This window comes from Nyctereutes procyonoides, unplaced genomic scaffold (assembly GCF_905146905.1).
Source record: "Nyctereutes procyonoides isolate TBG_1078 unplaced genomic scaffold, NYPRO_anot_genome, whole genome shotgun sequence".
In the NCBI taxonomy this organism is placed as follows: Eukaryota; Metazoa; Chordata; class Mammalia; order Carnivora; family Canidae; genus Nyctereutes; species Nyctereutes procyonoides.
Genome location: NW_026575126.1, coordinates 44,285,809 through 44,426,720, shown reverse-complemented (window position 1 = coordinate 44,426,720; position 140,912 = coordinate 44,285,809). Strand labels below are relative to the sequence as shown.

Sequence of the window (140,912 nt, the reverse complement as noted above, 5' to 3'; positions counted from 1 at the left end):
CCATGTGGGCTGAGGCGCGCACTCACCTCCCCACTTTGCAGGTGGGGAGTTGGTCCCAAAGAGGATAGGGCCTTACGCCGGCCCCCCGGCTCCTGCGCTGGGCCTTTTCCTGGGAGCTGGAGCCAAGGCCCAGCGGGAGCAGCTACCCTGGTGATCACGTGTTCATTGCGGGGCCACGTCCTGCTGTTGGCGAGGCTGCCAGAGCAGGGAGCAGCTGTGGAGCCCCCTGTGCCCCCACCCCCACCTGATGCATGGGGGGGGTCACCCAGAGAACTGGAGTCCCCAGCAGCCGGTGGCGCCCGCCGCCTTGGGTCCCTCAGGCTCACTGTCCTGGTGCAGGCTCGTGGCAGCCCCTGGGCATGGACCTGGGGCCAGTGGCCCCCCGGCTGGGTCCGGGGTTTCTTGGAGGGACCCCGCGAGCCGTTCCCTCTGCCCCCCCTGCACCCCGGCCCTGCACGGGTCAGGTGGTGAGTGGCTGGAGGGTGACTTGGTGGCTGCCGCTCAAGCCTGCCCTGCCTCCCTCCTTCCGCTTCGCGGGTACCAAGAGCCCCGAGCGGGCCAGGGTCTATGCTGTGCGCTGGGGACGTAGAGGGGACAGATGGTGTCCCTGTCACCGGGCAGGCGGGCATTTCCCGGCAGGCCAGTGGCACAGGGGGGTCCACGGTTGCTGCAGGAGCCAGGCCAGCCTGGCGCCTGCACTCCCCAGCCCAGAGCAATGGGTGTCAGGTGGAGGTGTCCCTGAGGCCCTCCTGGCAAGGCGTTAGCCCCTGAGAGCCCCCCGTCTCCCCCTAGGTTAGCCATGTCATCTGAGCCGCCTCCGCCGCCACAGCCCCCCACCCACCAGACTTCAGTCGGGCTACTGGACACCCACCAGGCCCGAGATCGGTCACCATCCCCTCTTCGGGGCAACGTGGTCCCGAGCCCACTGCCCACCCGCCGGACCAGGACCTTCTCAGCGTGAGTCTCGAGCTAGCGTGGGAGAACTTCCTGAGATGGGTCAGCTGACCAGAGCCAGAGCCATTGTGTCTGGCCACCGCTGTGCCTCAGTGGTCCCATCTGTCGCACGGGGAGACAGGTTGGGTGGAAGGAGCGATGGTGAGATTGGGAAGGCACCCTGTAAACTCTGCGGGGCACTGCCCCGGGCCCTTGAGCCTGCCCCAGGCCGCGGTAGTGACACACAGGAAACCAGTGGGATCTTAAATTGTTGGGTTTTAACCATACACAAGCCTCTTCCTTTGTGGGACCTTAACTTCCTGACCTGCAAAATGGGGACAGTAGCAGGTTGGCCGTAGAGCTGCAGAGGACGTGCACGATGCCTGGCGGATCCAGATCTCGGGCCCTAGGAGCAGTTAATTAACGACTAATCCTCTGAGGGATGCTCAGAGAGCTTTTGGTCTAACCCCCTGTCCAGATGGAAAAACAGGCCTGAGAAAATTTGCCAGGGTCATCAGGATCACTTGTATTAGAGTTTGTGTGAATGGCTCCCAGAGTTGTGCAGTGCACAACCTGCATGGCTGTACATTGTGGCCTTGGCTATGGGCTGGGGCACAGCTTTTTGGGGGAGTGTTCAGGGATGAGCTGGGTGGGCCCCAGAAAAGAGGGTGGCTGTTTTGGAGGGCTGGTGGTGGTCCCCCCATCTCACTCTGCCCATCTCTGTCAGGACGGTGCGGGCTTCTCAAGGTCCTGTCTACAAAGGAGTCTGCAAATGCTTCTGTCGCTCCAAGGGCCACGGTTTCATTACCCCGGCCGATGGCGGCCCCGACATCTTCCTGCACATTTCCGAGTGAGTCAGGGGTGGTTTGGGTGACTTGGGGCAGGTGCTGCCTAGGCCCCGAGGAGGCAGGGGGAGGGCGGGACTTGGTGGGCGCTGCATGTGAGGGTGTGGGACTGCGTGTGTAGGGATGCTGTGCGTGCAGGCATAGGTGCACAGGTGCTGGGGGACGCTGTGCGTGCAGGCGTAGGCGCACAGGTGCTGGGGGAGGCTGTGCGTGCAGGCGTAGGTGCACAGGTGCTGGGGGGTAGAGAGAGCGAGCTGGAGAGAGCGTGGAGAACCCCTGGGTGGGTGGGGTGGGGGGGCGCCCCTGGGAGCTGCGTTTGACCTGGGGTCTGGTCTGCTCACCTGGGGGACTGCTTGGTGAGGCCGGGGGCTGTGCGACCCCTGTGCTCCAGGAAGGAAGTGTGGAGCTGGACCGTCCCCTGGCGCTGGCTCCCTGACGCCCTTCCTTCCTGTGTGGAAACCCTTGGGAGGCCCAGGGTGGGGCCCGCACATCCGAGGCCTCGGGGCTGGAAGGCGGCCAGCAGCCTGTGCCTCAGTCCCGCCCTCAGATGTGTGGGGCCTAATCTGGCACCCCCTTACCCCTGCCCCTTTTTTGGCCTCTCGCACCCCCCCCCCACCTCCCCCGAGCTTTCATTTCAGTCCGTGGCAGCCTGAGCCCTACCCCACGCAGCAGGCCAGGCAATACGTACAAGCCACATTTTTGCAGACAGGGGACTGTCACAGGTGTACGTTGGGATGGGCGAATGAGCCCTTCCAGAGCCCCCCCGGCCCCCCCCCCCCCCGTGTTCTTACACATCGGGCACTGCACCAGCCCTTCTACGGTGCACACTCGAGGAAGGTGCCAACACGGTGCATTTGCTGTGTGTACGAGCGCTTGTGTGGATGTACTTGTGTCTTTCCAGAAAGAATGCGTAGTGGTTTACAAGAATGTGCACGGTGCACTGCGCAAAAATGGGTTAGTAGGGAAAACGCGGGGGTGGGGAGCCAATCAGAGGTGGAGATTCGGGGATGTCTGGTTCCACTGCCGGAAGTGGGCAGCAGGTGTATCCCTGAGCTCCCTGGGGACCAAAGGGGAGCACCATTTGCTATGTGACTCTTCATCCAGACAGACCAGTTCCAAGAGCTAAGGGGGGTTTCCTCGTGGAGGGGCCCTGGGTGGGGGGAGCAGCCTGATGGGCACCACATGGCCTTGGGCGAGATGGTGGCTCGTGCCTGTAGAAAGTTCGGGAATCTCCCTGGACCCTTCGTGGACCTAGCTGTAAGCACAGAGGGACCTCCCTGCAGGCTTGCTGAGTATCCGGGGGATGGGGGGGCAGAGGTGCACGCATCTGGGTTTCCGGGGGCTCCTGGGACCGGGGTGGGTGTGCCGCAGGTGCTCAGGAAACTGACCGTGCCAGCTCTCACCTGTGATGTGATGGCCTTCTCGTCTTCCTCTCTGGCCCGGACAGGCTCTCTGTCCCCAGGCCCATGGTGCCTACATTTGACGGAGACTGTGAGCACCTGCGTAGGCTTAGCCTGCTCTCCGCCTCAGTGTCAGGGAGGCCAGGGGTGACGTCCAGAGGTGACGTCCAGAGGTGACATCCAGGGATGACGTCGGGGAGGCCAGGGGTGATGTCCAGGGGTGATGTGAGGGAGGCCAGGGGTGAAGTCCAGGGGTGATGGGGGAGGCCAGGGGTGACATCCAGGGGTGATGTCGCCACTGAAATATGGTGGCTCCCTCTGGTGGCAGGGCAGGGGGCAGGGTTCCCCTGGAAGGGTGGCCCTCTGCCCCGCAGGGGCGGGGATCCTGGGTGTGGCATGCGGGGCCTTTCTGCCTGCTGAGTGCTGTCTCCCCACCCCTGCAGCGTGGAAGGGGAGTACGTCCCCGTGGAAGGCGATGAGGTCACCTATAAGATGTGCTCCATCCCTCCCAAGAATGAGAAGCTGCAGGCCGTCGAGGTGGTCATCACCCATCTAGCCCCGGGCACCAAGCACGAGACCTGGTCCGGCCATGTCGTCAGCTCCTAGGGGATGCCGGAAGCGCCCCTTTCTCCTGGCCTTGCCGGAGACAGGGGGGAGGAGGAGGCAGGACCAAACTGGAGATGCCGACCTGCTATTTGAGATGGGGCTTCAAAAGGGGGAACACGGTCCCTTTCAAGTATCTCCTGGAGGAAGGGGCGGGGGGGGGGCAGGCCCGGGGGTGCTCTCGGCCACCAGCACAGCCTCTGACCATGACGACAGCCTCTCACCATCTGAAAAGCATTAAAAGCATGGAAAACGGAGGGGCGACCGCTGGTGGCTGAGTGGAGGGTCCCACCCCAGCCCAGGGGGTGGGGTCAGGCAGTGCTTCCCCAGCCCACAGAGTCCTCTGCGCCCCTGGACTGGAGACTGAGAATCCCCGGGTCCAGTCCATCCCCAGGGGGGGCTGACAGGGGCCCTGCCCGTTTCCCGGGAGACTTTCTTACCCATGGGTCCGCCCTCCTGGTCCCTCTCCTTGGCCCTGCCCCAGGCTCTCCTGATGCTCCTTTACTGCTTCCAGGGGAGCTGGCTCCTTGGGGCCAGGGAGCGGGAGGTGGGGGAGGGGTGCTTTGGTGCCTTTGCAAGTGGAAGCGTCACTACTGGGCATCTGGGGAAAAGTTTCTCTCCACGCCCTGAACCTTCCCCCTGGCCATGCCGCCTTGCTCAGCTGCTTCCTCTCCTAGAAGCTGGTCTCCCTCCGCCCTCTGGAGGAGTGGTCATCACTCGGGAGGATTTCACATCCTGGTCTTTTAGGTGGTGGGTGCGAGAAGGGGGAGGGTCTCTCTTTAAAATCAGACCTTTGTCCAGATTCATCCAGAAGGGAGTCAGCAGCTTGCTTCTGGGCAGGGCTGTTCCTCTCAAAAGTTGGAGGAGAAATGCCCCTTCCGTGATGGGGTTTTCTTGAAAACTGGTGTTAAGAAGTGCTTGGAATTTTTTTTCTTTCCTTTTTCCATAACTAAGGCTCTCAGCCAGAGCCAGCCCTGTGTGCACTCCGATGCCGACATTTCAAACCTTTGTAGATATTTCTCCCAAATCACATCCTTAGGAGTTTCTTTGTGGTGGTTTGGTGTTAGTTGTGATTTAAAAATAGAAATAGCTGGGTAATAATCTTTTGAAATATGTGTAGTCCAGAATCCACTTGTCAGCTTTAAAGCTGGCTTCGGGGCAGACGGGGATGTTGCACGCGGGGGCAGGCCAGGGGATGGCGGGAGGTGGTAAGGTCCTCATCAGGTGTCCCAGCTGTGGACTGGTCTTTCGGTCTGGGAACGGCATCCCTTGGAAAGGGTTGGAGGGTAGAACTAGTTTGCTGACTAGTGAGTTTTAAAAAAATACACAGATGAGTGTGTTGTGCAGTGAAGCAAGTAGTTGGTCAGCTTCCTCCTGGCCTCTCGTGCCCCTGCCCTCTTCTGGGCCCCTGGAGGTCTCCGTGGCCTGGTCCTGGCCTTGGCACACAGTTGGGGCTCTGCGAGACCCCTCCCTGCTCCAACACAAGAGTCTCCATTTACAGAAGCTCCTCGAGGCTCTGGGAGGACGTCTGATGTTGGTGACAGAGAGCTGGGAATGGCATCCAGGATTCCATGCACATCTTTCCTCCCACCAGCTGCCCTTTTCTCAATAAAGTGTGTTTTGTGCAAGGCTGTGTTGTTTGTGAAGGTCGAGGCTGACCGTGGCTTCAAGCCAGCAGGTAAGGGCGTCTCCCTGAACGGGGGCGGACACAGGCACAGTCATCTCTGTGTCATTCTGCTCCACGGGCTGGTTTTTTTGGGTGGTGAATAAGCGAGTGGGATCATCCCTTTCCCCTTAATCATCATTCTCAGGCATTGGGCAGCTTAGCTGTAGGGTCCGGCTTCGTGATGACAAAGTGCTACTTACTCTGGCAGTTGTGGACGGATGCCCCATCTGCACTGGAACGTGCAGAGCCTGAACGGTGAGGGCGAAGGCCAGGGTGGGCCAGAGAAGGCCAGAGAAGGGCAGTTTGGCAGCAGGAGGTCTGGGTGTCCAGGAGCGCAGCGGGGAGGTGCAGGGCAGGGCTGCTCTGGGTCAGGCTGGGAACGTTCCCCCACAGCCAGTGTCTCCCAACCCAGGGTAGATCATTTCTGGGGGTGCAGAGGTGAGTATTTTCACTGCAGTGCTGATTTTCAAGGCGTATTAGGAAAAATTACAACCGGGCCCTTGAACCTGTTTAGGGAGAAGGTGAAGTGGGCATTTCTTCAGGGCGAGGGGATTTGTCGAAGGCAGTGCCCAGACCCGCAGGTGTGGGAATCCAGCTCCAGTGAAGAGTGAAGGGTGGGGCAGCTGTGGGAGGGAGCCTGGGGGCTTGGCTGCCCACCTCAAGTGGCCTGATGGGGCCAAGGTCAAGGAGCTGGGGGGGAGGTGGGGAGAAAGCCCTGGGAGAGGAAGTGATTCAAGGCCACCTCTGCCTCACCCAAACCCGCCCCACTGTCCTCTGGAGGAGACACCTGGCAGTGTCCAGATCCTGAGTCACTCCCTTTCCTCCCTCTCCCCTCCTTCCGGAGAGCAGGAGGGACTCCCTGGGGGCTTCTCCCTCTAGGAGCCTGGCGGGGGGGGGGGGGGGGGGGGGGCAGGGCCGTTCAGGGCCAACCTCTGCTCTCTTGCTCAACGCTTAGCTACTGTGTTGAAACTGCTCGTGGCATCTGTGCTGCCAGGGGAGCAGGGGAGCAGAAGCCGAGGGACTGGCTTCCCCTCCACCCCCCAGCCATCCTGGGGGTTGGTGCTGTTAGTGCCAGTCTGGCTGGAGGGAGCCCGCTCAGGTTACCTGTGAGGTGGGGGCAGAGGAGCCAACGGGCCGGGATGAACCCGTCCTGAGTCCTTCAGAGTCACGAGCTGGTCAGCTACAGAGCCGGGATCTGTGCCCCCAGAACCAGTGCGTGTGGGGCTGCAGAGCCTGGCTAAGGGGAGGCCCTGGGCGAGGGTTAGGTTAGACCCGAGGAGAGAAGGAACAGGCAGGTGGCTGGGGAAGCCGAGGCCAGGACGAGGCCAGGACGCAGGAACGGGGGGCAGGTGGCGGCAGGTTGAAGAAATTCTGGCAGCATGGAGGGCGGCCCCAGGGATGGTGAGGGGCCCCGGGGGTTGGCCGCTGAGTGTCTGCAGGCAGCCACCGTGGAAACCCGGGGAGGGATGGGCCCAGCTGGGCCACCTCGGGCACCTGCGTGGGGCAGCCCAGGCAGGGCCATCTCCAGTTACAAAGCTTAGGGCAAGTGGGAGTAAGACTCCATGGTCTTGCTTTGCTGTAACAAGGAGACTCTGGGGGAGGGGGGGGATCTTACCCCGTGGGCAGGAAGGCGAGGAGCTGTGCCAGCCGGGAGGAGCAGAGCCCACTGCTGCAGAAACCCCAGGAACACCAGAGTGTCCGAAGCAGAGGCCTTTGGATCTGCAAGGGCTGGGTTTTCCTTCCAGAATCTGAGGAGAGATCACACAGCTGACCATCTACGCCCCCATTCACAGGACGGTCACAGAAGGAAAAAGTCATCAGAATGAGAACTAGGAAACAATAAAATCACTTTAATTTGCTGCTTTTCATCGGGAAAGGTCATTACAGTATCATTTGTGAAATTCAAGGAGGAAAGGTACCACTGGGTGGCTGTGTCCTGGGAACCACTGAGCAATGTACAACCTCCCCCCATGGGACCCCACGCTAACACAAGCCTGGGGAAGCCAGCTGACGCGGAGATGGAAGCACCCGGTGGGGTGAGGGTGGGGCGGTGGGGGTGCGGCCCCCAGCAGGTCAGCCAGCCCAGAGCGGAGGCTGTGCTGGGGCTGGAGTGGACTGAAGGTTTGTGGGTCCTGACGGGTCCAGATTCAGAAAAGCGCTCTGTGAACCGTTTCCTTGGAAAGTGCTCTTCCTCAGGGCCCTGGAGCTGCCTTCCGGCCACAGGGGCCCTGGCTGACCTCCAAGCTGGAGTGAGGGTCGCAGGCGCAGCCACCGCCCCGCTCCTCCGGTCCAAGCCCGGGGGAGGCCGGGGCAGACACGCTGGTTCAGGCAACGATGTGCAGAGCCAGTGCGGCTCCTCTGCTCTTAAGCGCCGAGGCTCTGACGAGATCCCTGAGACATGTGAGGTCGGGCCCCCGGGGAGGCCGCCAGGGCAGGGGCAGGGCATCCAGGGGCAGGGCCACTTGCCCATTCCCCACCTGGCTGTTGGTGGCCACGGGATCCCATGGTGACGGTTGGAGACCCAGCAGGCTCTCCCAGGTGAAGTGACTTCTGAGCTCACCTGTGTGGCAGGCCAGCAGTGGGCTGTGTCCCACCAACTGCTGAGCTCAGTGCTGGCCAGTGGCCTCAGTGCCCTGGGTTTCAAAGTCCCCCAAGCGGATGCTCGGGCAGGAGCTTCACTTCACGAGGCGGTTTGAAGCTCTGTCCTGGGGGGGATGGCTGTAAACAGCTGGTCCTTTCCCAATACCAGATCCCCCTGTCGGTATTGAGGTATTGACACGGGGGGGTCCAAGCACTCATACCTGTTACATTTTTCACAAGACCCAGGAGGGAGGGCCTGGGCACATTTGCTCTTTCTGTATCGTTCTAGAACAATGGGGAAAGTTCCCCCAAAACCGTGTGTACTGTGATTGCACGTATGGAGGGTCTGACCTCAAGGGCGGGGATGAAATCTGGTTGGAGGTGTTCCTTTGAGCCATTCTTGACTAGTCTGGTGGAGGCCACTCCGTCAGGACAGTGTGGAGGGCCTGGCGTGGGTCAGGGTGTGGGAGGGAGGGAGGGGTCCCGAGTGTGGCCACCGGTGACCCGTCAGGCCCGTCAGTGGGACGCCCTGCCCTCCCTCGGGCGAGGGACCGTTAGAACAGCTCTTCGCAGATCCTACGGGTGTCCTCGGGCGCCGTCACCGTGTAGCCCACGGTCCTCGGGTCAGTGAAGATCTCGTGGTCATTCCCTCCCTGCAAAGACACGAAGGAGGAGTGGGCCGCCGGGCAAACGAGGAACTGGCCCTTCTCCCGGCAGGGACCATGGCTTCAGTTACCTAAGCTCCCAGGAGGGGAACAACATGAGCACAGTCATCACAGGGAGGCTTTCTCACCTTCCCTTGAACTGCAATTTAGCTTCGAACATGTAATTACGCCAAAGAAAGAAATCACGATGCTCTTGTGAAGATCTGTCTCAGGCTTATTTTTCTATAAAGCAAACGCAGCAGGTGACAGCACTCTCTGTGCCACTGTGTTTCAAACGTGCCCAAGCCGTTCTCACCAGTCAGACTGTGTGGCAGGGCGGACAGCCCACTGCGGCGCTGCCCTGGGAGCACGCTGCGACCTGGACACCCAGGCCTCTGAGCTGATGGCAGCCGCAGGTGACTGCTGCACACTGGGTGGCATGTGGCCAGGGCAACAAAGCAACTGTGTTTGATTTTGATTTGTTTAAAATTTTTAAAAGACCTTCCTTGAGAGAGAGAGAGAGAGAGAGAGAATATGAGCATGAGCAGGGGAGAGGGAGGAGGACAAGTATGCTCCCGCTGAGCAGGGAGCCTGACATGGGGCTTGATCCCAGGACCCCGGGACCTCGACCTGAGCCAAAGGCAGACGCTCACCCACTGAGCCACCCAGGTGCCATTTGACTCGTTTCAAAGGAAAGTTGCTGTGTTTGGTGTGTGAGCCAGGCAGCCTGAGTGTAGACCCTGCTGGTACTGCGGGTCGGGGTTGGGGGTCAGGAGCTGTGTGGAAGCCCCCTGCTGCTGGACGGGGGGTAACATGGCACCCCGCCTGCAGTGCCTGCCCTTCAGCTCACGTGGCCCCAGGCTTGTGTAGCATTATTTCCCCCGGGCCACTTCCAGGAGCGGAGGGCAAGGCTGCCTGTGCCAGGCCCCGTATGGGGGGGCCCCGGGGTCATGGGTCCTCCAGTCTGTGCCGCACCCCCACCAAAAGCTTCTGGAAAGCCCCTGCTTTTCTTCTTGTGCAATTTCCCGTATTTTCCTCACAAAACTGGTCAGTCTAACTCAAAACCTTGGGAAAATCATTTAGTGTTTAATATGATTAAAATAATGGATTTTTCTCATTAAGATTCTCTAGAAAAAACCTGACATTTCTGTAAGGGGCTGACGGGGCTGATAGATGGGCTGACAGACGTAGTGATGAGTAGTGATGACGACTGCTCTCACCTTTGTGGGAATAATAACCCCTCCCCAGGCTTCAGGGGGTGCTGCTGCCTGGGCCCAGCGTGCCAGGGGGAGGAGTCATGTTAGGGAGAGGGGTCATTTCCCAGCACCAATGATGGGGGAGCTGCTGGGGTCCTAACAGGTTCTTGTGCCCTCTGAGCTTCTCGTATGCCAGGTGCGACCCCAGGATGTCAATGTGAAACCGGTTCATGTAATTCTCAGAATTAAAGCCAGATTCCTCTCAGGAATAGACCAGAGGGTAGAAACAATCGCAGAGACCCTAAGAGTATAAACAGACTCGTGCACTCTCCAGAAAAACCACACATCTACCTAGGACATGGTCACCCCCGTCCCTCGCTCACGCTGGCAGGAGGGAGGAGTCTGTATTCACGCAGTAACCCAGGAGGCCTGGCCAGCATCTACTGCCTGCCCAGCAAAGGGCAAACAAAACCGAGGTCCCAGCGGCTTTCACAGCTTGCGTTGGGGGCAGGGAAAGAGCAGGAAGCAAAAAAAAAAAAAAAAAAGAAAGAGCAGGAAGCAGAGGGGACAAGCCGTGCCCGGGAAGGCGGCTCAGTAGCCCACCAGGCCTGGGAGGTGAGGACTTGGGGTTTTATGTGAAGCTGCCCAGAAGGCTGCAACCTGGGGACATGATCAGATTCACCTTCTGGAGGATGGGTGGGGGGTAGGGTGGGGCATGGGGACGAGGAGCGGGAGCACAACAGGTAGGAGGCTGACAGCCAGCCAGGGTACCAGGGCAGGCACCCTTTCCCGGGGGAACGAGGGACTGACTCCCAAGCAGGAAGGGGTTGCAGCTGCCACACCTGCCCCTCCCTGGAGACCTCACCAGGCAGGGACAGGTGTGCACTTAACAGATGCCTTATTTGGCCTCTCCCATGGCCCTCCTGGGGGTGGGGGTGGTGGTAATGGATGGGAGGGTGAGCTCTTCTGCGGAACCCAATGGCACCAGGTCCAGAGAATGAAAATGAGACCCCCACCCCACCCCCTGCCACCACCACCGGGCTGGGCCAGCTCTCCCAGCCCTGTCTCTGCTCAGCAGAGTCAGCAACCTGAGACCTGAACCTCCTCTCCTGCCAGGGGACCTGATTTCTGTGCCTTGAGGTGCAGCGCTGCTCCCTGGGGCTGCACAGAGCTCGAGGTCACATGCCAGAGTCAGAGGGAGGGCAGGAGAAGCAGAAGCACAACATGAAGTCAGAGTGAGGGCCCTTCTCTAGAACTAGGCTTCAGAGAACCGGAAATTCCAAACGCCCGGTTTGCACGGGGACTGCAGGTCACTAGGGTCAGGTAAGGAAGACCCGTTTCTGAGACTAGGCAAAGGGAGCAGAGCTGGAAGGGATGAATGCCAGATTGTGTTACCCGAGAGCCCAGAGGAGAGGCGTGCAGCTCAGTGCCAACAGCCCATTAATATTTAAATCCCTACAAGGCCAAGGTCTGAGGACAAAACAAAAACAGAAGGCAGTGTCTGCCCTGTTCGCACGGAGTCCAGTCTCCCAGCCACCCAGCCAGTTTCCGCACACGCTGTGGCCTCCCCGATGATCCTGATGGTGGAGGTGAGGAAGGGAACAGGAATCGAGTGTCCCTGGCCCGTGTGCCCTGCTCGGCGGGAAGCAGGGAGGACCCGCTGGACTTCCCAACGCCCATCTGGAGAACAAGTAGACCCCTTCCAGCTCGGAGTCCACTCCTGCCACGTGTGGACGTTTATCTCCGGTCCGTGTAACAGGATGTATCAAATCCCTAGGTACCAGGGTACAAAGGCCAAAGGGACATGGGCTCTGTCCTCAAAGACCTGTGGTAGCAATGTTCCCCTGGCTGGGGTGACAAGTCACTGCGGGAGCTCTACCAGTACTTCTGGGGCCAGGACCCCTGGCCACTGAGCCACTGTGGGGAAGCCAACTGGATGTGAGTGCACGCCACGTGACTGGTATAAGGCTGCTTGCTCAACATGTGATCATCAGCTGGGGATGCAAACAGTCTCCACTTTCAAATATATTCAGAAAAATGTATAAAAAAAGTAAATAGTTATGCTAAAAAAAAAAAAAAAAAAAGCCTGGCCCCATGATCATGTTTTGAAAATAATTAGGGGATTCCAGGGTACTTCCAGGATGTGATCCTGTGGCTTACAATCTGGTGACTAAGTGAGCTGGCTTGCTGTCCTGCTGATGCCCCCGGGACAACCCTCAGGGGCTGCTCCCGGCTCTAGCACACCCCCCATCCACGAGACGGGGCTGAGCACTGTGTGAGGGGGCTGGCATGGACGGAGACATCAGCCACTGGACAAGGGGACTCCCCAAGGGCCAGCCACGCTCTAGGGGCCTGAAGCCGGTGTCTCTCTGAAGGAAGAGCTATAGCAGGGGCTGCTGACCACAGATTCTGGTGTCCAGAAGGCAGCTAGGTCAGTGGGGACCCCAACACCCCCCCCCCCTGCACCTATGGTGCCCCTGTCTGGTGTCCTATTTCCTGTCCTCCCGCGGGGGAGCTGGTGCCAGGCCCTCATCTCCATTAAATTTCTAACCCGGTCCAACTTCCTTTTGTGAACTCTTGGGGAGCAGCGGTTTTCCTCTGGGAGTGAGGGACTCCCCCCCTCCGTGCTTACCTGCGTCTGCCACTAGCCCCACAAGACCTGGGTCTCAGATTCTGCACTGCAACACAGGAGTAGTAGGGCAGTCTGCGCACAGGACACATTCAGTGCCCTCAGGCCTTGGGCATCCTGAGAGCGAGTGCAGGAGATACTGGGCACGGCGAGGATGCCCAGGTCATGGCCAATGGCCAACTCTGTCCACAGCTTGGCCAGGAACTCGAGGCTCAACACGCACCACCCACCCTGTAGGCCCCCAACCTCTCAGAGCAATCTCATAGTGGATGGGCTTTTTTAAAGTTCATTAAAAGCTGCAGACTTGGTAGCAGGCTGGCTCCCCTCCTGGGAGAGGGGAGCTGGCCCCCCGGGAGCCACCCTCCCTCTAGAACCTCCCTTTGCTCCCTGCTGCTTCAGAGGAACCATGGCTCACGGACACACAGGGACGTGTGTGGTCCCACGCTGGCCGCAAGGCTATATCTGGGTCTTCTGGGATTCAAAGCTGCCTCTTCCTACCAGGCTGACCTGCTACCTTCCTACCAGGACCTCTTTTAAGCTTAAAGACCTATCTTCCTTTTTAGCATCTGTGGAAAACCAAGGGTTACATGATTTAATAGCCTTTTGCAGGTGATGTGGGAAAGTGACAAGAGATTTCTGGATGCCGCTGGTGCTGACCCTGCACTGCACCCCACCCTGCCTGCTATGCCAGGCTGCCCGAGGACCAGAAGACATAACGTCTAAGTACTCAGCTCAGGGCCTGACACCGAAGTACTTTAGGAACTAAACATTTTACTTTTCCTCTTTTTCTCGATTTGACATTTTAAAGCTTTATTTATCAACAGATAGCACATGCATGCAGTTGAAAATTTAAAAACAGGACATAGTGGTAAGTCTCTCTTCCAACCTTGTCCCCAGCCCTCAAGAGGTCTGTCATCTGCTTTATGCGCTTAAAGCAAATGTGAAGAGAGATTACTTCCCCCTCTTAAGCTCACCTATGTAATCCCAGGGATGGTCTCCGTCAGCTGTCTGTATAGCTCAGGGCATCCTGCTATGTGCGTGGGCCCCCGTGACTGGTCAGTCCCTCTCACAGCAACGCAGGCTTTTGCCCAATGCTGTGGCTCTGCGTGTGCCCTTCCCGCGCGCAGACAGCTAAATCACGCAAGAGGATCCGCTGAGTCAAAAAGTCAATCCGTTGTCAATGTTCATGAAGTGTTAGAATGTTTCCAGGTTCCAACTGCCTTAAAGCCAGGAAGCATTAAGCCAGCAGAAGCTTTCTTGCTGGGGAAGTTGGAAAGGCTGGTGAGGAAGTTGGTCCAGGCAGCTCCCCCAGGGGAAGCCCTGCAGAGCAGGGCGGGGTGTGTCTCTCTGTGCCCTTGTTATCCCTTCTCTGCAGCAAAGGGAAGCACTCCACACCAGAGCCTGGAGCCTCAAGGCTGCACTCAGAGCTCTGGGGTTTTCTTTCTTTCTTTATAAATTTATTTTTTATTTGTGTTGAATTTGCCAACATAGTACTAGAAGTCCTAGCCTCAGCAATCAGACAACAAAAAGAAATAAAAGGCATTCAAACTGGCAAAGAAGAAGCCAAACTCTCCCTCTTCGCCGATGACATGATACTCTACATAGAAAACCCAAAAGACTCCACCCCAAGATTGCTAGAACTCATACAGCAGGTTGGCAGTGTGGCAGGATACAAAATCAATGCCCAGAAGTCAGTGGCATTTCTATACACTGAGACTGAAGAACGAGAAATTAAGGAGTCAATCCCATTTACAATTGCACCCAAAAGCATAAGATACCTAGGAATGAACCTAACCAAAGAGGTAAAGGATCTATACCCTAAAAACTACAGAACACTTCTGAAAGAAATTGAGGAAGACACAAAGAGATAGAAAAATATTCCATGCTCATGGATTGGAAGAATTAATATTGTGAAAATGTCCATGCTACCCAGGGCAATTTACACATTCAAGGCAATCCCTATCAAAATACCATGGACTTTCTTCACAGAGTTGGAACAAATCATCTTAAGATTTGTGTGGAATCAGAAAAGACCCCGAATAGCCAGGGGAATATTGAAAAAGGAAACCATAGCTGGGGGCCTCACAATGCCAGATTTCAGGTTGTACTACAAAGCTGTGGTCATCAAGACAGTGTGGTACTGGCACAAAAACAGACACATAGATCGATGGAACAGAATAGAGAACCCAGAAATGGGCCCTCAACTTTATGGTCAGCTAATATTCTACAAAGGAGGAAAGACTACCCACTGGAAGAAAGACAGTCTCTTCAATAAATGGTGCTGGGAAAATTGGACATCCACATGCAGAAGAATGAAACTAGACCACTCTCTTGCACCAGACACAAAGATAAACTCAAAATGGATGAAAGATCTAAATGTGAGACAAGATTCCATCAAAATCCTAGAGGAGAACACAGGCAACACCCTTTTTGAACTTGGCCACAGTAACTTCTTGCAAGATACATCCACGAAGGCAAAAGAAACAAAAGCAAAAATGAACTATTGGGACTTCATCAAGATAAGAAGCTTTTGCACAGCAAAGGATACAGTCAACAAAACTCAAAGACAACCTACAGAATGGGAGAAGATATTTGCAAATGACGGATCAGATAAAGGGCTAGTTTCCAAGATCTATAAAGAGCTGGGTTTTCAAAGATCCTGGTTGTTGTGGCTGATGGGCAGGATGTGGCGGGGGGGGAGGGTGAGGAGGGGAGGGGAGGGCAGGGGGTGGAGGTGCCTTTAGAAAAGCAAAGGCCGAGTCTTTCTTCACCCTGCTTGCTCTCTGGGAAGTTCCAAGCAGGGAAGGGGTGGAGGGGGCTTCGTGTAACACCAGATCCTGGCAGACGGAGGGGGCTGCTAGGCAGGCCTCTAACTAAGCCTGTGGTGCTTGGCAGGGAAATGGCTTTTTTTTTTTCCTTAATTAAATTGGCTCCATGCCCAGTGTGGAGCCCAACACGGGGCTCCAACTTACAACCCTGAAATCAAGAGCTGAGCTGAGATCAAGAGTAGGATGCTTAGCTGACTGGGCCACCCAGGCACCCCTGGGAAATGGCTTGTTACTGACAGCTCTCAGCTCGGATGTTGTTGCCTTGGAAACCAGCAAAAACATTTGCCTTGGTGCAAAGAAAGAAAACTGCTTTCAAAATCTCTATCCCTGACTACAAGAAGTTTAGAGCTAGCGTTTGGATGGCTCTGTGCTTGTTTAAAGGTTTAGACAGCTGGACCATTACTTCCCATTTCCAGGAAGCCACTGACCGACCGCATCAGTGAGAGCAGAGAACGGTCACCACGGTGTCAGCCACGTCAACAACCACAGCCCCAGGGCCTCTGCTGGAGAAATGGGTCATACTGGCCCTGGAAATCTCGTTTTCAAATATTTACTAATGTATGTACTGAGAACACAGCAGAAAATCAAATAACGAGCACGCAGAGTCCAGTTTGGGGATCACATACGTGCACAAAGAAAAGCCTCAGAGGCATATCAGTTGTGACCACAGTGACCCATTTTCTCCCTCGGACTTTCTCTAATGCCCCATGATGAATGTGTATTAACAATCCCAGGGGGAAAAAAAAACCCTCTATAATAGTATCCACTTTTAAAAAGTAGGTAAAACTAAAAACCCAACAGAATCAATATGTGGTCTTGTTGCAGTGAAACAGAACAGAACACTCTGTCATGCCCAGATGGAGAACTCCCCAAAGAAGGCATGCATTCTCTGCTGATCTCAAGACCTGCTTTCCATCCTGCAAAGGCCCAGCTGGGGCCTCGGACGGCTGTGCGCACACAGTGTCATCACGAAGGAAGACCTGGGCGCGCCTGCCTGCATAGCTCTCTCCTTGGTCTGCCAGGGCTGGCACGGAGCTGCAAGGGCTGCAGAAGGGCCCAGCCCTCCCTTGGATCCCACTCGTGTGCTTTCTCTAAAGACATCAAAGTCACAAACGGGCTTTTTTCAAAGCATTTCTGCATGTGAATAATTTCACCAAAAGGATGCGGTTGTAAAGCACTTCTCTCTGTCATTAAGAACCAGGCTAGAGGACACACCTCTCGAAAAGCAGCACCATGATGCTTGGGAACTAGAAGAGAATCCTCCTCGCTGGGCCAGAGGAATGGCTGGTTGGACTGGAAAGCCTATGCACTTGAATAGCAGGTGGTTTGTTCTAGTGCCACCAGCTCTGTCCTGAGCTGTATGACCGTGGGCAAGTTACCGACCCTTTCTGAGTCCTGTTTAATTTTTTAAAGATAATTTATTTAAGAGAGAGAGAGAGAGAGAGAGAGAGAGAGAGAGAGAGAGAGAGAGAATGTGCACAGGGGGAGGGGCAGAGGGTGATGCGCAGACTCCCCACTGAGTGGGGAGCCTAATGCAGGGCTTGATCCCAGGCCCCAAGATCACATTCTGGGCTGAAATCAAGACTTAGACATTCAACCGATGGAGCCTAGCCCCAGAAACCCCTCCTTTTAAAAAGATTTAGAGATGAATGGGTGACGGGCACGGAGGGGGACACTTGACGGGATGAGCACTGGGTGTTATTCTGTATGTTGGTAAATTGAACACCAATAAAAATTAATTTATAAAAAAAAAATAAAAAGATTTAGAGAGAGTGAGCGCGTGCAAGTGGGGTTGGGGATAGAAAGAGAATCTTCAGACACCCTGCTGAACGGGGAGCCCAATGCCCCCAAGGTCATGACCTGAGCCGAGATCAAGAGTCAAACGCTGAACTGAATGAGCCACCCAGGCACCCTGGAATCCTGGTTTTATCATTTAGAATGATAGACATAAGACCATACTGATCAGAAGTTCCCTTCATGCTAGAAGACTGTAGGCGGTGACCTTGCTGAAAGGCAGGCAGGTCCACCCCAGAGAAACCTTAGTGGAGGGCAAGTACTCTGCAGTGGATGAGAGACCAGAGGGATAAAAAACTCTGAATCTGTAGCACCTAGGACACTAGGACACACCTGCTGGGAGGAGGACAGCCATAAGGCCTGACCCAGGACCGCTGATGGCAAGGTAAGTCCCATCACTTCACATGGCGGCATGCCTGGGGCCGGGCAGGGGTGGCTAGTGCGAGCCCCCTCTCGGAGCCCACCTGTCCTAAGGAGAACCCCGTCCTGCTGCCACGGTGGTTCTGGGGGAATCCCTCCTTCAGTCTTCCTACTGGCGCTGGCTTTTGACACAGCTCTGTTCTCAGCCCTGCTTCAGATTCAGTCAGTCTGGGACCTGGGACTTCCGACAGGGACAGTTCCCTAAACCCTGTGTGGGTCATGCCCACCTCTAAACAATCCCTGGGGTTGTCTCTTGAATTTCACACCAAGACTTCCCACCTTCCTATTATTTAGGATACCTTGTGCTCAACTCATAATCAATACCCTGGGGGGAAAAAACACAGTGGAAACGCGACGTAAAAATGGCCAAGGGCTCTTTGAAAGGCACAGAGGACCAGACAGCAGCACTGAGGGATGTGGCCTCAAAGTGATCTCCACATCTGCCTCCAGGGAGGTGTCCAATGTCTGAGCAGGGAGGGAGGGAGGCTTCGTTGCATCTCTCCCAGGACAGAAGCCCCCGCTCAGTGTGAGCTGGGCCAGTGCCGACCGCACAGGGGGTAAAGGCCCACTGGTCCATGTCCCCCTCTCCAGCCCAAACTGAACAATCCACCTCCAACACACACTCCCGTACTCACAGGCATGGTTTTGTCCCCGAAAAAATAGATGGTCTTGTAGCCGTCATTTTCCACGTGTCTCAGGCAATACCTCTTGTCCCAGCCATCAGGAAAGACGTCAATGCTGATTTGGCCTCCTGCAGAGATGGAGTGGGGGGATGGGAGGGGGAGGGGGGGAGGACACAGAAGCTAAAGGTGGGAAGGAGGCCAAGGTCCTTAAAGAACACGCAGTCTACTTTTGGGCAACTGGAAGGCCCAGGTCGATTATTAATACCCTTGTTTGCTACTCATGTTACTTTAGTGGCCGGTTCTAGAAATTAACGTGGCAGTGCTTTTTCCCAACATTATTTCAACATGAAATCGAAAAGTGAGACACGCTGCCAGCTCAGAACAAGGAATGCATTTGCGTTCAACTGCTGCATCAAGTGCGTGGGTCTTAATGAAGCAGGCTGGTGAAAAATAGGGTAACAGCTTCACTTAGCTGGGGTGCCTCGAGCTTTAACATGCTCTGGTTCTTGGAGGACGCTGCCTAAAAGAAGGCTGCATGCAGTGCGTCCTGGGAAACCCACGTGGAAGGTCACTGGCAGGCAGCTTTTGGTGGTGAGGAAAGCCTCTGAGAGCTGTGGCAAGCAGATGTTCACCTCACAGTTCAAGAACACCTGAAAATCTACCCACTGGTCTATCAGACACAATCCCCTTGTAATTCCAGTTTTCCTCCAACTGTATACTTAGTAGAGGTGGTAAAACGAGAGGGCTTTAAGTAATGATTCATCTGTGCCGCCAGAAATCCGTTTGCTTCAAGCATATGACAATGATTTCGACCAACAGCCGAGTCCTAAACGCCAGCGCGGCGGGAAGAATTGTCGGACACTGGAAATAATTCGCACACTGGCTTGCCATCGTAGATAAAACCTTTGTGGACTCAGACTAAGTCCCCTTTCCTTCCAGGGCCTCAGTTTCTTGACCTATAAGACCAACCCAACTGACTGCTAAGGTTCCCTGCTGCTCACACCTCCTGAGATTCCAGAATCTATTCAGCCTAGCACTCTTCTGGGCCAAGAGGAGAGGTGCGGGAGGAGGGATCCTGTCGGGTGAGAAGTTAAAACCAAACCCAGCAGCCTGGGCCAGTCTCCACAAGGGCTGACCACACAGGGGAGCTTGCCTCTGGAACCCCCTTGCCCACCCTCACGCTGGGCACAGTCCAGTTGCAAGAGCTCACTGGCCCACAGCAAACCCCTGGCAAACGGTTCCTGAAGCCCGAAACCCGCCCAAGTGCACAATACCTATGGAGAACGTGACGCCTTTTCCTGCAAACTCTTTCCGCAGGTCTGCTACAAACTTCTGTCTTATGTTTTCTTTCTGAGAAAAACAAAGAGATACCGCTTATCTATCATGTGGCAGTTCAGAAAGCACCCTTCAACGACGGGCCACCAGGCTGCACATCTTCTCTCCATAGACCCAGGCTGTGTCCGAGGGACTCACTTTATCAAGTTCATGAAACTCAATGCGTTCTTCTTGGCTGCAGCTTCTCCCAATGGGGGACACGTTCAACATCCCGTTTCGGAACTCAATGAAAGTGCCCCTAGAGAGGAAAGGGGACGGGCCCGGAGATACATTACTTATGGGGGCGACATTATAGATGGATAAACTTCCAAGAGGCAGGGGCTGGTGTGATGGACACTTCACAGGGTTGTGCTCAGCCATGTGGGGCCGAGCTGAATCGAGGTTAGATTTCAAAGATGAAGCATGAAAAAGGAATGTCATCCTCACTCAAAATGATTTATACTGTTAAAATGACTATTTTTGACTATACTGGCTTAAATAAAACATGATTAAAATTAATTTCCAGTGATCCTCTTTTTAAGATTTTATTTATGTATCCGAGAGAGAGAGAGAGAGAGAGAGAGAGAGAGAGAGAGAGAGAGAGGGAGGGAGGGAGGGAGGGAGGGAGGGAGGGGCAGAGAAGCAGAAGCAGGCTCCATGCAGGGAGCCCAATGTGGGACTCAATCCTGGGACTCCAGAATCACACCCTAGGCCGAAGGCAAGCACTAAACTGCTTGAGCCACCCAGGGATCCCCCATTTTCTGCTTTTTTTAAAAATGTGGCTACAGAAAACTTACAATTGCACATGTGGTCGTTACTGCTGTTGGATAGTGAATTTTGTCTTTAATAAAGAGCTATGAAATGATTACCATCTCTTAAGTGCCCTGAGGAGTCTGAAAATTCGTGCGCCCAACACCCTTGCTAGTGACCTCTTGAACCCAGCGATCTGACCAGAGCTATGGGGAAAATGCTCCGAGGGCCGCCCCACCAGCCTCAGAAATCACTAAGGAAACATCTTGTGGCCAGCTGCTACTAAATGGCTGATCTGATCACAGAAAATGAGAATAGCTTAACGGGTTTTTTAGTTACTTTGAATAAACATGTTTAAAAAAAAAAAATCCCCCCCCCACAGTGTTTCCAGTTTGAATCTCAAAACAGTTTTTTAAAAACCCAAATGACTGCGAGCTACTGATCCTTATGATGCAATTAAAGTGTTTTGTGACTGTGTGCTCAGAGGTATCTCCTAGTTCTAAATGCTGATGCCTGTGAACCTCTGAAACCCTTTCCCTGGGCCCTGTCTTCCACACCCAGCCCTGATCTTGAGCCACCAGCCACCTGTAAATACTGGGGACACACGTGCCGTGTTGAGCTGAGGGACTGCTTCAAGGCCAACGTGGCCTCGGGCGAGGTTGTGTGACTCTGAGTGCCTCTCAGAGCCTCACAAAGGCCATCTTTCTGGTCACCTCTAGAGTCTTGAGAAAATCAAATGTCCCAGTTTTTGTTAACTGGGAAGCCATGGATACTCGTCGGGTAAAAATAAAAGCAACAAAATCTCAATGGCTGGATCCTTCCCAGGGCTGCACACAAATTGCACAGAAGCAAATGATACAACAACGTGTGTGCATGAGATGCTTTTTCAAGAATCCCCCGCCTGGGACGTCCTGGAGCGGGTACGGAGCAGCCCTGTGCCCTCTACCTTCTACAGGTACCCTAGTGATTATTCCCAGGGGTGACCCTAGAGCCGCAGGTCCTAACTGTCAGAAAAAGAGCTCGATGATTTCTCCCCGACTCAAGGACGCAGTATCACTCTCATTTCCAAGGGAGGCTGCTGCATTTTAGAAAGGGTTCTATTCTCAAAAACCAGGGTTAAGGCAGTTTATTAAGTGTTCAATTCCTCCCTGAAGATCTGGACTCACCTGAAGCCTTGCTGCCCCTGCGTGACCTACATGGGGTGTTCAGTGAGGGCTGCTAAGAGGTGTGCACAAGTGCTGATCCAGTTGGGTCTCAGCTCTGCCTCCTGAATTTGGGGGGGGGGTGTCTCATGCTAATGTGAAATTAAAGCTCTACACACCGGTCTCCCTTACTAGGATGATAATCTCTTTGAGGAAGGGACAGACTCAGACTTTAAAAAATTTTTCTTAGCCTCCGTTCATGCTTAACCCAAAGAAAAGACTGAATTGGATGGGGGTGGAAGACACTATGTTTTCACTTTTTCCTGTGGGGACTTGCCGACATATGTAAGAAGTATACAGCCTAGGATAATGAACCCCCACCTGCCATTACCCAGCTGCAGCCAGGACTGACTCCGGGTCTAGCCTGTCTCATCTGTAGCTCCCACATTTGAGATTTGAAAACGGATGCCCCTGACCCCAAGTGGAGGTTCTGGTAGTCTTGAGCAGTCTCGGGAATGTACATCCTGAAATTCAGCTGCCACTTAAAACATATTTCTTCCCTCCTCTTTAAGGTGTTACATGTTAAGGGGCAGAAAACGGAGAAGAAAACGAAAGTATTTCCAAGTAGCCACCTGTAACCTCACCACCGGGAAATAGCCACTGTTAGAGCTCACGGGTTCATCTGCCCATCTTTTGACCGTGGGCACGAACGGACATTATTGTTGTTCATACGTCAAAATGGGAATCGACAGCAAGAGGTGGGTCCCCAAATCAGATGCTTACGGAGGTCAGAACAAGGGGAGGGGCTGGGAAAGATGGGGGGAGTGGGGGTGGGGGCGTGCACCGCTTAGCTGACTACTGCCGTGTTGAATGGGCATCGAGCTGCCAGGTCAGAGGCTACTGAAGCCAGAAGTGCAGGTACTTTACAGGGTGAAACCAGACTTTCAAAGGAAGCAATTAATGCAGATTTTATTTCGCACTGTGGGCCCAGCAAACAGGGTGCACATGGGCCTCCAGGCGGGCTCCTGGGTCTGGGGCTCATGTTGCTTTTCACACTGCTGTTTTATAGGCCTTCCCCCGGACCCACAGCCTCCGAAAGCGTCTGGTTTCCGACTCCCATCATGTGGAAATGCCATCACTTATGTGATCATTTTCCACTAGAAGGTTTCCAGGAATTCCTCACTAAGCACGGGGCCCAGGACTTACACTAGCACCAAGCCAGCGAATGACACTACTCTACCTGCTGGTGCTGAGTCTTGGCTAAAAGCAAAAACCCACCTCTTCTTCGGGAGTTTAATTTTCGCAATGTAGCTCAGGCAGTAGTTGATTAAATCTTGGATTAGGGCCTCACCCAGGTGACCTTGAATGTTCTAGACAAAGAAAATACCGGGGTTACTTGATTCAGGGGGAGGCATTTTCAGAATAACTTTAGAGCAAAGCCAGGTCTTCAGCCACTATTGGCCGAGGGTCACCCGGCTGCTGTGGCGGCCAGGGTGAGATGCCCCACTCCCTTTCTCCTTTTCCTGCTTGAAAACAGAAGACAAACCACAAAGGGCTTTCATTAAAGCATTTTCTGCTTCATTACTCAAGATTTTTGTGCTCATTATCTTTCAAATACCTCATGAAAGGCCCAAAGAGTTTATTATTGCTGCTTTTATTCAATTAAAACATCTACAGACGCTGACAGAAAATGTATTTGTTCCACTTAGGCTTTCTCTCAAGTCTGAGTAGAATGATCTTATTACTAATGAGACCCACACAGCACCTCTTAAAAATGCTTGTTGCGAGGCAGCCTGCCCTAGTCTCTGCCAGCATAAGAGAAATATCAGATTAAGTATCCTTAAAAAAAAAGTTACAAAAACTTGACAATTTGGAAAATGCGATAGTCACATGGTTCAACATTCAAGATGTAAAAAAAAAGAATACAGGGTGGAGATTCACTCCTTCCCCTGCTCCTCATCTCCCAGAAACATCCAATGTCAAATATCTTTTTAGAAAACATTTTAACAATAGTATATAGTCCTCTGGATACTTGAGAGCCTACCTGTTTACACAAGAGTTTCCCATCTTTGTACGCTACCAGGCCATTTTCGGGAAACACATAATCGTATTTTTTAACCACTGCAACCAAAACAAAAGAAAAGTTAGTGTGTGAGGAACTGCAGCCAGAGCTTCTATTTCTGGATTAACATGCATCACCAATAACATTGCTGAACTCCAGTAAGAACTGTGAAGTATCTTGTCTTAACAGATTGGAAGGGTAGGACAAGCACCTTAAAATAATTTTTTTTTTTTTTTTTAAAGACTCTTAACTACAAGTGTGCAAGATGGTGGCCAGGCTGCAAAATGGAGACTTGGTGGCAGGCCCCTCACATCTCTGCCTTCAGCCCCCTGCACCTGGAGAGGAAGATGGGAGCTAAGGATGGCCCCCCTGGCCTACCTGCGGGTCCGCCTCACCAGGGCAGCACTGAGAATGCACAGGTTCCCAGGCTTTGCTCTCAGGCTTTCTGAATCAGAACATGAAGGGGCTAGGCTAAAAATAAAAACCTAAAAAAAGATTCTTTTTTTAAAAATTAAAAACAAGGTCTTTAGGTGATCCTTACATGTAGCCAGATTTGGAGCCCACTCACATGAATCTAAATGGGTTCCCAAATATCAGTTGCTTGCGAAAATGCAGATTCCCAGGTTCCCTGTGTTGGGTGGGACCCTCACATCTGGATTTTCACAAGTTCCTCAGGTGATTCTGATACAGCTGGGTCTTCTACTTTCTTCTAGCTGGTGAACAGTTTTGTTGTTTTGACTTACAGTCTTTGAAATCTACAGATAATGCCCTACCCTGACATAAAACCTCTCTGAGCCTCTGGTTAAAAATATGGCCAGAGGCAGAAGGGGCCGTCGGGTCCTAGTAACAGGATTTCCAGGGCTTAGGACCCAGGATTTCCAGGGCTTAACATGCCCCATTATGTTGTTTCTAGTGTTTCTAAGTAGAGTATCTTCAAGGAAGATTAAGCGTGAGCAGAACAAAGAGTTTTAAAGAGAATGTATTGATTGTGCTCAAAGTAACTAATCCAATAAAAACAGCTTACCCAGATCTGGACTGTAAGACATTATAGTTAAAATACCGGTTCTCTACTGGGGGTGATTTCGTTACCCCAGAGAACACATGGCAAAGTCTGGGGACATTTCTGGTTGTCACACTGCAGGGGAGGTGCTCCTGGCATCACGTGGGTGGAGGCCAGGGGTGCTGCTGAACATCCTACAGTAGGCAGAACTGCCTCCGACGACAGAGAACGATCTGGCCCCAAAACGTCAACAGTGTCCACAAGAATGATCAACTCATCTACGCTCCACCCTCCAGTGCTTACAGGCCAGAAACCCTGGAGGCACAAGAGAAGCAATCCATAGTCTGTGTAGTTTCAAGAAAAACGGGTAACCAGACAGTTTCCAACAAGCAGAGTGCTGTGCTGGCAGGGCTGTGCATTACAAGGTCCTGGGTGGAGCTGCTAAAACATGATTCCCAGGCCCTGGAGACCTCAGAATCTGCAGCAAAGGGGTCCTGTGCTGGGGATTCTGGTTTAATAGGTAGGGGACCAGCCCGGGTGACTCCTGGTTAGGGAATTCTGGGAAATACTGTGTTAGGGCAACGGAGAGGAGGCCCCTAGACCCAGAGTGCGCCTCCACCTCTGGATGAGGATGGTCAGGAGATGGGGCCTGAGCTGAGCTAGGAGAGTGGATGGGGCAACAGGAAGTATTCCAGGCGGTGACACACACACTCAAACTTCTGGGGGACCCTGGCTGTGTGTCTGAGTACCAAGTGGTTCACCACCAACTCCAGAAAGTTACCTCTAAGATTAAGAACAGAGGAAAGAGAAAGCAGAGAGAATGTCTGCCCAAACCAGGGAGCAGGAAGCCTGCCACACCGGAGGAGGGCTCAGGGCGGCCCATGATCCTTAATGGCCACAGGCCCTACTGTCCTCACAGGAAGCTGTAATCAACAACGTAGAGTTTACTTACCATCATTTCCCAGCTGTTCCTGCACTTTCTCAAAGTCTGACCCGCCTACTACTCCAATTTTGATCCTCTGCCTCAAGTTCTGTAGAAAGCCATCCATTTCTTCGGTGATTTTCTACAAAAAGGAATGTAAAAAATCCTGAGCTGTAAAGTAACCAGGAGACTGAAACTGTAATAGGGACACAACCCTGACTTTCACGCGTGCCAGTTCAGGCTTTAGATCCGTAGTAGGTTCAAATATTATATTGTCATTTGGGGACATCAACTTTTTACCAGTAGAAAATGTGTTAAATTTTATTTATTTTTACCTAGCTTAAAACACGCAGGCGATCTATTAACAGCTGTTGTGTGCTGTTCCTCTCCACGTTCATGTACCTGTCCAAATGCACAAAAATATAAATAGGTCTTATTTCCTGAAACACAATTGGCCTCATTCCATGTCTTGAGCAGTGAGCTGTGGTGACCATTCTATGCCGATACACACACATCTGGAGCATTCCTCTCAAATGCTATGCTGTATTCCACTTACGGATTTAAGTTGCTGATTTTATTTATTTTATTTTTAAAAAATATTTTATTTATTTATTCATGGGGGGGGCAGAGACACAGGCAGAGGGAGAAGCAGGTTCCCTGTAGGGAGCCTGATGCGCGACTCAATCCCAGGACTCCAAGATCACACCTTAGGCCAAAGACAGACGCTTAACCACTCAGCCACCCAGGGATCCCCAAGTTGATTTTTTTTAGGGGGAGGGGCGGGGGTCGGAGGGGGGGTGGTGTCCGGAGAGGGGGCGGGGTGTGGCAGCTGCCGGGGGCGCCTTGGCCTGGGAGGGAGGAGCGATGGACTTGCCCAAGTTGCTGATTTTAAAACAAAATAATGCGATAAGTTTAAAGAGGATGTTCAGAATTGATTTGTTATAATCATACAAAACTGGGACGCCTGGGTGTCTCGGTTAAGCGTTTGGGTTTGGCTCAGGTCATGATCTCAGGGTCCTGGGACCGAGCCCATGCTGGGTTCTTTGTTCAGCGGGGAGTCAGCTTCTCCCTCTCCCTCTGTGCTCTCTCTCTCCAATAAATAACCTTAAAAAAGGATTAATCAGGGGATCCCTGGGTGGCGCAGCGGTTTGGCGCCTGCCTTTGGCCCGGGGCGCGATCCTGGAGACCCGGGATCAAGTCCCATGTCGGGCTCCTGGTGCATGGAGCCTGCTTCTCCCTCTGCCTGTGTCTCTGCCTCTCTCTCCCTCTCTGTGTGACTATCATAAATAAATAAAAAATTAAAAAAAAAAAGGATTAATCATACAAAACTAAAAATAATTAAGTACAAGAGTAAGATCACTAGGTTTTTTTTTTTTAGCCTCTCATAAAAGAAAAGCTCCTATCTATCAATAGTGGTCTCAATGGTATAATTTTATGCTAAAGTCCAAACTGTGCACTAATTCAAAAGAAATCATGAACATGACAAGATATCCCTGTATTAATCCCAGTTTGTTTTTTACGGTTATTTTGTTACTTTTAGCAATGTGAATTATACATTCACATGGGGAATACTTAATCTTTTTTTAAAAGATTTATTTATTCATTCATTCATTCATTCATTTATTTATGATAGACATAGAGAGAGAGAGAAGCAGAGACACAGGAAGGAGAAGCAGGCTCCATGCCGGGAGCCCGACACGGGACTTGATCCCGGGTCCCCAGGTTCGTGCTCTGGGCCAAAGGCAGGCGCTAAACCACTGAGCCACCCAGGGATCCGCCCCCCCACCCTTTTTTTGAGAGAGAGAATCTTAAGTAGGTGCCATGCCAGGTGCATAGCCCGAGGCAGGGCTTGATCTCACAACCCTGAATGATCTGAGCTAAAATCAAGAGTAGGATACTTAATTGACTGAGCCACCCAGATGCCCTACTTTATTAATATTTTTAGAGTAAACTCTACCCTTAACATGGGGCTTGAACTCATGACCCCGAGATCAAGAGTCACATGCTCCACTGACTGAGCCAGCCGGGTGGCCCTCACAGGAGGTATCTTTAGAAATGAAGTGAGCAGAAATTAAAAACAAAAACACAACTTCAATATGTAAACATCTAGAGTGCAATCTTCTCTTCTTAAAAAAACTGTTTTAGAGTAACACAAACATAGAATAAAACTACACAAAAAGGCTTATAACAAAGCAATCTTTTCTACATCTTCCAGTGGAATCTTGACTTAGCAGATAAAATCTAGGAGTGCACAGGCAGCCTCTATGAATCAATGACGGTGAAAATGGGTCCCAGAGGCCCCAGAGTGGCTTACTCACACCTGACGTCAGGATGGCCGGATGCGGGGAAGACTCCTGACGTTAGAATGGCCAGAAGTGGGGAAGAGTCTCTGGATTGCAAAACACTAAAAATGCAATACTTCCATTTTCAAGCAGAACCCAAAGTGGCAACTTATCTTTTTTTTTTTTTTAAGATTTTCTATTTATTTATTCATGAGACACAGGCAGAGGGAGAAGCAGGCTCCATGCAGGGAGCCCAATGTGGGACTCGATCCCAGGACCCACGATGATGACCTGAGCCAAAGGTAGATGCTCAACCGCTGAGCCACCGAGGCATCCCTGCAATTTATTTCATCTGAACCCCTGTGCACTGATGAGCTCTGTGGTATTGTGACCATCAGATGTGTCTGCAATGTGTGTGGGTCAGAAGGCACCTCTTCATTTCCAAGTGGCAGCAAAAGTTTTTTGACAGGAAATAAGACCCAGCTGCTTGTGAGCACAACAGAGCATCTAAACTACCCACTGCAGGGAGATCTTTAGAGCAAAACAGTCACACATCGAAGTTGTTGTGACAGTCCCAAACAACTCCTGTGTTGGTAATCACAAGGAATTCTTTATAAAGCATCCTGGACAAAAAGAGAAATGAAGAAAGTTCCACAAACTTGAAACTGAGGTCAAAGAATGTTAAAAATTCACCTTCTGAAGGTGAATTTCAGCCTTTTACAGAAAAATGTTTGCCAACTGCTGGACTGGGGCATTAAATCATATGTAGGAATGGATGACAATCTCTGTCAGTGGTGATAATGGCACTAGGGTCATCATGATGCCTTCAAGAAATGCAGGCTCAAATACTCAGGGGTGAAGCACAATGATGACCGTGGCTTTGGAAGCGATACAGCGGAAGAAAAAGGTGGAGAGAAAGTTCATGTCATTTGTTACTGAATTTAAGTGTGGGCGATATAGTTGTTCTGCACACTATGTTCTCCGTAATTCTGTACTTCTGACATTTTTAAACATTTTTATTTTAGTTTTTTAAGATTTTATTTTCAAGTGATCTCTACACCTAACACACGGCTCCAACTTACGATCCTGAGATCAAGAGTCACATGCTCTATGGGGTGATCTAGCCAGGCGCCCCTGTGTGTTTGAATTTTTTATGACATAAAGCTAAAAACAATTCACTCAAGCTTTATGACTGCTTCTTTTTGCAGCCTTTTGTTCTAAGTCTCAACAGCTTTTTGGAGGGAATGGCATTTCTTAGGAAAAGTACTCGGCACAAGAATATTCTACTAAAATAGTGAGATGTGTGAAGTTGTGGACTCTGTTCTACCTGTGTTTTACCCCTGTTTATACTGTATCGTGTTTCAGCACCTGCAAGATAACCCATTCTTCCGCTTCCGGATTGTAATATGCTTATCAGTGTTTGAGAACATATGTATTGGGGGGTGAGGGGGAAAGGTTGTGTAATGAATAGCCCTGTTGCTAAAATAATTTTATTTTTTACCTGGAACACCCAGCACACAGAAACAATCTCCTTTCTTTAAGTTAGACTTTTTTTTTTTTTTCCAGTATTAAAATTGTTTGCTGCAAGGAATATCATGTTTCAAATGTGTTAAGGAAATGCGTCACAGGTTTCTTTGCTATTTCATACTTCCTGCTTATCTATCCCGATTCCCTCTGGGAGACCTAAGCACCTTCCGGAAATGGCATAACCAGCAGCCAGCGCAGCTTCCATCTGAGAGCGGTGGCAGATAATGGCCAACTTAGCAAATAACAATGCCCAGTGGCCCAGAGGCTTGTACCAGATGGGCTGTGAGAAATCAAGGTCACAGTTTCACAGAGTCTCGGGTTCCTTATGTTTAAAAGGTTTACCCTTCCATCTGGGAGTTTAATCTGTGGGATGAAAGAAGGAGAAAGGGTGAGAAGGTCCAATGGTGTCAAGTAAAAAGGTCTGGAATGTGAACCCTAGACCATTACAGCCCATGGGCCAAAGTGAGCAGCTGTTTGTTTTTACAACAAATAAATCAGGGGGATCCCTGGGTGGTGCAGCAGTTTAGCGCCTGCCTTCAGCCCAGGGCATGGTCCTGGAGTCCTGGGATCGAGTCCCACGTTGGGCTCCCTGCATGGAGCCTGCTTCTCCCTCTGCCTGTGTCTCTGCCTCTCCGCCTCTCCTCTCTCATGAATAACTAAATAAAAACTTTAAAAAAGATTTTTTCAAGTCCTGATGTGGGACTTGATCCTGGGACCCCAGGTTCAGGCCCTGGGCTGAAGGCAGGTGCCAAACTGCTGAGCCACCCGGGCGTCCCTAAATAAAGTTCTAACACATCCATGCTGTGTCTACATCAGGTCTACGGCCGTTTTTGCATTAAAGGTGAGCAGTTACCACAGACCACGTGGTCGGCAAACACAATAATTTTTTGGTATCGGGGCCCTTCACAAACAAGGAATTGCTGACTCTGGCTCCAGATAGCCAAGGGCTTCTAACCGTCCACAGGTGCGAGCCGGCCAATGCCTCTGAAGCAGAAAAGGCCTTTGAATAACTTGCAGTTGAATGTGGTTAGGAGCGACACTGAACCTGTGGCTCAAGAAGGCCAAACGGGGGAAGAAAAAAAAGAAAAAAAAGGGGGAAGGCCAAACGAGGGCACCTGGGTGGCTCGGTGGTGGAGCGCCTGCCTCCAGCTCAGGTCCTGGGACGGAGTCCCGCATCGGCTTCCCCTGCAGGGAGCCTGCTTCTCCCTCTGCCTGCGTCTCTGTCTCTCTCATGAACGGGTAAATAAAATCTTAAAGAGGAAAACGAAAGGCTAAGTGATGTCGTGTGAAATCACACGTATTTGGTGCAGAAACGTGTGGAGCACACCGGCGCCACCCTCTGGCCAAAATGCAGAGAGCGGGGAGAGGCTGCGAAGGCCGTGAGTGAGGTCACTCGGGTCGGGTGGCAAGTCTGCGGCTCAGGGACCAGCTCCCCCGCCAGGGCTGGTGTGAGCCTGAGCCTCGCCGCAAAGGTCGACCTCGGCCGAGACCCGGGCGTGGGAAGCCAGCTCCCGAGAGTCGAAGGAGGCTCTCAGCGGGCGGCGAGAGGAAAACGCAGGTCCCCTCCATCACTCGTGCCGGAGCGGGGTGGGGAAGGGTCGCGGCGGCGGCGGCGGCGGCGGCGGCGGCGGCGGCGGCAGCGCTTACGGGCTGTTACGGAGCACAGCCTACTGCGCCCAAGAGGCTTTTCCTGAATTTACTCCATTTCATGCGAGAGCCCCGCACGGCACCGGGAAGGTCCCCACGTGGAGCCGTGGATGCTGAGACTCAGAGGTTAAGCGACGTGCTGTCAACAGGGTCCAGCTCAGACAGCTCGCAGGCGACAGGGCTGAGGGCGGGACGCCGCTAGCGGCGGGGGGCGCTGACTTGGGTTCGAATGCAGCGCGAGCGGGGAGAGAGTCCGGAGCTGCCTTTTCCAACCCCATCCACTTTTTTTTTTTTGAATTCAAAGGCTTTCCGGCCCCCGTCCCGTGTCTCCGAGCACCCTGGGGCTCTGCACCCCGCCGGGCGCCGCCTCACCTGCCGCGGGGCCGTCAGCGTCCCGTCCACGTCGAAGAGGCACAGCGCCGAGCCGGACGCCGCCATGTCCCCGCCTTCCATCCGGGACTCGTCGGCAACCCGGAACTTCCGGGTTCGGCCCCTTCCTCCCCCGCGCCGCGGGGCACGCTGGGAGGAGGAGGAGGATTCTTTTTTTTTTTTTTTTTTTTCTCCTCCCACAGTGCCGGGGACTCGCGCCGGAGAGCGTCTTGGAACCACAAATCCCAGGATGCAACGCGCGCCCACCCGGCGTCCTATTACGGCCGAGCTAGGCGCCCTTAGACGTTCCGGGGCAACAGGGGATTCACTTCCGGCGGCGTCCGCGCGGCCATGGTAAGAGCGCGCGTGGTGGGAAGTGCGGGAACTGCGGGGGGGGGGGGGCGGTGCGCTCTCGGGGTGGCGGGGGGCAGGGCGAGTCCTGGAGTTCCGATTCGGACAGTCCGCGCGTGGGCGGGCTCCGGCGTGGCTTGAGGCTTGCCGCGCCCGCCCGCCCGTCTGCCTTCGAAAGCGCGTCTGGCTTGGGGAGGCCCCGGGAGCCCCCGCCGGGGACCGTGGGAGCCGGGGCCGGGCCCCAGGGCGGCGGGCCTCGCAGCCCCGGTGGGGAGCCGCGCACCGGACGCAACCCTCGTGCGGTGGGTTGGCGCCTCCCGCCCCCGCCCCCGCCCTTCCCCAGCCGGGCCTGGAAGGCAGCGCTCCCCCTCAGCCGCCACGAGGATGCTCTCACCGGACGGAGAACCGAGGAGGCCTCACGACAGGTGTCGCAGAGGTTCGTGCGGGGAGGACGTTCCCACGGCCTTGTGCATCCGGGGCCCAGCCCGCAGTCGGCCCCCAGGTATTTGCCGGATGGACGCAGGCCCTGCCACCTCTCCTGTGCCTCTTGGAGCTGCCTGCGGAGAAGGGGGCCGGTCTGAGAGCCAGCCCCTGCGCCGCTCGCTGGCTGTGTGTCTTTGGGTAAACCTCTCACCGTCTCTGTGCCTAACCCTCTGGTAAAGTGGAAGTACCCTTGACCCGTGAACTATGCGGGGTTGCATCCTGTGGGTCCACTTCTGTGTGGATTGCTTTTTTTTTTTTTTTTTAAGATTTTAGTATTTATTCATGAGACCCAGAGAGAGAGAGAGGCAGAGACACAGGCAGAGGGAGAAGCAGGCTCCATGGCAGGGAGCCCGACGTGGGACTCGATCCCAGGACCCCGGATCACGACCTGAGCAGAAGGCAGCGCCAAACCGCTGAGCCACCCCGGCTGCCCGGGTTGTTGAAAATAAATACATTGGAAGGAAGATATTTTGGAGATTTGCAGCAATTTGAAAAACCCGCCAGACCAACGGCATAGCCTAGAAACACTATAAAAATAAGAAGCAAGCTAGGTATGTCACAAGTGCCTAGAATACATGTAGATACTAGTTTGTTATTTGCTGCCATACAGTATGCACAAGTTTGTTATAAAAAGTTCATCAAAACGCACAGAGACCCTTACAGACTGTGCACGGCATCACTCACAGTCGAGGAAAACAAACAGATGCAGTCATAAATACTGACCGCATAAAATTAAACGACAGGACGCCCCGTTCTACTGTAATAATCCCACAGCCACCCCCTGTTGGTGATCTCAGGTGTGGTATGAGCTTAAAACGGTGTGCGCTGCTCATCGTCTCCACGCAAGCAGTTTGTCGCCAATTTGAATGGCAGAAGTGATCCTGTGGTTCTCGCGTATTTTTCATGGTGTTTAGTGCAATACCGTAAACCTTGAATAACACCATGGACCCACACGAAACGCCGCTCATGATTCCGGAAGTGCTCCCAAGAAGCAGAGAAAAGTCATGACGTTACAAGCAAAAGTCAAATTGCTCGATATGTACAGTAAATTAAAGTCTGCGGCTGCTGTTGCCCATCATTTCAAGATAAACGAATCCAGCGTAGAGGCCATTGTCAAAAAAGAAGAGGAAGTCCGGGAAACCGTCGAGAAAGCCACGACCGCAGGCACAAAAACCTTGCACTTTTTGCGAGACGCTTTTTTATCTTGTACTGAAAATGTTGCTTTTATGTGGGTGCAGGATTGCTATGAGAAAGGCATCCCTATACTCTAATATGATTCAAGAGAAAGCGTAGTCGCTGTATGACAACTTAAAGCAAGAGGAAAGTGAGGGAACTAAAGCTGGAGAGTTTAATGCCAGCAAAGGATGGTTTGATAATTTTAGAAAGAAGTTTGGCTTAAAAAATGTCCGGGAGCGGGAGAAGCAGCTTCTGCCAACCAAGAGACCACCAATGAGTTCCCACCTCAAGAACCCATAGACACCACGCCAGAGGGATTCACCCCGGGCGCCTTGGTGGAGATGAGAGCTTGTGGACCAGGGCCAGGTGAGGGGGGTGTAGAAGACGCAGGGGCGGAAAACAAGTTGACACCAGAAAACCTGGCAGAAGGGTTTCGATTATTCAAGACAGCTTTCGACTTCTTTTCTGACATGGACCTTTCTGTGATATGGGCACTGAGACTAAAGCAGGTGGTGGAAGGGGGATTGGTATCCTGTAGAATCATCTTCAGAGAAATGAAAAAGCAGAAAAGTCAGACGAGATTACAATATATTTCTGTAAAGTTACCCCAAGCGTGCCTGCCTCTCCTGCCTGCCCCTTCAGCCTCCTCCACCTGTCCCACCCCTGTGACCCCAGGGCCAGCCCCTCTGCCTCCTGGTCCTCAGCCTACTCAGCGGGGAGATGGTGAGGAGGATGAAGGCCTTCCCGCTGATCCACTTCCACGTAGTAAGTAGTCCTCGTGCCGCACAGTTAAACTTGCTTATCCCGTGTGTGTCTTCACGTGAAAATCTAGTCCCTGTGCGGCAAGAACTTGTCCCCCCTGCCGCCCTCCCCCTGGGTCTTCATCCTGCACAACATCATGTACAAGACTCCTTTGGAAATGGGTAGCCTAGCCTCAGAGGCGAAGGCGAGTGGTATTTAATATAAAATTAACGCCGTGTCTTCTTAGGGTTTGGTAACTTTGCTTTCAAAGATTTACATTGCCCTGACGCATGCCCCTCACCCCCTCCCTCCTCCCGCCCCCCTCTCTCTCCTCCTATAATTGGAGAAAATGCATATCAGACTATCATCACAGCTAAGTCGTTTTTTTCTTTAAAGAACAGTGTTTCTGATACTGTATTATGAGTGACTGTAACCCTGTGTGCCATAAAACTTTTATAAGGATGATTCATTCATTAGTGTACAGGCGAGGCTCCTGGGAAACAGTATTATCGATTACACTAGGCTGTCATAAAGCAACCCTATTACTGCTTCTCTGTTACAATCCATGAATCATTGTCCTTACAAATAAATAGAAATTTCCCTTTCTTATTATCTTTCTTTTTTTGTGTCTAGTGTTAGTAACGTGTATACTATCCACAGTGTCTTATATGTTGTGTATAAAACAACGTAGGTACTGATAGTTCCATCTGGTAAACAAGGTAAACCTAATGGTGTTGATAATACAGTGAAGTACTGTAAAGGTACTTATGGTTTTGATTTTTGTGTGTTTTTTTTTTAAGATTTTATATATTTTTTCATCAGAGACACACAGAGAGGCAGAGACACAGGCAGAGGGAGAAGCAGGCTCCTTGCAGGGAGCCCAATGTGGGACTCGATCCCGGGACCCTGGGATCACTCCCTGAGCCGAAGGTAGACAATCAACGGCTGAGCCACCCGGGTGCCCTTCTCATGATTTTTAAAATCACATGCTTTTCTCTAGTTGACTTTATTGTAAAAATGCAGTATAAAATACACGTAACAAAAAAATACGTGTTATTTGACTTACCAGTAAGGCTCCTGGTCAACACTGTGCTATTAGTAGTTGAGTTTTTGAGGAGTGGAAGGTTACATGTGGATTTTTGACTGCGTGGGGGGCTGGTGTCCAAAAGCCCCTGCATTGTTCAAGGGTCAACTGTAGGGGCACCTGTCTGGCACCGCTTGTGTGAAGATCACACGAGTTTAAAGCATCTTTCCCCGTGTCTCTGGCAATAGTAGTAGCCTCACAGGATTGGCAGGAATCTCTAGGTAGGATGCTCTGCAGATATTTTATGTTGCAATTCTCATGGTTGAGTTCCAAAAAAGCAACGGTCTCTCTCCCTTCCAGGCTGCCCTCCTCCGAGCTGTGCCACGGTTGCCAGGCCCAGCAGCTGCATGGCGAAGGCCTATCTGCGGGCTGTGGTGCCGCACCGGGCAGGATCCTGGGAGGTGGCTGGGGAGCAGGGCCCCCACCCTGAAGGAGAAGGCAGCAGGCACGGAGGCAGAGAAATTCCAGATCATCTACCGGTTTGATGCTATCAGAACCTTTGGGTACTTGTCCCGGCTGAAGGTGGCACAGACGGCGCTGACGCTGCTAGCCCTGCCGCCTGGCTTCTACTGGTACTCGCACGGCCTCATGACCCTCAGCTCCCTGTACTTTGCGGGCGGGATAGCTGGCTTCGCCCTGGCCATGCTCTGCTGGATGAGCCATTTCTTCCGGAGGCTGGTGGGCATCCTGTATGTGAACGAGGCGTGCACCATGCTGCGGGTGGCCCACCTGACCTTCTGGGGCCGGCGGCAGGACACGGACTGGCCCGTGGCTGATGTGGTGCCCATGACAGAGACCAGCGACCGGCCCCAGGAGCTGTTTATGCGTATCCAGCAGTACAGTGGGAAGCAGACCTTCTATCTCACTCTGCGCTACGGACGTGTCTTGGACAGAGAACGTTTCACACGGGTGTTTGGGACACTGGACACCCCCAAATGAGCTGCCCGGATCTCCGGCAGGACGGCTGAGGGTGTGGGTGAGGCCGAAGAACGGGGTCAGGCAGCTGAAGGCTTTGCCAGGGCCTCCAGGGCCTTGTTTCTGGGATGCGGAGGTTCATGGGGCAGGAACGAGTAGTCGGGTTTATGAGAGGTCCTTAGTGCAAATTCATCCCACGCTTGCCTGGGACATGGAGCCAGGTCATGGGAGAAGTTTCTGCTAACGGCCAGTTCTTGCAGGAAGCGGTGTGGGTTCATGCAGTGAACCAGAAGGCGGGGAGGTGAGGCGGGGGCCCGGAGGTTGGGTGTGAGAACACTTGGGTGCTGTGATCCCTCATCCCCCTGTCCCGGGGCAGGCTGTCGAGTCTGCATCCTTGAAAGGGAAAGGCTGCCTGTCTCACGGGCTGGGAGTGAGAGTACAGTCACTGTCAAGGTCGGTGTGGTGCCAGGCTTCCAGGCTGCTGGTGGGGATTTCCCCTCAGGGCTGGGAAGGAACTGCCGAGATGGTGACCACACAGCCCCTGGGATGGGTGTCACCCTGTGAGCACCCCCCCCCCCACGCCTGGGGGCCCTCCTGTCGCAGGGCTTTGTTATAAACTGCAGCTTATTGTATGCGCTGCCCTTCCCTGCAGTCACTCCTAGTGTTTGTTATGCTCTCTGACGGAATAAAGCAGAAGGAGGACCTGATCTTTATACTTCGGCCACCCAGAAGTCAGTAACTAAATGTTTTGTTGTGTGGACGGACTTCCAGGCTTTTTTTATTGTGGTAAAATATGCGTAACGTAAATGTATCTATTCCCCGTAACCGCCTTTCAGCATAAGGTTCAGTGGCGTTAAAGTACATAACAATGTGGTGCGGCCACCTTCTCTGTCCCATCTCCAGAACTCCCTCATCATCTCTCGGAGGAACTCTGTGCCCATTAAACATCGCTCCCCATTTCGTCCTCCGGCTGGCCCCTGTGACCACTCACCCGTTTTCTGTCTCTGGATTTGCTTATTCTGGGCATTTCCTGTACATGGAATCCTACACTGTGTGGTCTTTTATGTCCGGCTTCCTTCGGCTGACCTTCTGGTCTCATGGTGCATCCATGCTGTAGCGTGTAGGAGAGCTTCGTCCCTTTCTGGGGCTGAAGAATGTACGTGTAGCGTATTTTGTTTATCCGTTGATGGACAATTTGGATTTTTTTTTTTAAGATTTTATTTATTTATTCATGGGAGACACACACAGAGAGAGGGGCAGAGACACAGCAGGCAGAGGGAGAAGCAGGCTCCATGCAGGGAGCCCGATGTAGGACTTGATCCTGGGACCCCAGGATCAGGCCCCGGGCCAAAGGCGGCGCCAAACAGCTGAGCTACCCGGGCTGCCCTGGACGTTTGGATTGTGAGTAACGTTCCTGTCAACACTGGTGGACAGAAATCTGAGTCCCTGCTTTCAGTTCCTTCAAGTGTGAGAAGTGCAATTATTGGATCATACAGGAACTCTAGGTTTAACTCTCCGAGGAGCTGCTGAACTTTCCCAGTGGCTGCGTGAATTTATGTCCCTCCAGCAATGCATGCGGGTTCCAGTTTCTCCAGGTCTGTCTTCTGGATGACAGCCATCCTCATGGGTGTGCAGCGGGGTCTCCCTGCACGGCCAGGCTTCCCTAAAAACAGCGATGTCCTGTCCCTGGAACCGTTTGGGTTGTTCTGCTTCACGTAACATGTGACTGTCTTAAACCATTAAAAATATTCTGTCACCGGAAAAAACCTTGTAACTATGTGACATGCCTGCTGTGAACTAACCATGTTGTAGTAATCCCTGTGCAACACACGCAAATGCAAATACAAATCCTTCCGTTGTGCACGTTGATACAGTGTTGAATGTCCATTAGATCTCCGTAGAATTGGGGAAAACAGGCAGCGTACCTTACCTGAAATAAAAAGTGCGGGATCCCTGGGTGGCGCAGCGGTTTGGCGCCTGCCTTTGGCCCAGGGCGTGATCCTGGAGACCCGGGATCGAATCCCACGTCGGGCTCCCGGTGCATGGAGCCTGCTTCTCCCTCTGCCTGTGTCTCTGCCTCTCTCTCTCTGTGTGACTATCGTAAATAAAAAAAAAAAAAAAAAAATTAAAATGTTAAAAAAATAAAATAAAAAGTGCAGGTAATTATATGAATTTTTTCATTTAAATAATCTGCGTAGAAACAAATTCAGGAATTGCGAAATACTCCACGGAGTGGATGCAGCTCTTCCCTTAACCTTGACTATGTAAGTCGTTTCCATTTTCCACCCATTGTTACAAAAGAATGTGGCCTATCATGGGGCGCCTGGGGGGCTCTGGGTTAAGCTCCAGGTCATGATCTCAGGGTCGTGGGGTGGAGCCTGGGTCAGGCCTCACACCGGGCGTGGAGCCTGCCTGCTTCTCTGCTACCCTATTCCCCCACACACACCGCCCTCCCTCCCTTAAAAAAAAAAAAGTGGCATATCAAGTATGAAGAGAGCCTTCTCCCTAGACACAACATGGCATTTTGAGAAAAGTCACTAACATGAAAGAAGTTAGGTTTCCGTAGTTAATTTATTCCATTTCACAGACGTGAGTAAAGCCCATAACACAAGACCGTCTGTTCCTGCAAGTTTCCAGATCAGCCCTTCATTCTGCGCAAATCTCTCATGCCAGGCCCTGCTCAGCGCCGGCCATGAAGAGGGGGCTTTGGAGGAGTCTGGGGGAGGGAGGATGGACGTGAACCAGTGTATGGGGGCCTTCGGTGACCGAGAGCTGTGGGGTGGGGGACAAGAGCAAGAGCCGGGTGTGCATGCTGGGGGTGGGGGGGTTGATCCTAACACCTGGGGAAAGCCTGCAGGGTCAGAAAGGCAAGAACGGGGAGAGGAATTGTGGGAGCTTTAATTTTTATTTTTAAAGATTTTATTTTTTATTGGGGTCGGGGGGGAAGAGGGAGAAGCAGGGAGCCCAATGTGGGACTCGATTCCAGGACTGTGGGATCATGAACTGAGCCGAAGGCAGATGCTTCCTTAATTGAGCCCCCCAGGTGCCCCGAAGAAGAATCAGCACTTGGTAATTTGTACTCTGTTGTAGTAAAGATGCAGATGTGAGGTCGGAGGTTTGTGGATTTGATTCCAGTGGTTGGAGACCCTAGTCTGGGGAGTGTGTGTTTGTGTTCCTCAGGTGTCTGGGGACATTGGGCACCCACCCACCCACTATCTGGTTTTCCCAGATGCAAGGGCTCTGCATGCAGAAGAACACTCGTGGAGCCCTGACCCAGAGCCTGGGCATCCTGGGGGGCCTCGACCCCTTTTCAGGGGAAACGGCATGTGGTTCCGTTGCCTTCTTGTTTGGGGCTGACTCAAAATACGACCAGAAGCTGGCCACCTCTCACCTGTGCACCCCGGCCCTTCTGATCCACATCGCCCTCACGTCTTCTCTGGGTTGTTGTGCCCTGCTGCCTCCATGATCCTTCCCCTTCTAGAGTCTGTTCTCACAGCAGTCAAAGTGATCCTGTGTGTGTGTGTGTGTGTGTGTGTGTGTGTGTGTTTAGCGTTTATTTATTTTATTTAGAGATTGAGGAAATGTGAGCAGGAGGAGAGGGAGAGACAATCCCCAAGCAGATTCCCCACTGAGTATGGTGCCCCAATGCAGAGCTCCATCTCAGGACCCTGAGATCACCAAAGTGATCCTAAAAAAAAAAATCACATCACTGCTGTAAAAACCGAAGTCCTGGGGCGCCTGGGTGACTCAGCCGGTGAAGCGCCTGCCTTCGTCTTAGGTCATGATCTCAGGGTCCCGGGATCCAGCCCCTCATCTTTGGGCTCCCTGCACAGCAGGGAGGGGCTGCTTCCCCCTCTCCCTCTCCTTCTGCTGCTCCCCCTGCTTGTGCTCTCATTGTTTCTCTCTGTGTGTGGCAAATAAATAAACAAGGTCTTTAAAAAAACACAAAAACCCAAAACTGAAGTCCTTACCATGGCCAACAAGGCCTAACGTGGTCTGGTCCCACCCGTACCCCAGCTGTCTTCCCTGCTCCACGACTCTGCCCTTGACCACGTCCAGGCAGAGACAGTCTCTCTGCCTAGATGTCTGCATAGAACTCTTGTCTCTCCAGTTTCTTCCCTGGTGTAAGGGGGCTTATTATTCATGCTCAAGACGTTGTAGTGAAGATTTTGTTGCACAGAGAAGTCTGTTATATAGCAGTTCCGTGTGGCTGTGGGTTTTTTTCCATAGGGTTCCCTCACCTGCTTGCCAGCTCCTTCCGTGACTGTGAACCCCCTTCCCCAAAGATAGTCTTTACCTATCAAAAGTCTTAATAGGTATTAATGATTGGACTCGGACCTCATTAAAGGCAGGAGTGAACTTGGATAACCCCTGGGGCTGGTCTAGCTGTAGCTAGCGACTGCGTGAACCTCGGCCCTGGAGATTCAGTTCTGTCTGGATGGGTCCCCAGAATCTGTCTTTCTGACAAGTGTGAAGCCAATTCTGAAGTGCAGCCAGGCTGGGAATTTCAGAAATAGACCATCAGGGCAGAAAACAGCAGAGTCAACTCCTGCCTTCGGGGACCTCGTGTTCCTGGGCCAACTTTTTTTTTTTTTCCCCAAAGAAGTGGTTCTCAGCTCTTGGCTCCGCGTACAGAATCACCTGGAGAGCTTTTTAAAAATATCCTTGCGGGGCAGCCCGGGTGCCTTAGCGGTTTGGCGCTGCCTTCGGCCTGGGGCCTGGTCCTGGGGTCCCGGGATCAAGTCCCACATCGGGCTCCCTGCATGGAGCCTGCTTCTTCCTCTGCCTGTGTCTCTGCCTCTCTCTCTCTCTCTCTCATGAATAAATAAATAAAATCTTTAAAAAAAAAATCCTTGTGTGGGCCCATGACCAGGCGTTGCCATTGTCAGGGGTCCCCTGGCGATTCCCATGTGGCCTGGGTTGACCGGCGCTGCCCTGGAGCGTCGTCACCGCACTGGAGGTGGGAGCCCCGTTCTCAACAGCCTTGGCCCCAAAGAGCCTGGGTTTCCGTGTGTGGTCTGCTCGCACAGGACCAGCAGAGGGCACACACGGCAAAGGCATCGCTCCATCCCCTTCCTTGCAAGCTGGCGGCCCAGATCCCTGGGCACCTCCACCACCGCGGGGCTCCTGCAGCACACGGGAGGCCGAACCCTGGAGCCATCCAAACTCCCCCGAATCGACACCGGCAAAGTCAACGAAACCCACCAGTCCCCGCCCCTGCACACTCTAGTAGTTGCCAGGCTATCTGTATTTTTTTTTTTTTTTAGATTTTATTTATTTATTCATGAGAGACACACAGAGAGAGGCAGAGACCCAGGTGGAGGGACTAGCAGGCTCCATGCAGGGAGCCAGACGTGGGACTTGATCCCGGGACTCCGGGATCAGGCCCTGGGTGGAAGGCTGCACTGAACCGCCAAGCCACCCGGGCTGTCCGGGTATCTGTATTTTTATGCTTCCCAGGTAATTCCAAGGCACCCCAACTTTTGAGAATCACTGAGATTTATTTACTCTTCCTGAAAGCCACACAGCAGATGATAAAGCAGCTTCTCAGGAGATGCAAGGGGTCCTTTGATTAAGGTGGTGGATATATTAGTGATTCTCCCACTTAGACGACAATTCTAAAATAGTGATCTAATAGAAATACCCAAGTGGGGCGCCCGGGTGGCTCAATTGGTTAAGCGTCTGCCTTCAGCTCAGGTCATGATCCCAGGGTCCTGGGATGGAGCCCCAGTCGGGCTCCCTGCTCAGCGGGGAGCCTGCTTCTCCCTCTCCTCCCTCCTCGTGCTCTCTCACTAGCTCGGTTGCTAAGTTGGTCTTAAATAAATAAATACTTTAAAAAAAAACCCAAGCAGACCTATGAGGATGCTCACTGAATGTCTCTAATAGCAAAACAAACGAATAGCAATGACAAAAGTGGAAGTAAACTGAGTTTTTGTTAGTAGGCAGCATGGGTAAATAAGTGTTGGTGGAGCCATGGGATGGAATATTACACAGCCCTTAAAAAGGGTGAGGTTGAGGGGCGCCCTGGCGGCTCAGTCCGTTAAGTGTCCAACTCTTGGTTTTGGCTCAGGTCGTGATCTCCGGGTCATGGGATGGAGCCCCGAGATAGGCTGCGCTCAGCGGGGAGCCTGAGTGTCTCTCCTGCTGCCCCTCTCCACCACGTGCACACGCTCTCTCTAAAATAAATAAATACGTCTTAAAAAAAAAAGAATGGGGTTGAACTCTATCTGTTGATGCGGAAAGATAACCAAGCGTAGAGTAGTGATTAAGGGGACAAACAAGTCACAGGACAGTATAGTTTCATGTGGTCTTATTTTTGTGTTTGTACAAACCCCGGAGATTCTAATTGGTTCACAGTGGTCACGGACGGGGGTGGGGGGGGTGGACGGGTTGGAGGGAAGGCGTCCACAGTCAACTTTATAACCTAATACTGGTTTTACGTTTTCACAAGGAGCGTGTTGTCCATCTTAACAAATGAAGAAACATGCAGTGAAAGACAAGATCCCTTTCATGTCAACTTTCAGGGTGAAGAGAAAAGTTTCTCTACCACGAATTCCCATCCTGGCCTCGGAAGCTGAGCTGACATCGGGAAGCATTCAGTCGTGGAGACTGGGTGACAGTCATGTCTTTCCCTTCTAGAGTGGTTTTCCTGCCTGTCTGCTGAGACCCCCTGGACTCTGGGCGGCTCTGGGCCCTGGGCTGCAGGGCAGGGGGTGGACTGCACCATGCCACCGTCTGTGTGGTGCTTGCTATGGACCGAAAGGTGTATAGGCCCCCGGAAAATTCATATGTTGAAACCATAACTCAAAAAAAAAAAAAAAAAAAGCAGGGGGGGGGGATCCCTGGGTGGCTCAGCGGTTTAGTGCTACCTTTGGCCCAGGGCGTGATCCTGGAGTCTCAGGATTGAGTCCCGCATCGGGCTCCCTGTAGGGAGCCTGCTTCTCCCTCTGCCTGTGTCTCTCATGAATAAATAAATAAAATCTTTAAAAAATTAAAAAAAGAAACCATAACTCCCAGTGTGAGGGGGTTTGGAGGTGGGGCCTTAGGGAGGTGACTAGGGTCCCCATGATGGGCTTAGGGCCCTTATAGGGGCTCTCTGTCTCTGCCCCCCCCCAGGAAGGCCATGTGAGGACGTAGCGAGGAAGACGTCCTCACTGAGAACCTGACCATGGCCCTCCAGCCTCCGGAACCGTGAGAAATACATGTTCACCATCTAAGCCGCCAGCCTCTGGGGTGGGGGGGCCTCGGAGGGCAAGCCGGCCTACTGACCCTCGAACTGGCCCCGGGCAGTCAGGGGCTCCTCCCCGTCCCCTGGCCTTGGTGTGTGTGTTGGCGTCGCTTGACTTCTGTGTTTCTGGAGCCACCTGAGGACGCAGCCCTGACCCGTTACCACAGCCACCACTAACCCGGTTACGGCCCCGCATCAGCTCTTCAGGTTCTGGCAGGCAGGTGTGGGACACATCCCTCCTGCGGCTGCCCCAGTTGAGGCCCCCAGCTTGCTGCCCTGCCCCCGCCCCCAGGGGTGCCTCCCTGTTCGGTCTCTCCCTGCCCTCCGTGCGTGGGGGCCGGTGGCAGCATGTGCCTGGGGAGCATGCCAGGGGCTGGTAGGCCCGCAGTGTCGTCCTGTGGTAGCCACCTGAGCAGACCGACCCCCGCAGACCAACCCCCAGGCCGTGGCAAGGGGACATCGCACAGCTGGTGTCCTATTGCCCTGGCTACAAAGATAAGACCTCCGTGTCACGGTGCCTGGTACGCGCCACTCGGTGGCCGTGTTTACCGCACTCCCAGAGCTGACTTGGGGGGCTTGGCTGGGGGGTGCGGTCTGGGCTGAACTGCTAGGGGTGCGAGCTGTCCTTTCACTGCTGCTTTGTGACTTCAGGACTGGAGTCCCCAGATGGAAAGTAATAGGGTCCCTTTGAACCCCAGGCAGAGTCCAGCTTTTATGGCCTTGTTTTGATCCTGTGGCATTCAACTATAAAATCGGGCCCGATTCACCAGGCAGAGCCCCGGCCATGAGGCCGTGTTTGTACCAACTCTGGGGACAAAACATCCGTTTTGCTGATTAACAGCTGAGATCCACTCCGGGACTCGGTTGGGCCTGTATCCGCTTCGGGAAATAGATTTAATATCCACGAGCGGGACCTTTAGATGGTGACGGAAACATATCATTCTTTGGAACCGTATGCGACACACTGTGTGTCTTGCCACCTGGTAACTGCCCGGTTAGAGGTTTCTCATGCCCTGGGTCCTTCGTCCGGGAAGCAGCGATGGCCACGGTCCGCACCCCCCAGAGGGTGCCTGGGAGGACCGCTTGATTTCTGGGGACACACTTAGAATCACGCTTGGTCCAGGGAAGCACTTGCTGAGTCCTAGCGCGAGCCTCACTAGCAGCGACCTCATTTGGCAGAGGAGGTTCAGAGGGGGTGAAGTGACTTGCTGGGGGTCACCCGGCTAGAAAGCAGCCGAGTCAGGTCATTCCCCTGCAGCGCCCTCCCTCCCTGGCAGGGAAGCAGAACAGTAAGTAGAAAACAGAGTCTGCTTCTAACCTTGACGTTTTGACGCCTTCCACCACCCGCCTTAGGTAAGGGGCGCCTGGGGGGCTCAGGCGGTGAAGCGTCTGCCTTTGGCTCAGGTCATGGTCCTGGGGTCCTGGGACCGAGCCCCGAGTCACGGGCTCCCTGCTCCTTGGGGAGCCCACTTCTCCTTCTCCCTCTGCCCCTCATCCCTACTCATGCTCGCTCCCTCTCTCTGTCAAATAAATAAATAAAATATTTAAACAAAGAAGAAGAAGAAAAAGGAAGGTACGTTAGGAGCTCACAGCAACACTGACCGGTTCAAGGCTGGTGGCCGGGCTGGCAGCTAGGCTGGCTGAGTCGAAGGTCCTGGAGTGCGGGACAGTGCCTCTCCTCACCCGATCCCAAGGCGGCCACACACATTTGTTTAACTAATATACCATCCTTCATACATACATCTCTGTTTCAAATCCTGGCTTCCAAGCTGTGTGATTTGGGGCAGTTCCCCCAACCTCTCTGAGCTTGTTTCCTCATCTTAGAAACAAGCATACAAGTACATAGCTCGTACGTTTGTCATGAAAATTAAAAAGCCCCCGCAGAATACTCTGGCACAGAGCAGATGTCACCAAATGATAACTCCCGTTACTCCATGTGATTATTTGAAAAATATGTTTGATGGTAAATCTTCCCTTCAAGATAGTTTCTTTATAGACGTGCTGAGTGTCCGGGGTGGGGGAGGAACCTGCAAAACCACATGATCCACACCATGCATTTTACAGGTGAGAAGAGTCAGAGCCACCCACGGCCGCTGACGCAGCGCAGGGGACACCGGTGAGGTAGGAGCCCACGACCCCACTTCCAGGTCAGGCCGCCACGTCACCTTGACTGTCATCGCTTCCTGACTGGCCTCCCTGTCCTTCACAGGAGCACTCAGCGTGTTGGGTGACCCCCTGCTCCGAACCTGCAGCTCCTGCACCAGGGCGTGGGAACGCCAGGCCTCTCAGCAGGGCACAGAAGGCCTTTGGGGCCGAGTCCTGCCCGTTTCTTCGGTCTGGTCTCTGGCTCTTGTGGTCTCTCTGTGGTGACACCATTGAGTGCCCTGCCCTCACCCTGCCTTCGTGCCTCCGGTTAGCTTTGCTCTTGGTCTACACTGCCTTCCATCCCTCCTCAGAGTCACTCACAGTTCCCGCTCGACCCTGGAGATGGAACTTCCACCCCGACCTGGGGCCTACCCTTGGTGCCTCCACAGCATCGGGGGTCCGCCTGTACTCCGGTCCCTGTGGGGTGCTGTGACCTCTGCCCCGCCAGAGGATGAGCTGAGCCCAGGGACCATGCCTCGTCCACCCCTGGGCCCCTGTCACATGGTAAGTCCTCAACGAGCTCCGGTGAAATTTGTGGCCTCACGGTGCTTCCTGAGCCCGAGGCAGGCTTGTGCAGGCCGACGAATCCCCCAGGACATCCCTCAGAGGTCTGTAATAGGTACTGAATACGTACTTGCCAGACAATCACTTAAGGAAACTGTTTCCAACCTCAGAGAGGACACATTTGTGCAGATGCTTCCGTTATTAATTTTTTTTTTTAATTTAAGAATACCGATTAACACAGGAAACAGATTTAATTCACGGAATTGTGCGTATGGTCATCAGTTACATTGTGACATGTTAATTTCTTTATCATGTATTGGCACTGTCACCAGAATACTGTAAACAAGTTCACTTTGAATGCGTAAGTCGGCGGTACTCCCTAGCTGTGGTTCTCTACCATGAACTGATGTGTGTGTGTGTGTGTGTGTGTGTGTGTGTGTGTGTGTGTGTAGAGATAGGTACAGATATACAGGTATATTAATGTAGTGCACAATTTTGCATGGTTACTGAGTGTCAGTAAAAATTATAAAAAAAACACCCATTTATAATAAAAGTGAGGATGTGCTAAGACTTGCTATTACAGGACCTTGTTTTCTGGAAAAGTGACAAGACTTGCTAGAGATAGTTACTGAAGTCTATGGCACGGATGGAGATGGATTCCGTTCCCAGACCGTCGGCCACAGAAGCTCTCCGCGGGCCCCGCCCCAGGCGGCAAGCTGTCGGCTGGGCTCCCCGCCTCACCCACCTCTCCCCCTACAGGCTTGAGCCCGGCGGGCCGAGAGTTCTTTGCCTTGAAGTTCTTCCAGCTTGACCCCCACCCCCCAAGAGAGGATGCCTCGGGAACTCCTGTTATGCCCTGAGCCAACGAGAGCGTGTTGATAAATGGCTTAAAAAGTTTCACGAGAAGTAACTTCCCTTGGTAAGGAGTAAGTCTGGAAATGACTTTCCAGGTGAAAGGATGTCATTCCTCTACGCTGGCCCCGTGGGAGAGAACAAAATATGTATAGCCCACTCCCTCCACCAAAGAGAGCGGAGTTTCTGGTTGCGGCCCGGCTTGCAAACCTGTCAGACTCTGGGAACCTTTAACCGAGCGTCTGCATCCAGCGCTAGGGTTCTCCAGAGAAAGCATACTTATGCCAATAAATGAATTATGGTTTGGTTTGCATCTGGCTTGTTTGTTGAATAAGGCCCTGGAATCTTGGGATATTGCCTGTGGGATCTGGAACCCCAGTGAAAGGTGGGAGACCGTGGACTGATGTGTCTGTGAACGTGCTGTTCCTGTCTCTGCGACACTCCTCCGCCTCCTCCTTGCCTCGTCTGCTTGGAGAACTCTTGCTCATTCTACAAAAAAGCCTGCTCAAGTGCTACTGTCTCCCCGAAGCCTCCTGACCCTGACTGGCGCTCCGTCTGATTTCCCCGTCTTCCCCCGCGTCTGTTACAGCACTTGCTGCTCGGCTTTGATTGCTGGCTTAAGGGTCTGTCATCCCCAGTGACACGGGAGTCCCTTGAGAGCAGGGACTATGCTGCGTTTCCCCTTGTACTCCTAGTACTTAGCCCTGGGCCCGGGGTGGAGCAGGGGCTTGACGAAAGTTCCATGAAGGAGTGAGAGTAAACGGATGGGTATATGAACGAGCGACACCGTGCACAGAGAGGGGGACAGCGCGCCCGGACAGCCTTGCCCAAGACCAGAGTCCTTCTTAACAGCAACGGCTAGCGTGGACTGCGAGATGCACAGCGCACACAGCCCATGGCTCTGACCGTGCCTATTAGACATGCCGGTGCCTTTCATTCTCTACAGAAATAGGTCAATGACCGAGTCTGCTGGAGGGTGGAAGCAGAAAAGAGAGACAACGACATAACCACCACCAGCTTGAGGTCTTTGAATGATTAGTTATTAGGAGAGCAAAGTACTGGACTGAAAAACTTGGTATGTCCACCCCCGAGGCGGCCGGCCACGCACCTGGAGATGGAGCGCTTCCTATCGGGCGGGGAGAGCAGCCAGGCTTCCCAAGTCTGCCCACCCAACACCAGTCCATTGCTGTGGAACAACCAGATGCTCTTTTTAGGAGCGCCTGGGGTCACCTCGGTTCCAGGAATGTCTTGCCTCCACAAGAGGCCCCTTAGCCTCAGCACCAGTCCAACTAAGCACGTAGCCCTCATCTGCCTGGTAATCTACGTACCCTTTACGTCGGGAAGACCTCTCACCCGGGGTGGCAAGTACAAGGAGACTACCTTGGACCAACAGGCGATCTTTATTCTGCGTGGAGCTCTGGCGCCTGCACGCACAGTGCTTCCCTCGAGAAGAAATCTAGTTCAGAGGCGGATTCCCTGCGATGGAGGAGCTGCGCACAGCTTTGCCATCCTGCGGGGCTGCTCACAGGTGGAGCAGAGGTGGAGGAGAAGTTAGAGACAGAGCCCCCAGGCGTGGGGTCCACAAATCAGACCCCAGATGCCCGGGGATGCAGGAGGAGGTGGCCCTGCTGCCCCAGGCCCTGGGCTTCCGCTCCGGGCGACTGGCTTGTGCTTCCGACCTTTTGGCTCCTGCGTGTCCCTGTGGATGCTCAGGCTGTGCCCCCCACCCCGAGGCCTGGGATGACAGGTCACAGAGGGGACAGAGTTTGGGGAACGGAGGGTGGTAAGAAGTGCCACCGATGGCACCCGGAGATGCTCTGAGGCAAAGCCCCGCCCAGGACAGAATTCACAGTTTAGAGGATCCCCAGCTGCACGGAGCAGAGCCGCCCAGGCCCCTCCCCACACTGCAAGCTCAAGCCTGCTGTCCTTGCTGTCCTGCCTGCGTGCCATCTGACCTGTCCTTCACTGAACTGTGCATGGGACCTGCTCAGGGCTCCAAGGCCAGGCGGGCAGGGGACAGCACATCTGTCTGCATAGGGTGAGGGGGGCCAGCATCCTCCATCACAGAATATGGCACTTGAGGGGGACTGGAACCCACAGGTCCCAGCCCCCAGTCCCAGGAGCAGCTGTCATTCCCTTGCCTGGCTTCCAAAGAAACCGTGGGGGGTCAAGGCCGGCAAATCTGTGGCCACAGGACCCTCACGGCCCCTGCCTAAGACGACGTCCAGGGCTCACGCAAGAATTTCTGGGGTTAGACCAACGTGCATCACTGGCTCTGCAGGGAGGAAAATCAAAACCAGCCCCTCCCGCCCGCCCCCACCCCCCCAAGCCACCACGAACATCCCCTCCCCACCAAGAACCCTTCAGTTTACACATTCGCCTCTGATACTTTAAGTGAAGACATGAATTAGGCAAACTAATCAATTTGACAACAGTTGAGATCGGGGCTTTCTCATTGCGTAGTGGAAATGGCTTCTTTACTTGAAGTCTGCTAAGATGTCGCTGAAAATATTGAGGAACAGGTGTGCGTGGTGATCCCTGAAGACCAGAGTGGGGCGGAATCGAATGGATTTGTCCCCGCAGCCTCCCAACACCACGCCTGAAAGCAGAGGCAGGAGGGGGTCAGCGGGGGGGGGGGGGGGCCGCACTCCCTCCACCCACCTGCCCAGCAGGCTCTCTCTCTCTCTCCCTCCCACCTCCCACCTCACAAGCCTACGCTGCTGCCCCTGCTGCTGCCCCAAGCCAGGCCCGCTGAGACCCAAGTCCCAAGGCAAAGTCCTCGCCTTCCAGAACCTCGTGGTGGGGTCAGGAAGGAAAGAAGCAAACAGGGAAAGGACAGAAGGACAGGCAGGCAGGCAGCAGGTGCGGGGGCCCCCCGGGCTGTCCCCAGGGGGGCTGGGTCTGCTGATTTGGGGTCCGGCGGCTTCCGCACTGACTGGCTGGGTGCCCTGGTTGAGGCCTCACAGCACCTGCAAAACCCACTTCCTCGCTTTAAGGAGGAGGTGGGTTAGCCCTGCCCCTCGGGGATCCTGAGATGCAAAGGGGCCCTCTGGGCCTGACTCACCTCGGGCCCTCTGCCCATGCACTCCGACCCCACTGAGCCTCCCCCACGGCTCCCCCCAGCCCAGGGAGGAGCCCAGCCTCTTGGATGGGCTCCACAGGCCATGGTGATGTGCACCTGGCAACCCCTCCTCACCCTCTGTTCTAGAGGCTTCCCGGCCTCCAGGGGCTCTGTCAGGCCTCAGACAACTGCACACGCCTCTGCCTCCTCCTCAAGGAAGCCTCTCCTGATTTCCTGGCTTTGAGCTTGCCCCCCCCGCCCCCACCCCGATTCTCCATCCTACCCCGTCCTCCTTGCTGGGACCTGCAGCCGGTGGTTTAGGGACGCTGTCTCCCCCGTTCCCGCCTGCTAGGCCAGAAGCTCCTTGAAGGAAAGGCCCTGATGGTCTAGTTCACTCCCGTCTCAGTTCTCTCCCGTGTTGCTGCAACTCACCGGCTCCGTGAATAGCTACGGAGTGAGTGTGTAAGGACATCCCGGCGGCCTCTTTCCCTTCTTTTGAGAAAGAGCACCCGGACTGTTTTCAGCCCCAGGCACCCCCTGGTGGCCCGTGCCCCAAGGCGCCCCGAGGAGCGCTGTCACCAGGTGACCTGGGACCCTGGTGAAGCTCGGCTCCCGGTCCTGTTTGCTTACCTTTGTTTCTGGCCATTAGAATGAGTTTATTCCGAATGGTTTCATCGGGAGTGTCGAAGGAGCAGAAGGTGCCTCGTCCTCTCACTCTGCTGATGAACTGGGGGTACCGGGCCTGCAATGGGGGGAAAAGGCGGTGTCAAAGCCTGTCACCTGTGTGGTGCTCCCCCGGGTCTGGCAGGACGGTGGTGGGGTTATGGGCTCTGGCTGGGGACACCTCCAGTCCCGAGTCCCAAATCTGCTCTGCCTCTTTCTCCTGATGCACCCTTGGGCCAGTCACGCAAGTGGCCTGTGCCTCAGTTTCCTCTTCTGTAAGCTGAAGCTTCTGTCGTCTCCCAATGGGCCATGGTGGGAATTCAGCGACACAAGATCTCTGTGTCAAGCGCCGGGCCTGGCCCCTGGCAGGGGCTCAGAGGACGTTAGCCATCTTTATCTGCGCTTCCTCTAGAGAAGCTGTGGTTCTGGCAGGAGAGGAAGCTCATCCTCACTCCAGGCTCTGAGACGGGGTGCTGGCTTGAATGGTGCTCCCTCCCCGAGGTCATGCCCACCTGGAACCTGTGAATGTGGCCCTACTTTGAAGTAGAGTCTTTGCTGATGGAATTAGGTTGGGGGGAAGGCCACACTGGATGGGAGTGGCCCTAACACCAAGGACTGGTGTCCTTATAGGAGGGAGGTCTGGACGGAGACACGGGCACGCAGAGGCTGGACTGGGTTCCCACAGGCGGAGGCTGCCGAGGATGGTTGGCAACCTCCAGAAGCCGGGCAGGGCGTGGGATGGGTTCTCCCTCTGAGCCTCCAGAATCAGTGCCTATGCTGTTACCTCGGCTTCGGACTCTGGTCTCCAGAACGGCAAGAGAATGAATTCTTGTTTTAAAGCACCCAGCTTGTGGTCATTTGCCCAGCAGCCTGAGGAAGTTAGCTTCCCAGTTACGGCCACTGGGTGTGGGAGATCTTGCTCCTTCCCCACTCCAGTGTCCATGCGAAGGCATGACCGAAACTAATCTCAGGGCAGGGGTGCCTGGTGGCTCAGTCGGGGAAGCATCTGATTCTTGATTTGGGCTCAGGTCCTCATCTTGGGGTTGTGGGATCGATTCTCTCTCTGCCCCCCTAAAATAAATAAATCTTAAAAAACAAAAACCTCAGGACAGTGAGGGCAGAGCCGAGGGGCAAGTGTCATCTCATTGCAGTCCCTCGGTGGAGAGTGGAGATGATGCCACTTTCTGGTGGTGGTAAGGGCCCATGTGTGTGCCAGACGCTGTGCTAGGCACTTACAAGCAGGGTCTTGAATCCTTGATTCACCAGCAGAGGAGGGCCCCTTTGGTCTCCACAGGTGGGGAAACTGAGGCTTGGCAGTCACTCCAGCACTTTCTCTGCTCGTTTGGGAACCTGCCTATTGGCTGGGAGGCAGCGCTTCAAATATATTCCCCCCTCCTCTATTTTTAAAGGTTTCAACTATTTATTTGAGAGAGAGAGAGAGAGAGAGAGAGAGAGAGAATGAAAGAGTAAGCGAGCACAAGCAGGGGGAAGGACAGAGGCAGAGGGAGAAACAGGCTCCCCGCTGAGCAGGGAGCCCGACCTGGGACTCCATCCCAGGACCTTGGGATCATGACCTGAGCTGAAGGCAGACACTTCACGGACCGAGCCACCCACAAGTCCCATATTCTTGCTGTCTCTGGGGACTTGGTCTCATCTACACACACACGTACACACACATGCACACGTGTGCTGAGTGTCCGCTGACCTGATTAATCAGTGCAGGACGTGGAGCTCCCTCCCAACCCCTCCTCATGGCAGGGCCTCAACTATTGTTCCATATCCACAGGCATCCTTTTGTTTCACCCATTTGTCTGGCTCATCGTTTTGGGGTGTTCTGTAACTCCTTCTTGCCTAAAGCTTTGTAGGGTCCTGACAGGGCCCTCTCCCCTTCCATCCCTTTAGATGAGCCTCTGGAGCTCCCCAAAGTGAGCGGCCAGTGTTGGCTCCGGGAGGTTTCCACAGAACCTTCATCTGGGGAGGCAAGGAGGAGGGAGGGAGGAAGGAAGGGCACAACTCTTGCAAAGGCTTTTCCTAGACCCACCTCTACCCAACTCCAGTTAAAATGCAAATCCAGCCCAAGAGGAGAGAAAGAAAAAGAAATTCTACACAGAGCCCACCCACTGCACCTGCTGGAGGGTCTCAGCTGTTCCAAGAGCCACACTTTACCCGTTCAGAGTCCGCAGTCAGGCGGGACTGGGGTTAAAGCCTGGCCTCCTTGCTGCTCACCTCCCCAGGCCTCCCATTTCTCACCCAGAAAATGAGCATCATTATGTTTTCCTAAGTTCAAATTGTTCTGAGCTAAGGGTGCCTGAAAAAAAAATGCGGGATGACCTAGTTAAATCTGAATTTCAGATCAACAACTTATAATTTAGTATAAGTATGTCCCAAATGGTACATGGGATATACTCACGCCAAAAAGAAATTAGTTGCTATTTTCCAAATTTAACTGGGGTGTTGTATTATGATTTGTTAAATCTGGTATCCCTACCTTGGGATGTTGTGGGGGGAGGGTGTCTAGAGCTCCTGCCACTGCCCCGTGTCTGGAGCCAAGTCCTGTGCCTGCCCCCTGGGCCTCAGACTACTGGAATTTAAATTTAATGGGGGTGGGTTGGCTTTCTTCTCCTCCTTCTAAAGGAGGAGAAGTCCACCTATTCTGAGGATTACATGAGATAACGCTCTTAACACAATGCTTGGAGCTTAGCAAGTTCTCAATTAATGGAAATAACAATTATCATTATGTCCTTGATCACATCGGAGAGGTAAACACCGGCAGAGACATGACTTTTTTTAAAGTAGGCTCGGTGCCCAGTGTGTCCAGCTCACGACCCTGAGATCAAGACCTGAGCTGAAGGCAGCCCCAGTGGCGCAGCGGTTTAGCGCTGCCCACGGCTCAGGGCGTGGTGCTGGAGACCCGGGATCGAGTCCCACGTCGGGCTCCCTGCATGGAGCCTGCTTCTCCCTCTGCCTCTCTCTCTTTCTCCTCTCTGTGTATTCTCAGGAATAAATAAATAAAATCTTTAAAAAAAACAAAAAAAAACAACCTGAGCTGAGATCAAGGGTCAGATGCTTAACCACCTGAGCCACCCAGGTGCCTGCAGAACTCGGCCTTTGAAGTCCACCAGAATCAGCTTCCAAGCCCATGGGTGCCACAGGGAAGCTGTGTCACTCTGGACAAGCTACTAGCCCTCCACGCCTCAGTTTCCTCTTCTGTAAAATTGGGACAGTAATGGTGGCTCCACTCACTGTATTGGTACTGGACTTAACTCCACGGGCGTACGAGAGCCCCTGTTCCAGTCTGGGCATGCAGCGGGCACTCAATAAATGGAAGCTGTTACCACCACCAACTGACCCCCCCCTCACCACCACCACCACCACGGCCATCACCCCTTGGTGGTTCTGCTCAGATCCCGGCAGAAGGGCTCTCTGACCAGTGCACTGGAGAGTCATCTCTCCTCCAGCTCCTGGGCTGGACTGGGCCCCCGACGGCCCCCACCCCGTCTGGGAGAGTCACATGTAGGTGTGTGCACATGCCTGTGCATGCGTGTGTTGGGTGGGGGGTGGGTGTCAGGCAGGGAGCATGAAGTAACAAAGACAAGCGAGTGTAACCAGGAGCTGTGCTGTCCCGTGCGGCGGCCACACGTGGCCTGAAATGTGACAAGTCCAAGGGGAGCTGTGCCAGGGTGTCAGGGTGAAGGACGGGCTAGATGGCGAAGTCTTGGTACACAGAAGGCAACGCGAAATGCCCCCTTCGGTATTTTCTGTGCTGACGGCAGGCTCAAGTCGGGGTGTAATGGGTCAGGAAACTCTGTCATTACTAACTTTGCCTCCTTCCCTTTTACTGTTTGGTTACTAGAACGTTTAAAATGGCTTCTGGGGCTTCCCACGTCTCCTGTTGACGGCGCCGGTGCGGGGTGGCGTGTAAGAGGAGGGCAGTCGCGACGAGGGACGAGGCGACACTCTGCGGGGAATGTGAGTGGGGCGACGGATGCCTGCATTTGGCGTCAAAGGGGACCAGGAACTGGGAGTGGGGGTTGGGATGGAGCCCCTAGGAATGGGAGATGGTGGCGGGGGTGGGGGGAGCCAAGGCCGGGGTGGGGGGTACCTGCAGGTCCAGCAGCCCCGTCAGCAGGGCCTTCCCGGCATGGGCTGCGTTATTCAGCAGGTCCTCCCGCTTGATGATGTTGATGACCTCGGCCAGCAGCAGGTTCTTGGACGGGTCCCCCAGCCAGGTGTTAAAGATCCGGTAGGGCTGGAATAGGGCGTCGGAGGGGCTCACATACAGGCAGACCCTGGAGGGCCCCCCCGCTTCCCTCAGACACACCCGTCCCTCCTTTAGGAGAGAAACAAGCCCGGCGAGCATCGACCAAGCTCAGGGAGGGCAACACACGGCATCTCCCTGGGTTCTTTCCTACAGCTAGGGGCTGCTGCTGGGGAGGCCAAGCTGGCCCACGCCCCGGGCAGTCCCTCGGTCCTGGGGAAGCCGCGACAGTCAGCCCGTAACTACGGTGACCTCACTTTATACAAAGGAGCCAAGTCTGAGAAGGTACGGGATTTGTCCCAGAAAATATGGTGGTGGAGTCAGGAGAGGCTCGATGGCCACTCACCATGACCGCCCATTTATTCCTCCATGAAGTATGCAGGTGTCAGGGGACACACCGAAAACACACTTCCCAGCCTCCCTTGCAGACAGGAGTGGCCGTGTGACCAGATCTCAGTCAAAGTGTTAGAAACAGAAATATTGTGGGATTTCTGGGAAGGCTGCTTTCTAAAGACAAGATGGGGGCCACTTTGTCCTTCCCTCCTTTTTTCTTCCTTCTGCTTGGAATTGGTATGTGACGGCTGGAGCTCCAGCAGTGATTTTGGATCATGAGGCAACCTTGAGGGTGGAAGGCACCGGCAGGAATGGTGGAGGAAAGGGTCCTGGGCCCCTGATAACTGTGTGCTTGTATGTATGAGCATCCCCATGGATACCCGGCAGTATAGTGCAGTGGTTTAGAGAGTGGGCTCCATGTTTGAATCCTGGCTTTGTCACTTCACAGGCTATGTGACCTTGGACAACTTACTTAACCTCTCTGCACCTGATTCCTCATTAGTAAAGCAGGAGAGAAAAATAACACCTACTTGCTTAGATTGCTGGGAGAATTAAAAGTACTGGGCCGGCCACAGAGCACGTGCTCAGTTCACGGCAGCAGCTACCAACACTATGGTATGGGCACGCGGGAAGCAGGGGACTGACGGTGGCTGCGAGGAAGTCGCCCTGCACAGAGCTGGGTGAGCATAACCACCGGCTAATTACATGGGTCAGGAGTGGTGTGACCCGGCCGGGGTCCCCTCTGCTCCTGGTCTGGAGGAAGAGCCAGGGGTGGTGAGCCAGGGGAGGGCGGGCGGCTACTCACGGCATTGGGCCTGAACTCCTCCTTGTGGAAGAAGCCCCCGGTCATCATCTTCTTGCTGAAGGTCATCACATCCGCCGGGTCAGCCAAGCCCCAGTGCTCATGGGCCCAGAACTTGCCGGTGCAGCCGCCTCCTGTCTGGACCTCATCCACCAAGAAGGCACAGCCGTGCTGGTCAGGATGGGAGACAAGGGGTACATCAGCACCCACCACCGAGGACCAGCCCCGGACCAGCCTGGGACCCCACGTCCACCCAGAGGCATGCTGCCTTCTGGCCTGTGGACCAAGCCCCCGCTCCTGGGCCTGCAGAGCAGCTCTGTCGCAGCAGGGTCTGAACCTGTCCTCAGACTGCTGAGCTGGGATAGGACCGTCACTTTAGGATATCCTGAATGGAAGTGTGGCGGCGCTGCATTGGGCTTCAGGCCCCGCAGGGTCTTCTTCCTCCCCCAGAGCGGCCGACGCCTGCCTCCCAGGCTCCAGCTGGCCTGTGGCCAGTTCTGCTCACCACCCCGACTACTACTTGCTGAGAATCTGTGTTTAGAGCAACACATCTTACTGGTTAGATGTGCCAGTTGCACATGTAAACACGTGGTATTAACCTAGAGTCTGCTCATTTGGTGTCTGTTGAGTGCGGACCACACTGGGCTGCAAGAGGAGATGGGTCTGGAGAGAGACAAGGAGGAGGCCGAGCCCTTCCCTTGATGGGGAACGTCCCTGACTAGCTGGCAGAGTGGAGGCTGAGTCTGCAGTGAGGTTTTACAGAGAAACTCCCTCCCTTGTTCCTGCCTCCAATGCCGTGAGGCCACCAGGCAGCCTCTGACCTTCTGGACATGGGCAAGGATCCCAGGGCTAACCCTTTGCTCTGGAAAACCCACTGCAGAGGGCCCATGGCCCCGACAGGCCTTGTGCCCTGTGCACTGACCTTCCTGGAGATGTCTCTCAGCTTCCGGAAGAAGTCGTCGGACGCGTGGTTGTCTCCGCCCTCAGACTGGATGGGCTCCACGATGATCCCGGCCACTGTCTTCTTCTTTTTCCGATATTTCACAATCAGATCCTCCACCTGTGTTCCCAGGGGACAAGTAACAACAGTTGGCGGGAGCTCCAGAGCAGCATCTGCGGGTGGGCAGGTGGGTTCCACCCCCTACCCCCGAAGCGATGCTAAACATGTGTTCGTCGCATCCATTCAGAGCCGCTCGTGTGGGTGGGAATGTGCCCGACTTGGGCCTGGTGCTAGCACCGGGGGGAGAAACTCAGGGCGCTGGTCACGGGTGGCGGGGGGGGCACTGAATGAGACCAGTCAGCACAGGGTCGGGTGTAAAGAAGGGGTCGCTGCTGCTGACGCTGTTGCTACAGAGTCATTAGTGTGAGACCATTACTGGTAAGAGAGTCCCTTCTGTGCAGATTCTCGGATACGTATTTGGATGCATTTCTAGAAAAACTGCAATGACGTGTAGCTAAATATTTCTATTGGACAGGGCTGCAGTGGCCTCCATTGTCTTGTCTCTTATTTGCCACAAGTACCCAGCACCCAGCACCTTGCTTCCCACCCAGGACGTGTTAATTATTAACTGAAAAGGATGACAAGTCTAAGAGGCTGACCAGCCTCAAATCAGCCTCTTTTGAGCTCAAATTCCAAACTTGAAGAGTTTCCAGCTTCTTTTCCCCAGTGAAGACTCTGTCCAGTGCCTAACATGGAACCCCAGTATGTGGAACAGATTAAAGGATGGCTGCTGGTTGCGGCGCTGCCTGTCCCCAGTCCCTGGCCTGCCCCTGCTGCAACCCCAAAGCAGCCCCAGCACTTGGGAGAAGGCTGGAAATGGGCTCCAGGGTCCTAGGCATCCACTTTTTCTATGGGCTGCGCCACAGCCTCATAAAGTCTGTCTTTTTCTGGAGTCAGCGAAGCCTGCCCCCAAAGAAGCTTAAACGAGAAGGTATCAGTACCCGAAACAGGGAGATGGATGCCAGGAGGTGAAATCAAGGTGTCTCATTACTTTTCCTGATGTGGAATGTTTGGGACACAAGGCGTCTGTCTCCGTGTCCTCCCCAGAGACTGCCACGAGGGTCCCGGGTGAACTCTGTGCTCCTCCCCGGGGGGTAAGGAGACGGGGCGGGAGAATGTGCACGGTCCCGGGTTACCTCTTCCAGGCAGCGGGCTTCTTCTTGCTGGTTCTCTTTCACAAACTCTTCCAGAGGGTATTTCAGCCGTGGGAATGGAGCGATGGGCCAGTCGAAGGAAGGGATGTCGATCTTATGAATTGCTTTGGAGTGTGTGGTCGCTAAGCATCCTAGGCCAGCAAAACAGAAGGTGGTTGGCTTGGGGACGTAGGAGGAACAGTCTTTGAAAAGGAGATGACAGGCAGTGCAGGCCACGTCTTCCAACACCCAGGGAGCCCTGCTGCCTGCAGTTCCGGTGACACCCTGAAGCTAAAGCAGAACCCATGGGCCCGTGTGTGCGTGTGCATGTGTGCGTGTGTGCACGCGTGTGTGTGCATGTGCATGTGCTCTACTCTCTGAATCATCACAGATGAAGCCCAGGCTTTGGAGGCACGGAGCCAGGGGTTAAGTCCTGGCTCTGCCACTGGATGGCCTTGGGATGTTCCTTCTTTGCAGAGTCTTGGTTTCCACGTCTGCGAAGCAGGAATGACAATCCCCAACCCCCCTCTGCAGAGAACGGCGTGGAGTCAGTGAGACACTACGTGAAAACTGTCAGGGTGGGAGCTACGGCAAGCGTCACTACGGTTGCTGCTGTCACTCGTACCCTAACTGCCACCGGGGGATCACGCCGGGTCCTCCTTACCCATGGTCCTCCCGTGGAACGCGCCCATGAAGGAGAGGATGCTGTACTCGGGGCAGCCGGGGGCCTAGGACCAAGAAACGGTGGTTGTCAGTCACTGCGGTAGGGATGGGGGCTGTACTGTTGGCCCTGCACACCTAGCGGAACACACGTGCATCGGAAGAACTGCACTCCCTTCTCAGGACCAGGTTACAGACTGAGCCCACAGGTCTGGCATCCCCCCACAGGCATTTTGTTTTGCCCATGAAGTCAAGTAAAAAATTCTTTAATCAAGAGATTTCATATAAGTATCTAAACTTCTGGCTTCTCACATGCTCTGCATCATCTGGGCCCCTTCTCCTCCCGTGGCGAGAGCAGGTGGCCAAGCACAAAGGCTGGGCGAGCAAGCTGCCCCGGGCCCAATGCTGCCTTATGCCCCGATGTCCCCTGCTGGGCTGCGGGGCCTTTGGAGTTTTGAACTCCTCGTGCCAGCGGACTGCTCTGGCTTCCACTGCTCCAGGGGGGCCGGGTGCCTCCTGGGACACGGGCTGGACCAGGCATCTCACCAGAAGTGCTCTGGGCCCTTGGAAGGGGTCTGCGGGGCTGTGGCCTCCTCCTACAGCATCTGCCCTGGGCTCGGGAGGGACGCAGGAACTCCCTGCCGATGGCACAGCGGCCTTGTTTCCCAACCCCCTAACCTGGCCAGACCTGTTTCCAGTGGCTTCAGGCCGACTCTGGGCTGCAGAAGTAACCCTGGGACCCAGGGTTGCTGGGAGGCGCACACAGTGTTTTCTCAGGCTGGCTCATCTCCGGGTCCCTGAGACCTCCAGGAAAGCACCCCCCTGCCTCCACACAAACCCTGGAATACCCTCCTGTCATTTTCCTTGTTTGCCCTGATGCAGCCACTAAATGTGAGCAACGGGATCTAAAAACGTTGATGGAACAAGATGCCCGTGGGTGTCGGATGAGAGTGAGGGTCAGCACAATCCACTGCTTTCAAAGATGGCCAGAAGGAAAAAGAAAACACTTAAGTTTGTGCAGGTTTGTATGAACACAGAGAAAGGGGTAGATTAGGGAAAAAAAAAATTAAGGAAGCATGCAAAGAAACCAAAAACAACCTTACCACCCAGAGGCAGCTCACTGTAAACGTATTAGCAGGATTTCTTCCGGTAATCTCTCGTGTATTTATTTACATGGTTGACAGCACAGTGTCTGTGTGATTTACCTCTACTGTTTTTACTGAATTACAGCACGTGTGTCTCCAGGCCAAGAGAAAACCTTTGTGACTATTTTTGCTGTGGGTATGTGCAGGGGGTCACTGAGTATAGTGGCTCTTGATTTTTTTTTTTTTTTCAGCAGACACTTCTGTCTAAATCACTGAATGAGGGAGGACAGGCCTGGTCTGGTTGAAGCTGGCCGGGGAGCTTGGCACCCACCCACCCGGTTCTCCCTGTACCCCCACTGCCAGCCCCCGCCTCCGACACCGGCTTCTTTGGCGCCTCTTTGGACCGCTGGGGTTCCATTTGGAACCCCTACACTCTGTCCCCCATCCCCCGTAACTGGATATACAAGTGGTTCCCAATCTTTCCTGGTTATCACGACTATAAGCGCCAATGGGGAGAACGCCCCTGTACGTGCCTCTGTGCTGACATTTTGGATGATTCTAGAAAGTATATTAAAGGCTCCTCAGTCAAATTCAGGCAGCTGTCCTGGGAAACTGATGAGTGCTGGCCAGGAAGGGCCCCACTCAGCCCTGATGCCAGGGGGATGAACCAGGGAGTGGGAATGCTTGGGGATCCCTCAGTAGGGACACAATGTCTGTGTGCCTCCCAGATATCTGTGTGGAAGCCTTCACCCTCACTGTGATGGTGTCTGGAGGAGGGGCCTTTGGGAGATGGTCAGGGAAGGGGGGGGGTCCTGGTGGTGGCATCAGAGCGCCTGCACATGAGGCACCTGGGTACATGAGGACACGGTGAGAAGGCACCGTCTATGAGCCATGCAGAGAGCCTGTCCCAGGGAACTGAACTGAGCTGGCCCTAGGACTCCAGCCTCCTGAACTGGGAGAAAATACATCTCTGTTGTGGAAGTTGCCCAGCCTGAGCTCCCCGAGAGCCTGGGGTCCATCAGCCAGCACCAGCTGGAGGGGCTGTGGCAGCTGTCCCATGGCCTGGGCGGAAGGGCCCGCCATGCTTACCTGGTTGATCATGCACGTCTCCAGCTCCTCTTTGGAGAAACCCGTTTGACCCCTTTCCTTGTTCTGACAAAACACAACAGACGAAATCTCAGACTCCCCGGGGGGAGGAGGGGCTTCCACTTTGTATGCAAACCCACGTTCAGTTTGGATCCCTAGCGAGTGCTTTCTCGGGGCTGATCCTATACACTGCCTGGTGCACCTATGCACCAAAGGACGAGGGGGTTCATTGTGCTCACAGCAGAGTAAGTAGAGGAACACAGAGGTGCATTATTCTTCCATTGGAACAACTAAGAGCTGCTGAGGTGTGTTATGCCAAGGAAACCAGTGTAATTACACTGGGTAACTCAGCTCCTTGCACCACCCACAGTGGGATGTTTCGGAAGCCCCGTCCAGGCAGTGGCCCTCTCTGGGTTTTAACCATGGTCACTGCTGTTCCGTACTCCGGCCAGGTAGGATGCACAGTTGGACAAGGGGCGAGTGTGTGGCTGGGGGTGGGGAGCCCGTGTGTATGTGTGTGTGTGCGCGCACATGCTCATGCCCCAAACCTCACCCGATACCACATGAAGATCGTCTTAAAGGCATTTTCATTGGAGCAGGAGCCGCAGGACATGGTGATGAGCTGGGACATCCCTTTGGGAGCCACCTGCAGGGAGAGACAGCTGTGGGCTGGCTCTGTTTTGACTTCCACCTGGCCCTTGCTGGCGCTGAACCTCTGCAGAGGTGCACGCTGGGCACCGGAGGCTATGGGGAGCTGGGAGGGATCCAGGAAGGTCCCCGAGAGCAGGACTAGGAGAGCGGACTTGGGCTCTTCCAGGGGGGTGGCGAGAAGCCCAGGAAGGCCCTGAGGCTGGAGGGCAAGGAGGACAAAACCACGAAGAGCAGCCCAGACTGTCCTGCCTGGCACCACAGCCATCCCCTGAAACACCCACATTTTACGGGTGGGAAGTTGAGGTTCAGAATGACCTTAATTGCTGCAACCATGAAAACCGAAATGTTGGGAAGGGTTGAATAATACGCAAAGCTCCTATCAAGCAATAGATATCAATCCCCCCTGGTTCCTTTTTCCTGTGCACAAGGAATCCCTTCTTCTCTTTAAGAAGAAAATTAAAAATGCCCTTCATGAAAGAACCAGCACAAGAGCAAGACTAACACCCCCATCCTCAAAGGAGTGGGTCTGGAGCCTCTCCTCCCCTTGCGGGCACCCCCTCCCAGAGACCGGAAGGGCCTCCCTACGGGTCCCAGCAGGTTGTCCTCCCACCCGCCCCACCCCTGAACTCACAGAGAGCAAGGACTCCCGCAGCTTCTCCACGAAGTTCTCCGGAGGAAGGATGCCCAGGGCAGGTCTGTTGATGAACGTGCTCTGCAAAAAGGCAGGAGACCCACAGTGACTTCTCAGCCCTGACCTGGCTCCCTGCTGGCCAGAGACCAACCGAGCTATTCACAACGGGTGTGTTCAGATGGGCGGACGGTGTTCGCTAGGTGCTGGCAGCGGCTGGCTTCCCTGCACCGTCAGAGAAATCCGCTAGGATCGCTCCAGGTGTAAGAAGTACTGTGATATTTCCTGGTTGCGGCATTGCACTGTAGTTCCGGAAGATGCTACCACCCGGGAAGCAAAAGTTGCAAAAGTACTATTTTTGCAACTTCCTGTGAATTATGATTAAGTCACAATTTTATGATCATAATTTTGTAATTCTAATTTTATACACTGTAATTATGATCTAAAAAATCCACCCATCCTAATGGCTCAAAAACAAAGAGTGGACACTAACACGTGCTGGCGACGGTGCAGAGCACCCACGACCCTCGTTCACAGCTGGTGGGAACAAACTGGGAAGTGGTGTGGCGGTTTCTCACAATGTTGAACACGTGCCCTTGCACATGCACGCACGCGCGCACGCGCACACACACACACGCCCCGTCACTCGCCAATTCCACTCCTAGGCATTTACCTAAGTGAAATGAAAGCACACAAGGACGTGATCATCTGTGAATGCTTATGGTGGGTTTTATTATTATTTGCCCCAAACTGGAAATGACCCGCACGTCCCCGCATTGAGGAAGGATAAGGGAATGGGTATCTGCACACCACAGAATATCCCTCAACAATAGAAGGAACCATCTACTGACACACGTGGGGGAACACAAGGGCAGCTCAGTCACGATGCTGAAAGAGCCTGGAGTCAGAGAGGCACACGCCCCACTGTCCCCTTCTTAGGACATTCTGGAAAAGGCAAGACGCGCAAGAGAGACAGCAGCGCACAGTTGCCAGGAGCTGGCCCGGGTTGGGGGAATGTCTGGGTGCTGAACTGTGCTGTGTCTGTATTTTTAAAAATTGTGGTTAAAAAAACAACAGGTGACATAAAACATACCCGTGTAACCATTTCTAAGGGTACAGTCCAGCAGTGTTAGGTATGTTGTCACGCACCCATCCATCCCTCTGCAGAACTTTCTCATCTTACAAAACTAGGACTCTGTCCCCATTAACCACCGACTCCCCATCCCTCCTCCCCCCAGTCCCGCAACCACCACCGATGTTTCTGTCGCTAGGACTCTGACGACGACTCTAGGTCCCTCGTCTAAGTGGACTCATACACTGGCTTTGGTGACTGGCTGCTTTCACTGAGCATCATGTCCTCGGAGTTCATCTGTGGTGCAGGGTGGCTCAGGATTCCTCGGTGAGGCTGAATAATATCCCGTCGTATGGGGAGACCACACTGTTCTATCCATTGATGGACACTCGGGGTGCGTCCAGGCCTGGCGTCTGGCACGGTGCTATGAATGTGGGTGCATGAAGGTGCCTGGATTTGGGCAGCGACTACACGACTGTGTGTTTGGTGAAACCCACAGAGCTACAGAGCACAAAGGATGGGTTTTACTACATGTAAATTATACTTTGATCCAAAAAAAAAAAAAAAAAAGGGTGGGGGAAAGGCATTAAGAGGCAGTGTTAGCCCTGGAATTTCCACACCGAGCCGGGCTTAGGAGAGCCATCTGATCAAGATGCAGGCTGCAGCTCTTCAGAAGTGGGATGGGAGGAGCATGAGAGAACCAGTGTTAGAAAAATTACCTGACTCCATATATATGTTGGTGTCGTATTCTAATTTTGATAGATGTGGGTCCAGAGGAGTATTTCCCTCTGCAAGGAAGTCGACAGTGCAAACCTGATTCCAAATGGGCACTCGCTTCTGATAATTCAAAAACGAGGGGGCATGGTGGCCTCGGAGGTGAACCTGCCTGGCCCTAGCGTCGGTCAGCTCTGCCCTGACTTCGAAGCAGGATTGCAGGCCGAGGGAGCCAGCGCCTCCAAATTTCAAAAGAAAAGGGAAATGTAGATTTCAATGGGAAGTCCCCCCACTATAAAATGCTGGCCAGAATTCTCTTAAAACAACCTCTGGCCAAGGGACAGTCCCACACTCAGGTAGCTGCATTCTTGAAGAAAACCAGCCCCTCCCTGCCTGATGGCTTCAAAACACAGGCGTGGCCACTAGCTGCCCAGATGATGACAAGTTGGAGGCACATGCCGGGCCAAGGGCCCCAAGCCTCCCTACAGGCTTGTGGGGCTGCAGAGACGTGCTTTAAAGTGAGGATAAAGGAGAACATTTAATTCTGGAAAGATGCAGACCCCGTGGGGCGAGTCTGTGGGCTCAGATGGAATAAGGCCAGAGACCCCCTCCCCTGGAGATCCTGAGTGCCCCAGGCTGGGGTTGGGAAGGGTCCAGGGAGGCTCTGCACAATGCGTAAACAGCGAGGTTCCCAGGAGTGGATCTGGGTTTTAAAAAGGGATTGTGCTGAATGCATCCTGGACTGGATCCCGGGAGCAGGAAATGGACACTATTGGGGAAAGTGGGGAAATCTGAACAAGGTCTGCACTACACAACGTGCTAATTTCTTAGTTTCGACAAGGTGCTGTGGGGAGAGAGGTGTCGGCACCGGCGAACTGGGTGAAAGGCAGGTGGGCACCGTCCCCACCTTGTCTGTGCACCTGAAGCTAGTCTATGGTCGCATCACCTCGTTAAATGCACAGGTAATGACCCGGCCTGGGGGCTGCTCAGGTTCCTCTCTGTCAGACGTAACCAGTGCAGCCATCTTAGGGCAAATCCAGGTAGCGCTCACTGGACAGGGAGGCCCCAGATGCGCCCTCCTGGTGGCTCTGGAATTGGGCTTGGATGGCTAGAAATCGGGGCAGATTCATACTCTTATTTTTTTCTGCTTTGTGACCACCTGGGTGAGTCTAGGGTAAGTGGCTGGGGATGTTAACCCTCCTCACTGTAGAGCTGGGAAGACCAAGGACCAGAGAGGTCAAGCAACCCGCCCCAGGTCACACAGCAGGTTGGGGCAGAATCAAGACTCCCAGCAGGCTCGCTGACTTCAGAGCCACTCCTTTGCCAGACACGGCAGGCAGCTTCTGCCTGAGAACATTAATGCAGGATACGAGTCAGCCCAGTGCAACCCAGAGAGACCTTGGCTGGCCTGGAGGGGCCTGGAGGGGCATCTCCTTTTGGCTCCAAGCTGTTAGTGGGGCTCCAAGGAAACCAAGCGCATGGTGAGGTCAGGGTCAAGGCGAGCTGCTGTCACAGGCAGTGGGGGGAGCGGCTCACGGAGGGGGGGGGGCGTGCTGGCTGGTAGCCTGACCGCCTTTCTGGGGCCAGGGAAGATGTGGGGGTGGTGTTCTTGTTCAACAAAGCATGACATTAAGAACAGACGGTATCTGGGACATTGGGTAGCAGAATCAAATGAGGACAGGTTTCTAGAACCCTTGCTGTCAGGCTCAACAGTCCTAAAAGTACAGTATGAAGAGAATGGGCTTTGGTTTTAGAGGCTGTGCAACCTGGGGCATAGGGTGACCTCTCTGGTCTTCAGAGTCCTTATCTTCCAAAAGGGGGACGTCTCCCTTGCTGCCTGTACAGAGCCAGTGAGACGTCAAAGTGCAAGATGAGGCAGCAGCTCAGTCTAGATGGATAGCAGACAGGCCAGGAGGTGACGGTGGCGGCAGGTGTCTGACTGGACCAGGTCAGCAGTCCCAGGTGTCAGGCTGCACTCATCACTCAGCACAATGACTGTGCACTGATCATTTAGGAACTGTGGGCACTGTAACGAATGAGTGGCCCTGGTGACACAAGAAACTGGAACTGGGGCAGGAGCCCAGAAATTGGATCCAGGGGCTACTGCTTCATTTTTTGCAGCCACATGAAGTAATTACATTGGAGTTTGAGGGTGATGTGGTTGGGGTACAAAAGGGTTGATTAGCCCCTTTGTAGGACTTCAATGACCTGGCAGGAACCTGTCCTCGATGGGCAAAGTCCCATAATCGCTGCCGAGTGCATCTCTAGCCAAGAATCTGGAAGACCCACCATGTCAGCCAATGGTCCCCCAGCCTGGTGCCCCAGGTGTACCCCCCTGAGCTTAGGGCAGCTCCCACTTCTCTGAGACTGTGCCCAGGGGCTCCTTTCACTTGGCGAACCCAGACTTCTGCAGGAGAACACTGTCAGCACAGACCCTGACCTCGCCAGCACCCAGAACAGTGCTCAGCACGCAGGAGGTGTTCAATCAATAATTGATGACTGAACAAATGTCAAGAAATGAGGCTGAAGAAGCAGGAGCCAAACCACCAAGGGCTTTGCACCTGAAGTGGGGGAGTTGGGGTGGATCCTGGAGGCAGTGGGTAGGAGAAGGAATTCCAGGCAAGGCGCAGCTCGGGGGCGGTGAGCACGGGCCCTCCGGGGTGGGAGTGCTGGTGGAGAGGGGCTGCTGGAGACACAGGCAAAGCCAGGGCCGGCTGGACAGGGTGAGGGGTGAGAGGCAAGAAGGGGAGGGGACACGAATCCTGGCAGAGAGGGGTGGGGGCAGGGCATCCCCTGGAATCAGAATCCCTGGGCCCCGAAGTCACGTGTTTTCGGGGATGATTCTGCCTCCGGATGCAGCTGACACCGCAAATGTGTGTGACATGTTTGTTGACACAGTTTTTTCAGCACCAACTGCTGAGGCATCTGGGATCTGCACAACGTTTCGAAACAAAGCCAGGCTTTGAATGTAAACATCCCCATGGAGCCTCCCAAATGGGCTCGCCAGGCACCTCCAGGGGACGCCCATTTCTGCTCCAGCAGCCCCTGAACTCGGGGGGGGGGGGGGGGGAGGGGGGGGCCGGGTGTGTCAAGGGGGTGGGGGGGAGCCAGGCCCAAGCCCCTCCCAGGCAGGGCAGGGACATCCATCAGGGGAAATGTGGTTCTCTCCTGTCACCTTCAAGTCTGACGGTTAAAAGGGGAGGGACTTCAAACCCAGGAGCCGGGTCCCCAATGCGCCTGCCCCCCACTGTCCGCCTGGCTTAGATTTCTCTTCAGGAGCCCCACTCGCTGTGTCACTCTGAGTAGGATGATGGCCCCGCAGTGACACTTGGTGCAGGTGAGGACAGGGAGGGGGCGCAGTGGGGACGGGCTGGCGGGAGCCGCTGGAGCTGCCGGAGCCACCTGCATGCACACGCTGCCAGGCCAGCAGAGCCCAGCGGCGACGCACGAACGTGGCCACCAAAACCCAGGCTCTCCAACGTTCACCAGTGTCTGCATGGGGAAGCACCCAAAGGCCCACCCGCGGTAGGACGGGCAGGTTCACTGCAGGGATGCACACATGGAGGATGCTCCAATGGCCCGGGCACGGCTGGTCTGCAGCTACACACCGGGATGAATCACACAGACAGACTCAGAGGGAAATAGGCCGGGTGCGACCACCGGCTGCAGGACTCCGTGTACGAGGCGGTAAAGCGTGTTAGAGACGCACCTACGCCGTCAGACTTAAGGGGTTGGCAGCCAGGTGCGGGGCATGTTGTGGGGAGCAGGTGCCACTGATTCGTTCTCCCCGGGGGTGAAGCACCCCCCCCGCCCCGCCCCCCCGTGACGGGGAGCGCACAGCCCGCTCTGAGGTCAGCGTCTGGCAGGGGACTTGTAGGCGCTAAATTGGCCTCCAGGAAAATGCCCCACCCTCTTCCCATCCCTGACGGGAGGGATTGTTTTACATGGCAAAGGGGATTTGGGCAGATGGGATTAAGGTCCTTGATCAGATCAGATAGGAAGATTACTCTGGATTTTCTGGGTGGGCTGAGTGCAACCAGGTAGCCCTCTGTTAAGAGCAGAAGCAGGAAGAGGGCAGAGAGGACTGGCCTGGCACTGCTGGCATGGAAACCCCGAGAATGAGTGCCGACAGCCTGAGTGAGTGCAGAAGCAGGTTCTGCCCCAGAGCCTCCAGCTTTGTGAGACCCCAAGCAGAGTGCTCAGCTGAGCCGCCAGACTCAGGCCACGCAGCAGCAGGAAACGTGGAGGCACTGAAGTTACGCCACGGCAGAAACAACTAGGAAGAGAATGTCTAGGAAGGCTCCTTATGTAAGTAATAACGAAAGCAGAGCTGAGAGACACCGGGTTATACGGGACGGGTCACCGAGCAGTGCACCTGGGGGGAAGCGCCGCTCAGCGTGTTATACTCAGTGTGCCCCCCAGGGGTGCACATCTGGGGGCACCTCTACTTGCACTCCCCGCCCCCCGGGGGACACGGCAGTGTCTGCAGGCAGGTTTGGTTCTCACAACTGAAGAGGGGACGCTGCTGGCCGCCTCTCCGAGCGTCCCCATGCCCCGAGACTGACATCCGGCCTATGTGGTCCCTACATCTGCACCCTGTCCGGTCCCTGTGGCTCCGCTCTGGCCACATGTCCTCTTTCTCTCCTTGTCCTCACCGTTGCTCTCCCTCCCACTCCCTTCTCCCTGCAGGGGCCCTGGAGGCTCCTCCTCCTCTTCAGTCACTTCCCTGGAACCCTTCCCTGACCCCCGGCCCCCTCAATCCCTGGAAAGCCCTGCTCCTGTGGGTTTTAGTCCGAGCACCTCCTCTCTCTGTGTGACCTTGGGCAAATCCTTGACTTCTCTGTGCCTCCATGTCCTCATCAGTAGGATGGTGATGACAACGGGGCCCTGCCCCATGGACTTATCAACAATTACAGCTGCAAAGTGTTGAACACAGCATTTGGCACACATTTCACTCTCGATAGATGTCAACCTCTGCTGCCACCATCATTGTTTTGCACCAACACAGTACTGTCTGCCTCATTCTGGATGCAGATCCCTGCTCATGTGTGTGGTTAACTGACCGTGGGGCGGGGCTCTGTGGTTTTGCTCACCAAGGCATTCCAAGTCTCTAGTGTATGGTATGTGCTCAATAAATATTTGTGGAATGAATGTAAGGGCTGCCCAGCGATCCTCTGGATCACCATGAACACTGCATAACCCAGGACTCACCGCGTTTTGAGGCTGTTGAACCAGTTTCAGGAGAGCAGGGTGGCTGTAGCCTGGGGAGAGACGGCTGGGTTAGAGTTCTGGTTAGAGGGTCCTTGCGCCCCTCCCCCACGGCTTGTCACCCCCTCCCAATCCCTTCATGAGGGGCCTCATTATCCCTTGCAGACAAGACCCATTCCTGGGGCCCACCCAGACCTCTGGACTCAGGATCAACTCAGGCCACTGCCAGAGATCTTCCCAAATTCTCTAGTTGATCCTGATGCCCAGGTCTGAGCCGTAGGGGGCTAGACACAGACAAGGCAGTGAATGCAAGGCTGAGGCCCACTTCAGGACCGAGGCGAGTGTGATGAACTGTAGATGCGGCCCTCACCTTCCTCCCCCAGGCCACTGCTGGAGTCGAATCACAATACACATTTGCTCAGGAACTGAGCAAATGAATGGTGCAGCCTGTAACCTATGACCCGCACGTACATTCACTGCTTCCCAGAGTCGACTGCATCGACTGTGCAGACTGAGCCTGGGATTGCATGACAAGGCTCAGGATACATCCTTTGACTCAGCAGCTGGCCTTCTGTGCATTTGCCCTACACGCATGTAGAGTGACCAATGCACATGCATATTAACCGTGATGCTCTAGTATCTCCAGGTTTGAAAGCAACCTAACATCTACCAGGGGCCATGAGGAACAGAAAGCCTGCTGTATGGGACGCCTGGGTGGCTCAGCGGTTGAGCGTTTGCCTTGCCTCAGGGAGTGATCCTGGGCTCCCGGGATCGAGTCCCACATTGGGCTCCCTGCATGGAGCCTGCTTCTCCCTCTGCCTATGTCTCTGCCTATGTCTCTGCCTCTGTGTGTGTGTGTGTGTCTCATGAATAAATAGATACAATCTTAAAAAAAAAAAAAAAAGAAAGAAAGCCCGCTGCACACAACAGATGCTTGGTCAGGGGAGGCATTTATCGTAAAGGAGGAGGGACACTGCACAGCACTGGGGCCAGAGCGTCCTGGGTTCCAGGGCTGTATTTTCAGCTTCTGTTTATCGTTCCCAATCCTGGCAATGACTCCACTGGGAAGAGCAGGCCTGTGTGTGTCAGGGGGTGGGCACAGAGGTCAGGGGACCAGATTGGAAGACCCTCCGAGGCAGTGGCCAAGTATTGTGCTCGGTACACAGTAGCTAAGCGAACAAATGAGGTGGAGATCCAGCAACACGGGCAAGAGCCAGAACTGTCGCAAGGGAGACCAGCTGCAGGAGGCAGAGAGGGCAACTCCTGGTCTACAGGATCACAATTTTTACCATGCATACCTTGTACCTATTTTCTTTAAACCAGTTCATTTTTAGTTTAAATAAACTTTTTTTTAAAAAAGATTTTGTTTTTTCTTTTAAGTACTCTCTACACCCAATGCGGGGCTTGAACCTACAACCCCAAGATTGAGAGTCACATGATCCACCTACTGAGCCAGCCAGGCAGCCTTAAATGAACTACTTGGAGGGGAGACTCATATCCCTTTGGTGAGAGGCCTGCCCAGGGCCCGGGCCTGGGGCCTGCTCCACTCCGCCAGAGGAGCCTAGCAAGTTCAGAGGGGTGATACGGTCCCGGCACCACCCTGGGGAGACTTTCTCCTCTGTAGCATCAAAGAGTGAATGACTTGATGAGCCTTGTGGTTTCATTCTGCCTGCTTGGAAGAGGGTGGACAGGTGTGTATGCTGAGGCAGTGACCTGGGGGGCCCAGCAGGTAGAGCTGTGAGCAGCCTCCCTGCCCTCCTGCCCTTCTCAAGGGCATCCTAGGCCCAAGGCTGCAGGGTGCTCATTACTCAAGGAAGGAACAAGCACTCTGTGGGTTTTTTCCAACTGTATTTTAGCCAGAGGTCTTTCAGCTCTGGTTCTTTATCATGCTGCCTGGGTGTTTATGACTTTTCTGCCTCAGTAGATAAGCCAGTTCCAGGAAAAATCTTATTAAACCACAGATGCAGCTTGTCTTATTGACTTCAGAGGGAGAGATGAGAGCAGAGCTGGTCCCTCTGATCAGGGAAATCCATGCCTGGGCTTTTAATGCTGTGGGACCCCGCATGGCGGGGTGGGGTGCTGCAGGGCGGCTAACTGTGAGGCTGCTATCACAGAAGAAACTTTAGGAGGCAGAGGGCCTTTGGTTCAAATCCTTGGGCTCCCTGGACATGCTGGACAAATGCTGTGACCTTTTGAGACCTGGGCCCCACAGGAAAGCTGGAGATGATGTTAAAAGACCTACTGTGACAGGACGGTTGTAGGGTCTAATGGGATAGTGTGTAGGGTGCCACGCACGTGGCAAGTTCACAGCAGTTATGTTAGGATAAATCATTTTAAAGACTCCAGATAGGGGAGAGAAGATGACCAGAGGAGAACTTTCAGAACTCCCCATGCTTTCTCAACTTCTGCTGGCCTGATCTCCTGCATCCCCCCACACATTTGGCATCTGGATGGGGATGAAGACTAAGGGAGGCCCACAGGGGCTGGGGATGGGAGGACACAGAGCTAGCTGGGAAGAGAACAGCCTACAGCCAGCCCATGGCTGTTACAGGGTAGAGCTAGGATTTGACCCCGAGAACTCCAGAACTGGCCCTTCCACACCAATCTGGAATGTGGAGAAGGTTGTATAAATCACAGAACCCAAAATGCCTTTGGAGACCATAGTGTGTCTGAATGATGAACTTCCTAAAAGGAATGAGTCACCTTACTGTCTAATTGCATCTTAATGGGAAATAAATAGGGACTGGCATCATGCATAGAGGGACAGGCTTCACCCAGCGAGACGCTCAGCCCACACACCATTGAGTGCAGCAGCTACCTGTGTGTCTGAGTCAGCCTTATCCATCCCATCGTCTGCCCTGCCCTCCTCCAGCAGCAAGTCACGCTCTGTATGGCCCAGAGGTCAGCCTGGTGGGACAGACGCTGCTGGTGCCCCCCACTGCTCACCTCGACTGGGCAGGCCACCCCTTTCCCAACTGCCTGTGTGGGGACCAGTAACAGCTCCATCCGCCTCTTTCTCTGGAAAACTGCCCTTGGTGAATGGAAGCCACTTTGCCCGAGAGATGAGCCATGTCCTTCCTGCTGGCAGCTGGAATGCACTGGAGTACAAAAAGGCCAGCCTCTTTGATGCAGTCAGGGACCAACTCTGGCGTGCAGTTCATGCTCCAGAGCCCCCTGTGTGTCAGGCTATGGCTAGTCTCTGGCTGAGACCTCATCCTTCTTAGCCTTTCCTTCTTCCTTTCTGTCTCCTGAGACTGTGCCCTTAATAAGCAACTTGTACAGAACCCATGCCTCAGGCTCTTCTACAAGACCTAACCTAAGACAGTTGACATTAAAGGCTAGGGCCCCAAACACCTAGGCTCACGTCCTAGCCATGCTTCCTCTGCAAGCCACGTCACCTCTCTGAGTTTTGCTTATCTGTCTACAAAATGGAGGTATTAATACATATTCACCCTGTGGGGTTTCAAGGAAGAGTAAATGAGAGAAGAGAAGTCACGTAAAGTCCCTATACTAGACCCTCTACCAATTACTTGCTCCATTTCTCTGCCCTTGAGGGAAGTGTCTGGCGGCACACAGGGATGTGCATGCTGGAAGGAACATGTAAAGTCTGGGCAGTCACGGCTAACAGAGAGGAGATACATATGAGGATGGATTTCTCAGCTCTTACCTATGGGGACAGAGGAGATCTGGGAGTAAAGGTCCAACATCCGGTTCCCATCCACGTCAACCAGGTAATTGCCTCGGCTCTCTTCATAATTGCAGAAAAAGTGTACAGCCTCTGCATTCTTGGAGAAAGCAGAGACTGATTCAGGGTTGCTGCAATCCCCTAGATTCTCCATCTTTCAGGATGAAGCTTGAACTGGTGAAGTAAACCATGTCCTGTCTATTCAACGGTCTCACAGAGGGTATCTGTGGGTGCTTACATGAATGGTTTGCTTTATGATAGTTTACTAAGCTGTAAGTTTGTATTTTATATATCACAAACAAAATAAATCTGAAGAAGATTCTGGTGTTAAGATAATGGTAAGCCTTAGAGCAACCATGAAGAAACCAATTATGAAAGAAATGAAATCAGCACATTAGAAGATATTCACTTATTGCAAAAAAAAAGTAAGAGAAACAAAAATGTATGAGACATACAGAGAACAAACAGTAAAATGGAAGATATGAATATATCAATAATAACAAAACTGTCAGACTGGATAAAAAGATGCAACTATATGCTGTCTACACAAGGTGTACTCTCAGTTCAAGAATACAAATAAGTTGAAAGTAAAAGAATGGAAAAAGATACATGATTTTTACAGCAATCCTAAGAAAGCTGAAACGGTTTATATTAATCAGACGAAATCAACTGTGAAACAAACAAAAATGTTTCTAGAGGTGAAGTCCACTAAAAAGATGTAACAATTATAAACATGTAAGCACCTGAAAACAGAGCCCCAAAATACATGAAGCTAAAATGGGCAGAACTGAAGAAAAATATAATTATAAGAGAATAGCTAGCAGCTTTAATAGCTGGCTTTCAATAGTGGATAGAACAACCAGTCAAAAGATTAACTAGGAAATAAGACTTAACACTTTAAACCAATAGATCCCACACACTTATGGAACACTCCACCCAACAGTGGTTCTCCTCAAGTGCATGTGAGACATTTTCCAGGATAGACCAAATAAAAGCCTCAGTAAATTTAAAAGGACTGAAATCACACAAAATATATTTTCCAACTACAATAGAATGAAATTGGAAATCAGTAAGAGAAAGAAATTTGGGAAGTTCACCAAAATGTGAAAAGTAAACAACACACAAATAACAAATGAGTTGAAAAAGAAATCACAAGGGAAATTAGGAGAAAAAAGGTTTAGGACAAAATCAGTTGTCTTTCTTTCTTTCTTTCTTTCTCTCTCTCTCTTTCTCTCTCTCTCTTTCTCTCTCTCTCTCTCTCTCTCTCTTTCTCTCTTTCTCTCTTTCTCTCTTTCTCTCTTTCTTTCTTTCTTTCTAAGAGCTAGCACAGCCTAAGTGTTTGTGTCCCTAAGCTAAGTCATAATAGAGAAGCAGTGGAGAGAATGCTAGCTCATCCTCACTTACCTGAATTATATTCAGCTGTTTCATTAACTCCTGCAGGCAAGAAGAGCAAAAAGCATTATAGCAAGGACACACTCTTGCCAAAGAAGGTTCAAGTCTTTCATGTCTTTCCAAGTGTTGGGGCTTCTCCCCAGCCTTATGCCAATAACCTCATAGGTAATTAGTCATAGGTAATTTAATAATATTACAATTATTAAAAAAATTGCTTAATATAAATAGTTGGCAGGAAACTATTCCTGCCAGCTATATTACCACTGTAAACAGAAATGTAGAAACTTGGAAGGAAAGCAATAAAATAAAATAAAACATTAAAAATATTTAAGCTAAAGGTGTTTATCTAGTGCTCATAAAAGCATAGGTTCCCCCTCCCTTTAAAAAATTTTTTAAAAGAGTTTTAATTTATTTATTCATGAGAGACACAGAAGGAGATAGAGGCAGAGACACAGGCAGAGGGAGAAGCAGGCTCCATGCAGGGAGCCCTATGTGGGACTCGATCCCTGGTCTCCAGGATCATACCCTGGGCTAAAGGCGGTGCTAAACCGCTGAGCCACCAGGGCTCCCCCCCTCTCTTTTTTTTTAAAGTAGGCTTCACACCCAGTGTGGAGTCCAATATGGGGCTTGAACTCACAGCCCTGAGATCAAGACCTGAGCTGAGCTCAAGAGTCATATGCTTAATGGACTGAGTCACCCAGGTACCCTGGTTCCCTTTTCATTTGGGGAAAAAAGGCTTTAATATCCTGTTATAAAAAATAAAATTAACTGAAAATATAAACTTGCACATCAAAGAACCACTTGTAATTATAGTCTAAGCACTCCAAAAACCACATGTACAAGTCTATACAGAAACTGGGAATTATGTATTGGGAATTGGGAACTAGTTGCTTTACTACTATATAGATTCAATCTCTAAAAATAATTCAACATAAAATCAACTTTAGCAATTGGTGTCGTAAAATCATGTTCCCACATAAAAATAGAAATTAATGGGGATCCCTGGGTGGCTCAGTGGTTTAGCACCTGCCTTTGGCCCAGGGCCTGATCCTGGAGTCCTGGAATTGAGTCCAGCATCAAGCTGCCTGCATGGAGTCTGCTTCTCCCTCTGCCTGTGTCTCTGCCCCTCTTTCTCTCTCCCTCTCTCTGTGTCTTTCATTAATAAATAAATAAAATCTTAAAAAATAGAAATTAATATTAATGACAAGAATATAAAACGATCATTCCAGGTATTTTCACCACAATGAAATTAAAATGTACCTCTCCTTCACAGAAATATGCATGAAAAATATCCCTTCTTTTGTTAGTAAAATGCTATCAAAATAACTACAATCACTTGCATTAATACATGAGATTTCCAGATTTATAAACTAATTGCAATGACACAAGGGGTATCTTCTGATAGTTAAAAAAAAAAAAAAGACATTGTGGATAAAATCTGCAAATTGGCCAAGAAAAAAGCCAATTTGTATTAAAAAGATTTACATTGTTGTTTTTTTGGTACAAACATTAGAAATAGTATAGCGCATCACAAAACAGAATCAAGGTTAGTCAGCCTTCTGAAATGTGTTATATGCAGGTTTTGTAGCATCTCTGAGAGGTGCCAACCTTCTTCATCAGAGTCGTCTTGCACCTCTTCCATCTCACACAATAACATATACTCTAGGGATCCAGAGCTACCCAATGTGTCTCATATGCTGTGTCCTGTCACCTTGCACACCTCTCCACATATTGTTCCCCTCACCTGCAACAGAATGATGCGCTCCTTTAGTGAGTTCTTCCTTTTTATCCTTCAAGGTCAAGATCAAGGGCCTTTGCTCTCCCTGTCCTGTGCCATCTGTCATGCCATGTTCTGCCATCTTGGTCAGATGTCCTGCCCCAGCCCTTCACTCTAGACTCCGAGCAAGCCATCTGACTTGCTTTGGCTAACAGAATGAGGTAGGAGTGATGGTGGACCAATGTGGAGCCTAGACCTCAGGAAACCCATTATGTGCTCTCGTCTGCCATCGCCATGAGGACGAGCCCAGCCCAGCTTGCTGGAGGACGAGAGACCCAAGACAAGCTTAGCCTAGACCAACCAGTGGCCAGTCATCCCCAGGCATGTAGATGGGCCCAATGGAGCTGCCCTGCTAGCTCCCAGTTAACCTCAGATGCATAGGCAATCTGAACGCAACTGAGGTTTTGTGATTGTTACACAGCATTACTGTGACAACAGGTAACTGCTACATCTCCTCTGAGAAGGCCTCTTTGACTTCTTGTGGCAGAACGGCCTCATTTAATGTCCTGGATCTCTAGTGGCAGGCTCTCTAAAAGCAGCTAAGAATGCAGGTCCCTATGCTTCACTGTGTTCTTACCTCCTGGACCCCTTTCACTTTGTTCTTATGAACACCACTCAAGTGTGCTCAACTCACCCGAGATTTAGGCCCTGGGACTTCTGTCTTCATCAGGGGCCCATCATAGTCAAATTCAACATCAACTTTGGCTGCGGCCTGACTGATGTGTCTGGAGCCTGTAATAAACAAAGATGATGAGAATCCCTGGTAACAGTAGCTGTAATGAGAATTCCGCCCTAACAGGTGCCCGATGTCTCCAGTGGAGACAGTGCCAGGGCCTCAACCCCATCCTAGTCAAACCATCCATGAACACAGACTCTGGCCAGACCTGGGCACCACAAAAACACTACAGATTCAAAAAACATGGGAAAGCCCAGTGCTAGCAAAGTTGTAGACAAATAGGCATGCTCATGTCCTGCTGATGTATCAGCTAATGACACCTTTCTATTCCTTTTAACTAAGCAGTCTCATTTTAAGATTCATCTTAAGAAAATAATGGGACCAGTACACAAAACTGTAGGTTAAAGCTATGTATAATAATACTGCCTTTCAACAAGAAAACAACCTAAATGTTCAACAGTGGAGAGCAGCTAAACACAATATGACATATTCCACCATTTCATGGACATGGAAATTTTTATTCTATTTTTAATTTTTTTGAGAGAGCATGAGCAGGGAGGGGCAGAGGGAGAAGGAGAGAGAATTTTATGCAGGCTCCATACCCAGCACACAGTGCGATGTGGGGCTCGATCTCACAACCCTGAGATCACGACCTGAGTTGGAATCAAGAGTCAGACACTTAACCGACAGGGCTACTCAGGTGCCCCTGGAAATTCTGAATTTTTATGGACGTGGGAAGATGGCCATGGTATTACCATGTGAAAGCGCAGATTATAAAAATTATCCAGATGTTGTCAAAATTTAACTTATACTCAGATATATATCCCAATATATACATAAGCCAAAGTTTCTCAGCCCTTAGCACGAATGGCATTTTGGGCCAGATAACTGTCGTGGTGGCCGTCCCGGGTCTGGTGCATCCCTGGCTCCACCCACCAGATGCTGGTAGCACGGCCCCTCGAGTTATGTCCCTAGTTGTGAGATTCAAAAATCACCGAGGAAGGAATAATCAAATGTCTAAATTCAGGTGGTTCCCCACTTATAGATTTTTTTTTTGTTTAAACAAAAGTTTGGGGCACAAGTCATTGGCTTGCACATTACTTTTGTACAGTAATAAATGCATGGGGGGGGGCTGTTCCCAGGCTCGACCCACAAAGGCTTCTGAGCTCAGCATATGGCTAAGATAAAGGGCAGCCTCGGTCCCACATCTTGAGCCCTGGTTGAAAGAGGGCTGTGGTGAACCCAAGGTCAGTGTGGGGTGACTGACCCCGGGCACACATGTGGTGGCTGGGAAATGTTAGCTCCTCTTACTTGGGTTACATCAAACTAGGGAATCACTAGACACTTTGTGTAAGTCATCTACACCATCTCATTTCTCTTTATGCAACCCTGAAAGGCACATTGTTGCTTCTGTTTTATAGGAGAGAAAACCAAAACTCAGAGAAGCAAAGAATGTGCTAGGCTCTGTCCCTCCTTCCCCCTCTCGGACACACACACACACACACACACACACACACACACACAGCTTGCCAAAGTATACAAAACCATATTAGAAAACACAAATTCATTCTTAATTTTCCATAATTGCTCTGGATATCAAAGAGGGCTTCTGAATTAATTATGCAACAAGCTGTATCCCTTTGAACATAAAGTCCAGTTAAAATCTAGTAGTACTCTTATTTTAAAGCATGAAGCAGCCGGCTTTTATTGTCTTCTGTTTGATCTTAAAATGAAAAGGGAATCCCTACAGAGTCTGTTCTGTTAGCAAAGAGTAAAAGGTCGTGGAACATATTGATGACTTCTTTCTTACTGGTGCAAACTGATTCCAGCTAGATCTGTATGAAACAGGGACACATGTTTGTATAAAAAACAGTTCTGGACTGATGCGGATCCGCTCTGTTTTCAGTAAAGAGGGAAAGTGAAAAATTCAAAATTGCAAGCTGTCCTCCAGTGAGGACATGCAGGTCTTCTCTTCCTTTCTCCAGAAAGTGTCTTGACACCGTGTGGCAGCAGCCAGATTTCCTGGGATCTGGAAAGTGGAGATGCCGGCACTGGAAGCAGCCCCAGTGGGAGTTGCAGCTGAAAGGGTCTTGAGAGGAACGACGGGAGTGAGTGGGGCTGTGTGGAGCTATGGGTATGAGGACGTCGAGGCTGTGAGCAGACAGGGTGGGAGGGGCAGGGGGAGAGATGGAGAACCCGTCCCCAGGGATCAGGGATGGATGGGGCACGAGACGGGGAAGCCCAGGGCCAGGTGGCAGGCAGACAGGTCTGTTTTGGTTCCTGCCATGTGCCAAGTCTTCGTGGGTGAGGATGGAAGAGGGCCAAGTCCTCCGGGCAGAGATCCTGAAAACCATAGCCTGGTAAGTTGGCGGGCAGCTGTGCTATCGAACACGGGAAGATGGGGCAGCTGACACGGATTCAGCCCCCACTGTGTACTAGGCAGGCCCTACCCAGGCGAGCTCCCTTCCACTGTTTTCATTTATCCACAACCCTCAGGAGAGATGGTTCTCGGGTTATAGATGAGGAGCAGAGAGGTTAAGCAACTTTCCCAAAGTCGCACAGCTAGTTAGCCGCAGAGCCAGGTTTTGAATCCACGTCTAATACTTTTCTTTTTCCTACTCTATCTCAATTTTGACTTTTTGTAGGGGAAAATAACCAAATACTAATACAACAAATATTCTCGTAAGCATTTAAAGTAGGCTCCATGTCCAACGTCGGGCTTGAACTCACGATCCTGAGATCAAAAGCAGTGTGCTCTACAGACTGAGCCAGCCAGGCACCGCCGATCTCTTATGATGATATGTAATGTTATAAACCACAAGAGAAAGTAATAAGATTTAAATGGTCAATGGGATGGCTTACAAGTTACATGAGCAGAGATGTCCATTCATGGGGTATTTATAGTGAGCATGCCTGGCAACGTCTCACGTAAGCCTCACAACCCCCTGGGAGGTAGATGTTATGATTATTCCCATGTTGCAGAAGAAGACACCGAAGCTCAGAGAGGTCAAATAGTTTGCCCAAGGTCACACAGCTGGTAAACGGCTAAGCTGCAAGGCTGTCCCTCAGACCTCTCCTTTCCCAGATACTATCTCTCATCTCATCTAGTGCTGGGCTCTGAGATGAAACATCTGCAGCAAAATAACCCACTTCCTTTGAAGACAAATTCCTAGAGGCACAAAGAAAGTGTGAATTAATACTGAACCATCCAGCATTTTTGGTCATGAGCAGAGCAGCACTGCCAGGACGCAGGCATGTGTCCTCACCCGAGACCCTGCACGGTGGGGTCCAGCCCAGCCCTCCGGGTCTGATGACAATGCCTGCTGCCCGCTGGGGCCTCGCCAATCCAGAGTCAATGTTTAACTCCAAACTATAAAAACAGCCATCAAATGTTTTTAATGTTCTCTTAATCTTGATAGTGAGAGTCATAAATGAGCGCCAGTTTTCCCAAACAGCAAGGGCTCTGTATGTGAACCTGGCCGAAGTCAAGGTCAAGTTCAACTGGAGTTGTTTGCTCTGCTTTTCTTTTCTTTTTAAAAAAATCTTATCTCTTCTCTCCAATTGTCCACCCTACTTATTATTATTATATATATTTTTAAGATTTTAAAAATTTATTTATTCATGAGAGCACAGAGAAAGAGAGAGGCAGAGACATAGGCAGAGAGAAGCAGGCTCCATGCAGGGAACCCGATGCAGGACTCGATCCCTGAACTCCAGGATCACGCCCTGAGCTGAAATGAAGGCGGGTGCTCAACCACAGAGCCACACAGGCATCCCTTTATTATTATTTTTTAACCGATGAAGATCTATATCTTTGATAAACATCTGGAGCCTACCAGTAGCATAATTATTACATTCTACTCTGTCCCAGAGAAGCATTGTTCCCTAAAATCTGACAAAGCCTCCAGTAAGCACTTCAAGTGTAACCTTCTTCTCATAGACGTGCCCAGACTTCTGCTGCTGGCACACTCGGCTGCAAGCCACTTCCTCTTTCCCTTGTTTCTGTGCAGAAGGGAAAACTGGGGCCTCTGTGTGGGGCTGATGTGAAGTTAGTTCAATTTAAGGACCTCCCAAGATGAGAGGCAAAAAACTTGATGAATCAGTTTTGCTGTTATTCTCCGCACGTCGTTCTGGGTGTCCTGCAGCAACCTGTTTGGATTCCCTCCTCGCAGTGAGAAGAGCATTGCACTTCTTGCAGCTACATTTCAGGGTCTGAAAGTTTGGGCTCGTGCAGTCAGCGAGCAGATGTTGTTCTGAACAAGCTACAAAGGCCAAACGTCAGAGAGCAACCGTGCCACGAGAGCGGTAAGTCTGCGTCGGATGTAGCCTCGTGGCCTGAATCCTGGCATGATATCAGTCGGTATGAGTCTTACTCCTGTGGATGGTCACACACATAACCACATCTTTGTGTCCTCCAAACACCTCCCATCAACTGTGCGACTGTACCCCACAGACACGGACAAATTTCTCCAGGCAAGTAGCCACCATCACTTCTGCTAGGACATTCGCACAGGGTTTCCCGTTGTGACTCTCACAGATCCATGCAAGGTCACCAGTATGAATGCTGTGGGCATGGGCTGAGTGGTCTGGGCAGGAGCCCCTGAACACGAGGCCATATACCACCTTCGTGCAAAGAACGGTTTGCTGGGGTCCTCTGACGCCTCCGGTCCATGCATCTAGTGGTACATGCACGAGACCCAACAACGACCTGCTTTGGGGCCCCTTCCTAAGCTGTGGTGAGACGGCTGACAGCCCGGGGGCCACGGCATTCAAAGATCTCGAGGTCTGGTTTGTTGTTTATGTTGAAGGTGACCACAGGGCGTCCGCCAGACCCGCACAGAGGACTGGCCATCTAGTGTGGCCCTTCCAGCTGTGGCTGCTCCACACACCCTCACGTTGTGGCGCTGTAGCAGCAGACGGTGCGGCCGCTGTGGCCAGTGTGAAGGGCAGAGACTCCCCAGAGGCTTCAGGATCCAGGGGGCAGCTCACTCAGGGGTACAGCCCTCAGAGACACCACGCACTTGTGACTCACCAGACAGGAGCTCGGACACTTTCCTCTGCTGAACGGGCAAGTTCTCAAGCATCTGCATTGCATTCTTCACTGAGGCTGGGTGCTCCTCAGAGCTCCTTCGGGGGGCAACCCCCATCATCTCCGGGCTCTGAGGATACTTGTAAAGAGTTATTTGATCCCCTCATGGAGGAGAACACAGAGTTTGTGCCATACCTACAGGGACACCACCTTTACAGCGAGGGCCAGTCTCACTAGTAGAGCTAACTGCATCACAACCACAACGACGCGTTTCTAATGAGTTCTCTCTGTGGAGTCTCAAGTATCCTTTCTAGAATGACCATCTGGCTTCTCTTGTCCAGAGTCAGAGGAATCAATGGCCACTGCCTGAAACTGAGCATTAGGAATTTCTAGGACTTCTCATCCCTGACACTTGTTTGGGGCTAGTTCTGTTGCCTTCCCAGGGTCGCCACTTTGGTTGACCTTCCTGTTTTTACCTCCCTTGCAGGGCTAGTGGTAGACACATTCTGCCCAGTGTCACTGTTTTCAGGAAGTGGGCAGCCCACAGAGCCTTCTTCCTGAGTTTCTTTCCCAGCTGATGTCAGAGTGGACTCTGCCCATGTGCAGGCCGGCCAGCTGGAGAGTGGGCCTCCTTCTCCAAGGGTGCTTCTGATGCAAACCACAACCTTGGAAGACCCACTGTTGTCTTTGGGTGGCTCTTCACCTTTTTAAAATAACTATGTTTGGTGGAGGGAGGGGTTGATTATGAAGAGGGGCGTCTCCTCTGTTCCTGGTGTTTCCTTGGTCCACGGAGAACTTCAGTTCTTGGCCAGGCTCCTGGAAATCTTCTGTGAGCCCTGAGAAGGATGATGTTGCGGGGATGGCTGGATGAACTAGACCACTGGCACTGTTCTCCCTGTTAGCTTGCAGTAATTCCTTGGACACATTGCAAGTCACAGCCTCGTGACACAGCATTCACATTCTCGTCTTGTTCAGGAGATGTGGGTTCTCCTTTAACCTGAACTGAGGCGTTGGGAACAGGAACACTGTGGCAGACTGGGAAAGCAGAAGAAGTGGCTACTTGGACAGGGACTCCTGTGGATGATGGGGACCCAGGGGCCGATCCATCCCCAGTGGCTCTTCGTTTCTTTCTGGTTCCCTGGTAGTCATTTTGCTGAGCCCTGAAGGCACAGCTACTATCTGTGTCTGCATCTGCCAAACCGGAGACCGCAGGAGCTGAGGATGAACTTGGTGATAGAGGGTCTCCTGCATTACTTGCCTGAGCATCCTGCTTCTCTGGAGGGGCAGGGGACTCTTTGGGCTGGTCAGGTCTTTTGCCAAATGCATCAAAGGTATGGGATGGTCAGAGGGAATTGTGCACTATGTTGCCTCTGAGTTGCGAAGTTCCAGCTCTTTCTCCTGTTCTCAGGGAGACAGCATGCCACCTATTTTTTTTTTTTGATAACATGGTCATTGAGGAAAATATCAATAATTTCACCACCCAGAGATAACTGCTTTGCTGTCTAGTCTCCCAGTCTCTGCACTCCATTTGCCAGTACACGATCATCAGTGATTTGGGGGGATGGGGCGTGAAACAAGGCCATGTCTCAGCCATAAGCCACTGTGTCTAACAGTTTCCAAGTGATCCGACAGGTGGAGACACCACACAAACACCTAAACACAGTGGGTGTGTTGGGGGGCTGAAGCACCCTCCTGCTCTCCCTCATTCTGGAGAAGCAGGTGCTGTGTGGTGAGCTGCTCTGTGGAGATGTCCATGTGGCACCAAATCCAGCCAGAACCACGGCAGTGAGGTTGGACATGGATCCCCCAGTTCCCAGGTGAGCTTTCTGATGAGACCACAGCCCTGGCTAACAGCTTAGCTGCACCCTCATGAAAGACCTGGAACCTGAGCATCTGGCTAAGTTGCCCCCCAGATTCTTAATCCATAGGAACTGTGAGATAATAGATGCACATTACTTTAACCTGCTAAATTTGGGGCTGTCATAAGGCAATAAATAACTAATACAGTGGTTAACGCTGCAAATTTTGGGGCCAGCCTGGCTCTCAACTCAAAGCCTAGTTCAGCCACTTGTTAATACTGAAGCTCCAGGAAGTTATATGATTTCTCTGAGTCTCCCTTTCCTCTCCCAGGGGACTAAATGGATTAAAGGTTAGCTATCATTTAAAAACTATTTCCTTATTGCTCCTTGCCCATCAGCAGTGTATGAGTCCACATGTACCTGTATCTTTGCCAACACTATGGTTTAGTATTAAAAGACTCATATCTATCTACCTACCCATCAATCTATGACTAGTTATCTTTAATTGACAAGCTAAAAGAAAAGAAAAAAAAATCTCACAGTATGGTTCTCTATATCTGGTACAAGTGTGCCAAAAAAGATTCAGCTCTGGCCAAGAAAATGCAGAGCTGATACCTCTGATTTAATCATTTCTGTCTCCTTTTTTCATTGTGTCTCCCTATCAATTCTTGTAAAATGGGAGTAAGGCCACTTCCCACCTAGTATAAGCATAAATGAAGTGCTTTCACATGAACTGTTCCTTCTGATAGAAGACATATGAAAGGAGGGAGGACACCAGGACCATCCCCACTTTCCTGATGAGAAATGGGAGGCTCAAGGTCCTGCCCACTGGTCAGGCTCACTTGATGGAATGGGGCCCAGTTGTAGGAGTCTTGACCTACTGCTCTTTCCTTGCTGTCTCCCTGGGGAGGCCCAGATGGCCTTGAGAGTGACCAGCAAAAGGGGAGCCACCAGGCTGGTGTCTCACAGGCCACTCTCTCTTGTATCCTTGGCACTTGGCACAGTGCTCAGCACCTAGTAGGTGTTCAACAGTACCCGCTAGGGACGATTCTCCCTTCTGCTTGGAACACATCAAACCTGCGACATTTGAGTCAGGTTTCAGTCTACTTTTAACATAATAATGGGTAAGTGTTAATGTGCTTCTCTTATAACTGAATAAGACAAAATTAAACCCCAAAACCTAATGCCTGGAGGCTATTAAGGTCAAGAACAAGGGGAGGCAGAAACCTTTACAGACCATAGGAGACCACGTGACAACTAAGTGCGCTCTGGGAACTTGGGCGGGATTCTGGGATCTAAAGAGGCATCAAGGGAAAAGCTGGTAAAATCCAGAGAAGTCTAGAGGTTGGTTAATAGTAATGTACGAGGTCAGCCTCTTGGTTCTGACAAGGGCAGCCTGGTGATGCAGCATGGTAATTGTGAGGGACACTGGGGCACATGGGATCTCTGTACTATCTTGGTAATTTCTCTGTACTTGTAAGATCAACCAAAATTAAAAGATTTATTTTAAAACCAAACCTAGGGCAGCCCAGGTGGCTCAGCAGTTTAGTGCCACTTTCAGCCCAGGGTGTGATTCTAGAGAACGAGGATCGAGTCCCATGTTGGGCTCCCTGCATGGAGCCTGCTTCTCCCTCTGCCTATGTCTCTGCCTCTCTCTCTCTCTCTCTCTCTCTCTCTGTCTCTCATGAATAAATAAAAAAATAAAAAAATAAAACCAAACCTAATATAATACTCCTGTGTGTGTGTGTGTGTGTGTGACAGAGAGAGAGAGAGAGAGAGAGAGAGAGAGAGAGAGAGAACACAACACACCTGCTTTTTATCCCACCTGGGACATAAACACCAGCATTCAACACGCCAACCAAGGCCATGGCCAGCTCTTAGTCTTCAGAAGGTAGATGAGACCAGCAAGAAAGGGACACCACGATGACAAAGCATGGGGCTCTGAGAGGATGCAACAGGCTGGGGGTGGGGTGTAGGGTTCCCCTAAGGGGCTTGCCGCTAGCCCCTCTCCCCCCAAAGCCCCAAGGAAACACATGGAGGAGAGATGATAACCCAGTGTTTGCAGCCAGACTGACTTGCATTCAATTGGTCATGTGATTGGCTTCTCTGAGGCTCAGCTTCCTCACCTGTAAAACGGGATTCATGCGTGCCTTCCTCATGGGGCTACTGGGAGGGGTCTCATGAGAGCCTGCAAGCTGATGAGGCCAGCCTAGCTAAGCTGCCTGAACTCAGTGAGAAGAGATGTAGCAGAAGGGTGGGCAAGCCAGCTGGGTGTGTGGGGTGGAGGTGAGGGCGAGGGCGGTGGGGGTGGTGGGGGCGGCCGCCTCCTATCCAGTGCCCTTGAAGTACACCTAGCCTTTAGGTCAATCACGAGGATGCTTATAGCCTTCTTGCTTCTTGGCAGCAAGCTCAGCTATATGTTTTCCCCAACAGTCCCTATGAGGACAACCTGGACCCTCCAGCTGCTGGGGCCACCACTCAAGTCAGCAGCGTGGCTCCAGGCCCGATCAGCTTCCTGCTCGCTACAGAGCTGTTCATTCAGGCCAGGAGCTCATGGCGGGGATGGGAGATGGGGGTGGTGGTGATGGGGACAGTTTTAATGTGCATGAGGGGAAGACAGCCCCCGAGGCACTGGCTGGCCAGTCCCTTTACCCCAACGGCTGTCCCAGCCCATCCAACCCCAGTCTGGATTGTGTTTCCCATCAGGACCGGTTCTTGCCAAGACCCCCCACGGCTTACTGGGTGCGAGCAGGCGGTAGTTGTGTTGGAAGGTGCAGGGCAGCCGCCGGCGGAGCAACATGAAGGCCATGGTCCTCTCCTGCAGGAACAGAGGCCTCCCTCACACGCTTCCACCCTGAAAGAAACCAGAAACGCACAGTCAGGCCAGCCACCAGCACCTTCCTGTCGCCAAGCATCCCACTCCCTGCCACACCCCATGTAGTGGAGAAGGTTCTTCTGACATCCCGTCCTTTGCTTTCATAATGAACATACACTTGAAAAATCAAAGGACAGGGGGACCTGGCTGGGTGTCAGAGGAGCATGTGACTCTTGCTGTCTGGGTCATGAGTTCAAGACTCACGTTAATTATAGCAGTTCTTTAAAGAGCAAAGCCTGTTCACAGGTGTTTTCATTTGGCCTTGACCACACCCTGGGCAGCATCCTTATACACATTTTCTAGGTGGAAAACCAGAGAAAGGGGACAGAGATCCCCCTGTAGCGAGCTGACAAGCTCAGGGCATCATCCATCCAGGACAAGCAGGCCCAGTCTGCAAGATGGGAGGGCTCAGATGGAGGAAGATTTGGAGCAGATGTAGTGGCCACACGACATGGGAGGCTGGGCCCCCCTGCCCTGTCCCCACACAGAACACTGGTCCCCAGGGCTGTCTGGGAATCTCGGGACCCAGTGCAGTATCGGGGAGTGCATGTCTCTAGTGTGACCAGCCTTCTCGAGTTTGCTGGAGATGGAGGGGCTTCCCCTGGACGTGGGACCCTGCTCTGAAACCCAGGGAGCGAGGGTTCTGAGCTCCCATGCCCCCCCGTGTTGAACTGCCCCAGACCCCTCCGCAGTCCTGCCCTCCCTGGCTAGACCTGCTAGTCACTCTTTGCTTTGTGGGCCTGGATCAACCCCTCCCCACCTGGTTTGTTTTCCTTTACACTCCCCCCTACCCCATCCCCAGGCCACCGTTCAGGTGTGTTCTCCCTGCATCTTTTGGTTTGTGGGTCTTCTTGTTAAACCCCTGCTTTGGTATCTGGAGCATGTATTTTCAGGTGTATCGTGTTGGATCTCAGAACAGCGATGGAGCCATTCACTTCTCACGACTCAGGGAGCTTGTTTCCCAAGTCCTCTCTGCATGCCACACGCTGGGCTAAGCTCTTTGCATAGGACACTGCTGACATTCATCTTTGTTATGAGTGCTCACAACAAGGCTTTGTGGTCCCCTATTTACAGATAGGGACACTGAGGCACAGAGAGGTTAATGGTGGGTCTGAAAACAGGTCTGACCCCAGAGTCACTGAGTCCTCACACTTCACACATGTCCCTCCATTTACTCTGCAACAAAGCACGGACGAAGTGCCAACTTGAGGTGGCGGTGGGCTTAGCAGCAGGGTGAGGACACGTGGGGGGGGGGTCTGGGACCAAACTCAGGACGATGCGCAGGCAGTGCTCCTGACCCAGTACCCCCAGAGCTAACGGGACGTGGGACAATATTAGAAGCAAGGACTGAACAAAGGAGGCGGTGTTGGCACTGGCTGGAGACTCACTCATTCCGTGAATATTCACAGCTCACCTACTACACGCCCCTCTACCCTTCCGGTGGGCACTGGGCACAGGGATCGGTCAGGGGCAGTGCTTGCCCTCCAAGCACAACCATGTCCTGAGCACCTAGCTGTGCTGCAGACACCACCCTGTTTCATCCCCAGAGCCCCAGGGGATGAGTGGCTCTGCCAGTGTCAACTCTTCACAGATGAGACAACTGAGGTGCTTCCTGGGAAGTGGGTGCAGGAGGTAACTCTGGGGTGTCTGTTCAGCACACCGTGCCTCCCTGCTCTCAGAAACGTCCCCCTTCTGTCTACAGGGGTGCATACCTGGCAGCCGTGTCTGTGCTGTGTGCCCCACTGGCCGCAGCCTGGACGGGGATAGGCCAGAGCCCTGGGAGTTGTGGGGTCCACCCCCTGCTTCATCTTTTTTTTTTTTAAGATTTTATTTATTTATTTGGGGGGGTAGCAAGAGAGAGCACAAGTGGGAGGGAGGAGCCGGCCCCCCACTGAGCAGGGCGTCCAATGTGGGGCTCCATCCCAGGACCCTGGGGTCACGACCTGAGCCAAAGGCAGACGCTTAACCACTGAGCCACCCGGGGGCCCCCTCTACCCCATGAGAGGAGCCGGCATGCAAACCGGGTGTTTCAGAACAATGTGCAGCCGAGAAGCAGCTGCAGGAGAGGACGTAGAGGGTCCTGGACGCAGAGGCTCCCTGGGTCCACCTCAAGCCTGCAGCCCTGCCTGGGCCGCGTGCACACCGTGCATTGCTGGGCCTGCTGGGGCCAAGCTGAGTCCCCCTATCCCTGGGGGGGGGGGGGGAGGAGCTGGTGCGGTGGGGGGAGGGCCAGGAGTGTCAGGCTCATAGCTGTCCCTCCAAATGAAAGGAAACATCAGGACTGTGGGAGAAGTGTTCCCATCTTCCGGGTCCAGAAGAGAGCTCCCCCCACCGTCTTTTCCTCCTCCCAACCTTTTTTTTTTTTTAAAGCTTGCTTGAGTATCTGGATTTCTTTTGCTTATAGAGTCCGGCTCACAGCATGGTTAGAGACTCAGACCGAGCTCCACATTTTGGGGTGCCCTGGGAGTGCCTGCCTGTGGCTCTCCTCTTCAGCACTGCAGGTGGACCTGAGCCGGCAGGGTGGCTAAGGATGAAGTCTTTCCCAGTGGCGGCCGATTTGGGATGCGGTCAGATCCCAGGTGGAAGTGACTGTCATCTCAGGGCGCTGGGTATGATTCTGGAGGGCACTTTATCCCCCTCAATGTGCCCAACCATCCAGCGGGGAGGGTGTCCCCCGTTTTGGAGATGAGACCATGGAATTTCGGAAGGGTTATGACTTGGCCTTGGTTACAGGAATGCCTGGGACTGTCCGACCCCAAAGCCCTTGCTTTTGCTCATTACAACATTGATTAATTCAGCGAATAACAAAACACCTCGCTGCAGTAAGATCCTGGGGCTTGATGAATACAAATGGTCTCGTTCAGAGAGGAGATTTTGTTGCTTTTCACCAGAGAAAATGTTATCGGGGAGAGCACGGGTCTGGAACGTGTGACCATAAATTAACTGATAAACCATACTCTTTCCTTGATAACTCAATGGATTTTTTTTTTTAAATCTATTCCAGCAGCATATCCAGCTCAAAGCAAGCCTGTTAATTTAGCAGCACGGTGACTATGCAGAACAAGCGGCTGCTGTCTCTCATTTAAAGCCATTTGTCTCAAGCGGGAGCACTTAAGACTCCACACAATTTAATTTCCATTAAACATGTGTTTGAAAATGCGAGAATCTCTGAGAACGCTCATATTAACATTTGAATGCTCTGCAAAAGTGAGAGTCGCACCTGCACACTTTCAATTACAAAATGTCACAATGGGAAATATATGGTGGTGACATTTCGGTGGCCTGCAGTTGAAATTGACCTTATAACAAAACCTGATCTCTATCAGACATGAATTCTCGGCACAATACGTTTCCAACAATCAGAAGAACTGATGTCATGCGCTCGCTTTCTCTAGCTCGCTAATTCAATCAACAAAAATTAATTAGGTGCCTGTTACAGGCAAGGCACTGCATCATGTAAGTATTGAGATGGGTAAAACGCTCCTCTCTTCCTGAGGCTCATAATTTAGTGGCAGAAGAAGGAGGGGAAGACCATGGGAGAATTTAATGTACTAGGCTGCTTTCCCCTTCATGTCAATAAATCCTTAAAATAACCTGGTGAGATGCGTACATAAAAATTTTCCAGTTCACTGTCAACAAGTAATTCTGTACATGGTGGGATGAGATCATGACTTTTGCTGGTACAAAAAGGTGCAAGTGGGAATGCAGAGAGGCAGATTCATTCTGGTGGGGGTTACGATGCCAGTGCGGGGTCACCGCGTTGTACCTTCAAAGGTGAGATTTTCAGAAGCCACGGAGGAGAGAGGAGGTCGAGGCTTGAGCAAGCGCTCAGGGGTGATGAGACGTGGAATGGGTAGGAGTCGGGTGCACAGGGAGGGCGTCTGGGACATCACCGAGGAGTGGAAGGGAAGGTGAGGCCCAGGGTTGGCTGGAGACCCTCTGTGTGTGTGGAGGGGAGCCCAGCGCTCCGGTCTCATTCAGAAGGGTCCTGGTCAGCCAGGACAGGACAAGGGGAGGGGTGCACAGAACAAGCCACAGTCAGTGAGATGCTGGGGTGCTGGGGTCACTGTGAACTGAAGAGGGGGGTTCCTGAGGCATGTCGGGGGGCACCTAGTGGGTGAGGGTTGAGAGGGAGGAAGGAGCCAGAGACCACCTTCTAAATCCCTAGCCTGTAAGACTTCCAGGTTCCTGGAAAGTTAAACACAGGTTACCACATGGCCCAGCAATTCCACTCCTTTTTTTTTTTTTTAAGTAGTCTCCATGCCCAGTGTGGAGCCAGTGCAGGGCTCGAACTTATACCTGTGAGATCAAGACCTGAGCTGAGACCAAGAGTCGGACGCTCAACTGACTGAGCCGCCTGGGCACCCCTAGCAATTCCCTTCCTACGTGTACACCCCCAAAGAAGAGAAAATAGGAGCTCAAACAGATGCATACCCACGCACAGTGGTATCAGTGCCATTCACAATGCCAAGGGTGGAAGCCACCCGAGTGGCCATCAGCAGCCAGTTGGGGTTTGTCCACACCATGGAGCCCTTCCACACCAAAATAAGGAATGATGTACTGACAGATACTACAAAGTGGATGAACCTCAAAAACAGGATGTTCAGTGCAAGAATCCAGACACAAAGGGCCACACGCTGATTCCATCTATATGGGATGTCTAGAACAGGTACATGCCAAGAGATGGAAAGCAGGTTAGTGGCTCCCAGAACTGGGGGGAGGGGACAGTGGCGAGGACTGTCTAGTGGGTACGGGGTTTCTGATGTGGATAATGAGAAAGTTCTGGAGCTGGTGGCGATGTCTGCCTCACTGTGAATGTGCCAAAAGGCTCTGAGATGTTCACTTAAAACGGTTAATGGGTTAATCCTGTTACGTGAATTTGACCATGATAAAAAATAAAAGGAAACGTGAGAATTATGGGGCTGGCCCTCCCCTTTTACGGACGGGAGACGACAAGACAAGGGTGTGGAGTAAGGACACGCTGAGGTCACGCAGGCCTGCCTTTGAGTTCCTGCCTACTACAGCTTGCCGTTGACCCTGCTTGCTTGGGTCATTTGCCAAGCAGATATCGCCGCACCCCGTGATATACCCGGCGCTGTGTGTAGGTGCTGGTGATGAACGGTGACCCAGGCCGAAAAGAAACAGAGCTGTGATAGATGAGTGATGTCTGTCGTGTGCGCTGTGACAGGCACTCCACACACGTGTGCTGTGCCCGGAGCCTGGGCTCCAGCTATAAAGCTCTACTGTCTTATGTAACTGACAGAGCAAAACTTTCGAAAGCACTCTGAGCCTCAGTGTCCTCATTTAGGGGATGCGGGGGAGCGGTGCCTCTCTTACTGGTGGTGCTGTGAATTGGGCACAAGTAATGTGTACAGCCTGAGGGATCGTAGGCGCGTCAGGCACTTGAGTTTCCTCTGTCTCTGGTTTGTCCCTCCCTTTTGTATTCTCTGCCCGATGATGCAGTGCTTGGTTCTGGAGCTCGGTGGTCTGAAGTCCGTGGAGGTTTCTGGGGTCACGGAGGAAAGGGGCCCAAGAAAAGGCAGACTCTCCCTGGGGACTGGCTCTGGGGCCTCTCAGATGCAAGGAGGTCCCAAGGGATGGCTCCCTTTCGTCCGACGGTGACGGCAGGGAGCTTGGTGCCCAAGGGTCCTGCTAGGGGCCACGGCTGCATCGTCTCACCTGCACCCTCAGTGCTTTCTTGGCTTCCTCGCTTGTTTGCTTTCCATCAGTTTCTACTTGGTCCTCAACCTCTTTAAGGATAATTCATCTCACATCACTTTCCTGCCTGAAACACTCCAATCACACTTAGAAAAATGCAAACCCCAAGAGAGACGGGATCAGGCTTTTCTCATTCTCCACGGGACCCAGACCTCAGTGCCATTCCCAGGTCAATTTATGCAGTGAGTGAACTCAACACATGTCTGAGCTGTGAAACGGAGACAGCAACACCTGCCTTTTAAGAAGACCTGGGCAGCCTGGGTGGCTCAGTGGTTTAGCACCGCCTTCAGCCCAGGGCATGATCCTGGAGACCCAGAATCGAGTCCTATATCGGGCTCCCTGCATTGAGCGTGCTTCTTCCTCTGCCTCTCTCTCTCTCTCTCTCTCTCTCTCTCTGTTTCTCATGAATAAATAAATAAAATCTTAAAAAAAAGATGACCCATTGGAGGACTCATATGAAGATTAGTGAGGTCTGAGATTTGTATTGAAACAACAACTTAACAATAATATTCCCCTCTGCCCAAGTCTGAAGTCGTTGTGTACTGTCCACCACAGCCCTTCCTTGGGTCAGAAAGACACGTGCTTCTCTTGGCTCAGTTTCCCCACATGTTGGATCGCATAGTCTCCATGCCCCTGAGGACCACCTGGCAGGCATGCCCAAAGCCCCACTGCATTGCTCCTGACCCCCTGCTCCTGCCCCAGAGGCAGTGTGAGCATCTGAGCATCTATGTCCCTGCTCTGCCGACCCCCGCGCCCTATGAGATCTGAACATCTAGAGATAGAGATCAGCTAGGTGTCAAAGGCAGGCGAGCATCACACATGATCAGAACTGAAAGGGAAATTTAAATTAACCCATAAACTGGAGAGAATAGGAATCACTCAAGTGCATGGCGAGCAATGGTGATTTTTGTTTGAGGCATGCAGGGCACCTGCAAGAAATGCTGTTTCTTACTGTGTGTCTCAGTCAGAACAAGTTGCAAACCCTGGTCTAACCAGACAGTGAGCCCTCCAGGCCCACCCACCTCTCCCTGTCCCCCTTTCTTTAATTAAAATGCTAATTAGCTCTCTCTGCTTCCTCTTATCTGTCTCATACATTTGGAGGGTGGGATGGGATGAAGAGAGGCCAGGGTAGTGTTTAAATCAATGGGGTAAGGGGAATTCAGGGAAAGGGCAAAAAGAAAAAAAGAAAAAAAATGCTCTGGAGACAGAATAAAATACATCAACAGCTCACTTAATATATGCAATGTACCTTCTATTTGTAATTTCAGCCATCTGCAGGATGGCAGGCTCAGGGTACCTGAGCTCAAAGCCAGTGGTTCTTACCCACGGCTGCCCATGAGAATCTCCAGGAGCATAACAACAATGATGGGCTTCACCCAGTACTAGACCACAGTCTCACGAGTGTGACACGGGCACTGGTGAAGCTCCCAAGGGAGGCTGAAAATTACTGCCCTAAGAGGTGGATGGTGCACCTTGCACTTGACCTGGGTCTGCGTGGTCCCCACATCCCTGGAAATGGAGGGCTTCTGACTTTAGGAGTTAAATGTCTCAAAAATCCAGGAAGAAAGAAGCCCGTGGTGGCTGTCTGGAGAAGTAGTGTGCAGGGTGCTGAATGTGAAACCAGGCTCCTCTGCTGGCTGTGTGACCTTTGGCGTGTTAAGCAACCTCTCTGTGCCCCATTTTCCTCATCTGTAAAACGGGGATAATACCACTTGAACCTAACTCATAGGCTAGCAGAGTGTGAACTGAACTGAGACGTGAGACGTGGGTCCTTGCTGTATCCTCAGCCCCAGGGCAGTGCCTAGCTGTAAGCACTCCCGGAATAAATAGCAACCGCTCCATAAATGTCCTGAAGATGGTGTCTGACTCACCTTTCTGCTACGCTGCCTAGCAGGCCCAGCGAACACGAACTCTCTGCCTGCATCATTGGCTAGAAATGGACCCCAGGCCTCTTTGGGGCCCCAAAAGATGCTCTGTCTCTCATTCTCCTATCTTCTCTCGGGGCCGAGACAATAGCGCTGGCCGAGGCATGAGACGTTCCTTTCCCGTCTGCAGCCCCGGCTGTCTGTCAGCTTTTCTGCAGACTCAGTGGGACACAATGACACACACAGCCAAGTGCGCCTCTGTTGTCAGGGCCAAGGGTCGCCATGGCAACCAACAAAGTGGGAGCCCTGGGCCTGTGCAGATGGCTAACAGGGCCCCATTCATGGGGCTGTGATGGATGGGGCTGGGATAGAAGGCTTTATCACAGAGCTGGCTTTCGTCCTCCCTTGCCAGCGCCCGCAGCCTCCCCTGGCTGTCTCCACAGCATGGGCCCCAGCCCTCCCTCCCCGCGAGCATGGTGTCCTGTGCCCTGACTCTTGCGGCATCGTACAATCATCGGTGACTCGTACAAGAGGAGGGCGATACTATTCTTGGGCAGGGGCAAGTGTCGGCTCCTACCAAAGGCAGAGGTGCAGTTGAGAAAGTCACACAAGCCAGAAATGGAGTCCAGATGTGGTTGTGCAACTCACTAGGGCCTCAGGTTCCCCATCTGTGAAATGGGAAGAATGGAAGCTACCCGAGAGGTCCTGAGGCACTCGGTCTGGTCAGGGCCCCCCTGAAGGAGGCACACAGGACATAGAAGACACGGCACACTATTTCCTCAGTTTCCAAAGAACCCTCTGCCTGGCAGGGAAGGTGCTCCATGGCCTGAAGTGCTGGGAAGGGCTGTTTGCTCCCTGCTACGAGCCTGACCTTCCAGGTTCCATGACAGAGAAGCTGGTCTGTCCCAACCTCTTCCATCCTCATGCTTCTGTCTCGGAGCTCGCCCACCTGCCTCACCCACCTGCCCTGCCCACCAGCTTCCATCGGGAAGAATGAGGCAAACTTAAATCACAAGCGGGGGAGGCTGAGTGCTTTGAAGCTGGAAGGCAGGTGGCCCCCAGCCTGTGAATAGGGTCAAGGGGAAAGAGAACAGACAAGGCGTCAAATCCAAGTCCTCCAAGAGGGAAAGACAGAGAGCCTTTGTTCTAGGGGTAGCAAGTATTTGGAAAGAAGCATCTGCAAACAGTTAAGTCAGTTTTGTATTTCTCGCCCTACAAGGGGGAAGGATGGAAGGAACAGAATCTGTTTGGAAAGGACGCTTGTGCCAACGGGGAAGAAGCTACCCCAGGTCGAAGCCGCAGAAGGGAGTTCTGGCCTTTAAAATCTGTTCAGTTCCACAAGTGCATATGGAGCACCGAGGCAGGGCCCCCAAGATGCCACGCTGAATGAGGACATGTCCCACTTTGTTCTCAGGGAACTTGTGTTCCCGTGGGAAAGCCAACAGCAGCAAACAAATAAGGTCGGGCGATTGGAGGAGATACATTTCCTATTCAGGGAAAATATTTCATTTTAAGGACTCCAGGACCTGCCAAGGGTACAAATACCACAGCTGATAACAAAAGGAGCCAATTTCTTCCCTCCAAGATCTGCAGGGCCAGTGACTTGGAAATACTGTTGCTCACTCGAGTTATGAGGCATACCTGTGTTCCTACCGACCCTTGGAAAAGTCTTCCCTTTTCAGTAATTTAAAGGATTGTTCACTTCCGTGTGCACCCAGGGATCTGCTACAATTCAATGGACAGATGCCTGCTGTGTCAAGGCTCAACACACTGCCTGTTCTCGTGAAAGGTAAATGGTGCTTTTCCCATTTTCTCTGGTGGGAGAGGGGCTCAGAGGGATTTTGCCACTTGTGCAAGGACACACAGCTGAAGACAACAGAGCTGGGCTAGACCCAGGGCTGGGTCAGCTTGAAGCCCGAGACCTGGCCCCATTCCCAGGGCGGCGGCTTCAGTCCTTACCTAGAAATCTCATCAGACAACTTGGGTCGACGCATCCTTTTTTTTTTTTTTACAAGAACAAAGAATTTCAAACCAACAGTTATCAGTGTCTGCAGTCTTCCCAAATATTCTCATCTTTTGGGGCAGCCCTGGTGGCTCAGCGGTTTAGCGCCGCCTACAGCCCAGGGCCTGATCCTGGAGACCCAGGATTGAATCCTATGTCAGGCTCCCTGCATGGAGCCTGTTTCTCCCTCTGCCTGTGTCTCTGCCTCTCTCTATCCTCTCTGTGTATTCTCATGAATAAATAAATAAAATCTTAAAGAAAAAAAATATTCTCATCTTTTGGCTACATGTTCATCGGTAGGGACCTACAATTGCCCTCACTGACAATTCCAACCTCAGGCCACACTTGGACTTTCCCCTGTGCCCCAACACTCATCCCTGCCGTCCCTTCCAGGGTGCAGAAGCCCCAGTTCTACGAGGAACCCAATGGAATGGAAGGTCTTTTCGGTGGAAGAACTGCCATCTTTAGAGTCCTTAGTATTTAGGACAGCTCTAGGTAATGGAGAAGTAGTGCAGAGTATTTGAAACTTTAATCTGTGAAAAAGAGTTTGTCCACCCTTTGTTTCCTAATTTTTCTGGCTAACTCTTTAAGCATTTTGGCACGGGTGAGCCAGTGGAGGGAGGGCAGGTCCAAGGATGTAGTCATGAAATAGCACCCCGATTCATCACCTTCTGTAAAAACTATTCCAGTCACACACAGGCAGGCTCACCCCGTGCTTTTGGTGCGACCACAGTGGCTGTCAATCACATGACCCTGGCCAAACAGGCAGGCCTTTCGGATGGCCCTTGTGTGTCGACTTCAGGAGTCCTCAGGCCCAGCCCTACCTCCCCATCTGGTAGCTTGTTTTTCTGAGACAGAAAATGTAATCTGTTCACTTAGGGAGTGCTCGGAGTCTTCCCATGGGATGCCAGAGGGCAGATGGCAGGAGCCGTGAACCACATAGCTGACAGTGCCTTGTTTAGCTTATTTAGCAAAAGGAATGGAGCACCTGGAGGACAAAGTATGGCACCAAAGAGAAGCAAAGATATGAGCCTGGGGAAGAAGGGTTGTCAACTTTTGAGGCCAGACAAGTGTCACTTTTGTCCAAAAACAAACACAACTGTGTTCCCTATGTTTTGTCCACATAGAGACAAATATCCGGAGTGAAGAAAATTGTGATGGAATTCATCCTGGGTTGGCACCCTCCGTGGTAGGGAAACCCGCCCAGGTGTCCAAATATTTCCTTCCTTCCTTTTGAGAGAAATACTCCTGTTTTATGACTTTTTTTTTAAGACTTATTTGTTTGAGAAAGAGAGAGAGAGAAATCATGAGAGTTGGGGAGAGGGACAGAGGGAGAGAGAGAATCTCAAGCAGACCTGAGCTGAGTGCAGAGCGCAGAGCCTGATGCGGTACTCGATCTCACGACCCTGAGGTCACGATCTGAGCTGAAATCAAGAGTCGTTGGGCGCTCCATCCACAGGAACCACCCAGACACCCCTGTTTTATGACTTTTTGATACCTTTAGGGGAAAACAAACTTGCTAAGTAAAACAAATGCAAATCCCTACAATGCTACTCCTTGAGACGTACAAAAACCCCGGTCATCCTCCAGGGGAAATGAGAAGTGTTGGGGAAACAGGTTGAAGGCTTGAATGAAACCATTTTACTGTCTTACATAACATGGCTTCCCAGCCGCTCTCTTACTTGAATACTACCTGGTCCCCACTACCCCCGGAGTAAAGCCCAGCTGCTTGGCTGGGTGCACAGGTGCTCCTCCCTGCCCCGTGACACTGACTTGCTCACATGCTGCTCTTCCCTACCTCCAGGTCATCTATCACCCAGGTACTAATGTCTATTGAAGTGTCCCTCCTGTATCCCCACCCTGCCTCTGCCTCCTGTTTATATTTCCTTTACCCTTGTGTACTTTTTCATAGTGCACCTCTGGCCCCCTATACCAGGAAGCCTTCCTGATTCACCAATTCAGGGTTACATGCCACTCATCTGCATCTCTCTAGCAACCTAAGTTTATTTTTATTTTTTTTTAAGATTTATTTATTTATTCAGAGAGAGCCAGACAGAGGCAGAGACACAGGCAGAGGGAGAAGCAGGCTCCATGCAGGGAGCCCAACCCGGGACTCGATCCCAGGTCTCCAGGATCACACTCCGGGCTGCAGGCGGCGCCAAACCGCTGCGCCACCAGGGCTGCCCCCTAAGTTTATTTTTTAATGAAGACTTTCAAATACTCAGGGTCAGCCTGGCTGTAGCCACTGCCTTGTTTCAACAACTGCTAACGTTTGCCATGTGTATGTCATCTATAAACTGATATTGCATATTCTTTTCTGGTTCACCTATAATGTCGACAGACAGAGACCATCTCTGTCTCTCCCTTTAGCCAGGGAAATTAATTTATTCACTCACTTGTTCATCCATTCTTGGATTCATTGTCAGGCATTTCCTGATCACCTGCCGCCTGAAGACACAACACTGAAACCCTAAGGACCCAGGCAGGGGTGCTGAACCAGACAGCAGTGTCTCTGCATTCTGTTCCAGTGGAAGGAGCAGACCATAAATAAGATGATTCCATATTGTGATGGGGGATCATCAGTGTCACTTGCTAGTAGGTGACTGATTTCAGCTCAGCAGCCCCAGCACCTAGCACCACGTCACACGGAAAAGCCTCACCAAACGTGCTGCACTCCATGGAGTGGAATACTCTGACTGTGGGGTCCCACAGCCTGTGTCCGGTGGTCACCATGGCAAGGGGACAGGCAGGGGGACCAAGATGACTGGGGATCCATCCACCTGCTCAGAACTGAGGACCACCCCCCCTCCACAGTTGGCTCTCAGGCAGCTTTTCAAGCCTGTCAACACCCCCAGTTGGCTCTCAGGCAGCTTTTCAAGCCTGTCAACACCTGGCCCACAACACCAAAGAGCCACGAGAGAATTTACAAACACTCCCTGTCTCCATTCTTTCTTGGTCACCCTGAGGAGTGATACCATCAAGGTGGGGAAAGAAACACAAAACAAATAAACAAAATGTGAGAGGCTGGTGCCAGCCCTCTGCTGTGGATTCCGGAAGGTCGGGGAACTTGTGTGTTTAAGGGACAGGGGCCTGTCTTGTGTCACACAGCTCGTACGCCACAGAGCCAGGCTTCAAACCCAGGTCTGCGAGACTCTGTAGCCAGTGCTGTTCTGCTTCCCTGCACAGAGAAGTTAAATACAGGGCCCAGGTTCACCGGACAAAGAAGGGGTGGTCTGGGATTTTAATTCTTGAGTTATTTCTCTGATTCCACGTCCAGGGTTCTTTCTGCCCACCATCCTGTCTTGCAAATATATTTGGGCCACTCGACAAACTCTTTGGGTCTAAAAATCAGTATGTTGGGGCATTTCAGGAAGAAAGGAAAGAGTTAAAAATGTCTGGCCAGCAGCGATGACCCCACTAGAGAGAGATGCCTGGTGGATTTTGGCGGGGAGACGTGGGTCTAAGCTGGAGCACCAGGGCTGGAGTTTGGTTTTTTTAAAAAAAGCCCTTGGGGGGGATCCTTGGGTAGCTCAGTGGTTTAGCACCTGCCTTCAGCCCAGGGCATGATCCTGGAGACCTGGGATCGAGTCCCACATCAGACTCCCTGCATGGAGCCTGCTTCTCCCTCTGCCTCTCTCTCTCTCTCTCTCTCTCTCTCTCTCTCTCTCTCTGTCTCTCATGAATAAATAAATAAAATCTAAAAAAAAAAAAAAAAAGCCCTTGGAAGTTGATCCACTGGGCTCTCATTTGCTGTCCTGGTTTGGTTTCAGGCCATGATGGACTAGTAGGTAATCTGGTTGAAGGCAACGCTGTCCAACAGAAATATAATGCGAGCCTCAAATGTGACCTACCTAAGTCATTTTACACTTTCTAGTCACCATGGTAAAAAAGCTAAAACAGGGGCACCTGGCTGGCTCAGTCGGTAGAGCATGCCACTTGGGTTTGGGCCCCACATTGGGTATAGAGATTACTTAAAAATAAAAATTTTTAAAAATAAAAATAAAAACGGGTCAAATTAATATATCTTATTTAATTCGATGTATCTAAAAATCATCTCAATATGTAATCAATATGATTATTACTAAGATATTTTATATTCCTTTTTTTTTCCTGTATGATGTCTTTAAAATCCAGTATAAATTTTATACCCACAACACATCTCTATTTGGATTAGCCTCATCTCAGGGTGCTTGACTGTCACACGTGGGGAGTGCCGCTGCGCTGGATGCTGCAGGCTGACGCACTGTGTTGGGGTTGGAGTGGAGCAATGTACGGGCCTGGTTGGGCCTCTCTGAGCTGTGATGAGGTGACAGGGAGTTTAGTCTAAGAGCTGCTCCCGATGGCTGTGCAGAGGGAACTGGCTGGGTGATTGTGGGACCCAGTGCAAAAATGAATATTCGAAGTCCCTTGTCAAGAATGATTAAGAATTTGGAGACAGTGACAGTAGAGTACTAAACCAAGTGTGAATGGGGTTCCATGAGCATGGGCCCTGTGTGACCATATGGGTCACAAGCCAGGTCCTGGGTGCAGATGAGAAAGACCTTTCACTTGCATTCAATCACAGGGTGCCCGGAAAATGCTAACAAGAGTAACCAGGAGCTCCTGGGTGGCTCAGTTGGTTAAGCATCTGCCTTTGGCTCAGGTCATGATCTCAGGGTCCTGGGATGGAGCCCCTCATTGGGTTCCCCACTCAGCCAGAAAACCTGCTTCTCCTGCTTCTCCCTCTCCCTCTGCCCTGATGCCCTGCTCATGCTCTCTCTCACTTTCTCAAATAAATAAAATCTTTAAAAAAAAAAAAAAAAAAAGAGTAACCAGCAACGGCAACTACATTTACCAATCGCCTACTTTGGGCCCCATGCTAAGCTCTTTACATATGATATAGCACCTTCAATTTTCCAAACAATCCCCTAAAGTAGTTACTATCATCGTTCTGTTAACCAAACAAACAAACAAAAAACAAAACAGAACAAGAGCATTCCATGTGCTCTCAGCACAAGTGATCTGAGACACAAGTATTTCAAGCTCAGGTGATTTGTCACTGACACAATGCTATTATCTAACAGCCCACGTTCAAGTTCGCCCACTTGAACCTGAAATGTCCTTTGTGTTCCAGGCGCCACTGCAGGACGGCTCTCTGCGTCTGCTCACATGGCTCTTGGTCTCCTTTAACCGGGAACCATGTCTCAGCCATTATGCCTTTTATGACATGGATTTTTTAAACGTCCAGGCCAGTTGCTCTGTATGTATTTCATCCTCATTGATATTTTTCTTAAAGTCCTTGTGAAACAAACTGCAGCTCATGGGCACGTGGAGAAAGGTCTGCAGGGTACGTGATGCTGGAGGTACAAGGTATTTGGGGGCAGCTCTACTCGGGTGGAAGTTAAAGATTTCCTGGAGGCAAGGACGGAGGAGGTGATGAGGGCTTTGGCAGATGGACCGAGGAGATGAGGCCATGGCAGATGGAGGCCACAAGAGTGCTGGCCTCAAGGAGGTTCAAGTGATAGCAGTCCTCTGGAGAGTGAGGGTGTGGCACCAGGTGACTGGGGTCTGTCTCTCCCTGGCCTGCAGCCTTCCTGAGGCTGTGTCCACCCCTGGACCCATCCTCTCCCTGAGATGTTAGCATTCACTCCAAGCAGCCGGCTGCCAAGTCCCCCCAGGATTCAGGGTCAGGCAGAGCATGAAGGAATCCCTTCCTGGGGTGGCGCAGCTGCCAGCTCTCACAGACTAACTACAAAACGGCAAGTCATCCGGATTGCCATGTCCTGCCCTGCAAGTGAAATTTTGCTTTCTAAACCTGCTTCCTTCTTGCCGCCCCTTGGGGCACGGGCTGCCGCAGTGAGAAAAACTAACAATGAACTTCTAATTGATCACAGAAGTGTGAGATGTGAGGGGAGTCGCCATCAAAGGTCTCTCCTACTTGCTCGTGGTGCATGGTACAGGCCATCCTGGCTGTCAGGCAAGAGGGTCTCCCTGCAAACTCTGCTCTCCTGGGGGGCGAAGCAGAATACCCCTGCTGGCGATCCCCTGAGCCTCCCGTTCCCGAGTTTCAAAGACACAGGTGCATGTGTGTGTGTGCTGTTTTAGCCCTCAGGATGGAAAGGATCTTTTTTAGCTCTTGAGCAAAAAGGGCTTTTCAAGGTGACCCTTACTTTATTTCTTGGGGACAGAAGGCGGACGCGCGTAGAAGTGCTTTTGCAAGCCGGCTGGCAAAAGCGACTTGCTTATCTATCATTTTAATACCACTTTTTGTTAATTTTGTTCCCACTTTAAAGGGGTTCATCCCACTGTGTTCCTTCCACTTAGCATCCTTGAAAAATCTGTCATGTACAGTTGTGTGTCCTTTAGACCAAAAGCCATACACAGGCACACTTACACACATGACCATGGGTACACACATGTGCACACACACACTCGCATACCCAGTACCACAGATAAGAGCCACTGACACACATTGACACATACCTCCACATACCAGTAGATATGCACAAATGCATATCTCACATGCACACACACACGCACGCACACACACATGTGCGCGCGCACACACGCATGCACACACGTCTGCACTCACAGTGCCGGGTTGTCAGGGTCCTGCAGCAAGCCCAGCTCCCGCCTGCTTAAAACGCCTCCTCTATGCCATTCTGCAAAGTCCCAGGGATGAGAAAGGCTGGGTTCATCCTAAGAGGTGCCTCCAGGTACCAGCTCCCCCTCAGGAGGATGCTCCGGACTTCTAGGCAGTCCCTGAAACATGGGCTCAGGTACCAGGGGGAGGAAGGGAGCCTCAGAAGCAAAGCAGATTTGGGCCAAGGATGCTCTCAGCTGGTTCCCAGCAAATGCTAGAGGCAGGGGGATGGAGAGGGGGTGAAGGAGGAGGGAGGGAAGAGAGTGAGAGGCTGAGAGGTGGCTTCACAAAGAGGTTTCAGGCAGAAACAGAAAGGAAAAGATCCACACAGAAACAAAGACAGAGACTGAAAAAAAAAAAAGAGATAAACACACAGAGAAAAATAGAACATGGATATTTAAAAAAGATGTTTTAAGTACAGCTCAGTTTAAACCGGAAGGATGAGGCACCTGACCCAGGACCTTCTAAATAGGCTCTCTGCCCGTCCACCCCCGCTTCTTCCAGGAGCCTCTTCCTAGATTGTTCTCTCATAGGCTCCGGACCCCTGGAGTATGAAGCAGTGATCCACAGCTTTGGATTTCTAAATGACCACCCCCCCAGCCCTCCTATGGGGGCGATGCAGCAGATCCGGCCTACAGCATGGTCCCAGACCTGAAGGGGCTCTGAGGGGCACCGAGTCATCTCCAAGACCCCTGGGGGCCAGAGGGGTGGCTCTGGCTCTGACAATCCACCTAACCTCCCACTCTCCGCGGAAGGTTTGGGGCATGGATTACTCTAGCCCCCCAGTAGAGCCAAGCTGGGGTCAATGCCTGTCCACAAGGGGTCCAGGAGAGGAAGCGGGGAATGGTTGCAATATGGGGAGGGGAGAGGGAGGGAGACACAGAGCTTTTGGTCATGTGCTGCTCATCAGTTGCCATGACGACAGCAAGGGGGTGGGGGCACCCAGACTGGAGGCTGCAAGAGACATGTTGGTTCTAAATCACCGTGACAGTACTTCAGTTGAGCTATTACGCTGTTGCTGTGGCAACCAATGGGATCAAATCACAGAGGAAATCTATAATTATTACAAGCCAGATACCAACGAACTTGGCGCAGTAATCAGCTCATTAGGGCAATTCAACATTAACTCCAGGAGGGAGGAACGCCGACCCCCAGCCCCTAACTCCGGGAAGAATAAGACCAAAGAGACTGAGAGGCAGATCTGTTGATGCCACAGATGGGAACCCAGAAAGCTCTCTTGGCCAAATGAGGAATATATATTAAGTGAAACCACACGAAATTGCCAACATTTGACCACTGAAAATCATTTTCCATGAATTTACTGTGGAAATTTCCAACATAAAGAAAAGTTGAATTTGACAGTGAATACCTGTATGCCGCCTCCACCCCCAGCTTCTGATGATGACATGGTACCACGCTCGCTTTATCACATATCTACCCTGCTATCCATCCATTAATCCTCTCTACTTCTGATGCATTTTAAAGTAAATTGCAGATGGCATGATGTATCTTTCCCCCCTCACATACTTTAGCCTGCATCAAGTTAAGTATTTTGTCATTTGTGAACAATAAAGACAGCACTTTCATATGGTTTAATCCAAACAGAATAAAATCTAGATTTCTGTCTGTCATTGCCTCTGCCCACCTATCCTTCCATCCATCTACCCACCCACTCATCCATCTTTTCTTCTATCCACTCACCCACCTGTTGGTCCATCTACCCATCCACTCACCTACCTGTTTGTCCCTCCATCTATCCATCTACCCATCTACCCCTCACTCACCCATCTACCCACCCGTCTGCCTGTCCATTTATCCATCTACCCATCTACTGTCTATCCATCCACGTATCCATCCACCCACCGTTTGTCCATCCATCTATCCGTCTATCCATCCACCTGTCTATCTATCCACTCACCTACCCACCTGTCTGTCCATCCATCCACCCACCCACTCATCCATCCATGCACTGCAAGATCTCATGGACACTCATGATTTCCACAGGAGATTTACCATCCCCAAATCTTCCTCCCTGGGCCTGCAGACACCACCAACAGGATGTCCTGCATATTGAGCTCGTAGGTTCTCAGCTAAAACCATTGTTTCCCTTTACACACTTGTTCCCTTTTCTATGTTCAGCATCTCAGTGAACAGATCCAATTTGTTCAAGTCGGAAACCTGAGACCCATGCTTGGTTCCTCCGTCCCATTACCTTCATTCAGCACCACTGTAGCTCTAGCCTCCACCCTCCCCTCTTTTGCTCTTGTCCTGGTTCAGTACCCAGTTTCCTAGTTGGACAGTTGCCCCAGCCTCCCAGCTGCCATCTCACCCTCCTTCTGCTTTTTCCACATGGACTTCCCAACGTGAACTATCTGGCCATGTTGATGGTGCGGGGGAACTGGCACCTCATACCTTGTTGGTGGGGCTACCCATTTATACGCATACTTTGGACAGCACTTAAATCCACAAACTTTTAAATGCCCCAACCACTTTTTCTAAGCATCATTCTACTTGAAGGAATTTGCCTCATTGGTATAAACGGAAAGCAACCTAAATGTCCATCACTGGGAACTGGCTAAATAAATTTTGGTGCATCCATAACACAGAATAACATTCATCCGATAAAAAAGAATGAGGTAGCACTTTATGTGCTGATGAGAGAAAGTGTCTAACATATTAATTTAAAGCACATTGCAATGCAGCATGTCTGCTGTGCCCCAGAAGCTTGTACACTTGGGTACCCGGTTAGTTTGAGACATAAGGGGGTGCCAGTGTGTCCAGGGCGCATGGCTTTGGGAGCTTCCTCTTCTCCGCCACAAGCAACAACACTACTCTCCACCAGGCTGGGGAGCAAGAGGCCCAGGGGTGCCTTTCCTGGCTTTCAAGTCGCCTCCATAATGCACAGCACCCCACCGGCTCTACCAGGTGAGGTCGCCCTGCAGACTGCTGGACCGTATTAGGTGCTGGTCTTCTTTTTGGTTCAGGGGATGCCTGGGGATGCTAACTGGAGGGGAAACGACACTGAAACTTGTCCCTGGAAAACTTTGCAAGTTTCCAGAAAGCACAAGGTTGACAGGAGAACACCTGGCTTCCGCTTCCTGCTCAGACCCTAAAGTGCCCCTATGCCTCTGTTCCTTCAGCTCCACGAGGAGCTATTGCTTCCGGGGTCATTCTGAAGGTCAAATGTGGCAACGGGGGTGAAAACAGCATACCACAGTCAGCTTGCTGCACCACTAAGTAGTTATGAAGGTATCCTCAGGATCTACTCTGCCCCCTTGGGATGCTAAACACACCCTGCACCTGTAACAAAGGCTATAACCTCTGTTTTTGTCTGAGCACCTGTCCTGGGCCAAGGATGCAGCTCAGCACTTCATATACACAGTTTCACTCAAGCCTCAAAACTTGTTTGTGGTAGGGATTTTTGCTTCCACTTTGCAGATGAGAAAGGTGAGTCACACGGAGGTTAGGGGACTTCCCTAGTAGCATACAGAGCATGGTACTACCCTGATTAGCCCATAAATCTTTCTTCCTTCTTTTTGAGAGAGAGTGAGAGAGAAAGAGCATAAGCAGGAGGAGGGGGAGAAGGAGAGGAAAAAGCAGACTCCCCGTTGAGCAGGGAACCCAACAGACATGGGACTCGATCCCAGGACCTGAGATCATGACCTGAGCCAAAGGCAGATGCTTAACCGACTAAGCCACCCAGGTGCCCCAAGCCCCTAAATCCTTCCGTAAAGTCTATGCTTTTCCCATTTCTTAATCATTCCTGCTTCTTAAATCATGCCTTTAGATCAGTGCTGTCGAAAAGACATAGAAATGCGAGTCACAGACGGAATTTAAAATTTTCTAGTGGCCATATTACAGAAGAAAAAAAAGAGGAACAGATGATATTAATGCTACTTGCATGTTCTATTCAACTTGATATATCCCCAAATCATCATTTCAGCAGATAATCAATATGAAAACTAATCAATGAGATTTTACTATTTTTGATCATACTACATCTTTGAAATCTAGTGTGTGTGTTATGCCTACAGCACCTGGCAGTGCAGACCAGTTACACTTCAGAGGCTCAGGAGCCACACGTGGTGGCTTCCTGGAGAATGCAGCTTGTGCATCCAAACCTCATCACTTGTTGAGCACCTACTATATGCCTTGCCCTGTTCTAATTATTTCATATATATCGACACCACTTATTCTCATGACTCTGGGAAGCAGGTGCTCTTATGAGCTAGAGGAGAAACATGAAGCTCAGGTAGTTTGGGTAACATGTCCAAGGTCATAGAACTAATTACCTGCCTAAGGAGCTGCAGTTTGAACTGAAGTTCATCTAGAAACCTGGCCCCAAATGTAGCCACCAATGGATGCCAAATATCCTATTACAACACGCCAGTCACGTGGGTCTGTAAAAATTAAACTCCTTAGAGGAGGATTTGACTCGTGGCACTTAATTTTAAACAATCTGATTAATCAATACATAAGATCATTTAAGCATTAGCTAAAAGCATGCAACTTACTCTGAACTTTGTATCAGCCTGGGACCTTAAGAATCGATAATAAAGCAGACATTGGATTCCCCCACCAGTCTTGACGGGATGTGAGTTAGAGGGACCTGTCTAGTCCAGCATCTACACTCCGAGCAGCTCCCTGTCGGACACAGTGGTGGCTTCCCATTCCTTCATGAGATCACATGTGGGAAAGCCAGCTGGCTCTCGCTTGCTCCTCCCATTCAGGCCAGATCTGACCTGATCTGTGACATGCAAGAATTGGCTGTGTCTCGTTGGGGATGGGGATGGTGGTGCTCACCTTGTGACTCACTCTGGGGTGATTCTAGCCAAAGCCTGAGAGATATATGCTCTGGTGCTGCCAGCATCCCCGACTCCTGGCTGGGATGCACCAGAGCTCAGTCCAGCCAGCTTTTTGGTTCCAGGGTGTGGCTGCAGAAACGTAGTCTTCGCTTTTGCCTCTCACAAACTGGCTTAGAAGCCAACTGCTCTTTAGTGCTGACTTCTTGAACATGACCAGAATTACCTGGTCATCAGCTGGAGGATGAAACCAGAGAAAGGAGCCTAAAAGGGAACTCTGATCTGTGTCTGAAATAGGACTTGTCTCCACTACCTCCTTCAGACCACCATGGTCATCTACTGCTGGGACAGTCACCTTCCCGCTCCCTCGCCTTCAGCTGGTCACTTCTCAGCTCAATTTTGGTTCCCAGGCTTTCATGAGGCCTTTGAGATGCTGCCCAAGCAACCACTGCCTCCGATTCCTGGAAAGTTCAAAGCTCTCTGGCCTCAGGGCCTTTGCATGGGCTATTCTTGCTGCCTGGACTGCTTCCCTCACTCCTGCTTGGCCAACTTCCATGCACACCTCAGATTTCAAACATCCTACGTTATCTCCTCAGAGAAGCTTTTTTCTTTTCTTTCTTTCTTTCTTTTTTTTTTTTAAAGATTTTATTTATTTATTCATGAGACACACACACACACACACAGGCAGAGGGAGGAGCAGGCTCCATGCAGGGAGCCCGATGTGGGACTCTAGGTTTCTAGGATCACACCCTGGGTGGAAGGCAGGCGCTAAACCGCTGAGCCACCCAGGGATCCCAAGAAGTTTTTTTCTTAACCGCATAGAAGTAAAAGTATCCACTGTAATTTCTTAGAGTAGTATTGTTTCTTCCCACTCACCACCGTTTGCACGTGTATATTCATTTGTGTATCACCTGAAGGTGTCCCTTTCATACCATTCGCCATTTGCCATTCCCCAGAGATGCAATGGATCCCCAGCAGATGGCACAGTGCCTGGCACACATGACAGGCATGCTCAGTGTCTGTTGAATGAATTCTTACTATTCTCATCTTACAGATAAGAGATCCGAGGGCTTGGAAGAAAAGAAACTTGCCCAAAGGACACTCCTGTTTTTAAAAAACATTACTGACACCCTACCATGTGCAAAGTCCTAACCCAAAGGGTCTGGAGGCTCTACCAAGAAATGTGGGCAAAGGCTAGTATGCAGAAATAGCATCTTTCGCTATGGGCATCCTTCGCTATGGAACTATGCAGCCTGCCTCCTCTCTTAACTGCTTTGTGAAATCAAGGGTGTGTGTTAGGTGTGGAGCCAATTTCCTCTCTTTGAAATGATCCCCGGGAGGAAAAACCAACAGACCAACCAAAAGTTATGTTAATGCCTCTCTGATCTCAGGTCTGAGTGTCAGAACATCACCCCTGCCTCTCCAAACACATCCTGCTGGAGAGTCCCTGGGTGCAGCCTTTTTGGAAAATATAGCCACAAGGAATCAAGAGATACTAAATATTTTAAACCCAAATAATTCCACCTCCAGAAATTTAGCTAATGCAAGTAATCCTAAACAGAGGAACAGGTCTGTACTCAGAGATGGTCACAGCAGTGTAGTTTATGAGAGCGGACAACTGAAAATAATGTAAGCAAACAGCAGTAGGGGATCGCCCCCCCAAAAAAAAGCTGTGATACGATAGCTCATTTATTTACTGAAACTGCAGAAAAACGCAGGGAAATGATTTTTGAAGCAACGTAAGGAGAGAAAGAACTGGGAAATTTTACATGCAGTCTGGCTATAATTTTGTCAAGGCAGAAAATAAAACCATAAGCCAGTACATGGGGAAGCAAGGCTCAAAAGAAAGAAATGCATTTCCTGTTCAACACTTTTATCTTTCATCTGTGGGGTGACAGTCTACTTTTCTGCATTTTCTGAATCATCGTTGTGACGTGTATTATTAGCTTATTCCAATGTTTGGAGGAAAGACGCCCCTTTGGCTTTCTCAAATAATATACAGAAAGAAGGCAGAGGAGGGGTAAGTGCAACCTCAGTTCATGGCAGCCGAGTGCGTCTAGACATTTAATTATAGGAAAACAACTAATAAATAATTTGACATGGCATTAACACAAAGCCCAGAGGCACTTCAAAATCGATCCACATTTGGTATGGTTTCGGAAGGTGTGGAAAGAGGAGACGGGCTTCCAAATGGGCTCTAAAAAGGAGATTACTTTCTGGCACGGAACCAGGTCAAACTGGATTCCAATACCCAGGTGGAAATGCTTACGAGGTTTAAGTGGGTCAAAGCCAGCAGGAGTTCAGTCGACTCGAAAACAGGACATGAAACGGGGCTGCTCAGCTCACCCCGGCCCGCAGGGGAACAGGAAGCTCGGGCTTCAGCTCGGTGTTGGCAGGCCTGGGGTTCACAGAAGGTCCCCGAAGAGGATTCAGACTCTAGGCCCAGGGTCTCCAAATGCCGGCCAGCTGCCTGATTTTGCAAATAGACACTTCTGGAACACTCGATCATTTGCGGTGGCCGTGGCTGCCTTGAAGGGTGAGGCTGGCAGAGCGGAGAAGCGGGGACCGAACCCGCAGGGCACTTGCCAGCTGGCCCTTCGTGGACAGTTTGCCCACCTTCTGTCCAGGCGCTGCGGCCCAGAAGCTGCAGATCTGTCCCGTGTTCCCCACAACAAAGCAATGGTCCGCATCGGCCCCTTCCACATGGAGTTGGGTTTTCTGAGAGGGCAGGAGCACCCTGCCGCTTCCCGCAGCAGACAGTGTCTCGTTTTTCTGCCAACGTGTCGCCAGCGCCGGAGGGGTGTGCTTCTCCAGACGCGGCACCTGCAGTCAGCCTCGCTTTGCTGTGTTTGCCAGTATTCGTAAGACCCTTTCCCTCCAGATGATCTCGCATTTTAACAAATACATTTAGGTGATTTCACATCGCTGTTCTGTCTGGAAAGCAGTATCGCTCGCCACAAATAGCAGGTTCCCATAGAAATGACACGATGGCAACAGAGGTGCCCAACTCAGGTGCCCGTACGAGGCTCCGGGCCACCCCATCCCTCCGGGGGCCCCCCCTCCGGCATCCCATCTAACCCATTGGAAATCCTGCTGGCTTTGCCTTGGAAATTGATCCAGAATCTGTCTGGTCATCCCACCTCCACCACAGCCGCTCATGTCCAAACTCCCAGGACACCCCCCACGGCCTCCTACCCAGAAGCCAGACCTAGAAGGCCGGCGTGTGGTCCACTTCCACGACAGAGCGGAGGCAGACAAATTCACAGAGGTGGAAAGTAGATTTAAGGTTACTGGTTGCTGGAGCTACTGCTGACTGGTTGCAGAGTTTCTGTTTGAGGATATGAGAAGGCTTTGGCACCAGACAGTGGTAAAGGTTGCACAGCACTGTGTGTGTGTAATTCATGCCACTGAATCGTACACTGAAAAATGTCAAATTTTGCGATATATATTTAACCACAATTTGAAAACCTTAATAATGTCATGTACCCAAAACCTGCTGAATTGTATGCTTTGAAGGGGGTGAAGTGGGGATGGCTGGGTGGCTCAGTGGTTGAGTCCCTGCCTTCGGCTCAGGGCGTGATCCTGGAGACCCGGGATCGAGTCCCACGTTGGGCTCCCTGCATGGAGCCTACTTCTCCCTCTGCCTGTATCTCTGCCTTTCTCTCTCTGTCTCTCATGAATAAATAAATAAAATCTTTAGAATAAAAAAAAATAAAATCAATTATAGCATTAAAAAAAATAAAGGTGGTGAAATGTATGGTATGTGAATCATATCGTGATGGAGCTGTAAAAACAGAACAACGTGGTGGAAGGGATGTGGTGCCAGGCCAGGCATGACCTCTGTCTGCCTCCATGGAAGAAGAGACTACCTGGGACACATTTGGGCCAGGAGAAGCCCAAGTCCCAGGAGAGGTCCTGGAGGCTGACACCCACATAGAGGGAGAGGTCAGGAGCACTGCAGTGCAGGCTGGGGGGTAAAGAAGCCATCCTGGACGTCCAGCCCCATTGATGATTCCAGCTCCAGCTGCACCCAGCCCAGCACTGCATGAGACACCCCAAGCCAGAAGCGTCCAGCCGAGGCCAGCCAGGCCGCAGGGGTGGGGGACATAATGATGCGTGCTGTCTGAAGCCACTGAGTTTCAGAGGCTCACGCTGTGGGAGCCATCTGGTAGAGGGAGAGCCCTCCGGGGGCCACTTGCCATAGGAAGGAAAATACACCAGTTCTGCACCACATATTGGCTCTTCTGGTCGCTACTGTTAGCTCTGGCAGGTCACTGAGAGCCAGCTTCCTTAAAACAAGGGGCTATACCTGTTTTATCAGGCGGGTCTAAGGAGAGACCTACAATCAGGGATGTAGCCCCACTTTGTCCACTGCTCTGGCCAACCCTGCTGGCCTGCCCGACTGCCTCCCCCACCCAGCTCTCCTCTCTCAGCAGGTTATGATGGGGCCTGGCTTTAGGGGCCACGGGCTCAGCTGCTCTGTCCTCCCTCTGGCAGCAGGAATACTCAGGCACCTGAGTCGGAGGCCTCATGCCTTTGCGGGGAGCATGGCCCTTCTGACACCTTGACTTTGGAGTCTGGCCTCCGGCACCGTGAGAGAATAAACTCCTGCTGTTCAAGGCACCTTGTCTATGGTACTTTGTTGTCTCAAGTTTGGCAAATGTATGCATTATCTCAACGAGTGTTTCTACCCAGTCATGTGTCACAGGCCCTGTTCTCATCACCTCTAGTCTACAAACGGTCGTGTCCTCCACTTTAACATGTGCACACGAGGGAAGGAGAGGCCCAGCTCTCAGATGTACCACTCGGGCCTGGGTCTGAACCCAGGCACTGACTGCCCCCGTAGTGGCCTGATGTCACTCCAGACAATTCCAGGACATCTTCTCTTTCTGTCCCCACTCAAATCCAAGCTACCACAACTGCAAGCAGCCTCCTAAATGGTCTCTTGCTTCCACTGTGGCCCCCACGTAATCCACTTTCCGGGGCAGCCGGAAGGACGAAGCTCAATGTCTCCCAAACCTGTGCCATACACCTGATGTGCCCCCATCTCTGAATAGCCAGCGCCTTCTTCAGCTCGGCTAACAGCTTCCCCTCCCTGAGGGAGGTGACTGCCCATCTGCGAACGTTATTGTTGTCATGGTCTGTCACTGTTTTCTCATTTGTTTATTGACGGAATTGTCTTCCTGCCCTGGAATGTCAGTGCCTCATCTCTTTGGCTCTCCTCTGTTTCATAGTGGGTGCACAACATAAATTATGTGTTGAATGTTGCTATGTCCTTGGGATGTGGACACGTCTGTGAATGGGGGTGGCAGGATGACTTTGTACAAGGGAAACCTAAGATCAACAAATGATCATTCAATCTGGGCAGCTTCCCTCTGGGGAAGTAGGCGGTCTTGGGTTAGCTCAGACAGGCCTGTCTTACATCTGCCTTGCAGGGCACCCAGCTGCTGGGAACACTCCCACACCTCGCCTGCAGTGGTCCCATCAGCCAGTCAGCATCTGCAGACAAGAAGGGTTGGCTCGGACTCCAGGAACACGGTCAGATGGCTGATCCCCCAAATTCTGGAGAGCTCACAGGCCGAAGGCAACCTTCTAATCTGGGATTCCCCCTGCAAGGTCACACTGGCCCTGTGTGTGTCCAGAGGCCTGCTGAGTCCTGGGCAAAGTGGAATGAACCCTGAATGACAGAGGTAGGAGGGTCTAGAGGCTATGGGCATGAGCTGTCTGCTGAGATGCAGGTTTGAGCTCCAGTCATGCCTGTACTGTGGTTGTAGTCTTGGATAAATTACAAAACGAGAGAGAAATAACCAAAATGGGCAGATCTCAGGTTCACAACCAAGAAAGCTTCTTGCATTGGAATGAGTTCCCCTGCAGGGGCTGGACATCCCTTCCAGGATGCAGGAGAGGGGCTTCAAGCATCGGGAGGGGCTTGGTTAGGCTGGATCAGCACAGAGGTCCCTCCCAGACCCAGGTTCTGAGACTCTGTGCCTGTGTGCCTGCCCACTCTCCTGGGGCCATGGCTCTGCTCCGAGGAACGGCAGGTAACTAATGTCCGGGAGCAAACTGCTGCACTTGGTTATCACCAGTAGCTGCTTGTGCCTGTGCTCACCGCAAGTGCTCTTCGTTCGAGACTTAGCGGTGCTCTGTTGCAGGCAAGACTCGTTCCCATTCACTGCCAGGGAAACTGAGGCTCAGAGTAGTTCAGGTCAAACTCACTCCCACCCTTGCAGCAAGTAAGTGGTAGCTGGGATTTGAACCCATCAGCCTGGCTGCCTGGCTTTTCCACAATCACGAGCACGGTGCAATGGGGTGATTCTAAAAAGATGGAGGAGCACAACCTCTACCGTCCTTTGGCTCCTGCAGGAAATGAAAACTCTGGCAAGGCACCTGCCTCTTATCACAGCCAGTGTGAACCACCATCTGCTTCTCATTCGGTCTTTAAGCAGAAATCTCTGAGGAGTGCCCCCCTTTCTCCCACAATGCCAGATCAAGCGGGGGGAGACATCTTGTACACTCAGCAACTTTCCCCTAAAACCACGTGGCACTAACGTGCCACTCTGATTTCCAAAGGACGTTCCCCAGCAGAGCTAGAGGAGACTGGGAATAAAGAGCTCTGGTCACGAGCACGGATGCCCGGGGACCCAGTACCAGTGGCTCAGGCTCAAGCCTGGTATCCCTGGCCGAGCAGTGCGGGCAGCATGTGGCCTGCCGGGCCTTGTGTCCCCGTGAAGTACATTGGAACAGGAAGCACAGCCTGGGAGTGAAGAAGGGAGCGCAGAGCTATGTCCCCAAACCAGAACTCCGGTGTTAGGATGTGATGGCCTGCCACGTTTTCCTTTTCCTTCTCTGCCTGGATGCTTCTGCCTGGGTGTGGTGCATGGCCAGATTTCTAAGTTACTCTGGGGGTGACTTGGCCTTCAGAGGCACCTGTCACAGCCAATTCCAATGCACCATCCCACCCAAACACGAGACCCTCTTTCAGCAAAGTGGTGGCGGTGACTGGGAATCTCAAATTTAAAACTTTGAAAGCCGGATAATCAGATCTTGTCCAACCCTCCCACTTAAAAGAGTGAAAAAACAAGGCTTGGAGAAGATGAGCAATTTGATGCCTTATCAGAGGTTCTATGTGGCAAGGAACAGGGCTCCATTTCCAGAGGGTCAGCCGTGTGTCTCGACAACCAAAATCTCACAACAAATTCTGTGAGGCGGGTCCTATCATCACGCCCATTCTCCAGGTCAACAAATAGGTTCAGAGTCACGTCACTTCCCAACACCCACTGAGTCACCCTGGGTCCTAGAGTCTAAAACCGCATCAGTATGCAGATATGGGCGCCTGGGACGAAGTGCAGTGAAAAAAAGCAAATCGATTTGATGTAAAGACATGATGGCAAGGGTAATGCTGGTTTCCACCAAGCAATTAACTCCGTGTCAGGCACTCTTCTGAGCGTCCCCCTGTATTACCTCACTTAATCCCCTCAACGATGACCAGGGTAGATACAATGGTTACCCCCATCTTACAGTTGAGGCACTGAGAGGTTAACTGATGAGCTTGAGGTTTTACTGCTGAGCGGGGATTCAGACCCATGGACAAGGATTTAGGTGGTACTCGGGGAGCACATGGGCTGCTTGCAGGGATTTATTAGACGTCACCTTCAAGGCTCTCATGGCTGAGAGGTCACATTGCCTTTGTCTTTCCCCCTGGGGCATGTTTTAGGGGACAGCCACACCATGCCTTCAGAGTGCAGTGTCCTCCGTCTCTGAGCCCAGGTAGCCGGACCTCAGGTAACCAGGCACCCACAGGGTGGCCCTACCTCACCATCCACAGCCTCTACCTCTGAAGACACCAGCCCAAGTGCTGAGCCACCCTGGGATGCTGTTACTTTCCTTGTTTTAGCTGGCACCCTCGTGAGGACAGAAATCGTTGTTGTTTGGAAACATACAAGGTGCATGTGCGCAGAACCGAAGAATTCTGAATATGATGGGTGGACGGCATCCATGCCGAGTTTCTGGTTGTGACTACACATTAGCAAGATGTTACTAGTGGGGGAAACTGAGTGGAGGGTATACGGAATCTCCCTGTATTTCTTATAATGTGTGAATATACAAGGATCTCAAAACAACGAGCTTACTGGAAAAAGGCAAGATGAAACCAAAGAAATCCCTCCAAGCATATTTGGGACCTGAATGTACATGAAACCCTGTCAAGAACTTCTCTGAAAAAGTTCATCCAAAGAACGTATTCATGTATTATTCAACAAACACTGGCCATGTGTTTATTTTATGCCAGTTCCTGGGGGGATGCTGGGGATATGGAGAGGACCTAGAAAGCCTGTGTCCTCATGGGATTCACAGCTGAATGCTAGAGAAATATGACAGAGAGTGGTAAGCCCCTGTGACAAGGAAGGCCCTGAGAAGGACCTCCTTGAAGAGAGGCAGTCACCCTGGTCTGGGGCAGCAAGAGGACTTTCCTCTATGAATGATGGGGGGCCTGCCCCAAAAAGAGGCTGCGTCTCTGGGTCAGACTGTCCTTGAACTCTCAATCACTTAAGATGGAAATTTCAAAATTTGCAACCATATCATATAATCTTGGGCGAGTTACTTATGCCCTCTGTGCTGCTTCCTTGTTAGTAAGATGATGAGAACAGGACCTACCTTGGGGGTTAAATAAGAATAACTGTAAAGCGCTTGCAACAGAGGCTAGTCAGAGGGTTTCTTGTGCCCTTTTGTTCCCTGTGAAAAGCAGAGGCGAGCCTCCGCATCACCCACATAGCTAGTCCTCACGGCGAGGGCGGCGGGCTTTGTGTGCGTACATCCCTGAGCCCTGCAGCTGGCTCTGCTGGTTCACGCCAGGGGCAGGATGCACAGGGGGTCCCTGCAGCCCCCAGCTGAGCCCTGGCCGGACTTTCCTGGCAACTCCAGCACCTGGAAGGGGAACATGCCTCATTTCATAACCTTCTCCAGGTTAATGATAACCAGTCCCAGCAAAATTCAGTTACCATCTACTATCTCCTACAACATACCTTTGGCTCCTTCAAAGGTCTAAACCAAGTGAATCTCTCCCTATCTGTACTGAGGAAAGTGTTCATCGGGTTGTGCAAGGCAGTGGAATCCCTATGCGAAGGGCAAGGGGAGGTTTGCACGTCTGCTCATCCCCTCGAGATAAACCTGTGGACAGTTCCCCTGAGCAAACGTGACCTTTGGCATGCCATGCTGAGCAGCATGGCCTGAGTTTATGAACATTCCTCATTCTCAGAAGAAGGGCAAGAATGTGACATGGCAGGTGCCCCGGGTTTCAGGCCCCCACCGGGGATTTTTCTCAATTTCCTCAACAACCCAGGGGCGTATGTGCACTATTGGAAGCTGCCTGGAATGCAGGATCTGGAATGGTGAGTTTTAAAATCCATGCTGAGCTCAACATCACGGGTTCGGCTGCTCCCTCCTTACTGATGTTATCAAAAGCATTTTACTGCCTCCAACCCAGAGCTCCCATCCTAGCGGGAGAACACCCAGAAACCCTGCAAGAACCCATCACCAGGGACAAGGTGCTAGAGAGAGATGTGCTCCCCAGCGGAAATGTCCTCTAATAACTCTAGAGAGGGTATGGAAAAGGCGTGCTTTTCAAGCGGGGTCTCTCGGGCTTGGCACTATGGGTTTTGTGTATCAGGTCATTCTTTGTCGTGTGTGATGGAGGCTGCTGGATGGTTAGCAACATCCCTGGCTTTTCTACTCACTGGGTGCCAATATTGCCACCCCCTCCCACGCTGTGACAACCCAAAATACCTCCAGACCGTGACAAATGGCCTCTAGCGTGGGAGGAGGGCAGGGCACATCGGCCCCAGTAGAAATCTCCTACTCTTGAGGAACAATGGCAGGTCATCCCCCCACCCAAGGAGATATGAGGGAACCCACAGAGCAGTTCTGGTGGAGCAGTTCAAATTCTAGCTCTTGCTCTTGGTTTCTGGGGAGTTTGGTGCAAGTTTGGTCATGGCTCTTCTTCAACAAGATGAGTCTGAAATCACATCACAGGATAGTGAGGGGGTTCCTGAGAGGGTACTTGTGGCACCCAGCACACGCACTGACTGCCAAGCACAGAACAGATGCTCAGCACACAGACTGTTTTGCGCTCATTGAGGGAGCACGGTCTGACAGAGGTAGGGACTCACAGAAATCTATATTCTGCTTGGTTTCTACCCCCTGACATATGCCACCAGAGAGGGGAAAGCCAATCCTTATTTCCAAACTGCACCATCTCTCCGAGCTCTGAAACCTTCCCGGAGCTCCTGGCTTCTTCGTTCTCTCAACAAATTCCTTGCCTTGAAAACTCACAAGGAACACAACAGACACCCAGATTCATGAAAACAACATCAATCTTGTCGGCTCTGTCTGGATCTCCTGTCTCCAAACAGGGACGGACCCATTTAATGAGATTTTGAGCTCTGGTATATAGAGAGCTCCTCCCCACTTCCCAATTCTATAAAACCCCAGCAGACATACACCTTGATTAAAACCTTCTCAGTTACTCTGCTTGGCGCAGAAAGAACCCAAACCCCAAACTACAACAGCAGTGCCAGGAGCAGGATCAGGGCGGGGTGTGGGTGGGGGGATGTGTCTCAGGCCTAGATACTCATCAGCTCAGGGCATGGATCTGGGGACATTTTAGAATTCTGACTCAGAACAGGGCTGTGGTGATGCTCACCAGTCTGACCCGCTCCTTTCTTTGAAAAGAAAAAAAGTACCATTCAAGTTTAGAAATTAAATTTGTAGAGAGCCAGCAACTGTCACATTTGTCCCTTGTAAGCTATGTGGTCTTAGACAAGTGACTTAAGCTCCCCAAGCTTCCGTTTTCTCATCCATGGAGTGAGGATACCTGTGCCTCCCTGGGGTGATGAGCAAGGATGGTGATGAAGAGTGAGAGGAACAGTTCCAGCCTGCGGCACGGTGTCTGGCACCAGGCCCATCCCAGCGGAGTCCAGCAGGCAAGACATGGTTGCCAGGCTGGGGGCAGAAGGGCTCCAGACCTGACACAGTGCCGGGTAGACGCTGCTGCTGGCAGCACCCAGGCAGACCTGTGTGGAGGAGCTGTCCCTTTCACAGCTGGCAAAACCCAATTGCTCAGCTCCAGATGCTGCAGGATGATGTTAAATGAACAGAGGTATCACTCCAGAAGTTGCTGCACATTTTCTCCTGCAAAGAAGCAACCCTAGGTGTGCTGAAAGGGCTCTTGGGACTGTTCTTAATCTGGAAGATTCAAGGGGACTCTTGTTATTTGCTCAGGATAATGGTTCTTGGTACAAAAACCAGACCTTGAACATGGTTCAAAGGCCTGGAGGTCTGGCCCCACTCACCGTTCTAATTCCCACATATACTCCCTTCCTCTCCCTCTGGGTCTGCCCCTTGGATCTGGTATCTGCCTTATGTAGGCTTCTGCCTCAGAACCTTTGCAGATGCTGTTTCCACTATCCCAAATGCTTTTCCCTTGCTTCTAATTCCTTAGTTTCTTTTTTTTTTTTAATAATTTGATGTTCACATTTTTTAAAAGATTTATTTATTTATTTATTTATTTATTTATTTATTTATTTATTTATTTATTTATTTATGATAGACATAGAGAGAGAAAGAGAGGCAGAGACACAGGAGGAGGGAGAAGCAGGCTCCATGCCGGGAGCCCGACGTGGGACTCGATCCCGGAACTCCAGGATCGCGCCCTGGGCCAAAGGCAGGAGCTAATCCTCTGAGCCACCCAGGGATTCCCAATTCCTTAGTTTCTATTCAACACATGGCGCATCTCTTCTAGGAGAGCTTCCCTGACCCTGTCCCACCAGATCAGATCCCCCTCTTCACACACTCTTAAACCCACAAGGCCTCTGCCTTTTGTGTCACCATCACATTGACATGGCATCTCTGTTTCTATAGTTATTTGGTTCATGTCTGGCTGCTTAAAGACTGCAAAACTCTTTAAGCTGTGTTTATACTAAAAATCGTATCCCCAACATTATACTGTCTGGCACCACATTGGGACCTCAATACATTTTTGTTAGATTTTAAGAAGCGTTGACTGGTAAGTCTCTTCGTTTAGTTTTTTTTTTTTTTAAGATTTTGTTTATTTATTTGAGAGAGAGAGAGAGAGCACAAGCATGGGGAGGGGCAGGCAGAGAGGGAGAAGCAGACTCCTCTCTGAGCAGAGCCCGATGTGGGACTTGATCCCAGGACTGTGGGATCATGACCTGAGCTGAAGGCAGAAACTTAACTGACTGAGCCACCGGGCGCCCCTGGTTAAGTCTCTTCAGAAGGCAATTTGGCCATGTTCTATCATACTCTAAGGCTACTGTGGTTAAGACAACACGGTGTGGGGGCAAAGACAAACACTTAACAAGGCAACAGAACAGAGGACAGAAGAACAGACCTTTGACAAAGTGGCGGTGATACTGGGTCAGTTAGAGTATCCCTATGGAAAGAAAAACTTGTCATGATCCTCCCTAACGCCACACATAAAAATCATCCCTGGGCGTAGTAGACATAGATCTGAAAGGTAAAATGTGAAAGCTTTTAGGAGATAAGAGGGGGCACTATGAATGACCTCAGGTTACTGAAATAGGACACAAAAAGCACTGACCATAAAAGAAAAGATGAATAATGTGAGCTATACAAAAATTAAAAAATTCCAGTCACCACTGAAAATGAAAATTGCACCACAGGGTAGAAGATATTTGCAAAACATATGACTGACAAAGGGATCACTATCAAGCATGACAAAGACTCCTACAAAGCAGAAAGAAAAACAAAAACAAAAACAGACAATTCAAAAGAAAAATGGACAAGAGATCCAAATAGGCACTTCATTAAAGAGCAAATGCAAACGGCCGAGAAACATAGAAGGGATGATCAAAATCAGTGAGTAGGTAGGGAAATCTTAAAAACCAGTACACACTCACCAGAATGGCTAAAAGTACAAAACACAATAGCAAGTCAAGGTATTGGAGCTGGATGGGATATGGAGCAAGTGAAGTCTCATGATGGCTGGTGGAGTCTGAATTGGGCAGCCACTTTGTGCTCATGGCAGCGCTATGTGTAACAGTTTGGTCTGGACTGTGTTGTTTCCTCCTTCATACATCGAAGCCTCAACCCTCAGTGTGATGGTATCTGGAGATGGGGCCTCTGGGAAATAGGTTTAGATGAGGTTGTGAGGGTGGAGCTCTCATGGTAGGATAAGTATTCTTATAAGAAGAAGAGATGTCAGAGCGCTGTCTCTGCCATGTGGGGACATCACAGGAAGGGGATCGTGTGCAAGCCAGGATGACAGCCCTTGTCAAAACTGGATCGTGCTGGCATCCTGACCTCAGACCTTCAGCTTCTGGAACTGTGGGAAATGCAGTTCTATTATTCAAGACCCTCCAGTCTCTGGTATTTTGTTTTGGCGGCTTGGGCAGACTAAAACAGACCTCACACTGCACACAATGCATGTGTCCACCAGCAGTGGGGTAGATGAAGAAATGATGGCCCATGCACACACAGACTACTGGCCAACAATGAAAATGAATGGACGAAGCCACAGGGCACAGCATGTATAAAATCCCAGTGGTCACAGCAACGCAAAAGAAGCTAGACACAACCCAACACAATGGAAAAAAAAACAGGCAAAACTAACGTGTCATGAATGGACACATCCTTAGGTGGAACACGTGCAAGAGCACAATGCAAGAGCAAGGATGGGCTCTGGGAAAGACTGGAAGGGGTTCCATGGGCGTGGAATCGCAATTAAGAAGGGCATGAGGAGCCTGCTGTTTCCGGCTCCCAGTGGACGATCTACTTGCTGACTTGGTTGCAGTTATAGGACCGCTGGCTTCGCGAAAAAAAGACTGAGCTGTTCTTTCGCATTTTGTGTTTGTTTCCCTACGTATGCTATATTTAATAAGAAAAGGGTTTATGGAAAGGATTTGAAAAAAAACCCCTACACATACAGCTTTTGATGTAGCAATACCACTTCTAGGAATTTATCCTACAGGAATATTTGCACGTGTGTGAAATGACCATGTGCAATGCGGCCTCCTCTGGGATGGCCAGATACTGGCACCAAGCTGGAGCCTGTGGATGGGGGCTGGTTGGGTAAGTAAGTAAGTAAGTGCCCTACACCACGGAATACTCTGTGGCCATGAAACGGGGTCAGAAGAGGTCTCTATGATATATTAAGGATAAAAAACAAAGCATGAGGGGCACTGGGGTGGCTCAGTCGGTTGAGTGTCCAACTCTTGATCTTAGCTCAGGTCATGATCTCAGGGTCCTGGGATCCAGCCTGGAGTTGGGCTCTGTGTTCAGCGGGGAGTCTGCTTGAGATTCTCTCTCTCCCCCTCCATCCCTCCCCCTCTAAAACAAAAAAACAACGTGCAAAACAGTGACCCTTCTTAAAATACGGAGCTGTCTCTAGGGAGAGAGGAAGAGGCCCAGGAGATGCAGATAAGGGAGGGAAATTTACTTTTCCTTCATAGGCTGAGGTTGCACTGGCTGAGCATTTTACCAGGCATTACTTTGCCTATTCAGAAAATAAATCACCACTCAAAAACAAAGTATGTACGTATAGGCCAGGCAGATAAAGGCACGGGAAGGGGAGGAGCGGGATTCTGACTCTCTGGCCCTTGGAGGTCACGTGTTTGAGGACAGGCATTGGAGCCAGGCAGGTTCCAGATCAAGTCCAGATTCTGGTTCTACCTCTGACCTTGATCAAGGGATTTAAAAAATTCTCTGGTTCTGCCTTCATCCACAAAAGAAGACCTTCCCATCTGGGTACTGAGAGCATTAAGAGATCATCCAAACAGAGCCATGGCATCTGGCAGGTAGAAAACATTCAACCACATTCGCCTTGACCATCCTACCCAGTAACCACCAATATGTTCAAGACGGGCTAGCATGGTTGCCATTCTACAGATGAGGAAACTGAGGTCCAGAAGTCACCATCTGCAGGGTCTTCAGCAAGCTGCAACACGGCTGCTTTCCAAACCTGTGACTTTTCCCTTGACGCCATAGGAGCATCCAGGAAACAGACCCCAACCCACATTCACAGGGGACCCTCAAGGGTGGGGGGGTGCACATGACTGAAAGGGATCAATGGCTGCAAATGATCCAAGTTGTTTGTGGGCAGTGGCTACTGAAGGAAGCACTTTGGACTTTCCTCTGCCTATCGCTGTCCTTGCTTGGCATTTCTGACTTTTTAATTCTGCTTTCTCATTTGCCACAGCAGCTGGTCAAGGGATAAGATATTATTATTCTTGCTGGCTGATTGAGAAGTAAACGGAGGTCAGACGGGGTGGGGACGATCCACCCAACGGCATCCGTGGGGCTCAGGGTTACACTTGGGTTTCTCTGCGGACATGCTGCTGTTACTCTGAGAGCCCGGGCGAGTTGCTATCCTCTCTGTCTGCATTCCCCCTCTGCAACCTGACCAGTCTTTCCTCCGGCTGTGTTGTGAGCATTGACCTGAGCAAATATACATAAATCTCCCAGGATAGCCTTAGCACCCACTGAGTTCTCAGCAAATACGAGCAGCCACTATTACAGGTTGTTGTCATGAGGGTAGGTCCTCTGAGATGTTTCCTCTCCTCCCTCTGGCTTGTCGTTACTCTGACAGCCTAGCTCTGAATCCCTCCTGGACCCTGTCCCCGGGTCAGAACGCCTCTGTCCTTGTGTGTGCCCATCTCCCGTGAGATGGGCTTTCAGGCCCTGAAGACTGTGCACTTCAGGCTGGGGCAGGATGCCAGGCTCGCAAACCCACATGCAGGCAGTAATTTGCACAAGTGCTCCTTGGTGTGCTCATTTCCAGCCTGTCCCCAGAAGGGCGCTCAGCCTGCAAAGCCAGCAGAGAGCTATTTACAGCTCTGGGCAAGGAGAGGGGAAGCAGGCTCTGTTCCTACGGAGGAACAGCCCTCCTGAGGTGGCTTGCTCTTTTGGCTGCTTGTAAGAGGCTATATGGCCAACCTTGTCCCCAGAGGAATTCTGAGGTCCTAAAAGCTTTTGCTGAAAGGTCAGCGATCTGCCCCAGGGGTTGTCTGGTTCCTTCAAGGAACTTGTGCTCAAAGGCAGATAGATGGGGGAAAGTGTCCCTAGGCTCCCGCCAGGAGAGCTGCCAATGGCTTCTAAGGATCCAGCTGGAGGAGGGCATACAGTAGGCCTGTCAAAACCATGGACAGCTCTAGCCACTCCACTACCACTCTAGGTAGGAGATGGACAAGCTGTGGGGGAGGGCTTGGGTAGGGGGAGACATCTGGTTCACTGGCCCATTTTTTTAAATAAAGTTTTATTAGAACACACACCTGCCCATTCATTACATTGTCTCTAGCTGCCATCCTGGTACAGCTGAATAGTGATTGTTAACTGTACGGTCCCCAAAGTCTCAAGTATTTACTATCTGCCCCTTTACAGAAGAAATTTGCCAAGCCTTACTCTAGGTGATATCCCCGTCATCCCATCTTTTATCAGGCTTCTCTGACCCACCTATAGTTGCTCTCCACCCAGCTTCCAGAAGGATCTTTCTCCAGTGCTAACCAAATCAGGGTATCTGCTTGCTTAAAAACCCTTCCGTGGTTCCCTACTTGTCTCTGCGTCAAGTCTGCTCACTCTCATGGGCCACCTGGATGTCCGTGATCTGGTTCTCCTGCAGCTGCTCCTGTCTTCACTCACTGACCCTGTGCTCCACCAGAGGTCTCCCTCCCCCAATCCCTGAACAGTAGTTGTACAGGGGGAAAAACTGTGTCAATTTTTCAATGGAATATTATGCATTATCTGCATACAATACAAACTTTCGGGTTATGTGATTCTAGTCCTGTTCGCTATCTTTGAGCTCTTTTTTCCAGTCCTTTGTAAGTTGTAGGAAACTGATAAGACAAGCAAATTCAGTCTTGTCCAATCATTTCCCCCCTCCATTTACAATTCATTTCAGCATTCATTTCCTCCATACATAATTGTACTTTAGTTGACTAAAGCTTTAGTTGGCAAAGCCTTCAAACTGGTTCTAACATCTGTCCAGTTCCCTCATTGAGTGAACTTAATACAATCTTTTTTTTTTTTTTAAAGATTTTATTTATTTGACAGAGAGAGCAAGAGAGCACAAGTAGGGGGAGTGATGGAAGCAGGTGATGGAGAAGCAGGCTTCCCTTGGAGCAAGGAGCCCAATAATGGAGCTCAATCCCAGGACCCTGGGATCATGACCTGAGCTGAAGGCAGACACTTAACTGACTGAGCCACCCAGGTGCCCCAGCATAATACAATCTTAAACAAGTGTCTGTTTTTGTGTCTGCATACAAGTCATGATTTTACCTTTATCTCTGAAGATTTTCTTTTAACAGTTTTCTGTGAAGTCTCTGAGCTTCTGTTCATGTTCTCTTCGTCAAGAACATTTTTCCTGCCTTTTCCTCCCACAATTTCTTCCCCAGCATCCCTAGGGTTTCTCTGAGTTCCAACCTCTATGTACCCCCAACCTCCCCAGGACGCATCTCGCTGAACAGCAGTTGTTCTGGTCTGTCTCCCCACAGCTAGCCTAGAAGATCCTCTGGTGTAGCAGTTGGGTCTCTATCTCTGCCTTATCCATACACATACTCCCCTAGTACTCTACAGGACACATGGAAACTGTGCAACAAGCAGACACATTAACGAATGAACAAATGTCAGGCAATTAGACTGCTTACCTAGACAGAAGCCACTAAGGATGAGACCATATACAAGTGCCAATGTCTGGCATCTGCTGAATACCTAATAAATACTTGTTGAATAAATGAAAGCATACCACTCACCTTCTGGTTCTTGGCCTACTTTTAAGTAATCTCCCATTTTTCTACTCTGGAAGAAGAAACCCAGCAGGTTCAGAATGCCCCCCTCCCATGCCATGCTTTCCTGTGTCACCACCACAACACTTCAACCCCTCTGGGTCCTGCTCCCCTTGAGAGAATGAATGGCAATCTCCACTTTGCATCATGGTCATTTTGCAACCTTGAGCAAGGCACTGCCCCACTGGGCCTCTGTTTTCCCATGGGTCAAGCCCTCAGCTTAGACATTTCAAGAGAAAATTGCGTAAGGCAAAAATCAGAATGACCAATAATGCCCAGATGATGTTCCAGCCCAGACACCATTTACACTGTAACAAATCCTGCCAATGTAACTCAGTGGCAAAGCTAAGCTGCGGGCCTAGCTGAGTTGTGAGGGTGATAGAGATGTGCTAGGACAAGGTTTCTAAACTTGAATGTGACCATGAGTCTTAAGTCCCACCCCTCCTCCCCACCCTATCCCTGCCAACCTGGGATATTGTTAAAATAAAGATTTGCATTCTGTAGGCCAGTGTAGATAGGCCTACAGTCTGGATTTCTTTCTTTCTTTCTTTCTTTCTTTCTTTCTTTCTTTCTTTCTTTCTTCTTTCTTTCTTTCTTTCTTTCTTTCTCTTTCTCTCTCTCTCTCTCTCTCTCTCTCTCTTTCTTTCAATTTCTTTATTTTAGAGGGAGGGGAAGGGGCAGAGGGAGAGAGAGTATCTCAAGCAGACTCCCTGCTGTGTATGGAGCTGACATGGGGCTCCATCCCATGACCCTGAGGTCATGACCTGAGCCAAAACCAAGAGTCAGTTGCCTAATTGACTGAGCCACCCAGGTGCCCCCAACAGTCTGTATTTCTCCAGATGCTGAGATGCTGCTGGGCACTGTACCACATTTCCAGAAGCAAGGTGCTAGGACACAATGGGTCCCAGCTTTGAAGAAATTCTCAATGTGGCTAAGGGACAGATTTCCAGCATGCTGCCAATAGTCCAAGGCAATAAATGTGAGGACCTAAATGGGAGGTGTTGGTAGTTAAGCCCATAGACCTCTGAGAAAGGATGGGTTGGCAAGGTGGGGGATTCTGGTTTCCATGTTCTCAAAGAACATCAAAGAACATGGAAACCGGGTTGGGAGCATTCTGCTAGGCCAGTGACTCTACTGAATCATAAAGTCTCATGGTGGGGCCCACCAATCTGTGTGTTAACAAGCCCTCTAGGGGCCTCTTATGGTCAAGCATGAGAGCTGCTTGGTGGAGAAAAAGGTGCTAGGTGGAGAAAAAGGGTAGAAAGTTCTACTTTTAAGAACAGTGTTTTGTTTTTCCATAGTAGAATTTCAGGCATATGTCTGGGCTTTATAAATTGGATTCATCTATTCATCCATTCATTAACACATTCATCCATCAATTCATCCAACAAACAAAATGGTTGTGTCCATCCATCCAACAAGTATGTCCTGAATGTCCACTGTGAACTCTCTTAGGCACAAGAAATATGACTGAAATTGCAGATATACACATCTGTCTTAGCCTCTAAATAGTGATTCTCAACTAGACAGTTTGTTGCTATGGGACATTTGGCAATGTCTGGAGACATTTTAGGTTGTCCCAACATGGGGGGGGGGGCATGCTACTGGCATTTAGTGGGGTAGGGGCCAGGGATCATGCTAAACATCCTATCATACACAGGATAGCCCCTCAAAGTTAATAGTGGAGGTTGAGAAACTTTGTCCTAGACTGCGAGCCCCTTGTAGGCAGTAACTGTGTTGTAGTCATCTTAATATCCCAAGGTCACAGGACTGGCTGACCCATAGAAGTTGAGCAAATGTTTACATGTAGGAGGAAATGGCAACACAAACATATATTTATGTATATAAAGAGCTCTTAAAACTCAACTATAAGGGGAGCCTGGGTGGCTCAGTCAGTTAAGCATCTGACTCTTGATTTTGGCCCTGGGCATGTCCTCAGGTTGTGGGATCAAGCCCCACAGAGGGCTCTGCACTGAAGGCAGAGTCTGCTTGAGATTCTCTCCTTCTCCCTCTGCCCCCACTTGCATGCTCTAAATAAGTAAATAAATAAAATATTTTTTAGAAAAACCTCAACCACAAAAAGACAACCCAACTAAAAAATGAGCAAGTGACTTTAAATAGACGTTTCTCCAAAGAAAATATACAAACAGCCAAAAAGCATACGAGAAGATGCTCAACATCCTTAGTCACTAGAGAACTGCAAATCAAAACCACAATGAGATACCACTTCACACCTGCTGGAATGGCGGTAATAGTAATAAGAATGATAAGTGGGAAATAACAAATGTTGGTAGAGATGTGGAAAAATTGGAACCCTCGCACGTTGCTAGTGGGAATGTAAAATGGTGTCATTTGGCAGTTCTACAAAAGGTTAAAGAATTACCAGATGACTGATCCTATGATCAAGTGGTTCACTCCTGGGTATATAGCCAAAAGAACTAAAACCAAAATTGTCTTTAAACCAAAACTTGTACATATATGTTCATAGCAGCAGAGAAGACCAGGTGTTGGAACACAGTTTTGGTTGATCCTCTAAGGATAACCCAAGAAGGGAGTCCTACTACTGCCCCTCCTCCCACTACTTTCCTTTTTTTTTTTCTTTCCATTATTATCCTGTCTTCCAAGGTGGGGAAATGAGATGCTGAGAGGTATAGTGGTCACGGTGTGAAGCCATCATGCTGGTAGGAGCCCAATTCAGCTGTCATCACTTTGACCCCAGAGCCCACTGGAATTCTAAGGAGCTCTCCAACGCCAGGGCAGAAGTTCAGCCTGGGGCGGGGAAGCCTCAGATTCATGTCTTGAGGCTCCCGAACTCTCAGCAAGTGCAGAGGCCTGAGTTTCAGCCGCTGGAATTGCTAGCGTGAGCACTTCCCCAGTGTGTGGTCCTCAGACCTCGCTTGTGCCCAGCAGGCTGACACTGGGGACAGTGACAGGGCTCCTCCTGTGGGCTGGAGTCCCTCAGCCATACCTCTTGGCAGAGTGACCTGGAGCAAGTCTGTCAACCTCTGTGTGCTGTGCTTTCCTCAATTTTAATGCATGGGAAGCTCGTTAGAGGATTCTTTTCTTTTTCTTCCCCCATGAATACATTCTTATATATATATAAGCCACTTTCATGCCCCTTGCTTGCCTGACTAATCATTCTCATATGCATTCACATATATTTTTTTATACTATAGATATTAATTCTGCAACTTTATTGTTTTCACTAAATATCTTGGAGAACTTTCCAGGTGAGGAATGTACATTGCCCTCATTTTTCTACAGTGACCACTCATTTCCCTGTGTGAACACATGGTAATGTAGCCCCTCCCTCTGTTGGTGTTGCAAAGTCCTGCAGCAGACATTCCTGTGTTCGCTGGCCTGCACGCATGAGTGCGGACTGCTATAGGAGAGTCCTAGAAGTGGGAGGGTAGTTGGAATTCTAGAAGAGACTAAAGGCTCCGGAACCAGGTTATTTCTGAAACTGTTGCTGGCATGACTGTTTCCTTGACCTCTAGCAGGGAAGGGGGTTATCCCTTTAGGCAAGCCATTTAACTCTGTGAGTCTTAGTCTGCTCAGCTGTAAAATGGGGAGGGCCAGAGCAATGCACACGGAGGTGCTCTGAAGGTGGCCAAGTCCTGTTTGATGTGAAGGATGGAGATTGTGGTTAAGGCTGAGAGGCTCAGTGGCTGGACATCCCCTACCCCCATCATGCAGAAGGCAGAACAAGGAGCTGGAGGAAGGGGAAGGATGCTGTGTTATGTCAAGACACATCAAGGATGTGTGTTAGGCCAGCAGTTCTCAGTTGGGGGTGTGTGTGTATGTGATTCCCCCGCCCCCCCCCCCCCCCCAGAATGTCTGCCAGTGCTTGGAGACAGTTTAGTTGGCATAGCTGGAGAGGCTTGTACTGGCATCTAGTAGGAAGAGGGGCAAGAATGTAGCTAAACACCCTCAGTGCACAAGACAGCCCTCGAGACAGAGAATTATTCTGACGCCAGGGTCAATACTGCTGAGAATAAGACGGCCCATTCTGCAGCTCTCAACTGATGCCCACCCCTCAACAAATCTCATTCAAAGATGAGGGAGGGGGACCTTCAAGAGGGAGTAACCTGCCCAAGGATCCCCAGCCAGCAGGAGGCTGGAGTCAACTCAAGGCTCCATCTGACTTTATGGTCTGCGGTCCTAAAAGCACAAAGGTTTTATGACTTTGCACTTGAAATCAGAATCATTGCTTCTACCCGTTTGTAGGAGAAGCTACCCACTTTATGGAGATTAACTCCTTTTATGGGATGAGGTTAATAATCTCCTCAAGAGCACACGCCAGAGTTGAAGATTTGGGCTCTAGACCCAGATAAGAAGGCTCCAGGGACCGATCTCTTAACCCTTATGCACTCCACTTCCCCCTCATGCTCTGAACTTTCACCTCAGCTCCTTGGACTTGGTTCCCTGTTCTAAATTGGAGCATGACAGCCAACCCTTCAGCTGGAGGCAGGGGGGAGCTCCCTCCTCAAGACCCATCCATCTGCAGGGACCCGGTCACTGCTGCCCAGCTGGGTGTTCTGGAGAGCCTGCTGCTGGTTTCAGCTCTGGTCCCATTCAGTGCCTCAGGAACAGAAATCATACCCTGAGCAGGGACAGGAGGGAAGGGGCCTGTCCAAAGTTCCTGGAACAATCCCAGATATCCAACTGAGGCTCCTGCAGTGGTCTCAGGCACCGGTATATTGCAACCCATCTTGTTTTTCATCCTGGGTCAATTTGGTTTTTGGCAAGCATCAGTTTGGTGGTGGGCTCAGTAAAAAGCTCCCATGGGGTGAGTGGTTAAGTGCAGACCCCCAGGAATGGATTCTTCAAGGTGGCCTATGTGGGGTGGGGGTGAGGGTAGGGTCCCCTCAGTGCCAGCTCTGCCCCTTCCTGGCTGCGTGGCATTCTCAGAGCCTCTGCACCTCCTCTGACAAGTGGAGAGGTCAGTACCGTCAGTCCCAGTTGTAAACGTGAGGACTGGAGCTTCCGTTCCAGACGCCAGCACCCCACAATCCCTGGAGAGACTGTGACCAGCTTTGCCACCCACTGGGCTAGATGACCTTGAGCAAGTGTCTTCCCCTTTTTGTGCCTCTGTTTGCTCAACTGTTAAATGAAGGGGCAGGATCTTTAATCTAGAAGCCCTTTGAGGTTTGGAGACACCAGACTTAACCTCTCCCCGGGGCTGACCTCTTTGGGCATCCCGGACACACATTTCTCCATACCCCATGTCCCGAGTACAGCTCTAAAGAGCAAGGCAAAGCTCCTTGTCTTTCTCTTTCCTGTCCTCCACCCTCGCCGGTTTCTGACCACCCCCCTCAAGTCACCAACATCCTGACCCTTAGCCCAGCAAAGCCAGCAGTATCTCCAGCCCGATGGATGGTTCCTGCAGCATCTACCTCCTCTGGCCAAGTGCCCAGGGATTCCACTGAGCAGTGCCCACTGGAGCTAAGGGGAAGGGGCAGCCCCAGGGAGCAAGCTGGACCCTCTCTGCGTTCTGACACTCTCTTCTCCAGAGGAGAACATCTTGAACACCAGCCCTTTGTGTGGGGGGTGGGGGTGAGGGTGGGGTCCCCAGTGGTCCTGCTGCCTCAGAGGTCATCTGCTGTCAGAGTTCAGAGGGTACTAGAAGGGTCCTTAGGCCCAGGATCCTGGCTTTAAGGGTTTCATTCTTAAACCTCCTGTGGTCTCATCTCTGGCCAGGGTGGGAGAGGAAAGGTGGGATGGGATTAGGTGGGGCAGTGAGGTGTGGGAGTATAGGCGGGGAAGGATGAGATTAGGGAGAGGCCAGCAGAGTGGGTGTAGGGTGTTAGTGAGAGGCTGTTGGCTTGAATGGGTTAGAGACATGGAGTGAGGTGGGCTACTTGGTCCAGATGGGCGGCCAGGCCCTTGTCCTATTGCTGAGTATGAAAGCCCCTGACCTTACATCTGTTGGAGGAAGAGGGTACCTCCCCAAAATGCTTTAATGTGGTGGTGTCTGAGGCAACCATACCTCTGTAAGGGGTGGAAGGGGGTCTTGGGCGGGGTGGGGGAGGGAGTCATTCATATCTGAAGGCAAATCCCAGAGTCCAGTTGCTGAGGGGAGGTACGCAGGGAGGTCCCTACTGGGTTTGAGGGTGACTCGCCGAGTCTCTGCCTTGAGATTTTCCTGTCGTAAGGACGGGCGTATCTCCCAGGACACCTGGGGGCTTTCATTTTCCATGGGAGGGAGGATACTGCTATCTAGGAGCTGAGAAGACCCTCATGATGGCGAAGCAGGGGTGGGAGAAGAGACCCAAACTTAGTTTCTGAGGGAGGCGGAAGGCGCATCTCCGAAGAGATGGGGGGGGGGGGCCCCCCGGCTACATCCGTGTGGAGGCTGGACTCCACTCTGGGAGGGTGCATTCCATTCCAGGGGTAAAACGGGGAGAGGAATCCTAGCTCTAGAGCCTGGGGCCAGGAGGAAAAGCCCATTTTTGGTGGGAAAGGAAGCTGTTTTGCTCTCTGGGAGGTGAGAGACCCTCTCGTTTTGGGAAGAGAGGGCCCCGATTCTGGGGGAACACGCCCCGGTCCTGCTCCCTGGGGGCACGGCCGCAGGACTGCATCTCGCGTGGACCGCCCGCCCCACGCGCCCCGGCGCCGGGCCCTTACCTGCAGGCCGGGGCTCCGATCCGCGGGCTCCGGTCCGCGGGCTCCGGTCCGCCGGCTCCGACCTGCGGCTCCTGCGCTCCGAGCTCCGGCGCGTCCAGCCTCTGCCCCGCTTCCCCCAGCGACTCGCGGGGCTTCCTGGCTCCCCGAGCCTCGCCGGCCAATCGGCGCTGCCGGCCCCGGCCCTCGCTCGCGCCGCAGCCAATGAGCGCGCCCGCCACGGGCCACCGCCCCCGGGGGGAGGGGGAGGGGGAGGGCAGGGCGGGGGCAGAGTCCGGCCTCCGGGGGCGGGCGGAGGAGCCGGGGGCCGGGAGGAGGGAGCGCGAGGGCCGGGGGCCGGGGTTGGGGCCGCGGAGGGGGCCGAGGCCCCCCGTCTGAGCGGGGGCGGAGGGCGCGTCTCTAAAAGGTTGGTTTCACCTAGACCTTAATTACCTCCTGCCCCCTTTCCCGGGTCCCGGGGGCTCCGGGTGCGCGTAGCTGCCCCACGTGCGCCCCGCGCCCTGGCTCTGGAACCCTAGATCCGGAGTCAGAGTCCGTGTGTGATGATGCCCTGCCCCTCTCCGCCCCCCGGGGTGGGCGTTCATGGCTCTCGCCCTCAGCCCTCCCAGCTGCCATTCATTTAACACCTCCTGGCCCACCAGCTCTGCAAGAGAAATAGCTTGTGCACGCTGGAGGCAATGCAAAGAGCACTGGACTAGGAGTCCATGGTTCTGTGTGCATCATCTACGGCGGGTCACCCCACCTACCGATCCTCACTTTCCTTAACAGCAAATAAAGACAACAGTCATAGTACCTCCTTCGTGGGGTAAGTGAGATGGTAGGTGTGATGGAGGTGATTTTATAAAACTTAAAATGTGGTGTGAAAGCTAGTTAATACTAAAGGGTGAATGTGTGATAGCCTAGTAGCTTTCTAAAGGTATTTGGAAAGAGGACACCTTCACTCAGTGGTAGTCAGAGATGCAGAAACTGCCCATCAGAATATGAGATCACCCAGAGCTCACAATGAATGGAAATTCCAGACCCTCAAAGGCCACGAAAGAACACAGCTTGCTTTTCCTTATTCATCTTGATCAGTAATTATTTCTTTAGTCTGCTGGTATCTTGCAGAAACCTGATACCCCCCTTGCTGCTTTCCAGGAATCCAGGCTGCCCTATCTCTGGTTGGGCAAGGACTGTGGTGCTAGAAATTAAGGAATTCAGACAAATAATGAACAAGCAAATAAACAAAATTTTAAGAATAGTCAAGAAAACCCTTACCTGCCCTCTAGTGTGACCTATGACCATAGGGACCAAAAGGAAACAATAATCATTCAAAGGAACAGATAGAAAAAGTGATTGATCCAAGATTCTGCTGAAATTAAGAGAGCTTTCCCAATCTTTGTGGTATGTTTATCCTGCCATCTTGCTTGCAGAGCTTTATGAAGCCTGGATTATAAATCTAGTAATTTTTTTCTTGGTCTAAGTCATACAGAGAAATGCTCTTTACTGCCTCAAACCCACCCAAAGACATGAAATGGTCAATAAATATAGGAGGGAATAAAGTTTGTCAAAGAAAGGCATGTTAAAGAGATGGAAAGAGTTCATCTACCAAAATTGCCTAATTTTTATGATCATAACTACAATTATTTGTGGGGGCTTCATGGACGTGGACAATTTCATGAATTGCTGAGAGGAGTACAAATGATCAAAGCCTTCCTGGAGAGAAACTGGGTATTCCTATTAAAAACATTTTCCAGAACAATGAATGGTGCAAAGGTTTAGTGATTAAGTTGGTTTAGTGTCATTTTGTTTATTGTATCAAAGAACTGGAAACAAATGTACAAACACAGAGACTCTAAAGGGACATCTGTTGCATGAACAGAATGCCTCTAGTAAAACATAAGTATTGAGTATTGAATGGTATGAAAATGTCATCTCAAAATATTAAGTGAACAAAGATATTCACCAAAAAAGTTTATTTGGTATCGTTCTGAATTTGTTAAATCTATGTAGATAGACCTAGATAGATCAGTGCTGTCCAACAGAACCTTGTCTGATGGCAGAAATGTTCTGTGTCTGTGCCATCCAGTATGGTAGCCACTAGCCATACCTAGGCATTGAAGACTTCACGTGTGCTAGTCAACTGAGAAACTGAAACTTAAATTTTATCTGAGTTTTGTTTCAAGTCAAATAGTCATATATAGCTACGGGCTATCACTTTGAAGGCACCAATACAGATAGATAGTGAGAGAGAGAGAGAGAAAGAGACAGATTTAAAAAAAAAAAAAAGCTCACTAGTATAGTTAGAGCTGTATATTAAAATTATACTGGTTAGATGATTCTACTTTTACTTTATTTATATATCACCAAGTTCTGATTATTCTATAACAAATATATATTGCTCCTATACTAAGCAAAAAAAATATTTAAAATGAAAAACAAAAAAGGAAAGCTTAACCACATGCAGCCTACCATGTGTTTTATATGTCCTGCAAGCTATGGTAGAAAGTGGGTTTTATATTTTAAATGGTAGGAAAAAATAAAAATAAGTGATATTTTCTTTCACATGAAAATAACAATGAAATTCAAATTTCACTGTGCATAAATAAAGTTTTATTAGCACACAGTGATATCACCCCCTCACTTGTGCATTGTCTATGGCTGTCTTTATGCCATTATGGCAGAGCTGAGTAGTTGTGGCAGAGACCACACAGCTTGCAAAGGCAAAAATATATACCACAAGGCCCCTTTTGGAAAAAGTCCAAGGCCTGGTCCAAGACCATCAGGGGGAACAAACATGAACAGCACCCACTGGGAGTTAGGCCCTGGTACTGGGCATTCAATAGTAGCTACATTGCTTCTGGTTAAGGAGGGGTGAGAGAGGGATATTAGCAGTCAGGTGCTTTGCAAGCTGATTCTCAAGTAGCTTCATTGTGACACTTGTGAAGAAAACTGTCAGCATGCTGGCAAGGCCTTTCTCACATTAGCTCCCCTTGCATTTTCCACAGTCCCAGTTCTCCTACGGGGCTGCTTGGGCCTGCAGGTGTTGCAGGGGATGCTGACAATGTTTTCCAGGGGCTGGCTTTGGCCCAGGATGGAGCTCCTTCCAGAAAAGCATTTCTGAGAAGGGAAATGAGGGCAATGGAATGTGAAGTTCTCAGGGTGCCAGCGGTTTGAGCAGGAAAGGCCCTTAGAGTTGGGCCACCCATTGTACAGAGGAGGCAACGGAGGCCCAGAGATGGGGATGAACTTGCCCAGAACCAGACTAGAATGTGTGCTCCTTATTTCTTAGGTCCATGCTTTCCACACTCCCAGCTCACAAAATAGTACATGGATATCATGGAGGGCTTTTGGGACTGGCTGGGGACTTGGTAGTGAATTGGATCCAATGATGACATTGGATGAGTCATTTATTCCCTCTCAGTCTGTATTCTCATTTTTGAACTGAACAATTAAAGTGTCCAGCACAACATCCACATGTAAAAGAATGAAGTTGGGCCCTTACCTCACACTGTACACAAAAATTAACTCATAATCAATCAAAGACCTATATATATATAAGACCTAAAACCATAAAACTCTCAGAAGGAAACACAGAGATCTGTAAATCTTCATGACTTAGGATTTGGCAATGGCTTCTTAAATAGGACACCAAAGCATAAGAAAAAAAAAAAGAAAAAACGGATAAATTGGAATTAATCAAACCAAAAGCTTTTGTGCATCAAAGGACATCATCAAGAGAGTGAGAAGACAATCCATAGAATGGGAGAAAACATCTGCAGATCACATATCAGAAAAGAATCTAGGGTCCAGAATATATAAAGAACTCTTACAACTGAACAACCAAAAGACAGACAACCCAATTCAAAAATGAGCAAAGGACTTGAATGGATATTTCTGTAAGGAAGACATACAGATGGCCAACCAGCACATAAAAAGATGCTCATCGTCATCGGTCATTAGGAACATGCCAATAAAAAAAAAAGGAACATTCCAATCAAAACCACCCCAAGATACCACCTCACACTCCCTGGTATGGTGGTAGTAACAAAATGGAAAAAATGAGTATTGGCAAGGATGTGGAGAAATTGGAACCCTCACACACTGCCAGTGGGAACATACAAATCAGCCACTGTGGAAAAGTCTGGCGGTTCCTCAAAAAGTTAAACATAAGTCACCATATGACCCAGCAATGCCACTCCTGGGTAGATATCCAAAAAAGTTGAAACCAGCTGTTTAAACAAAAACTTGTATATGAATGTTCATAGCTGCACTACTTACAGTGGCCCAGAAGTGGAAACAAGCCAAGTGTCCACCAGCTGATGAATGGACGGAGAAATTGCGGAAGGTCTGAACGGTGGAGTATTATTCAGTCATACAAGGGAATGGAGTACTGGTGCATGACATGTAGACGAACCCTGAAAACAAAAGACCATATGCTGTATGGATCCAGGATGAAATGTCCAGTATAGGTAAATCCAGAGACAGAAAGTGGATTAGTGGCTGGGGGTGGAAGAAAGGGAGGAATGGTAGTAGAAATGGGGTTTCCATTTGGGTTGATGACAGTGTTCTGGAACTAGACAGAGGTGATGGCTGCACAACACGGTGAATGTACTTAACACCACTGAACTGTTCACTGTAAAGTGGTAAATGCTGGGGCGCCTGAGTGGCTCAGTCGGTTGAGCATCCGACTTGATTTCAGCTTGGGTCATGATCTCCGGGTCGTGGGATTGAGCCCCTGTTGGGCTCTGCGCTCAGTGGGGAGTTTGCTTATCTCTTCTCTCTTTCTCTCTTTTCCTCTGCCCGTCCCCCCTGCTCACTCTCACTCTCAAATAAATAAATAAATCTTAAAAAAATAATGAATTGGTAAATGCTGTGTTACGTGTATTTTACTAGAACAAGAAAAACGTATCTAGCAGAGTAGGTCACCGTTTGGGGCAAATGACAGGAGTTCAGCTCGGCGCCTGGTGGATGTGCACACATTGGCAGCTGTTGTTATTACCAGCTTCCCCAAGTGACCCGCCCAATTGTGTGAGGTTGCCCAGAGCTTTCTCATTCACTCATTCAGTAATTTTTCTGTTCATTCAGTCAGCCAGTCAACAAAGACACAGTTAGCATCTACTCTGTGCCAGGTGCTGAGCTGTACTAGGGTTGGGGATTTGAGCCCTCCTCCATGGGGCTTCCATCTTCCATAGGCCTGAGAGAGAGGATAAGAAAGGCAAACATGAACTAAGGAAAAGAATTTCTGACAATAAGTGCTTTGGGGGAATGAAAAGTAGGATAATGTGCCCAGAGTCGGAGTAAGTACAACAGCCATGATGACCAGGGGGTCGCCTGGAAGGATGTGACATCTGCATGGAGGCCAGAATGCTAAGAGAGAGGCAGGGTGGATTTCCCATGCTTTTGTCCCTTGTGCTGGGCTCCTCGAAGACCCAGGGGCTGCCTCTGTCTCTCCTTACCTGCACGACCCCCGTAAGGTGAGTGTGCCATCCCCAGCTACTACCTCTGATATGTCACGGATGTGTCACAGCTTTGTTCCACTTCCACTGTCATTGTGATGACTGGGTCCCTCAGAGCTGCCAGCCCCCAAGAAACACAATAGTGTAGTTCTCCTTCTAGCTCGGGACACACTGAAAGGACAGGGGAACTGTGTCGTCGCCCAGCGCCATTCTCATGCCTGGGGGGCTTCCCAGGTGCAGTAAATGCATGGGCAACCCTCAACAACAGTTATCCTGCTCAAAATGTCGCTAGTGCTGAGGTGAAGAAGCCTCTTGTTAAATAACATGTATGTAGTTTCAACAATACGGAAGGAGCTTAATATGTTCTAGGTCCTTTCCTCCTGGGGCTGGAGATGCACTTGTATTCACCCCAATTCTTCTTGCCCATACATGTGAAGGCACTGCAGATGGAGGCATGTGGCTCCCTGACTCATCTCCACTGCTGGGGAACACAACTAAGCATTTATGTCTTATCTGAGATCTCTGAGGACTTTGTTGGCATGTCTGAGACCTATGGCATTTCTGAGATCTCTGAGGACAGTACTTGGCATGCAGCAGGTGCTCTATGAATACCGATCCATATCATTGTGTGAAAAGGACAGGGTCAAGCAGGATGCTGAGGAAGAGTGCTGACTCCTCTCATCTCTCCCTGGGGGAGCTCTTGGCCTCCAGGAGCTGTCCATCAACTCCCTGCTGAAATCTCATCAAACAGATCAAACTCTTCCCCCAGGGCCAGCAAATCCCGAAGTTCTTACTCCACTCTCCCCCTCTCCTCCCTACAGACAACAGAAGACAAAAACCAGGACACAGAGCGGTAGAGCAGTCGTATCCTTAAACTCTGGAGATCTAGCTGTGACAATGAGGAATTCTAGACGATGAGGATGACGATAATAATGCCTGCATGACTGGGTTCGCCTGCGTGTCAAATGGGAGAACCATCTGTAGAGCATGTGGCAGACTGAATGGCTTGCAGGAGGTCCTCCACAAATACTCGCGATTATCATGACCATTCTCAAAATCATCACTCGTATTTTGGGTTCCTCCAGAAACAGACCCTGAGACAAGATCCTGAGGGTTTTATCTGGGAAGGGACCCAGGAGACACCAATAGGGGTAGGGTAGTGAGCCAGGATAGGAAAGGTAGGCAATAATGTGATCACAGCGGTTGACCAGGGTGGCATCCTGCTGGGAGTGCTGGGAATTGGCCCAGGGTGTCAACTCCCCAGCACTTCCAGCTTGTCCCTTTTGAGCTGGACAGGCAGAGATGGCCATAGAGAGCCCGAGTCGGGCTGAGTCTCAGGCAGTGACAGACTGAAGGCAAGTGAGTGTGCGAAGACAGAGAGAGTGCTGGGCAGAGCATCGGCAGTGGCTGGGCCCCCCCACCCTCTCTACCATCAATGGCTAAGGTATTTTTCTTACTTTTTTTTTTCCTATCAAATGACTTTAGAGCAGTTTTAGGTTCATGGCAAAATTGAGGGAAAGGTAGAGAGATGTCCCATGCACCCCTGTCCCCATACATGCATGGCCTCCCCCACCAGATGGGGATATTTGTTAGGACTTATGAACCTGCATGGACACACCAATGCCCAAAGTCCAGAGTTTCCATCAGTGTTCACTCCTGTGCATTCGCAGGTTTGGGCAGCTGTGTCATGCCGTGTATCTGTCATTACAGCGTCCCACAGGCTAACACCCTCTGTGCTCTGCCTGCCAGCGCTCTCTCTCCTTCGCCCCCGGAATCCACTGTCTTTTTACTGCCTCCATAGTTCTGCCTTTTTCAAGAATGTCACATAATTGGAATCATACAGTAGGTAGCTTTTTCAGATTGGCTTTTTCATTAAGCGATATGCATTTAAGTCTCCTCTGTGGCTTGTCACGGCTTGGTAGCTCTTTTTTTTTTTTTTTTTAAGCACAGAGTAATATTCCATGGAAGGACCACAGTTTGTTTATCCCTTCATCTAAAGAAGGACATTTCGCTGGCTTCCAAGTTTTGGCAATTAAGAATAGAGTTGCTATGGGGCTCCTGGCTGTCTCAGTCAGTAGAGCATATGACTCTTGATCTTGGGGTTGTGAGTTCAAGCCACACATCAGGCATAGAGATTACTCAAATAAAATCTTTATTTTAAAGATATATTTATTCATTCATTCATTCATTCATTCAGGAATGAATGAATGAATGAATGACACGAGAGAGGAGCAGAAACACAGGCAGAGGGAGAAGCAGGCTTCCGGCGGGGAACCTGTTGTGGGACTTGACCTCGGGACTATGGGATCACGACCTGAGCCAAAGTCAGATGCTCAACTGCTGAGCCACCCAGGAGTCCCTAAAAATAAAATCTTAAAAAAAAAAGAAAAAGAATAAAGCTGCTATAAACATCTGTGTGCAGGGTTTTGCATGGACACCAGCTTTCAACCTCCTTGGGTCAATACCAAGGAGTGTCATTGGTTGGTCATATGGCAGGAGTATGTGTAGTCCTGTAAGACACTACCAGACTGTTCCAAAGTGGCTGTACCATTTTGTGTTCCTACCAGCAAAGAATGAGAGATCTTGTTGCTCTACATTCAGAACTGGGTACTGTCAGTGTTCCAGACTTTTTTGGATTTCTTCCTCCTTCTGTCCCACCCTCATCTTTGGTCACTGCTGAGGTTTTAAAATGCCATTCTCTAGGCTCCCATAGTCTGTGCTCACCATTTCCATAGCACTTACGAGTTCATAAATTCCGTCATTCCATCACAAATTCACTAGCTGATTCCAGTCCTCATTTGCTCATGTGTGTACTTGCCCATTTATTCTCCCACTCTCACCAAAACTGCTGACCAGCTACTTACTGTGTGTCAGGCAGGCTGTTAAAGGATCTCTTTCAGGGCCATCTCCTCTAGCCAGTAAGCTCCACAGGGACAGACCCTTGGCCTGACTCATCACCCCACGCCAGGTGCCAGGCATAGTGCCCAGCACAGAGCAGGGCTCAGTATATGTTTAACTGAACTGACAACATATTAGAGGAAATGGCCTCCTTTATTTTTCTTTCTTTCCAAACTGAACGCCCCAGAAAGATCTGGACTTGGTGGGAACTAGACAGTTGCTTGACTGATATTTAAAAGACCTTTCCCATGGAAAAAGGTCTTCCTGAAAATGAATCCCAGGCTCCCTGGGAGTTGGCGGGCGTGAAGGGCGTGCAAATGCTCCTTCTCCTGCTGAATCCAGAGGCAATAGATGGAAGAGCTTTGCCAGAAGGTACCAGACCTCACACTGGCTCCAGGGAGCAGCTCCTGAGCTGGATTCACCAGGGTTCCAGCCCCAGACCTACCACTGCTCTGTAGCTGTGTGACTTTGGGCCTGTCACGGACACTCTGACCTAAGTTCTTTAAAGGCGGCTGGCAGCTTCTTCTTGCTGGTTTGCTCAGAGGACTGAATGTGACAGCTTGTGCATATAGCTTGGGAAATTAATCCTGGCTCCACGGAAGGCCCCCTGATGGGGACCACCGCATCAAAGCTGCGTTCCTCGAAATACCCTGTACTCGCCTCTGTAACCCCAGGGAGACCACAGCCCTCCCCCCACGGCACTTCCCTACTTGTCGCCGAGACCTGACATCTGCTGTGCTGGCCTGGCTGCCTTGGCCTGTCCCCAAGTCTGTGATACAGCACAGTAAGCTGAGCTGGTGGCATCGTGTGAGCAAGTAAGGCCCCTGGGGTCTGGAGGGCTTACAGGCTACACCAGAAACTGCCCAGCCACCAGTTGAACGCCCGCCCGTG

At 51.4% G+C, this 140,912-nt stretch overlaps 4 protein-coding genes across 7 annotated transcripts in view; 2 read left to right on the top strand and 2 right to left on the bottom strand.

The window, feature by feature from the left end:
• Window positions 1-5,409, top strand: part of CARHSP1 (calcium regulated heat stable protein 1) — an 11,698-nt gene extending 6,289 nt beyond the window's left edge. For both annotated transcript variants that reach the window (XM_055341282.1, XM_055341283.1), the window contains exons 3-5: window positions 793-957; window positions 1,661-1,783; window positions 3,622-5,409. In XM_055341282.1, coding sequence (XP_055197257.1) covers window positions 800-957; window positions 1,661-1,783; window positions 3,622-3,784 — 444 coding nt within the window. In that variant the 5' untranslated portion in view covers window positions 793-799 and the 3' untranslated portion in view covers window positions 3,785-5,409. The remainder of the gene's footprint in view (window positions 1-792; window positions 958-1,660; window positions 1,784-3,621) is intronic.
• A 1,868-nt stretch (window positions 5,410-7,277) lies between these two features.
• PMM2 (phosphomannomutase 2) lies at window positions 7,278-31,290 on the bottom strand. Of its 2 annotated transcripts, XM_055340047.1 has the most exons (9): window positions 31,180-31,290; window positions 25,687-25,753; window positions 25,382-25,493; window positions 23,412-23,488; window positions 22,646-22,737; window positions 19,635-19,734; window positions 19,436-19,511; window positions 18,174-18,289; window positions 7,278-8,680 (listed from the first exon to the last, which is right to left on the bottom strand). In XM_055340047.1, the coding sequence occupies exons 3-9, from the start codon at window positions 25,476-25,478 to the stop codon at window positions 8,582-8,584; spliced, it is 657 nt and encodes a 218-aa protein (XP_055196022.1). In that variant the 5' UTR covers window positions 25,479-25,493; window positions 25,687-25,753; window positions 31,180-31,290; the 3' UTR covers window positions 7,278-8,581. The 2 variants fall into 2 exon arrangements, with proteins under 2 accessions (XP_055196022.1, XP_055196021.1); XM_055340046.1 differs by lacking the exon at window positions 25,687-25,753.
• Window positions 31,291-31,387: 97 nt separating this feature from the next.
• TMEM186 (transmembrane protein 186) lies at window positions 31,388-36,797 on the top strand. 2 transcript variants are annotated; one of them, XM_055340045.1, is made up of 2 exons: window positions 31,388-31,530; window positions 35,312-36,797. In XM_055340045.1, exons 1-2 carry the CDS (start codon window positions 31,528-31,530, stop codon window positions 35,948-35,950), a joined length of 642 nt encoding a protein of 213 aa, XP_055196020.1. In that variant the 5' UTR covers window positions 31,388-31,527; the 3' UTR covers window positions 35,951-36,797. The 2 variants fall into 2 exon arrangements, with proteins under 2 accessions (XP_055196020.1, XP_055196019.1); XM_055340044.1 differs by lacking the exon at window positions 31,388-31,530 and adding an exon at window positions 31,611-33,951.
• A 9,238-nt stretch (window positions 36,798-46,035) lies between these two features.
• Window positions 46,036-131,842, bottom strand: ABAT (4-aminobutyrate aminotransferase). The gene is made up of 16 exons (XM_055341203.1): window positions 131,689-131,842; window positions 86,107-86,221; window positions 76,498-76,595; window positions 74,099-74,128; window positions 72,677-72,794; window positions 69,013-69,062; window positions 62,019-62,099; window positions 61,290-61,382; window positions 60,740-60,802; window positions 58,570-58,633; window positions 57,909-58,057; window positions 56,695-56,832; window positions 55,776-55,943; window positions 54,482-54,628; window positions 50,347-50,458; window positions 46,036-49,254 (listed from the first exon to the last, which is right to left on the bottom strand). Exons 2-16 carry the CDS (start codon window positions 86,174-86,176, stop codon window positions 49,133-49,135), a joined length of 1,503 nt encoding a protein of 500 aa, XP_055197178.1. The 5' UTR covers window positions 86,177-86,221; window positions 131,689-131,842; the 3' UTR covers window positions 46,036-49,132.
• Between the last annotated feature and the right edge of the window lie 9,070 nt (window positions 131,843-140,912).

Bases quoted from the DNA above. Each gene is read 5' to 3' on its own strand.
- PMM2 (XM_055340046.1), bottom strand. From the start codon at position 31,260: ATGGAAGGCGGGGACATGGCGGCGTCCGGCTCGGCGCTGTGCCTCTTC. The intron at 22,738-23,411 runs GTAGGCTCTCAA...TTCTTTGTCTAG, and splicing joins GGAAACTCTTGTGTAAACAG to AACATTCAAGGTCACCTGGG. The intron at 19,735-22,645 runs GTGGGTTTTTGC...TTTCCTCTCTAG, and splicing joins ATTAAACTCCCGAAGAAGAG to GGGCACTTTCATTGAGTTCC.
- TMEM186 (XM_055340044.1), top strand. From the start codon at position 33,907: ATGGTGAGGAGGATGAAGGCCTTCCCGCTGATCCACTTCCACGTA. The intron at 33,952-35,311 runs GTAAGTAGTCCT...TCTCCCTTCCAG, and splicing joins CGCTGATCCACTTCCACGTA to GCTGCCCTCCTCCGAGCTGT.
- ABAT (XM_055341203.1), bottom strand. From the start codon at position 86,176: ATGGCCTTCATGTTGCTCCGCCGGCGGCTGCCCTGCACCTTCCAACAC. The intron at 76,596-86,106 runs GTAAGCCGTGGG...TGTTTATTACAG, and splicing joins CTACCGCCTGCTCGCACCCA to GCTCCAGACACATCAGTCAG. The intron at 49,255-50,346 runs GTAAGCAAACAG...CTCTGCTTTCAG, and splicing joins TCTAATGGCCAGAAACAAAG to GCGTGGTGTTGGGAGGCTGC.